Below are 144,179 nucleotides of genomic sequence, written 5' to 3'. Positions count from 1 at the left end.
CTTTGCCAGGCCTTTACAGCCGCAGCCTTCAGGTCTTGCTTGTTTGTGGGTCTTTCCGTCTTAAGTCTGGATTTGAGCAAGTGAAATGCATGCTCAATTGGGTTAAGATCTGGTGATTGACTTGGCCATTGCAGAATGTTCCACTTTTTTGCACTCATGAACTCCTGGGTAGCTTTGGCTGTATGCTTGGGGTCATTGTCCATCTGTACTATGAAGCGCCGTCCGATCAACTTTGCGGCATTTGGCTGAATCTGGGCTGAAAGTATATCCCGGTACACTTAAGAATTCATCCGGCTACTCTTGTCTGCTCTTATGTCATCAATAAACACAAGTGACCCAGTGCCATTGAAAGCCATGCATGCCCATGCCATCACGTTGCCTCCACCATGTTTTACAGAGGATGTGGTGTGCCTTGGATCATGTGCCATTCCCTTTCTTCTCCAAACATTTTTCTTCCCATCATTCTGGTACAGGTTGATCTTGGTCTCATCTGTCCATAGAATACTTTTCCAGAACTGAGCTGGCTTCATGAGGTGTTTTTCAGCAAATTTAACTCTGGCCTGTCTATTTTTGGAATTGATGAATGGTTTGCATCTAGATGTGAACCCTTTGTATTTACTTTCATGGAGTCTTCTCTTTACTGTTGACTTAGAGACAGATACACCTACTTCACTGACAGTGTTCTGGACTTCAGTTGATGTTGTGAACGGGTTCTTCTTCACCAAAGAAAGTATGCGGCGATCATCCACCACTGTTGTCATCCGTGGACGCCCAGGCCTTTTTGAGTTCCCAAGCTCACCAGTCAATTCCTTTTTTCTCAGAATGTACCCGACTCTTGCTTTTGCTACTCCAAGCATGTCTGCTATCTCTCTGATGGATTTTTTCTTTTTTTTCAGCCTCAGGATGTTCTGCTTCACCTCAATTGAGAGTTCCTTAGACCGCATGTTGTCTGGTCACAGCAACAGCTTCCAAATGCAAAACCACACACCTGTAATCAACCCCAGACCTTTTAACTACTTCATTGATTACAGGTTAACGAGGGAGACGCCTTCAGAGTTAATTGCAGCCCTTAGAGTCCCTTGTCCAATTACTTTTGGTCCCTTGAAAAAGAGGAGGCTATGCATTACAGAGCTATGATTCCTAAACCCTTTCTCCGATTTGGATGTGAAAACTCTCATATTGCAGCTGGGAGTGTGCACTTTCAGCCCATATTATATATATAATTGTATTTCTGAACATGTGTTTGTAAACAGCTAAAATAACAAAACTTGTGTCACTGTCCAAATATTTCTGGACTTAACTGTATATATATATATATATATATATATATATATATACACACACACATATATATATATATACACACACACATATACACACATATATACACACCCACACCAACAAAGCACAAACACAGAACCACGTATGCATATTTACCTTAAAAAAAAGTGTCTGTACATGCAGTGGAGCCGGCCTCAGCGGAGAGCAGAAACAGTGCAGGAAGTCAGAATCAGCTTGTTTGAAGTGAAGCTCCGGCCCCGCCCCCAGGTCTGCTCCGTGTCAGAGGTTGAATGCAGCTTCCGTAGGGCAGTGTGTGCAGCTGCCGGCCTCCTGTCACTGCAGACAGGGAGCTTCAGGTCCGGAGCGGCCGCACACACCAATGAGACAGGTAGTCGGGCGGCCCCCCTCCCCCCATAGGTTTCTAGTAACCACTCACCTCTCCCTTCTTACTGTCCCTCCTCAGGCACCTCTGTATGTGCCCCCCGCTCAGCTGCTTCTCCTTCACATGGCCAGGCTGCACCGATGCTGCGTTCCTAGGAGCCCCCGCCGCTGCTTCTCTCCGTGCGGCCCCGGCTGCTGCAGCTTCTTCTGCTGCCGGGCGGGAAACTTTTCAAATGACACACGCGCGCCGTACTGACGACATCAGGGCGCGCGTGTGTCACACAGAGCATCTGCCGGGCAGGGAACAGAGGACAGATTCCTGCGTTCCGCTGCCTGCACTGACTGTGCGACGCTGCAGGAACTGTTCTCTGTTCCCTGCACGGCATGCAGCGTGTGATGAGGGCAATCTGAACACGGGCCTCCCGGAGCCTGGAGCTCCGTCAACAGGTCAGATTGCTCTCATCAGTGACCGGCCAGCAAGGACGCCCTGAGCCAGGCGGGCCGGTCACAGAGAGTAGGCGGGCCGGATGTGGCCCGCGGGCCGCCCCTTGCCCAGGTCTGGTCTATAAGATATATATAATAGAGACAAGTATAATAATCATAAACAATACAAGGCACAGACTGGTACAGGGGGAAAGAGGACCCTGCCCGCGAGGGTCACAGTCTACAAGATATATATAATAGAGACAAGTACAATTTCATAAACATTACAAGGCACAGACTGGTACAGGGGGAGAGGAGCCTGCCCCCGAGGGCTCACAGTCTACAAGATATATATAATAGAGACAAGTATAATAATCATAAACAATACAAGGCACAGACTGGTACGGGGGTAGAGAGGACCCTGCCCCTGAGGGCTCACAGTCTTCAAGATATATATAATAGAGACAAGTATAATAATCATAAACAATACAAGGCACAGACTGGTACAGGGGGAGAGAGGACCCTGCCCCCTAGGGCTCACAGTCTACAAGATATATATAATAGAGACAAGTACAATAATCATAAGCAATACAAGGTACAGACTGGTAGAGGGGAAGATAGGACCCTGCCCCCGAGGGCTCACAGTCTACAAGATATATATAATAGAGACAAGTATAATAATCATAAACAATACAAGGCACAGACTGGTACAGGAGGAGAGAGGACCCTGCCCCCGAGGGCTCACAGTCTACAAGATATATATATAATAGAGACAAGTATAATAATCATAAACAATACAAGGCACAGACTGGTACAGGAGGAGAGAGGACCCTGCCCCCGAGGGCTCACAGTCTACAAGATATATATAATAAAGACAAGTATAATAATCATAAACAATACAAGGCACAGACTGGTACAGGAGGAGAGAGGACCCTGCCCCCGAGGGCTCACAGTCTACAAGATATATATAATAGAGACAAGTATAATAATCAAAAACAATACAAGGCACAGACTGGTACAGGAGGAGAGAGGTCCCTGCCCCCGAGGGCTCACAGTCTACAAGATATATATAATAGAGACAAGTATAATAATCATAAACAATACAAGGCACAGACTGGTACGGGGGTAGAGAGGACCCTGCCCCTGAGGGCTCACAGTCTTCAAGATATATATAATAGAGACAATTATAATAATCATAAACAATACAAGGCACAGACTGGTACAGGGGGAGGGAGGACCCTGCCCCCGAGGGCTCACAGTCTACAAGATATATATAATAGAGACAAGTATAATAATCACAAACAATACAAGGCACAGACTGGTACAGGAGGAGAGAGAGGTCCCTGCCCCCGAGGGCTCACAGTCTACAAGATATATATAATAGGGACAAGTACAATAATCATAAACAATACAAGGCACAGACTGGTACAGGAGGAAAGAGGTCCCTGCCCCCGAGGGCTCACAGTCTACAAGATATATATAATAGAGACAAGTATAATAATCATAAACAATACAAGGCACAGACTGGTACAGAGGGAGAGAGGATCCTGCCCCCGAGGGCTCACAGTCAACAAGATATATATAATAGAGACAAGTCCAATAATCATAAACAATACAAGGCACAGACTGGTACAGGAGGAGAGAGGACCCTGCCCCCGAGGGCTCACAGTCTACAAGATATATATAATAGAGACAAGTATAATAATCATAAGTAATACAAAGCACAGACTGGTACAGGGGGAGAGAGGATCCTGCCCTCGAGGGCTCACAGTCGACAAGATATATAATAGAGACAAGTACAATAATCATAAACAATACAAGGCACAGACTGGTACAGGAGGAGAGAGGACCCTGCCCGCGAGGGCTCACAGTCTACAAGATATATATAATAGAGACAAGCATAATAATCATAAGTAATACAAGGCACAGACTGGTACAGGGGGAGAGAGGACCCTGCCCGCGAGGGCTCACAGTCTACAAGATATATATAATAGAGACAAGTATAATAATCATAAACAATACAAGGCACAGACTGGTACAGGGGGAGAGAGGACCCTGCCCCTGAGGGCTCACAGTCTACAAGATATATATAATAGAGACAAGTACAATAATCATAAGCAATACAAGGCACAGACTGGTACAGGGGAAGAGAGGACCCTGCCCCCGAGGGCTCACAGTCTACAAGATATATATAATAGAGACAAGTATAATAATCATAAACAATACAAGGCACAGACTGGTACAGGAGGAGAGAGGACCCTGCCCCCGAGGGCTCACAGTCTACAAGATATATATATAATAGAGACAAGTACAATAATCATAAACAATACAAGGCACAGACTGGTACAGGGAGAGAGGAGCCTGCCCGCGAGGGCTCACAGTCTACAAGATATATATAATAGAGACAAGAATAATAATTATAGACAATACAAGGCACAGACTGGTACAGGGGGAGAGAGGACCCGGCCCCCGAGGGCTCACAGTCTACAAGATATATATATAATAGAGACAAGTATAATAATCATAAACAATACAAGGCACAGACTGGTACAGGAGGAGAGAGGACCCTGCCCCCGAGGGCTCACAGTCGACAAGATATATATATAATAGAGACAAGTACAATAATCATAAACAATACAAGGCACAGACTGGTACAGGGAGAGAGGAGCCTGCCCGCGAGGGCTCACAGTCTACAAGATATATATAATAGAGACAAGAATAATAATTATAGACAATACAAGGCACAGACTGGTACAGGGGGAGAGAGGACCCGGCCCCCGAGGGCTCACAGTCTACAAGATATATATATAATAGAGACAAGTATAATAATCATAAACAATACAAGGCACAGACTGGTACAGGGGGAGAGAGGACCCTGCCCCCGAGGGCTCACAGTCGACAAGATATATAATAGAGACAAGTACAATAATCATAAACAATACAAGGCAAAGACTGGTACAGGAGGAGAGAGGACCCTGCCCGCGAGGTCTCATAGTCTACAAGATATATATAATAGAGACAAGTATAATAATCATAAGTAATACAAGGCACAGACTGGTACAGGGGGAGGGAGGAGCCTGCCCGTGAGGGCTCACAGTCTACTAGATATATATATAATAGAAACAAGTATAATAATCATAAACAATACAAGGCACAGACTGGTACAGGGGGAGAGAGGATCCTGCCCCCGAGGGCTCACAGTCTACAAGATATATATAATAGAGACAAGTATAATAATCATAAACAATACAAGGCACAGACTGGTACAGGGGGAGAGAGGACCCTGCCCGCGAGGGCTCACAGTCTACAAGATATATATAAAATAGAGACAAGTACAATAATCATAAACAATACAAGCCACAGACTGGTACAGGGAGAGAGAGGACCCTGCCCCCGAGGGCTCACAGTCTACAAGATATATATATAATAGAGACAAGTATAATAATCATAAACAATACAAGGCACAGACTGGTACAGGGGGAGAGAGGACCCTGCCCGCGAGGGTTCACAGTCTACAAGATATATATAATAGAGACAAGTATAATAATCATAAACAATACAAGGCACAGACTGGTACAGGGGGAGAGAGGACCCTGCCCCCGAGGGCTCACAGTCGACAAGATATATATAATAGAGACAAGTACAATAATCATAAGCAATACAAGTTACAGACTGGTACAGGGGGAGAGAGGTCCCTGCCCCCGAGGACTCACAGTCTACAAGATATATATAATAGAAACAAGTACAATAATCATAAACAATACAAGGCACAGACTGGTACAGGGGGAGAGAGGACCCTGCCCCCGAGGACTCACAGTCTACAAGATATATATAATAGAGACAAGTACAATAATTATAAACAATACAAGGTACAGACTGGTACAGGGGAAGAGAGGACCCTGCCCCCGAGGACTCACAGTCTACAAGATATATATAATAGAGACAAGTACAATAATCATAAACAATACAAGGCACAGACTGGTACAGGGGAAGAGAGGACCCTGCCCCCGAGGACTCACAGTCTACAAGATATATATAATAGAGACAAGTACAATAATCATAAACAATACAAGGTACAGACTGGTACAGGGGGAGAGAGGACCCTGCCCCCAAGGGCTCACATTCTACAAGATATATATAATAGAGACAAGTATAATAATCATAAGCAATACAAGGCACAGACTGGTACAGGAGGAGAGAAGACCCTGCCCCCGAGGGCTCACAGTCTACAAGATATATATAATAGAGACAAGTACAATAATCATAAACAATACAAGGCACAGACTGGTACAGGGAGAGAGGAGCCTGCCCGCGAGGGCTCACAGTCTACAAGATATATATAATAGAGACAAGAATAATAATTATAGACAATACAAGGCACAGACTGGTACAGGGGGAGAGAGGACCCGGCCCCCGAGGGCTCACAGTCTACAAGATATATATATAATAGAGACAAGTATAATAATCATAAACAATACAAGGCACAAACTGGTACAGGGGGAGAGAGGACCCTGCCCCCGAGGGCTCACAGTCGACAAGATATATAATACAGACAAGTACAATAATCATAAACAATACAAGGCACAGACTGGTACAGGAGGAGAGAGGACCCTGCCCGCGAGGTCTCATAGTCTACAAGATATATATAATAGAGAGAAGTATAATAATGATAAGTAATACAAGGCACAGACTGGTACAAGGGGAGAGAGGACCCTGCCCCCGAGGGCTCACAGTCTACTAGATATATATATAATAGAGACAAGTATAATAATCATAAACAATACAAGGCACAGACTGGTACAGGGGGAGAGAGGACCCTGCCCCCGAGGGCTCACAGTCTACAAGATATATATAATAGAGACAAGTATAATAATCATAAACAATACAAGGCACAGACTGGTACAGGGGGAGAGAGGACCCTGCCCGCGAGGATTCACAGTCTACAAGATAAATATAATAGAGACAAGTATAATAATCATAAACAATACAAGGCACAGACTGGTACAGGGGGAGAGAGGACCCTGCCCCCGAGGGCTCACAGTCGACAAGATATATATAATAGAGACAAGTACAATAATCATAAGCAATACAAGGCACAGACTGGTACAGGGGGAGAGAGGTCCCTGCCCCCGAGGACTCACAGTCTACAAGATATATATAATAGAAACAAGTACAATAATCATAAACAATACAAGGCACAGACTGGTACAGGGGGAGAGAGGACCCTGCCCCCGAGGACTCACAGTCTACAAGATATATATAATAGAGACAAGTACAATATTATAAACAATACAAGGTACAGACTGGTACAGGGGAAGAGAGGACCCTGCCCCCGAGGACTCACAGTCTACAAGATATATATAATAGAGACAAGTACAATAATCATAAACAATACAAGGCACAGACTGGTACAGAAGGAGAGAGGACCCTACCCCCGAGGGCTCACAGTCTACAAGATATATATAATAGAGACAAGTAGAATAATCATAAACAATACAAGGTACAGACTGGTACAGGGGGAGAGAGGACCCTGCCCCCAAGGGCTCACATTCTACAAGATATATATAAAAGAGACAAGTATAATAATCATAAGCAATACAAGGCACAGACTGGTACAGGAGGAGAGAGGACCCTGCCCCCGAGGGCTCACAGTCTACAAGATATATAGAATAGAGACAAGTACAATAATCATAAACAATACAAGGCACAGACTGGTACAGAAGGAGAGAAGACCCTGCCCCCGAGGGCTCACAGTCTACAAGATATATATAATAGAGACAAGTATAATAATCATAAACAATACAAGGCACAGACTGGTACAGGAGGAGAGAAGACCCTGCCCCCGAGGGCTCACAGTCTACAAGATATATATAATAGAGACAAGTACAATAATCATAAACAATACAAGGCACAGACTGGTACAGGGAGAGAGGAGCCTGCCCGCGAGGGCTCACAGTCTACAAGATATATATAATAGAGACAAGAATAATAATTATAGACAATACAAGGCACAGACTGGTACAGGGGGAGAGAGGACCCGGCCCCCGAGGGCTCACAGTCTACAAGATATATATATTATAGTGACAAGTATAATAATCATAAACAATACAAGGCACAGACTGGTACAGGGGGAGAGAGGACCCTGCCCCCGAGGGCTCACAGTCGACAAGATATATAATACAGACAAGTACAATAATCATAAACAATACAAGGCACAGACTGGTACAGGGGGAGAGAGGACCCTGCCCGCGAGGATTCACAGTCTACAAGATAAATATAATAGAGACAAGTATAATAATCATAAACAATACAAGACACAGACTGGTACAGGGGGAGAGAGGACCCTGCCCCCGAGGGCTCACAGTCGACAAGATATATATAATAGAGACAAGTACAATAATCATAAGCAATACAAGGCACAGACTGGTACAGGGGGAGAGAGGTCCCTGCCCCCGAGGACTCACAGTGTACAAGATATATATAATAGAAACAAGTACAATAATCATAAACAATACAAGGCACAGACTGGTACAGGGGGAGAGAGGACCCTGCCCCCGAGGACTCACAGTCTACAAGATATATATAATAGAGACAAGTACAATATTATAAACAATACAAGGTACAGACTGGTACAGGGGAAGAGAGGACCCTGCCCCCGAGGACTCACAGTCTACAAGATATATATAATAGAGACAAGTACAATAATCATAAACAATACAAGGCACAGACTGGTACAGAAGGAGAGAGGACCCTGCCCCCGAGGGCTCACAGTCTACAAGATATATATAATAGAGACAAGTAGAATAATCATAAACAATACAAGGTACAGACTGGTACAGGGGGAGAGAGGACCCTGCCCCCAAGGGCTCACATTCTACAAGATATATATAAAAGAGACAAGTATAATAATCATAAGCAATACAAGGCACAGACTGGTACAGGAGGAGAGAGGACCCTGCCCCCGAGGGCTCACAGTCTACAAGATATATAGAATAGAGACAAGTACAATAATCATAAACAATACAAGGCACAGACTGGTACAGAAGGAGAGAGGACCCTGCCCCCGAGGGCTCACAGTCTACAAGATATATATAATAGAGACAAGTATAATAATCATAAACAATACAAGGCACAGACTGGTACAGGAGGAGAGAAGACCCTGCCCCCGAGGGCTCACAGTCTACAAGATATATATAATAGAGACAAGTACAATAATCATAAACAATACAAGGCACAGACTGGTACAGGGAGAGAGGAGCATGCCCGCGAGGGCTCACAGTCTACAAGATATATATAATAGAGACAAGAATAATAATTATAGACAATACAAGGCACAGACTGGTACAGGGGGAGAGAGGACCCGGCCCCCGAGGGCTCACAGTCTACAAGATATATATATAATAGTGACAAGTATAATAATCATAAACAATACAAGGCACAGACTGGTACAGGGGGAGAGAGGACCCTGCCCCCGAGGGCTCACAGTCGACAAGATATATAATACAGACAAGTACAATAATCATAAACAATACAAGGCACAGACTGGTACAGGAGGAGAGAGGACCCTGCCCGCGAGGTCTCATAGTCTACAAGATATATATAATAGAGACAAGTATAATAATCATAAGTAATACAAGGCACAGACTGGTACAGGGGGAGAGAGGAGCCTGCCCGCGAGGGCTCACAGTCTACAAGATATATATATAATAGAGACAAGTACAATAATCATAAACAATATAAGGCACAGACTGGTACAGGGGGAGAGAGGACCCTGCCCGCGAGGGTTCACAGTCTACAAGATATATATAATAGAGACAAGTATAATAATCATAAACAATAAAAGGCACAGACTGGTACAGGGGGAGAGAGGACCCTGCCCGCGAGGGTTCACAGTCTACAAGATATATATAATAGAGACAAGTATAATAATCATAAACAATACAAGGCACAGACTGGTACGGGGGAGAGAGGACCCTGCTCGCGAGGGCTCAGAGTCTACAAGATATATATAATAGAGACAAGTATAATAATCATAAGCAATACAAGGTACAGACTGGTACAGGAGGAGAGAGGTCTCTGCCCCCGAGGTTTCACAGTCTACAAGGGATAGGTATAGGTGAGGATACAGTAGGTTAGGGTAGAACTGGTTGTGCAAATCCAGACAAACAACACAAGGTGAAAACACAACGTACAAATGGATGAGTATAGGAGGTAGACTCGCAAGAGTTGTCAGTTTTTACACTCCATATAATACAATCATAATCATCCAAATGATTAAAGTGACATTGTGCAAGGTCCGTTAACCTCCCAAAAAAAAGGAGGACGTTGAGCTACTGGTGTTACCTTTAGGGGAAATGTGTGGTGTTTTGTGAGTCACCCCCCCCCCGAATTCTGTAAGGTAACGCCTGTATCATTGGTGAAGCAGTGGGGTGGACGTTGAGCATATATCCCACTGCCGCCATTGAATATATTAATTATTTTTGAGCACTGAACCGTACCTCCCTTCTTCCCCCCCCCCCACTGCAATAATGTCTATAAGACTTGGGGTTATTCAACTTGCACTCAGCCACTTTATATAGAGAGTAACACTTAAAGGGCGAAAGTGAAATTCTTTTTAAGACTTGGGGTTATTGATTAACTTGCACTCAGCCACTTTATATAAAGAGTAATACTCAAAGGGCGTAAGTGTAATTTTTTTTTTTTTTTTGGGAGGTTAACGGACCTTGCTTAATGTCACTTTAATCATTTGGATGATTATGATTGTATTATATGGAGTGTAAAAACTGACAACTCTTGCGAGTCTACCTCCTATACTCATCCATTTGTACATTGTGTTTTCACGTTGTGTTGTTTGTCTGGATTTGGTATTTTAATACTATTTATTAAAAGTTAATTTTTAAAATTACCAGTGCTGCATATATAACCATAAATTGGTAATTGATACTAATATAGAACTGGTTGTGCGCCACTGTATCAGACTGAGGGTTACAGCAGGTTGTAGGCTTGTCAGAAGAGGTGGGTCTTCAGGTTCCTTTTGAAGCTTGTCAAGGTAGGCGAGAGTCTGATGTGTTATGGCAGAGCATTCCAGAGTATGGGGGAGGCACGGGAGAAATTTTGGATGCGATGGTGGGAAAAGAAGATAAGAGGGGAGTAGAGAAGGAGATCTTGTGAGGATCGAAGGTTACGTGCAGGTAAGTACCGGGAGACTAGGTCACAGATGTAGGGAGGAGACAGGTTGGGGGTGGCTTTGTATGTCATGGTTAGTGTTTTGAACTGGAGTCGGGCAATGGGAAGCCAGTGAACGGATTGGCAGAGAGGAGAGGTCGGGGAGTAGCGGGGGGACAGGTGGATTAGCCGGGCAGCATAGTTTAGAATAGATTGTAGGGCTGCGAGACTGTTATCATAATTTCTTCTTTATATTTATTTGTTTGTTTTCATTATTCACAGTCATGCCCTTGCTTTATTATTTAACTTTTTATAAAGGGTATCACCAAGATTACATTCACCCCTAAGCCCATTTTCACATTAACCCCTTCAACCATGGGCAATTTTCCATTTTTCCGTTGTTCTATTTTGCTCCCCTTCTTCCTTGAGCCATAACTTTTTTATTTCTCCATCAATCTTGCCATATGAGTGCTTATTTTTTGCAACACAAGTTGTACTCTTAAATTAAGCCATGAGTTTTTACCATATAGTATACTGGAAAACAGCAAAAAAAATTCCAAGTGCGGAAAAATTGCAAAAAAAAAGTTTGATTGCATGTTTGTTTTGGAGGTATCTTATTCACAGTGTTCACTATATGGTAAAACTGATGTGTTGGTGTGATGCCACAGGTCGGTACGAGTTCGTTGACACCAAATATGTATAGGTTTACTTTTCTTTAAGTTGTTAAAAGATTCTGAAGTTTGTCCAAAAAAGTGGCGCACTTTTTGCACAATTTTCCGAAACCCATAGCGTTCTAATTTTGGGGTTATGGGGCTCAGTGACAGCTTATTTTTTGTGTCTTGAACTGATGTTTTTGATGGTACCATTTTTGAGCAGATGCTACCTTTTGATCGCCTGTTATTGCATTTTGCACAAAATTTGCGGCAACCAAAAAATATAATTTTGGCGTTTTTGAGTTTTTTTGCCGCTACCCCCTATCGATCAGATTAATTGATTTTATGTTTCAATAGATGTGATGCCCCAGGGCAGTGGGATACTCGGTCCCGGCGCGCGGTGAACAGGGAAGTCATGGTTCCGTGACCCCATGGGTCAATCCGAAAAAGAGTGAAAAAAGTGTAAAAATAAAAATAAAATAAAGAGCTTTAGAGTACGCCACTTGCGGGTTGCGGCTATTTTGTGGGAGCCGCCGCTGCGTGATCTTCCTAGGGCACGTAGTATAATGCAGCTCAGGTGTTCAGGCCCTCCGCAAGCAATGCTAGGCCTCACAAGAGGATGATGGTGGTTGAAGTGTGCAGTGTGAGCTGATGATGCACCAAGGTAGAAAGGATTCAAGCCACACAGAGATTGCAGTTTAAACTGATGATTTTTACTCACTGTTCAGGTACCAGTGCCCTGGTGATTCTGGTTTCAGGTGTTCCCTCACCCTTTGTTCCCAGTGCCAGTTGGTGACCTGGTGAGCTGTCCTCCATGCACGCTTTAGTTTTCGATGGGTTCCTGTGGCCTAAAGCATCTTAGGATCCCCACCGTTTCACAGTCTTGGCCTGTATAGCAGGCAGCCTGGACAATTTTAATGGGTTGGACTCCTGTCCCTGTCTCCAGGTCCCCTCTTTGCTGCTTTGCTCTGGACACTCAGGTTGGTGATGGACCCTGATGATCCCCTTGTGGAGACACGGGGCTCAGTGGGTGCTCTCGTCCACTAAAACCCGCCGCCTTTAGAAAGACAGCGTGGCTCAGGGCTCATCCCAACTGAACACCGGCCTCCTTAACCGTGGGCGTAACACTAATCAGACAACAGAAGGTGAGGGAACCACAATAATTAGACTTTATTGGATCCCCAAACAATTAACGGCACATAACACATAACCAGCAAAACACAAATGTAACAGGCAACAGAGTCTCACCCTTCCGCTGGCTCACCAGGGATTAGAATGTCCGGGCCTCCTAGCTTCCAGGGCCGCTTACTCCAATCCAGCAGCACCCCGCTTTCGGCGGGCACCCACCGAGATAGGAATAGCGCCAGATTTAGGAAGCTGTGTGAGGTCTGTAAAGTCTGTAGCCAGGTGACCGGATTGTCCCAACCTGAGTGTCCTCCTTAGGTAGTCCTGATATGATGTTACAATCCTGGCAGCCGGAGTCGAAATCCCTAGACTGTGGATATGGTCTCCAACCGGAACCGGAGTCCCTAGATTGAAGCCATAAGATGTCCTGATCCTCTAGTCAAGTCCAAAGAGCTTAGACTGGATCCATCAGCATCCATCAACCTTCATCCACCCTAGTGGCTTAAAGAAGTCCCTTTTATAGCCATAACCTTCCCTTAGGATACACTGCGTCCTCATCGATTGGTTGGACAAGATTGCTTCTCCCATTGGATGAATTTCAAGCTGCATGGATAATGTTCATTTAAATGATGTGCATAAAAAGACTCAGTATATCTACATGGAGTCGGCAAGTCACCGACTAGACAATGGCTACTAAGGTAATTACATTATCAATACACAACTACAATACAATGGTTACTGGAAAAGAGTCTGGAGAACAATACGTCTGGCTTTCAGTGGCCAACACAATTACATGAGTCTTGTAGAAACAATGAGGGACTTCTCCCCCGTCTATAAACAATCTATAATCCTGTCTGGCTGAATTTTAAGAAACTTTAACCCATGAGAGTCCATGTCGTCACACCCCTAACCTGGCAGATTTAACAGGTAGCTTAAAGCGTACTCCCGTTCAAGGGTTCTGCACCCCGCCATGTGCTTAGTTCTGTGAGTATTGGTCCCGCACTCCTCTGGCAACCCTCGGTTCCTTGAGTACTGGATCCTTACTCCACAGCAATTCTCCTCCTGTTTTAGCTCCAGTTCTTTCTTCAGGTTTTAAGACTTAGGACTACTGTTCTAAAACACTTCACTTTCTCCTTTCTCTCACTTCTGACTCCCTCAGAGTCTCTCTCCAACAACTCCTAATTCCTCACTCTACCTGACTCCAGTTTCTGCCTGCTCTCTGTTCAACATTAAGGAATAACGTTTGGAACTCCATTCTATGTCTGAACTGGGTGCAAAAAACCTAAAAAACATCACTATGGGGAGATAAGGTATGCACACCAGTGACTATGGAAGGGGAATACATGGAATAGCAGAAACTGCTGTGTGAATACTGACATGAAAAATTCAATAGCTATTTGTAAGAATGAAATGTGAAAAATGGAACCTGCATTACTGCCATGAATATATGAATAAAGAGAAATTTAGCTACTGAATTGATCAATGCAGAAGAGCCCCAACACTACGCCAAAGTATTTCTCTACGTTGGGGTCCCTAGCTTGTGTGTGTCCTCTCATGCAGTTAAAAAACTTACCGTGTATGGGACGCTGAGACCCAGGCTATATATGCGTATAATGTGGATTGGCAATAGGTGTGTATGGGGAGGGTTCACAAACGAAAAACTACTAACATTAAGGAATAACGTTTGGAACTCCATTCTATGTCTGAACTGGGTGCAAAAAACCTAAAAAACATCACTATGGGGAGATAAGGTATGCACACCAGTGACTATGGAAGGGGAATACATGGAATAGCAGAAACTGCTGTGTGAATACTGACATGAAAAATTCAATAGCTATTTGTAAGAATGAAATGTGAAAAATGGAACCTGCATTACTGCCATGAATATATGAATAAAGAGAAATTTAGCTACTGAATTGATCAATGCAGAAGAGCCCCAACACTACGCCAAAGTATTTCTCTACGTTGGGGTCCCTAGCTTGTGTGTGTCCTCTCATGCAGTTAAAAAACTTACCGTGTATGGGACGCTGAGACCCAGGCTATATATGCGTATAATGTGGATTGGCAATAGGTGTGTATGGGGAGGGTTCACAAACGAAAAACTACTAACATTAAGGAATAACGTTTGGAACTCCATTCTATGTCTGAACTGGGTGCAAAAAACCTAAAAAACATCACTATGGGGAGATAAGGTATGCACACCAGTGACTATGGAAGGGGAATACATGGAATAGCAGAAACTGCTGTGTGAATACTGACATGAAAAATTCAATAGCTATTTGTAAGAATGAAATGTGAAAAATGGAACCTGCATTACTGCCATGAATATATGAATAAAGAGAAATTTAGCTACTGAATTGATCAATGCAGAAGAGCCCCAACACTACGCCAAAGTATTTCTCTACGTTGGGGTCCCTAGCTTGTGTGTGTCCTCTCATGCAGTTAAAAAACTTACCGTGTATGGGACGCTGAGACCCAGGCTATATATGCGTATAATGTGGATTGGCAATAGGTGTGTATGGGGAGGGTTCACAAACGAAAAACTACTAACATTAAGGAATAACGTTTGGAACTCCATTCTATGTCTGAACTGGGTGCAAAAAACCTAAAAAACATCACTATGGGGAGATAAGGTATGCACACCAGTGACTATGGAAGGGGAATACATGGAATAGCAGAAACTGCTGTGTGAATACTGACATGAAAAATTCAATAGCTATTTGTAAGAATGAAATGTGAAAAATGGAACCTGCATTACTGCCATGAATATATGAATAAAGAGAAATTTAGCTACTGAATTGATCAATGCAGAAGAGCCCCAACACTACGCCAAAGTATTTCTCTACGTTGGGGTCCCTAGCTTGTGTGTGTCCTCTCATGCAGTTAAAAAACTTACCGTGTATGGGACGCTGAGACCCAGGCTATATATGCGTATAATGTGGATTGGCAATAGGTGTGTATGGGGAGGGTTCACAAACGAAAAACTACTAACATTAAGGAATAACGTTTGGAACTCCATTCTATGTCTGAACTGGGTGCAAAAAACCTAAAAAACATCACTATGGGGAGATAAGGTATGCACACCAGTGACTATGGAAGGGGAATACATGGAATAGCAGAAACTGCTGTGTGAATACTGACATGAAAAATTCAATAGCTATTTGTAAGAATGAAATGTGAAAAATGGAACCTGCATTACTGCCATGAATATATGAATAAAGAGAAATTTAGCTACTGAATTGATCAATGCAGAAGAGCCCCAACACTACGCCAAAGTATTTCTCTACGTTGGGGTCCCTAGCTTGTGTGTGTCCTCTCATGCAGTTAAAAAACTTACCGTGTATGGGACGCTGAGACCCAGGCTATATATGCGTATAATGTGGATTGGCAATAGGTGTGTATGGGGAGGGTTCACAAACGAAAAACTACTAACATTAAGGAATAACGTTTGGAACTCCATTCTATGTCTGAACTGGGTGCAAAAAACCTAAAAAACATCACTATGGGGAGATAAGGTATGCACACCAGTGACTATGGAAGGGGAATACATGGAATAGCAGAAACTGCTGTGTGAATACTGACATGAAAAATTCAATAGCTATTTGTAAGAATGAAATGTGAAAAATGGAACCTGCATTACTGCCATGAATATATGAATAAAGAGAAATTTAGCTACTGAATTGATCAATGCAGAAGAGCCCCAACACTACGCCAAAGTATTTCTCTACGTTGGGGTCCCTAGCTTGTGTGTGTCCTCTCATGCAGTTAAAAAACTTACCGTGTATGGGACGCTGAGACCCAGGCTATATATGCGTATAATGTGGATTGGCAATAGGTGTGTATGGGGAGGGTTCACAAACGAAAAACTACTAACATTAAGGAATAACGTTTGGAACTCCATTCTATGTCTGAACTGGGTGCAAAAAACCTAAAAAACATCACTATGGGGAGATAAGGTATGCACACCAGTGACTATGGAAGGGGAATACATGGAATAGCAGAAACTGCTGTGTGAATACTGACATGAAAAATCCAATAGCTATTTGTAAGAATGAAATGTGAAAAATGGAACCTGCATTACTGCCATGAATATATGAATAAAGAGAAATTTAGCTACTGAATTGATCAATGCAGAAGAGCCCCAACACTACGCCAAAGTATTTCTCTACGTTGGGGTCCCTAGCTTGTGTGTGTCCTCTCATGCAGTTAAAAAACTTACCGTGTATGGGACGCTGAGACCCAGGCTATATATGCGTATAATGTGGATTGGCAATAGGTGTGTATGGGGAGGGTTCACAAACGAAAAACTACTAACAATAACGAATAACGTTTGGAACACCATTCTAAGTCTGAACTGGGTGCAAAAACCTAAAAAAACATCACTATGGGGAGATAAGGTATGCACACCAGTGAAATCCAATAGCTATATGTGTTCCCATACACGGTAAGTTTTTTAACTGCATGAGAGGACACACACAAGCTAGGGACCCCAACGTAGAGAAATACTTTGGCGTAGTGTTGGGGCTCTTCTGCATTGATCAATTCAGTAGCTAAATTTCTCTTTATTCATATATTCATGGCAGTAATGCAGGTTCCATTTTTCACATTTCATTCTTACAAATAGCTATTGAATTTTTCATGTCAGTATTCACACAGCAGTTTCTGCTATTCCATGTATTCCCCTTCCATAGTCACTGGTGTGCTCTCTGTTCAACTCCAGCCCCTCCCCATCCCGGGTTTCTAGCTTATGGATTGGATGAGCGCCTACCAATAGGCGACTTCCATCAGGCCTATCTCTAAGCTGTCTCCAGGCAGGGAAAAGGTGTTGTGTGTTTGTGTCTTGTGTTGTCACTGGCACTGCTATTACAGGGTTTGGGTTGTCCACTGTTGGTTACATATTTTGTGGCACCTGATACCTCAGGGGTGCTATATATATATATGTATATATATACATATACTAGAAGGTGGTCCGATTCTACGCATCGGGTATTCTAGAATTTACGTATTGTGTAGTTAATGTATGATTTTTGTTCACACATATATAGATGTTGTTGTGTGTAGTTGCCAAGTGTTTGTGTAGTGCGCTGTAAATGTTCTGGGTGTTGTCTGGGTGTGGCGGGGGGTGAGAGCGGTGTTTTTTGTGGAGCGCTGTGTGTCTGTAGCGTTGTGTGTGTGTGGTGCTGTGTGTGTTGCCCAGTTTGTGTGGGTGTGGAGTGCGTGTGTGTGTTTTGAGGGGAGGTATGTTTTGTGCAGTGTGTGTGTGTTGTGCGGTATGTGCGTATATTTGTGTGTGCCCCGGTGTTTGTGTGTTGGGTGTTGTGTGTGTGCGGCGTTGTCTGTGTGTGTGGGTGTCTGTGTAGGGCGGTGTTTGTGGTTCCCAGTGTGTGTGTGGTGTGTTGTGCGGTGCATGCGTGGCGGTGTGTGTGTGTTTTGGGGGGAGGTGTGCATCCCCCATCGCGCTCCATCCCCCATGCTGCGCACCCCCCATCGTGCTCCATCCCCTATCGTGCTCCATCCCCCATGCTGCGCACCCCCCATCGTGCTCCATCCCCTATCGTGCTCCATCCCCCATGCTGTGCACCCCCCATCGTGCTCCATCCCCCATGTGGCGCACCCCTCATCGTGCTCCATCCCCCATGCTGCGCACCCCCCATCGTGCTCCATCCCCCATGCTGCGCACCCCCCATCGTGTTTCATCCCCCCATTCTGGGCACCCCCCATCGTGCTCCATCCCCCACGCTGCACCCCCCATCGTGCGCCATCACCTACGCTGCACCCCCCATCGTGCTCCATCCCCCACGCTGCACCCCCCCATCGTGCTCCATCCCCCATGCTGCACTCCCCATCGTGCTCCATCCCCCATGCTATGCACCCCCCATCATGCTCCATCCCCCATGCTACGCTCCCCCCATCGTGCTCCACCCCCCATGCTGCGCACCCCCCATCGTGCTCCATCCCCCATTCTGCGCACCCCCTATCGTGTTTCATCCCACCATTCTGGGCACCCCCCATCGTGGTTCAACCCCCATGCTGCACACCCCATCGTGCTCCATCCCCCATGCTGCACACCCCCCATCGTGTTTCATCCCCCCATTCTGGGCACCCCCCCATCGTGCTCCATCCCCCATGCTGCGAACCCCTCAGAGAGGAGTATAATAGGAGGATTATATTAAGAGGAGTATAATGGGAGGAGTAGTCCTGGGGGGTGGTGTACAGGTGCCCAACGTGTGCGGGGGGCGTGGCCTAGTGGGCATCGCGTGGGGAATGTGGCCTAGCGGGCATCGCGTGCGGGGGCGTGGCCTAGCGGGCATCGTGTGCGGGGGTGTGGCCTAGCGGGCATCGTGTGCGGGGGGCGTGGCCTAGCGGGCATCGCGTGGGGGCGTGGCCTAGCGGGCATCGTGTGCGGGGCGTGGCCTAGCGGGCATCGTGTGCGGGGGCGTGGTCTAGCGGTCATCGCGTGTGGGGGCGTGGCCTAGCGGGCATCGCGTGCGGGGGGCGGGCCTGGCCAAACGGTAAATCCATGCGGGGGGCGGGGCCAGCAGGCATCGCGTGTGGGGGGCGTGGCCTAGCGGGCATCGCGTGCGGGGGGCGGGCCTGGCCAAACAATTAATCCATGCGGGGGGCGGGGCCAGCGGGCATCGCGTGCGGGGGGCGTGGCCTAGCGGGCATCGCGTGCGGGGGGTGGGCCTGGCCAAACAGTTAATTCATGCGGGGGCGGGGCCGAGCCGAGCGGCCAATCCGTGTGGAGGGGCGGGGTCAGGCCGAGCCCAGCGGCCAATCCGACGGTTGTCACTGTAAGGACACAATTTTGGAGCAAGACAGACAGACAGACAGAATAAGGCAATTATATATATACAGTGCCTACAAGTAGTATTCAACCCCCTGCAGATTTAGCAGGTTTACACATTCGGAATTAACTTGGCATTGTGACATTTGGACTGTAGATCAGCCTGGAAGTGTGAAATGCACTGCAGCAAAAAAGAATGTTATTTCTTTTTTTTTTTTTTTAAATTGTGAAAAGTTTATTCAGAGGGTCATTTATTATTCAACCCCTCAAACCACCAGATTTCTGTTTGGTTCCCCTAAAGTATTAAGAAGTATTTCAGGCACAAAGAACAATGAGCTTCACATGTTTGGATTAATTATCTCTTTTTCCAGCCATTTCTGACTAATTAAGACCCTCCCCAAACTTGTGAACAGCACTCATACTTGGTCAACATGGGAAAGACAAAGGAGCATTCCAAGGCCATCAGAGACAAGATCGTGGAGGGTCACAAGGCTGGCAAGGGGTACAAAACCCTTTCCAAGGAGTTGGGCCTACCTGTCTCCACTGTTGGGAGCATCATCCGGAAGTGGAAGGCTTATGGAACTACTGTTAGCCTTCCACGGCCTGGACAGCCTTTGAAAGTTTCCACCCGTGCTGAGGCCATGCTTGTCCGAAGAGTCAAGGCTAACCCAAGGACAACAAGGAAGGAGCTCTGGGAAGATCTCATGGCAGTGGGGACATTGGTTTCAGTCAATACCATAAGTAACGTACTCCACCGCAATGGTCTCCGTTCCAGACGAGCCCGTAAGGTACCTTTACTTTCAAAGCATCATGTCAAGGCTCGTCTACAGTTTGCTCATGATCACTTGGAGGACTCTAAGACAGACTGGTTCAAGGTTCTCTGGTCTGATGAGACCAAGATCGAGATCTTTGGTGCCAACCACACACGTGACGTTTGGAGACTGGATGGCACTGCATACGACCCCAAGAATACCATTCCTACAGTCAAGCATGGTGGTGGCAGCATCATGCTGTGGGGCTGTTTCTCAGCCAAGGGGCCTGGCCATCTGGTCCGCATCCATGGGAAGATGGATAGCACGGCCTACCTGGAGATTTTGGCCAAGAAGCTCCGCTCCTCCATCAAGGATCTTAAGATGGGTCGTCTTTCATCTTCCAATGAGACAATGAGACAACGACCCAAAGCACACAGCCAAGAAAACCAAGGCCTGGTTCAAGAGGGAAAAAATCAAGGTGTTGCAGTGGCCTAGTCAGTCTCCTGACCTTAACCCAATTGAAAACTTGTGGAAGGAGCTCAAGATTAAAGGACACATGAGACACCCAAAGAACCTAGATAACTTGGAGAAGATCTGCATGGAGGAGTGGGCCAAGATAACTCCAGAGACCTGTGCCGGCCTGATCAGGTCTTATAAAAGACAATTATTAGCTGTAATTGCAAACAAGGGTTATTCCACAAAATATTAAACCTAGGGGTTGAATAATAATTGACCCACACTTTTATGTTGAAAATGTATTAAAATTTAACTGAGCAACATAACTTGTTGGTTTGTAAGATTTATGCATTTGTTAATAAATCCTGCTCTTTTTTGAAGTTTGCAGGCTCTAACTTATTTGCATCTTATCAAACCTGCTAAATCTGCAGGGGGTTGAATACTACTTGTAGGCACTGTATATATATATATATATATATATATATATATATATATATATATATATATATTTTAACCCTTTACTTTTCAATGGGGCAAATGGGGGTGAGTTGAACTTTTAGGTTTTTGGGGTTTCTTTTAATTTTTTTTTAAAAAAATTAACTTTTTTTTTAATTTTACTAGTCCCCCTAGGGGGCTATAAGGATCAGCAGTCTGATTGCTTCTTCAGTTCTCCTAATCATAGCTGCACAGCTGAAACCAGCAGAAATGCTGCTCTTCCCTAACAGCCAGCGCTTTGCCGGCTGTAACTGGAAGTGAGTCATGATAGCTACAGGAGTCATCAGATGACCCTGTGCTACCATGGCAACCATCGGCTTGCCATGATCACCACATCACAGGACCTCCGGTGGTGGCGTTGAAATGCGATTTCCCTGCCGTGGCCATTTACATTCCGCTGTCACATTTTGACAGCGTACTGTATTCTTAGGGGTTAACAGGCGCGAGTTGATTATGGATCCACCGGCACCTGATAGCCGCACATGTCAGCTGTTCAAATCAGCTGACATGTGCAGGACTCGACGGCTCACCACAGCAGCTGGCGATGATTATAACAATATTAAAAATGACGTACCCAGTACATCCAATGTCGTAAAGAGGTTAATGAACAGGCCCTATTTTTGCAATTCTGACCAGTGTCACTTTGACAGATTAAACCTCTGAAACACTTAACGGATTCTGGTGATTCAGACATTGTTTTTTGTGACATATTGTACTTCATGATAGTTGTCAATTTAGCCAATATTTTTTATATTTATTTGTGAAAATATTGGAAATTTGGCGATAATTTAGCAATTTTCAAACTTTGAATTTTTATGCCGAGTTATATCACACAAAATAGTTACTAAATAACATTTCCCACATGTCTACTTTACATCAGCGCAATTTTTTTTAGGAAGTTAGAAGGGTTAAAAGTTTTTAAGCAATTTCTCATTTTTCCAACAAAATTTACAAAGCCTTTTTTTTAGGGAGCACATCACATTGGAAATGACTTTGAGAGGTCTAGGTGATAGAAAGTACCAAAAAATGACACCGTTCTAAAAACTGCACCCATCACACTGCTCAAAACCACATTCAAGAAGTTTATTAACCCTTCAGGTGCTTCACAGGATCTAAAGCAATGTGAAAATAAAAAATGAACATTTTACATTTTCCCACAAAAGTATTATTTTAGCCATAAAATGTAGCATTTTCACAAGGGCAACAGAAGAAAATGCACCATACAATTTGTTGTGCAACTTCTCCTGAGTACGCTGATACCTCACATGTGGTGGAAATCAACCTTTTGGTCACACGGTAGGGCTCAGAAGGGAAGGAGCGCCATTTGAATTTTTGAGCGCAAAATTATCTGGAATCATTAGCAGACGCCATGTCACGTTTGGAGAGCCCCTGATGTGCATACATAGTGGCGCTGCCCCACAAGTGACCCCATTTAGGAAACAAGAATCCTTAAGGAAAACCATGCTACTAACAAGTGCCAGAAAAAAAAAAGAGGAAAGTCCATTCCACCTCTTATCCAACCCTTACATGTGGTTCTGGCCATGTAGTTTAATGGGAGTTATGGAAGTGGATGGTGAATAGGACACACCTGCATGTCCACCTCCCCATTCACTTTCAGGAGATAGGTCCCAATTTTTTTTTGTTTAGAACAGTTTCACAAACATTTTTGTTTTTCCTGAACTGATCTACACCAAACTAATTTGCTAACATCAGTTGCGCAGAATGTCCCTGTATATGCACCAGAAATGACATTTAGTCTGGGTAGGTAAAGCCTAGTTCATAGGCGAGGACTCTCTGCAATGTGAGGTAAACTGTAAGGTCTCACATCATGTCATGTGGAAGAATGAGCGCTAGAGGGCGCGCTGGAGCACGAAGCCTCCCTGTATTGTACAGCACACCATTAGATCACACAGGCGCCATATACAATACTGCACAGTGACCCGCCAGCTCCTGAACTGTGAAAGGGAACGTTCTTCACCGCTTGCAGATGTAGCCAGTTACACCCCAGTGCGCAGACTCGGTGCAGACGAGCGGTAGGCGGCGCGCCGTGATGACGTAAGGATGACGGCGCCGTGTGATGACGTACTTGTGACGGCGCTGTGTTCGTGTGGCGCCGGCGGGAAATAAACATGGAGGTGGAAATGGAGGATAAAGAGCCGCAGCACACCGGACCGGGGAGCAAAGCGCCGGCCACATCGTACGAGCTGCCCTGGTGAGTGCTGGCTGATGGAGGCGTACTTTATCGCTAGAGATAATGAGTAGACCTGCCCATGTGAGACTGACCCCCTCCCACCTTACTGCTGTGGTGTCTGCCTGCATTCTGGGGCTGTCACTGCTGCCCCTGCATTTTCTGGAGCTGTCACTGCTGCCCCTGCATATTCTGGAGCTGTCACTGCTGCCCCTGCATTTTCTGGAGCTGTCACTGCTGCCCCTGCATTTTCTGGAGCTGTCACTGCTGCCCCTGCATTTTCTGGAGCTGTCACTGCTGCCCCTGCATTTTCTGGAGCTGTCACTGCTGCCCCTGCATTTTCTGGGGCTGTCACTGCTGCCCCTGCATTTTCTGGGGCTGTCACTGCTGCCCCTGCATTTTCTGGGGCTGTCACTGCTGCCCCTGCATTTTCTGGGGCTGTCACTGCTGCCCCTGCATTTTCTGGAGCTGTCACTGCTGCCCCTGCATTTTCTGGAGCTGTCACTGCTGCCCCTGCATTTTCTGGAGCTGTCACTGCTGCCCCTGCATTTTCTGGAGCTGTCACTGCTGCCCCTGCATTTTCTGGAGCTGTCACTGCTGCCCCTGCATTTTCTGGAGCTGTCACTGCTGCCCCTGCATTTTCTGGAGCTGTCACTGCTGCCCCTGCATTTTCTGGAGCTGTCACTGCTGCCCCTGCATTTTCTGGAGCTGTCACTGCTGCCCCTGCATTTTCTGGGGCTGTCACTGCTGCCCCTGCATTTTCTGGGGCTGTCACTGCTGCCCCTGCATTTTCTGGGGCTGTCACTGCTGCCCCTGCATTTTCTGGGGCTGCCACTGCTGCCCCTGCATTTTCTGGGGCTGTCACTGCTGCCCCTGCATTTTCTGGGGCTGTCACTGCTGCCCCTGCATTTTCTGGGGCTGTCACTGCTGCCCCTGCATTTTCTGGGGCTGTCACTGCTGCCCCTGCATTTTCTGGGGCTGTCACTGCTGCCCCTGCAGGTGTCCTCCATACTGACTGCAGCTGCTGTAGCGGTAATGGTCCTCAGCTATTCTCTAGGGGCCACCATAACATCATAAGTGTACAGTACACGTTTTATACAGCGGCTGTGTTGTATGTAAGGGTGGTCTCTATATAGTATTCCTCCTCACTGGTATCGATGGTGCCTCTGCTGATCATGATTCGGGCATAGAGATGACCTGTCATGATGGAGGGACTGGCAGGCTGCCTTACAACCTTTTGCTATAGTGAATATTATGCATTGCTTATATAGCGCTATAATATTCCACAACACTTTACAGATGTCATCACCACCTGTGTCCCCATTGGGGCTCACAATCTAATTTTCCTATCAGTATTTCTGGCGTGTGGGAGCAACCTGATATTCCTGGAGCAAACCCACAGAAACACGAGAACATGCAGACTCCTTGCAGATGTTGTCCTTTGAAGCCAGGACCCCAGCACTGCAAAGCAACAGAGCTAACCACTGAGTCATGTGGAAAGCAAAGTCTGGTGTGATTGTATTTTTACTCCATGGAATCCAATAATACAGCACTATAGAGTTTAAGTTGTCAGGAATGAAAAACCTAGTGCCATGTTCCTTTAATGGTGCCCACACAGACTACAATGACTCAGTGGTTAGCGCTGTTGCTTTGCAGCACTGGGGTCCTGGGTTCAAAGAGGTCACCAAGCGGAGGTATTTTAGCATGACTTTACCTGGTAAAAGCGGAGTCTGAATTATTGCCATTGTCTGTTCTGGGAGGTAAATTTGCTGTAAAGCTGCACTATTTTCCTAATCGGAGCGCTTCCCTCCATAAAGATCAGCGCCATTCCTGCAACCACAGGTCTAGCACTTTTCTGGGGGTTTTTTTCATCCATTTTTTTTGTGTGATTGTATATACTGTATTGCTTTGTCCCCTGTGTAACATCTTTTGTATATTTTATAATCACTGCCTACTTTTTGGATTAAATATATAAAATGTAATAGCTTCGCTCCTCTTGGTCTATAAACCGCATCCATGGGAGGCTAAATGTTACCAGTGACAGGTGTCCAATCAGCCTGCATAAATTACTGGTGGAGGCAACTAGTTTTTCTATGGTTATTGCAGAGCTTTGTAGTGACCGTACCAAAGTGTGTGTGTGTGTGTGTGTGTGTGTGTGTGTATGTGTGTATATGTCTCTCTGCCCGGGCTGTCTCTCTGCCCGGGCTGTCTCTCTGCCCGGGCTGTCTCTCTGCCCGGGCTGTCTCTCTGCCCGGGCTGTCTCTCTGCCCGGGCTGTCTCTCTGCCCGGGCTGTCTCTCTGCCCGGGCTGTCTCTCTGCCCGGGCTGTCTCTCTGCCCGGGCTGTCTCGTTTTGCGGTCTGTCCTAATAGTTTATTTTGTTCCTATAGCAACCACTGACAGTTGCTGTTTATAGTCTATAGCTCCCAGCTCCATTCAGTTTAATGGCTGCAGGATTTTTATAGAGTAACTGGAAAGCACAGGGTTAAATTTTCCCGCCCAAACATAGTCTATGACGTTTCCTGAGTCACATGGAGTGTCTGTGCAAAATTTTGTGATTGTAAATGCGATGGTGCGGATTCCTTTAGCGGACATACACATACATACACACACATACACTGCACATATATATATATAATATATACACTATATACACACACACCCTTGTATTGGAATCAGATGTGTATATACTATACGTTCACTGAGAAGCGCACAATAGCCGGCCTAGTATTGAAAGCCGTCATCGTCTCATCTATCAATCGTCTGTCAATTGTATATTGTCCTGATGATTTGGAGGCAGCGGAGTACTGTTTGTGACAAATTGCTGGCAGCGGTGAGATAGGTGCTTAATACCCTGGCTGTGCGCTGAGAAATCGGTAGCAGCAGTGAGATATATGCATGATCCCCCTGGCTGTTTGTGACCAAATTGGTGGCAGTGGTGCGACATCTGTGTGATCCCCTGGCTGCTGGTGGCAGTGGTGCGATATCTGTGTGATTCCCCTGGCTGTTGGTGGCAGTGGTGCGATATCTGTGTGATCCCCTGGCTGCTGGTGGCAGTGGTGCGATATCTGTGTGATCCCCTGGCTGCTGGTGGCAGTGGTGCGATATCTGTGTGATTCCCCTGGCTGTTGGTGGCAGTGGTGCGATATCTGTGTGATTTCCCCTGGCTGCTGGTGGCAGTGCTGCGATATCTGTGGGATCCCCTGGCTGCTGGTGGCAGTGTTAGGATATCTGTGTGATCCCCTGGCTGCTGGTGGCAGTGGTGCGATATCTGTGGGATTCCCCTGGCTGCTGATGGCAGTGGTGCGATATCTGTGTGATTCCCCTGGCTGTTGGTGGCAGTGGTGCGATATCTGTGTGATTCCCCTGGCTGCTGGTGGCAGTGGTGCGATATCTGTGTGATCCCCTGGCTGCTGGTGGCAGTGGTGCGATATCTGTGTGATCCCCTGGCTGCTGGTGGCAGTGGTGCGATATCTGTGTGATTCCCCTGGCTGCTGGTGGCAGTGCTGCGATATCTGTGGGATCCCCTGGCTGCTGGTGGCAGTGGTGCGATATCTGTGGGATTCCCCTGGCTGCTGGTGGCAGTGGTGCGATATCTGTGTGATCCCCTGGCTGCTGGTGGCAGTGGTGCGATATCTGTTTGAGTCCCCTGGCTGCTGGTGGCAGTGGTGCGATATCTGTGTGATCCCCTGGCTGCTGGTGGCAGTGGTGCGATATCTGTTTGAGTCCCCTGGCTGCTGGTGGCAGTGGTGCGATATCTGTGTGATCCCCTGGCTGCTGGTGGCAGTGGTGCGATATCTGTGTGAGTCCCCTGGCTGCTGGTGGCAGTGTTAGGATATCTGTGTGATCCCCTGGCTGCTAGTGGCAGTGTTAGGATATCTGTGTGATCCCCTGGCTGCTGGTGGCAGTGGTGCGATATCTGTGTGATTCCCCTGGCTGTTGGTGGCAGTGGTGCGATATCTGTGTGATTCCCCTGGCTGTTGGTGGCAGTGGTGCGATATCTGTGTGATTTCCCCTGGCTGCTGGTGGCAGTGGTGCGATATCTGTGTGATTTCCCCTGGCTGCTGGTGGCAGTGTTAGGATATCTGTGTGATTCCCCTGGCTGTTGGTGGCAGTGGTGCGATATCTGTGTGATTTCCCCTGGCTGTTGGTGGCAGTGGTGCGATATCTGTGTGATTTCCACTGGCTGCTGGTGGCAGTGCTGTGATATATCTGCTTAGTCATTCAGTATAAGCTTTTTCTTCCTTGTACAATCAAGGCCACTTCTGGTACTTTATTGCTGATACTTAGTTGATGTCATTGAACATATATGGCAGAAGAATTTACTGAATATTTAGCAGCCGTTGAATGGTTCCTCAATCAACCCACCTGTATGTACTGTATTATGGATGGCCATTATGCAGCCCCGTAGGCATCTGTTTAGGGGCGTAAGTGGGAATGCATACCAGCACCTCTGTTCTAGAATAGGCACCTCTTTACATAGATGTGCACTTCTTGGACGAGATGTTTAGGCTATTCTCTCCTGTGCCCTCCACTGCTGACAATACAATGAGAAGGTTGGACAGAGAGTCTCTAACTTACTCTTACATAAGTTATTCTTTCTCCAAACTAACAATTTATTGTACGCTTCCTTTTGTCTAGGGTGGAGAAATACAGGCCCTTAAAACTGAATGAAATCGTCGGCAATGAAGAGACTGTTAGCCGGCTTGAGGTAAACCATTTATTTTAGATCAGAGCCTTGAAGGAACTTAGGGCAAATTACGATTGTAAAACTCCCATTATGTGTGTTATACAGTTTTGGATACATACACATTGTGGATATTCCCACTTTGATCATTTAACGTATCGCTGTTTGTTTGTTTTTTTTTTATTCATTTTATTTCTTTCTTTGTCGCTCCATTGGGAGACCCAGACAATTGGGTGTATAGCTTCTGCCTCCGGAGGCCACACAAAATATTACACTTTAAAAAGTGTAACCCCTCCCCTCTGCCTATACACCCTCCCGTGGAACACGGGCTCCTCAGTTTTATGCTTTGTGTGGAAGGAGGCACACATCCACTCATGCATTCTCATAACTTAGTTGTTGGTTGGAAGAAAAGAGGACCCCCACGGGGTCCCCGGCATGCTCCCTTCTCACCCCACTATGTCGGCGGTGTTGTTAAGGTTGAGGTACCCATTGCGGGTACAAAGGCTGGAGCCACATGCCGTCTCCTTCACCATCCCTTATGCGGCTCTGGGAGAAGTGGGATCCTGAGCGGTCATCCATTTACTGGGACCGTGCTCCATCCGCAGCCCCTGGTGGAACCTGCCGGACCGGAGCCTTTTCAACCCCAGGGACCGGGCCCTGCTACTTAAAGGTACTCTGTGTCCCCATTGGGGACTGTACAGGAAGCGCACCTTCTTCCCGGAAGCCGCGGTAGTCGTAAAACTGGGGAGGCACGTGGACTTCCGCGCCGACCGGGCCTGCTTGTCGGGCGCGGTCTCAAATTTAGTCCCCGGCTTCACCGCGGCCTAGTCGCGAAAATCCCGCCCCTGGGCCTGCCTGTCAGGGGTAAGGACGGGATTACCGACATGATGTCGGATGTGACGGCTGGAGCATCCTGCATGTCTTCCTCCCCCCTCACTGACCACTGTGGGGACCCCAGACGGTACCCATTGCGGGTACGGAAGCTGGAGCCACAGGCCGTCTCCTTCACCATCCCTTATGCGGCTGGGAGAAGTGGGACCTGAGCGGTCATCCATCTGCTGGGACCGTGCTCCATCCGCAGCCCCTGGTGGAACCTGCCGGACCGGAGCCTCTTCAACCCCAGGGACCGGGCCCTGCTACTTAAAGGTACTCTGTGTCCCCATTGGGGACTGTACAGGGAGCGCACCTTCTTCCCGGAAGCCGCGGTAGTTGTAAAACTGAGGAGGCAGGTGGACTTCCGCGCTGACCGGGCCTGCTGGTCGGGCGCGGCCTCAAATTTAGTCCCCGGCTTCACCGCGGCCTAGTCGCGAAAATCCCGCCCCCGGGCCTGCCTGTCAGGGGTAAGGGCGGGATTACCGACATGACGTCGGATGTGAGGGCTGGAACATCCTGCATGTCTTCCTCCCCCCTCACTGACCACTGTGGGGAACCCAGACTCCCGCTCTTTGCTGGCGCCGCCCTCGGCCCCACTCCTCCCCTGAGAGCTCCGGCGGCCATTTTCTGGCATTCTGCCGGTGGGTGCTTCTCAGGGGAGCTCAGGGTGAACACAGCACCCGGTACTGGTCCCCCTAGGGTGCCGGATACATATGTATATATTATATATATTTCTGTTCGGACAGACTGTATCCCCTTTTCTTTTCACATTTACCTTCAGTGGTCACTCTCCTAGGAGACAACAGGCACAGGTTTTTCTCGCGGTCTGTTCCTCTTGTGGGGCTATGTTACCTGCGGGATCCACCTACCCTCACTGTGAGCAATGCTCGACTCCTGCCTCGCTTGCTCAGCCGGAGCCTCGGGCACTGGTGGGCCCCTCTGCTCATGTAGACCCCCCTGCTCCCCCTGAGCAGGCTGCAGGGACAGAGTCACAGGTGTTGGCCCTCAGTCATTTTCATATGATCAAATGGTCTTCTAAGCTCCTTGAGGCATTGCAGTCCAGACCGGACTTTTCACAGGCCCTGACCCTTTAGCTTGTCTCATCCAGGCCTCGCTTGGTTAGCGCCGCAGCGCGCTCCCAGGTTGAGCCCTAGGTCTCAGGCGGAGGACGCCTGCCCGGACCGCAGTCCAAGACCGGCTAAGCGGTCTCGCTGGGACTCTTCCCCGACTTCCTCACGCTGCTAGGGATCCCAGCTTGAGGACTCTCAGGAAGACGAGGCGGACGGGGGAGCTCAGGGCTCTGGCCCTGACTTCACCCTTAACCTTGATACTCCTAAGGGGGACGCCTTAGTAAATGATCTTATCTCGATCAACCAGGTGCTGGTTCGCTCTCCTCCGCCTCCTCCTGTAGAGGAGTCGGCTTCTCAGCAGGAGAAACACCAGTTTCGGTTCCCCAAACGTACACGCAATACGTGTTTTGATCACTCTAACTTCAGGGATGCTGTCCAAAAACCCGGAGCGGTCCCGGACAAGCGCTGGGTTAAACGTCACACTGACACGCGTTACCCCTTTCCATCTAAAGTCGTTAAGTGTTGGGCTCATTCTCCCAAGATGGATCCTCCAGTCTCCAAATTGGCTACTAGGTCCGTTGTGTCTGTTGCAAATGGCTCATCACTGAAGGATGCCACTGACAGACAGAGCTCTTGGTGAAGTCCATCTATGAGGCCACGGGCACGTCTTTCGCCCCGGCCTTTGCAGCCGTGTGGGCTCTCCAAGCAATCTAGGCTTGTCTGAAGGAGTTTAATGCTGTCGCATGGAATTTTGCTCCGCATGTTCCGTCTTTGACTCTCGGGCATCAGCTTTTTCGTCCTGCGCCATGAACGCCGTCCTGGACTCCACTAGCCGCACGGCTGTAGCATATGCTAACTCCGTGGCAGTTCGCAGGGCCATGTGGCTGCGCGAATGGGAACCAGACTCGGTTTCAAAAAGGGTTCTTAACTGGTTTGCCTTTTTTCTGACGACCGTTTATTTGGCGAACGATTGGATGATATTATTAAGGAATCCAAGGGAAAGGTCTCCTCCTTACCCCAGTCCAAACCTAAGAGACCTCAGCAAAGAAAAATCCAATCGAGGTTTCGGTCCTTTCGTCCCTCCGCCAAGCCACATTCTTCTTCGTCCAACAAGCCGGAGAAAGGCCAGAGGAACTCATATGAGTGGCGGCCCACGTCACGACCCCAAAAGGCCGCAGGGGGCACTGCCTCCAAAACGGCCTCCTCATGACTCTCGGCCTCCCCTAGCCGCATGCCCGGTCGGTGGCAGGCTCTTCCGCTTTGGCGGCGCCTGGTGGCCACAAGTTCGAGACCGATGGGTGAGAGACATTCTGTCTCATGGTTACAGGATAGAGTTCAGTTCTCGTCCTGCAGCTCGTTTCCTCAGAACCTCTGTGCCCCTTCTCAGGCGGCGTGTCAACAAAGCCTTGCCGTCGCTCTGGAGACTCTCCAGGGACAAACTGCTTTCTCTGCAGGCGGGGGTGCAATCACTTCTTCGGAGTCAGTCACACCCCTTAAGGCGCCTCAGGCACTTCCTGGGGTAGATGGTTGCAGCTATGGAGGCAGTGCCGTTCGCGAACCAAGGCGGCACTCGCAGTCGTCAAGCCTTCCAGGAAGTCCGGCGGATTCTGCAGTGGGTGGAAACCACAGGCTCCACCATCTCCGCAGTTCACATCCCGGGCGTAGAAAACTGGGAAGCAGATTTTTTTCAGTCGTCAGGGCCGCTGAGGAACGCAGGACGTCGATCTCTCAAGGTCCCGGCCTTCATGGCACGGTCTCAGGATCACAGACCTCTGGCAGCGGACGCTTTAGTCCAGGATTGGTCGCAGTTTCGACTGCCTTATGTGTTTTCCCCCTCTGGCGATGCTGCCCAGGGTACTACGCAGGATCAGGTCCGAATGCCGTCGCGCCATTCTCGTCGCTCCAGACTGGCCGAGACGGTCGTGGTATCCGGATCTGTGGCATCTCACGGTGGGTCAACCGTGGGCACTTCCAGACCGCCCAGACTTGCTGTCACAAGGCCCGTTTTTTTCCATCTGAATTCTGTGGCCCTCAACTTGACTAGGAGTCAGGGACCAATGGCCACCTAGAGTCTTCAGGGTTATCTCAGGATGTCATTGCCACCACGAGACAAGCCAGGAAGCCAACGTCCGCCAAGATCTATTACAGGTCTTGGCAAGTCTTTCTATCCTGGTGCACTGATAACAGCTTTCCTCCATGGCCGTTTGCCTTACCCACATTCCTTTCATTCCTACAATTTGGAATGGACAAGGGTTTGTCCCTCGGCTCTCTTTCTAGGGCCAAGTATCCACGCTCTCCGTGTTTTTCTTTCAAAAGCGTCTAGCCAGGCTTCCGCAGGTCCGCACGTTCCTGCAGGGGGTCTGCCACATGGTCCCACCTTACAAATGTCCGTTGGAACCCTGGGATCTTAGCAGAGTCCTGACGACTCTTCAAAAGCCGCCTTTTGAGCTGCTGCGGGATGTCTCTCTCTCTCCCGTCTTTCGCAGAAGGTGGCCTTCCTGGTGACAGTCACTTCTCTTCAGAGAGTGTCTGAGCTTGCGGCGCTGTCATGCAAGGCTCCCTTCCGGGTTTTCCACCAGGATAAGGTGGTTCTTCGTCCTGTCCCGGAATTTCTCTCTAAGGTGGTATCTCCTTTTCATCTAAATCAGGATATCTCCTTGCCTTCCTGTTGCCCTAATCCAATTCACCAGGGTGAAAAGGTTGTGCACTCTTTGGATCTAGTGAGAGCACTCCGGTTCTACGTGTCTCGCACGGCGCCCCTACGCCGTTCAGATGCGCTTTTTGTCCTTGTCGCTGGCCAGCGTATGGACTCTCAGGCCTCCAAGTCGACCTTGGCTCGGTGGATCAAGGAACCGATTCTCGAGGCCTACCATTCTTCGGAGCTTCCACTCCCTTCAGGGCTGAAAGGCCATTCTACCAGAGCTGTAGGTGCGTCCTGGGCATTGCGGCACCGGGCAACGGTTCAGCAGGTGTGTCAGAAAGCTACGTGGTCTAGTCTGCACACTTTCACAAAGCACTATCAAGTGCATACCTATGCTTCGGCAGACGCCAGTCTAGGTAGGCGAGTCCTTCAGACGGCGGTTGTCCACCTGTAACAGGGGGCCGTTTTCGGCTCTTATTGAGGTATTCTTTTACCCACCCAGGGACTGCTCTTGGACGTCCCAATTATCTGGGTCTCCCAATGGAGCGACAAAGAAGAAGAGAATTTTGTTTACTTACCGTAAATTCCTTTTCTTCTAGCTCCTATTGGGAGACCCAGCACCCACCCCTGTGCCCTTTGGGCTGGCTGTTCTTTTGGGTTATGGTCTTCAGTTCTCCGAACATCCTTCGGATTGAATTTACCCTAGACCAATTTATAAGTTTCCTCCTTCCTGCTTTTGCACCAAAACTGAGGAGCCCGTGGTCCACGGGAGGGTGTATAGGCAGAGGGGAGGGGTTACACTTTTTAAGTGTAATACTTTGTGTGGCCTCCGGAGGCAGAAGCTATACACCCAATTGTCTGGGTCTCCCAATAGGAGCTAGAAGAAAAGGAATTTACGGTAAGTAAACAAAATTCCCTTCTTTCAGATTTAGTCCTTTACCAGTGGGTAATATGTGCAGTGTATGCATTTATTAAATCCCCATCTCTTCCTTCTCTTTCCAGCACTGTCCTGGGTTTCTTCTGCACCACATGATGGCGCCGCTGTTTTGCCAGCTCACACAGTGGACTGTTTGTGGCTTTCACAAAATAAGGCTGCATTCACACATCTGTTTTGCACGTCCGTGTGCTGTTTTTCTTTTCTCGGAGTGACTCATAAAGATTAATTGATCCATACACATATTAATTTTAAAGGCTCAAAGCATGTGCTATTCTCTTCAGTTCTGCAGAACAGACTCTGCCATTAATGTCTATGGGGAGGCATTAAAAAGGAATACAAACCCAGAAGACTTACTTGAGAGTACCAGCCATTTTTCATCCATTGTTTAGACTTGATGGATAAATAAAAGTTGATAGCCAATACAGATGAAGCGTGAGAAAAAGTCTGTTTTACACCAGTGTAAAATTAGACTTGGATGTGTGAATGTAGCATAAGTCTTTGACGGTCTTGTTGTGTATCTCCTAGGTGTACTTTAGGTAAGTGTTTTCTGGTCAAAAATCCCTGTGTGAGCTAGCTAGTTAGAACTGCGGTCACATGGTGCAGAAGAGGACCGTAGCGGTACTGGAAATGGTAGTAGGCAGCAATAAGTACCATATGTTTCAGTTTATAAGATGCACCCCAAATTTAGAAGAAAAAAAAGGGTGTCCATCTTATAATCTAGTGGTGTCTTACCGGGGGGGAAAGGGGGTGACAGCGGTGGTGGAGCAGGGTCACTGAAGGCAGGGTCGATGGTGGAGCAGGGCGATCCTGCGGTCAGTGTGGTGGGTGTCACAGATACTCGCTGTGGGCGCTGTGAGGTAGGCAACATCTAGAAATTGTGGGCGCGTACACAGATTGAGCTATCGGCTCAATGACAAGCCAAGATCTCATCTGCACATGAACCACCTCCGGGAGCTACTTTCCTTAAGTCCACTGTTGGGAGGTCAATGTGCCTGAGGTGGTGCGTGCACAGAGGAGATCTTGAGCCGAGAGCTCCGTCTGCGCACGTGACGACTTTGAAGCCTGCACCGCAAAACTGCGTCTTATAATCCGAAAAATACGGTTATTTTAATGCATGCACTGTACACATATTATTCCTTGGTAAAAAAAAAATGCTAATATAAAAGGCTCAATCGCTAGTAAAATGCCTACTTATAATATCTCAAATTGGTTGTACACTGTAAGAAAAAATGTCTGCTTTCTTCCAGAAACAGTAATACACCTTGTCCATAGATTGTGTCATGTATGGGGCTGATCTGCAATATCTCTGATCTGCACAACTAGTATATTGTCTTAATGGACTCGAATTCCCCTTATTTTGCATTAGTGCTGCTAATTTTCTCTAAACATGTCATACACTTTTCCGGATTCATTCATTTGCTATTTTGTTTTTTAGGTATTCGCAAGAGAGGGAAATGTTCCTAATATCATCATCGCTGTAAGTACTTCTGTTTTCACTCCCGGTTTAACCCCTTCGCGACCTTTGACGTAAATTTATGTCATGGTTGGGAAGGGGGTTCACAACCTATGAAGTAAACTTACGTCATAGCGATCATGCGGGAGCTATGGGTAAGTGATAGCTAAGCTCTGGCTGTCACTGAAAGGGATGGTGCCCACTCCACCTATAGCTGCTTATCCACCTAAATGTTGCAGTCAATAGCGGTCACAGTATTTAGGAAGCTGGGAAAAGGTGTGCGCTCCCTCTCACACCCGATCAGTACCGCCACAACATGATCATATGATCATAGAGGCCTGATCAATGCCATGGTAACCCGAGGTTAAATGACAATCTTTTGGTCTGCCAGCTAAGGTGGCTTATTAGACCATGCCATGACCATGGTCTACGAGGCATTATGTCAGTTTAACACAAGTGTAATATATTGTAATGTATGTGCATTGGATGTAATCAGAAACCAAAATAAATGTGGAACTTTTCCACGACAATGTGGAACTTTTCCACGATGCTCTAAGAATGACGAAGCTCTAAAGATGCTGAATAAATGTCGGTGCTTTATTCTACACGTTTTGAAGTGTGTTCTCATTTCATCAGGAAATACGTTCAAAATGAAGTAGAGAAGAGGTTAACGCCGCGCATCAGCCAAATTAAACTGTAGAGAAGTTGATGAATAATATCTTTCTTTTATTTCATCGGTCTACGCGTTTCGAGGTCGAAACCTCTTCCTCAGGACCAGTGCTTTTGTTGATGTACTGGTCCTGCAGAAGAGGTTTTGACCGCGAAATGCGTAGACCAATGAAATAAAAGATATTATTCATCAACTTCTCTACAGTTTAATTTGGCTGATGCGCGACGTTGACCCCCTTCTCTACTTCATTTTGAACGCTCATCCACGTGGGGCTGCAGCAGACGCCATTATCTTATGCTTATCATTGGTTGTGACTCACAACCAAATTAGGTGAGTGTATATCTCCTATATACTGCACTTGTTCATCTGGTATTACACTATCAGCGCTTCTTATTTTTAGATTTATTCATCAGGAAATAAACAGATTCGTTAATCGGTGGATTTCCTGATTATGAAGTGAGGACACACTTCGAAATTTTGTAGAATAAAACCACCTACATATTATTCAGCCTATTTAGATCTTCGGCATTCTTAGAGCAGCGTAGAAAAGTTAGACAATTTATCTTGGTTCCTGATTTATTCCTGGGTTTTGAGCGCCGTGGACTCTGCAGGAGCTGGACTACGTATCTACATAATGGTTGTGTGTCACACAACCCTATAAGGTGAGCACAGTCCCTTATCACCTTTTACATATTTTGGGGGTAAGACCCTATTTCACTTTTTATCCATAGCTCTTATCTGTCAATGTATGTGCATTGCAATACATACCAACAATCACACTATTTAAAGTTCCATAGAGGGACTAAGTAAAAAAGTGGAAGAATATTAAAAAAAAAAATCCCCGAGTTAAAGAAAAAAGGAAACAAATTGTACCAATAAATACTTTTTTTTTTTTTTTTTGAAAACAAAAATGAAACAAAATTACATTTCTCTATCGCTTTCATTGGGGGACACAGGACCATGGGTGTATGCTGCTGTGACTAGGAGGCTGACACTAAGTGAACATAAAAAAAGTTAGCTCCTCCCTGGCAGTGTACACCCCGAGCCGGAGGCGGATCTATGCGTGTCGTAGGAGGGTGAAGTGGGCCCATATCTCTGTGGGCCAACCTCAGCCTAGGCTATCCCTTTTTTTTCCGTTTTTTTCGTGCTATACGGCGCCGCTCAGCCTTCTCATCTTTCTAGGTTTTTTTGTCTCTTCTGCAGGGGTAAAGTCCCTGCATCAGAGAGAACCCTCGCCTTTTCCTTCCCTACGGGTACCGTCCCCAGGGTTGCTTGAGGCTTGAGACGCCAGGCCCTATCCCCCTCCTGCCCCATGGTACCACCCCAGGGGCTGCTTGGGGTCCAACATTTTTTATTTTTTAAGGGCACACTCCCCGTCAACCCCCTATGGTACCGTCCCAAGGGGTGTTTCTGGTGGAGGCGGCGAGGAATCTCTGCACAGGATCGCAGACTGCAGCGCAGGAGCGCTCACAGCACCAGCCTCCCCCAGCGTTCCCTTATACCTTGGGCCCAGGCAGAGGATCTGACACTGCAGCGCAGGAGCACTCTGCAGTCTCCCTCACAGCCCCCCCAGCATTCCTCCCCTAACGCTTTCCAAGCAGTCTGCACTCATCGGGCGCCGCAGCAGTCGAGGATGGGACCCGTGGATCTGAGCGACGCGCATGGACGCAGGTAAGACTTGCTCCACGCGGAGCGCTGCGCTCCCGGCGGCCGCCGCTCACTAATTTAGTCCCCGGCTTCGGGCCTACCTCGGGCCGGAGCGCTCCGCCCCCCGTTTGCGCGCGCATCTCTCTTGGCCCGCCCCCCTCCTTTTCTGCCCAGCGACAGCAAGCCCTCCTTAGCACGCCCCCCGCAGTAAAAAAAAAAAAAAAAAAGAGGCAAAAGCCCGCTCTTTTTCTACAAACTGCTCACCTCAGCACAGGCAGGCCGGTGAGCAGCAGCAACGATTTTCCTGCGGCTGTCCTAGCTACTCTGAGGCCCCTGCTGACACGGGAAGGACACAGGCCTGGGTAAGTGCTGCTCCCGATTAGGACCAGTGACTTTTTGTACTTTTTCTTTTTCCTTACTATCTCCTGTCTCCTCCCTAGTGTCTCTAGTAGGAGTCTCCTGAGCAGCCATGCCTAATTCTAAGTCTTCCCGATCCAAACAGGCCCCCTTTATAATACATTTTGCGTGCTCGTCCTGCAACGAAAAATTCTCCCAAGGCTAGGCTACCTCCCTCTGCTCAGCTTGCGTTCCTGACCCGCAGCCCACGCAGATTGCCCCAGACGCCGCCAGCCCCCCCGTCATCGTCGCTACTGCAGCAGTACAGGACGCCCCGGGCCCCAATGCGCTCCCGCCCCCGGAGTGGCTGACTTCCCTCTCCCAGTCGGTGGATTCTCTGTCAAGGGCGTCTCTGACCATCGTGCAGGCTTTGCAGTCGCTCCCTTTGCTCATCCATGCCCCGCAGGCCCAGCCGTCGCAGGACGACAGTCTGTCTGACCCAGACCCAGCTACTGGAGCGCGGAAGCGGACCCGCACGGTCTCGTCTTCCAATTCCTCCCAGAGGTCTCTCTCCCCTCCAAGGCCCGAGTGCCACTCGTCTCCGGGACCGTCTGATTTTTCTGGAGAAGAGTCGGATGCAGCCTCACTGCTGGACTCTGATTAGGCAGCCGATGTCAGGCATATGGTGGACAGCCTGGTCGACGCGGTGAATACGACGCTGAAGCTCCAGCCGGACTCTGCCACCACCCAGAGCTCACAGGTATCTTTCAAACGAGTTAAACGTGTTCACAGGTATTTCTGCGATCATCCGGAATTCGCTGAGATCTTGTGCAAGCACAGACAGCAACCGGACAAGACGTTCAACAACGGTAAGTCGATTGATTTACACTATCCATTCCCCGAGGATCTCAGGAAAGAATGGGCAGGCTCACCGGTGGTCTACCCTCCGGTCTCCCGCCTGGCCTCGCATACAGTTCTATCCCTGCCGCAGGGGACATCGCTCCGTGACGCCACGGACCGTAACATCGAGAGGTTCGGCTTTTGAGGCAGCAGGCGCGGCCCTGTCGCCGGCCTTCACCGCCGTCTGGGTAGCTAAGGCCATGGTGACATGGGCCGACACCCTCCGCAGAAGCCTTCGCTCAGTCTAGCGATCCCGAGCTCGTCAACATGGCGGCACACATTGTTCTAGCGGGTGAGTATATCATTAACGCATCTCTGTCTACAGCCAATTGCGCAGCACAAGCGGCCAGGATCACGGTGGCAATCCGCCGGGCGGTCTGGCTCAGAGCCTGGAATGCAGACGCGGCTTCAAAGAAATCCCTTACCGCCCTCCCATTTGCAGGAGGCCGGCTGTTTGGGGACAGGCTCGATCAGATTATCTCCGAGGCTACGGGAGGAAAGAGCACCTCCCTTCCCCAATTGAGACCAAGGCATATTCCGCGCCGCCAGCCGACCTCAGGTTTTCGTCCTTTTCGCAGCTTCAGTTCCTCTACACAGCCTAGGAGGAACAGATCCCCGCAGAGAAACATGTAGAACCCGTCCTTAGAAACAAATCCCTCCTGGCGTCCTAGACCACGCCAGCCAGCCAAACCAGCATCTAGATCTCAGCGATACTCCTCCAAATGACTCGTGGTCTTCGCGCGCCAGCGCAGACCAGGTGGGGGGGCGCCTTTCTCTTTTCCAACACGTCTGGCTGCCTTTGATCACGGACGCTTGGGTCAGAGAAATCCTAGTCTCGGGATACAAGATAGAGTTCTCGTCAATTCCTCCAAGTCAGTTTTTCCTTTTCCATCCTCCCGAGCTCGCCCTTTTCTTCACGCCATCGAATCTCTGCACCGCTCAGGGGTCGTGGTTCCGGTTCCAAATTCGAAACGGTTCAGGGGAGTCTACTCAAACCTCTTCATTGTCCCCAAAAAGGATGGCACTGTGCGCCCTGTTCTCGACCTCAAGTTCCTCAACAGGTACGTCCGACCCCGAAAATTTCGCATGGAGTCCCTCCGATCGGTGATTGCCTCCATGGAGGTCGGCTAATTCGTCGCCTCTTTGAACATCCAGGACACACATCTGCACATCCCGATTGCACATCAGCACCAGAAATTCCTGCGCTTTGCCGTGGCAGATGATCATTATCAGTTTACTGCCCTACCTTTCGGTCTTGCATCTGCACCCCGAGTATTCACGAAGGTCATGGCTGCTGCCATGTCGCTCCTGCACTCCAGAGGAGTTTTGGTGATTCCGTACCTGGACGACTTGCTGATCAAAGGGTCCTCTTTCAATGACTGTCTTCTAAGTGTCCAGGTTACCATCGATTCTCTGTCCCGGCTCGGATGGCTCTTCAATCGGAAGAAGTCCTCTCTGACCCCGGCCCGCCGGATTACCTTCCTAGGCATGAAGTTCGACACCATCCAAGGACGCATGTCCCTCCCACAGGAAAAGATCGTATCCCTCCGGAAAGATATCCAGGTCCTCCACCACTCCAGAGCGGTGTCCATACGATTTTGTATGAGGGCCCTCGGTCGGATGGTGGCGGCAATATAGGCGGTTCCGTTTGCCCGCTTCCACCTTCGTCCCCTTCAGCTATCTCTGCTGCACAAATGGGACAGGTCTCTTTTCACCTTGGATCGCAAGATACATTTGTCCCCGGACGTGCGCCGCTCTCTGCTCTGGTGGAACAACAGACAAAATCTCTCCAAAGGAACGTCATTCTTACCGGTACACTGGCAGACAGTCACCACCGATGCCAGCCTTCTGGGCTGGGGAGCGGTGTTCCATCATCACACGGCTCACGGGCAGTGGTCCTCCCGGGAAAGCCGCCTCCCGATCAACGTTTTGGAGATCAGAGCGGTCCTACGAGCCCTGCATGCTTTTCAGCGCCTTATACAGGGGTCTCCAATCAGAATACAGTTGGACAACGCCACGGTGGTGGCATACATCAATCACCAGGGCAGCACGAGGAGCGTCATGGCGGTGAGAGAGGTGAAGAAGATCATACAGTGGACAGAGTCGCACCACTCCAGGATCTCCGCGGTACATATTCCCGGCGTGGAAAATTGGGCGGCCGACTATCTCGGCAGACAGGGTCTGGCGTCGGGCGAATGGTCCTTCAACAGAGAAGTTTTTGAACAGATCTGCCACAGATGGGGGACTCCGGATGTGGACATGATGGCCTCGCGGTTCAACAACCAAGTCCCACAGTTCATCTCCAGTTACCACGACCAGCAGGCGCTAGGAGTCGACGCCCTCGTTCTTCCGTGGAATCAGTTCAGACTTCTGTTCATCTTCCCACCGCTTCCACTGATCCCAAGAGTCCTCAAGAAAATCAAGGCAGAGGGCATTCCAGTGATTCTCATCGCCCCAGAATGGCCCAGGCGAGCGTGGTTCGCAGAACTCGCACAGCTCGTCGCAGACACCCCATTGCGGCTTCCAGATCGGCCAGACCTGCTGTCTCAGGGCCCGCTCTTCCATCAGAATTCAGGGGTTCTCAATTTGACGGCATGGCTCTTGAATCCTGGCTATTGGCTCAGTCAGACTTTGCTCCAGGAGTGATACAGACTATGATCAGGGCTCGAAAGCCTTCATCGTCAAAGATCTACTACCGCACCTGGAAGGCCTTTTTTCAGTGGTGCGAGCTCAACGGCAATCCCTCCCCGTTAGTTTTGTCTCTCCCGACACTACTGGCATTCCTTCAGACAGGTTTTCAAGCGGGTCTCTCGCTGGCAACTATCAAGGGGCAGGTTTCGGCTCTATCGGTTCTTTTCCAGAGAAATCTAGCATCACGTCCACAGGTCAAGACGTTCATCCAAGGAGTCGCCCATCTGAATCCGCCCTATCGGGCTCCGCTCGAACCATGGGATCTTAATTTGGTTTTAGGATCCCTCCAACTGGCTCAATTTGAACCACTCAAAGAATCTTCATTCTCACAATTATCCTGGAAAGTGTTTTTTTTGGTGGCGGTCACTTCAATCAGGAGAACGTCTGAACTGGCAGCTCTTTCGTGCCATTCACCTTTTCTTGTTTTTCACCAGGACAAGGTTGTCCTGCGCCCGTCTCCTGCGTTCCTGGCGAAGGTGGTGTCTCCTTTTCACCTGAATGAAGAGATCGTGCTTCCAACATTTTGTCCGGCACCCACTCGCTCCTTGGAAAGGTCACTGCACACTCTGGACTTAGTGCGAGCGCTCAGGACTTACGTCTCAAGAACTGCGCCTTTCCGCAAATCGGACAACTTGTTCGTCCTGCCTTCTGGTTCGGCGTCCAATGCTACCATTGCCAGATGGATCAGGTCAGCCATTTTGGAGTCCTACCGAATCAGGGACAAGTCCTTTCCGAGGGGAGTAAGAGCCCATTCCACCCGTGCAGTTGGGGCGTCTTGGGCAATCGGACACCAGGCTTCAGCCGAGCAAGTCTGCAAAGCCGCAACGTGGTCCAGTCTTCATACCTTCACCAGGTTTTACAAGGTTCACACCCAGGCATCAGCAGATGCCTGCCTTGGGAGAAAGGTGTTGCAGACGGCCGTCGCACACCTCCTAAAAAGGTAGTAAACATTTGGACAGAGCTTTCCTACAGAATTTTTGTTTGTTTGGATCTGTAGGACTGCTTATGTACCCACCCAGGGACTGCTTTTGGACGCCCCATGGTCCTGTGTCCCCCAATGAAAGCGATAGAGAAAGAAGGATTTTTGTGTACTCACCGTAAAATCTCTTTCTCTGAGTCTTCATCGGGGGACACAGCACCCACCCTGTTTGGATTGTGATATATATATGTATGTATGTATATATATATATATATATATATATATATATATATATATATATATATATATATATATATATATATATATATATATATATATATATATATATATATATATATATATATATATATATATATATATATATATGTATATGTATGTGACACTGTGTTTCACCACACATTTTTAGTTTAGTTTAGTTACGGTTGTTCAGGTCTCTCCTACTACTGCTTGTACACTAAACTGGCATAGATCCGCCTCCGGCTCAGGGTGTACACTGCCAGGGAGGAGCTAACTTTTTATATGTTCACTTAGTGTCAGCCTCCTAGTCACAGCAGCATACACCCATGGTCCTGTGTCCCCCAATGAAGACTCAGAGAAAGATTTTACGGTGAGTATACAAAAATACTTCTATTTGGTTTTCGTCCCATCTGTATTAACCTGATCTACGAAGTGTACGATCTGAAGTCGTACACTAGTTAGACCCTTCACTGAACACCATAAAAAAATTATTTTCATCATACAGCCGAAAAAGTGGCATAAAATGCAAAACGTTGCGTGTAAAAAAAAAAAAAAAATATGGTATTGCTGAAAAAGTCATCTAGTCCCATTAAAAACAAGCCGTCACTCAGCTGGAAAAATAAAAAAGCTATAACTCTCTCAGAATATAGCAATGCAAAAACTATTCTTTTTGTTCTATAAAACTGTTTTTGGGTAAAAGCAGTAAAACCTAAAAAAAAATTATATAAATGTGTTATTGCTGTAATTGTACTAACCCAAAGAACAAAGCTGTCTTGTTTGTTTTGCCTCAAGATGAATGAAATGAAAAGAAAAAAAACAAAACAATTCCTGAATTGCTGTTTTTTGTTCATTCTGCATCCCAAAAGTTAGAATAGAAGGTGATCAATAAATGTTATGGGCCTGAAAATGGTACCAAAAAAAGGTGAAAACATCCCACAAAAAACAAGCCCCACATGACTGTCTCCGGAAAATAAAAAAAAAAAGCAGTGGCTCTCAGGCTATATCCATGCAAAAGCAATTATTTTCTGTGTAAAATTGTTTTAATGTAAAGGCAGCAAAAAAAAAATATAAATCTGATATCGCAGTGATCCAAAGAATAATGCTGTCTTATATTGTTCCTCATTTGGTATAACTTATAAAATATAAAACCAATTCTTGAACTGCTGTTGATTTGTTTATTCTGCTTCCCAAAGATTGCAGTCAGGCTCCTCTCACATTTATCCTGCATGCTACGCTGAGCATTCACACCGAAGTTTCCACGTAAATCTATGTAATACTTGATTCAGACAAAACCCTGACTGGAACATTCACTATAATGACGCAGAGGGAGTCATTTTGGACTCTCTCTAGCCTATAATCCAGTGGTTGTTTTTTTTAAGCGCGCATAAAAGCACGTTCAACCACAATCTTGTGTACTTCTGAAAAGACAGACACCACTGAACAAAGGCCAGACAGAGTCCAAAGTAACTCTGATGCCTCAGTGAATTTTGAGATTTAGTTAGAAACCCCGATGTAAGTGCTTAGCGTAGAGCACAGGATAAATGTGGTCCAAAGTATGTAAAATGTTCCCAATAAAAAGCTTCAACTCAAATCACAAACAAAACAAGACCTCACTCAGGAACATCATTTGTCAATGGAAATATAGGGGGTTTCCACATTACTGGTAACACAAAAGCTCTGGAAAAGCAAAAGAGCTCTTCATTCCCCAAAAGTAATTTAGTAAATACTGTGCCTCCAAATCTAAATGTCCCTCTCCCTTCTGAGCCCCACAGTGTACCTAAACTGCAGCTGGCATCTACTTGTTGGTCCGTACTGCAGCAATAAGAGCCTGCATAAATTACGGGGTCCATTTTTCCTAAAGTACGAGCTGTGCACTACAGTGTACAGGCACTACGATGGCAGACTTGCAATTTTCACTCGGCAACCTCCACTGCTTGTTTGATTCTGGAAAACGCCCATGGAGTCAAAATTGCCATTATACCTGTAGCTAAATAGAGGGATGTTATTTCCAAAATGGGGTCACTTGAGGGGATTCTCCCCTTTTGGCACATAGGGGCTCTGTTTATGGAGTCCCCAAACTGTTCTATTCAAATTTGTTCTCCAAGAGTATCCTTCCTTCCCAAATATCAACATTTGGCTAAGCAGTGCTGTACAGCCACATATGGGGTATTGCCACGTTCAGCAGAAATTGTGTAACAAATTCAAGGTGCTCACCACACATCTAGTTAAATTCCTTGTGGGGACTAGTTTCCAAAATTGAGTCGCTTGTGGGGGACTTCCACAGTTTAGGCACATCATGGGCTCTCACTAAGTGTTCACTTTTGATTTTGCTCCTCTCCAAAAGTTAAATGGTGCTCCATCTCTTCTGAGCCCTGCCGTACTCCGAAACAACAGTAGTTTTCCCTCATACATGGGGCATTGGCTTACTGAGGAGAAATTACACAACAAATTGTATGGTCCATCTACCCTTGTGAGAATCTAAAATTTGGGGGCAAAGCAAAATTTTTGTGGAAATTTTCATTTTTTTTTCCTTCCAGATTGCTTTAATTCCTGTGAAGCACCTAAAGCACTAATAAACTTCTTTGAAGTGGTTTTGAGCACTTTGAGGGGTGCAGATTTTAGAATAGTGTCACTTTTGAGTATTCTCTTTTATATAAGCCCCATAAAGTCACTTCAAAGGTGATGTAGAATGTGTCTTGAAAAACAACTACCGTATTATCCAGCGTATAAGATGACTGGGCGTGTAAGACGACACCCAACTTTTCCAGTTAAAATATAGTTTGGTATATATTATATATACTCGAGAGTAAGGGTACCTTCACACTTAGCGATGCAGCAGCGATCCGACCAGCGATCTGACCTGGTCAGGATCGCTGCTGCATCGCTACATGGTCGCTGGTGAGCTGTCAAACAGGCAGATCTCACCAGCGACCAGTGAACAGCCCCCAGCCAGCAGCGACGTGCAAGCGACGCTGCGCTTGCACGGAGCCGCCGTCTGGAAGCTGCGGAGACTGGTAACTAAGGTAAACATCGGGTATGGTTACCCGATGTTTACATTAGTTACCAGCGCACACCGTTTAGCTGTGTGTGCAGGGAGCCGCGCACACTGAGCGCTGGCTCCTTGCTCTCCTAGCTACAGTACACATCGGGTTAATTAACCCGATGTGTAATGCAGCTACATGTGCAGAGAGCAGGGAGCCGCGCACACTGCTTAGCGCTGGCTCCTTGCTCTCCTAGCTGCTGTACACATCGGGTTAATTAACCCGATGTGTACAGCAGCTACATGTGCAGAGAGCCGGAGCCGGCAGCACAGGCAGCGTGAGAGCTGCAGAGGCTGGTAACTAAGGTAAATATCGGGTAACCACCTTGGTTACCCGATGTTTATCTTGGTTACAAGCTTACCTCAGCTGTCAGACGCCGGCTCCTGCTCCCTGCTCGCTTCATTTGTCGCTCTCTCGCTGTCACACACAGCGATCTGTGTGTCACAGTGGGAGAGCGCCTTTGAAGAAAACGAACCAGGGCTGTGTGTAACGAGCCGCGATCTCTCAGCAGGGGCCAGATCGCTGCTCATTGTCACACACAGCGAGATCGCTAATGAGGTCACTGCTGCGTCACAAAAAGCGTGACTCAGCAGCGATCTCGGCAGTGAGCTCGCTATGTGTGAATCACCCCTAAGCCGACCTGAGTAATATCCCCATTGTTTAGGGATGTTCCCTTCAGTAATGTGCCCATTGTTTAATAATGTCCCCTGCTGTAATGTCTCCTGCTGTAATGTCCTGTGCAGTAATGAGCCTATTGTTTAATAATGTCCTCCTGCTGGTTCCCTTATGTCCCCTATCATGCTGTTGTTTACACACAATAAAAGATATTCTCACTTGTCCTCTGTTCCCGCGGTGCCTCCAGTTGCTTCTTGCAGTCCGCCGACACAGACCCCTCCGTGATAGCGTGAACGTTATAGAAATATCTTGTTTGGTAAAGTAATCCTCTTCTGTTCCATGTTCAGGGTCCTCCAGGAACTGGTAAAACGACAAGTATTTTATGTTTAGCTCGAGCACTTTTGGGTCCTGCACTTAAAGATGCTGTTCTGGAACTCAATGCCTCAAACGATCGGTAAGTGAAATATCTGATTCGTCTCTCTATTCAGACATATATACGTCATTCAGTAACCGAATAAAGATTGTTCTGATTACCGTATTTTTCGGACTATAAGGCGCACATAAAAGCCTATGATTTTCTCAGAAATCGAAAGTGCGCCTTTATAGTCCGGTGTGCCTTGTATATGAATACAAGCAAGCATTATGCCTCCTGTTAAGAGACATGCTTACTCGCCTAAACCGGTCGCTCCGGTGCTGGTTGATCAGATGGGCAGCGCTGTTCTCCGGGACCGGCGCCTCCTCTTTCGGCCATCTTGCTCATCTGTCTTCTGAAGCCTGTGTGCATGACGCGTCCACGTCATACACACTCGCCGACACGGAGGTCCTGCGCAGGCGCACTACAATACCATACTTTGATCTGCCCTGAGCAGGGCAGATCAAAGTGCGCCTGAGCAGGACCTCAGTGCCGGCAAGTGTGTATGACGTGGACGCGTCATGCACACAGGCTTCAGAAGACAGATGAGCAAGATGGCCGAAAGAGGAGGCGCCGGTCCCGGAGAACAGCGCTGTGCCCATCTGATCAACCAGCATCGGAGCGACCGGTTTAGGCGAGTAAAGTGTTTTTTATTTTCTAAAGTGCGGCCTGCGCTCTTACATACAGCATGTTAGAATGCTGTACATAAGAGCAGCGTCGGACTGGCTACCGGAGGAATCTCCATTAATGCCAGGCCTGGATTCAGGTACCTGCATTGCACTCCGGAGCTCTCACCTGAGTTCCGGAGTGCAGCCTAGACTGTACCGCGAGCGCCGAGTGATTGATTCCCTGGCGATTGCGGTTCAGTTAATGGCAGCTGCAGATATCCCGGGCTGATCTCCGGTGCTCTCATCTGAACTCTGGATTGCACCCCGGCCTTTTCGCAGCTGTCATGAACTTAATGCGCTGCGGCTTATAATCCGGTGCGCCTTATATATGAACCTAGGCGCCTTAGCGAGCTCTCATTGCTAATGTGCCTTATAATCCGGTGCGCCTTATAGTCCGAAAAATACGGTAATACAAAATTGTCCTCTTAGTTTCTTGTTGAAATGCAGTATCTCTAGTCAAGCTGAAGTGACATTAACCCCTTGTTTCCATAGCCAATTTTTTTGGGGGGACTTCAGATTTACCTCTGCTTCCTCCAAGGGTCATAACTGTATTTCTTTTGTCATCATACCTTTTGATGGCTTGCTTTTTATTGAAAGAGTTGTAGTTTTGAATGGCACCAACCATTTTAACATATAATGTACTGAAATATACAGTTAGGTCCAGAAATATTTGGACAGTGACACAATTTTGGCGAGTTGGGCTCTGCATGCCACCACATTGGATTTGAAATGAAATCTCTACAACAGAATTCAAGTGCAGATTGTAACGTTTAATTTGAAGGTTTGAACAAAAATATCTGATAGAAATTGTAGGAATTGTCACATTTCTTTACAAACACTCCACGTTTTAGGAGGTCAAAAGTAATTGGACAAATAAACCAAACCCAAACAAAATATTTTTATTTTCAATATTTTGTTGCGAATCCTTTGGAGGCAATCACTGCCTTAAGTCTGGAACCTATGGACATCACCAAACGCTGGGTTTCCTCTTTCTTAATGCTTTGCCAGGCCTTTACAGCCGCAGCCTTCAGGTCTTGCTTGTTTGTGGGTCTTTCCGTCTTAAGTCTGGATTTGAGCAAGTGAAATGCATGCTCAATTGGGTTAAGATCTGGTGATTGACTTGGCCATTGCAGAATGTTCCACTTTTTTGCACTCATGAACTCCTGGGTAGCTTTGGCTGTATGCTTGGGGTCATTGTCCATCTGTACTATGAAGCGCCGTCCGATCAACTTTGCGGCATTTGGCTGAATCTGGGCTGAAAGTATATCCCGGTACACTTCCGAATTCATCCGGCTACTCTTGTCTGCTGTTATGTCATCAATAAACACAAGTGACCCAGTGCCATTGAAAGCCATGCATGCCCATGCCATCACGTTGCCTCCACCATGTTTTACAGAGGATGTGGTGTGCCTTGGATCATGTGCCGTTCCCTTTCTTCTCCAAACTTTTTTCTTCCCATCATTCTGGGTACAGGTTGATCTTTGTCTCATCTGTCCATAGAATACTTTTCCAGAACTGAGCTGGCTTCATGAGGTGTTTTTTCAGCAAATTTAACTCTGGCCTGTCTATTTTTGGAATTGATGAATGGTTTGCATCTAGATGTGAACCCTTTGTATTTACTTTCATGGAGTCTTCTCTTTACTGTTGACTTAGAGACAGATACACCTACTTCACTGAGAGTGTTCTGGACTTCAGTTGATGTTGTGAACGGGTTCTTCTTCACCAAAGAAAGTATGCGGCGATCATCCACCACTGTTGTCATCCGTGGACGCCCAGGCCTTTTTGAGTTCCCAAGCTCACCAGTCAATTCCTTTTTTCTCAGAATGTACCCGACTGATTTTGCTACTCCAAGCATGTCTGCTATCTCTCTGATGGATTTTTTCTTTTTTTTCAGCCTCAGGATGTTCTGCTTCACCTCAATTGAGAGTTCTTTAGACCGCATGTTGTCTGGTCACAGCAACAGCTTCCAAATGCAAAACCACACACCTGTAATCAACCCCAGACCTTTTAACTACTTCATTGATTACAAGTTAACGAGGGAGATGCCTTCAGAGTTAATTGCAGCCCTTGGAGTCCCCTGTCCAATTACTTTTGGTCCCTTGAAAAAGAGGAGGCTATGCATTACAGAGCTATGATTCCTAAACCCTTTCTCCGATTTGGATGTGAAAACTCTCATATTGCAGCTGGGAGTGTGCACTTTCAGCCCATATTATATATATAATTGTATTTCTGTACATGTTTTTGTAAACAGCTAAAATAACAAAACTTGTGTCACTGTCCAAATATTTCTGGACCTAACTGTATATGGGGGGGAAGTTATCCTGCCATTGTTTTAGATTTTGTTTGTAATGTATCTACGGTATGATAAAAATGACCTAGCATTATGATTCACCAGATCACGTTGATTATAGCAATAGCAATTTTGCATTTTTTTTTTTTTTTTTTTTTTTTTTTTTTTTTTTTTCCATTTAAATGGTGGTAAAAAAAAAAATAGTTTCAAATAATTTGTTTTGTGTCTCCATTTTCCAAGTCCTATAAGGTTTTTATTTTTCTACAGATTTGAGCTGTATGAAGGCTTGTTTTTTGTGTGGTCAGCTGATGTTTTTATTGATGCTAATTTGGGTTACATATGATGTTGTGATCACTTGTTGTATTTTCTTTTATTGATGTCTGGTGACCTAAAAACATAATTCTGTCTTTTAGATTTATTGCTTCATTGGGGGACACAGGAAGACATGGGTGTATGCTGCTACCACTAGGAGGCTGACACTATGCAAAAAATAGTAAGCTCCTCCCCAGCAATGTATACCCACCAACTGGCACAAAGCTAAATCCGGTTTTGCTTAGTGTCAGTAGAAGGCAGACTTGGGGCTTCTACCTTAAATTTGTGTTTTATTAATGATTACCCTCTTTCTTTCGGATAAAGCTTGTGATTGGGAAACAGAGTGCAATATATGGGTAAGTTCACACAGTGCGTTTTGCACGTTTTTCGGGTGCGTTTTTGCTCAGAAAACTGCATGACTTTGCTTCCCCAGCAAAGTCTGAGTTTTCATTTTTGCTGTCTGCACACAGCGTTTTTTTTTTTTTTTTAGCTGCGTTTTTGTGGTGCCCACAAAAACGCAGCATGTCAATTATTTTTGCGTTTTTCACTGCGTTTTCCACCTATTGAGTTTAATGAGATGTTCAAAAACGCAATGAAAACAGCAAATTGCAAATATAGCTGCGTTTTTAGTGCATTTCTATGACTAAAAACGCAGCTATAAGCGCAAGGGGTGGGTAGTAAAGTGACATGTACAGGAAGAGGATTCCTTCTGTCAGGAAATACAGAAGCGTGAATCCTCCCGGTACCGTCACCGCTGCGTCCACCTCCAGTCCTGTGCATGTCTGCTCCCGTGCAGCGCCATGTCTGGGCGGAAGATGGAGGCAGCTGCGAAAACAAAAGTGAACAGTAGAAAAAAAAATGTCATACTCCCCTGTCTGCAGACTCCCGGTGCCATGCCCGCTCCCAGCTCCTCTCCCGGTACCGCCACTCTGGCTGTGTGCAGACGGCCGGGACACCTCCGATAGATGCAGGACCTGGTGATGGATCACCTGATGCAGTCACCTGACGCATCAGCTGATCGTAAGTCTCGCGGTGACGCCGGCGCCCGGCCGGCTTAACCTGTCAGTGGAAGCAGTCAGGAGACTTCATCCCTGATTACCGGCAGCTCCTGCAGCGATCGGACGGGATCAGACTCCGCTCCAGGAGCTGCCGGTAATCAGCACATAAGTGCGTATTTTTTATTTTTTTTTGTTATTTTTTTGCACTGATGCATCATCTGATTGTATAAACGGCTTTTATACAATCAGCTGATGTGTGATGTGATTCACATCCTAGAACCTGACACATAATCTGATCGCTTTGCCTTCCAGCAAACCGATCAGATGATATTTGATCCGGATTGGACGGCGCAGGACCCTTGACCCAGGATTACTGCGGAGGGGGGTTCTTTATTTCAATAAAGATGGAGTCACTAATTGTGTTGTGTTTTATTTCTAATAAAAATATTTTTCTGTTTGTTTTTTTTTTTTTTTTTTTTTATCTTTACTAGAAATTCTTGATGGCTATGTCTAATATTGGCTTGACACCATGAATTTCGGGCTTAGGGCCAGCTGATAATATACAGCTAGCCCTAACCCCATTATTACCCAGCGAGCCACCCGGCATCAGGGCCGCTGGAAGAGTTGGATAAAATGCCAGAAGATGGCACTTCTATGAAAGCGCCATTTTCTGGAGTGGCTACGGACTGCAATTCGCAGCGGGGTGCCCAGAAAGCATGGGCACCCTGCACTGCTGATTCCAGTCCCCAGCTGCCTAGTTGCACCTGGCTGGACTCAAAAATTGGGCGAAGCCCACGTCATTTTTTTTAAATTTTCATGAAATAAAAAAAAAAAAGGCTTCCCTATATTTTTGGTCCCCAGCCGGGTACAAATAGGCAGTTGGGGGCAGCCCGTACCTGGCTAGCATACAAAAATATGGCAAAGCCCACGTCATTTTTTTTGTTGGGGGAGGGGGGGCAAATAAATCCTGCATACAGTCCTCGAAGGAGGATGCTGAGCCTTGTAGTTGACAGCTGCTGTCTGCTCTCCTGCATACACTATTGGATGGAGGATGCTGAGCCTTGTAGGTCTCCTGTCCCTGACTCTCCCTCCAGCATACAGTCCTGGATGGAGCATGCTGAGCCTTGTAGTTCTGCAGCTGTCTGCTCTCCTGCATACACTAGTGGAGAATGAAGAACATATGGAAGAAGGAAATGACATCAGACTTTTTTTTTTTTTTAACAATCTTTAATGGCAATGTTCACTGATAAAAAAAAAAAAACGCAGTGAGCAAAAACTCAGTCAAAAACACACCAAAACGCGGTAAAAACGCATGCGTTTTTTCACACATTTTTTAAGGCTCTGCGCTTCTGTGCGTTTTTAGCGCTAAAAAACGCACAAAAATGTAGCGTCAAAACGCAGTGTGTGCACATAGCCTATCACTGTCATCCCTCCTAGAGTCCAAGAGCACAGTGTGGGGTTGAGTCACTACTGTTAACTCTTTGGTCTGTCCAGCAGCACCCTTACCCCGGAACCCCCTCCCCCCCCATCCCAACACATGAGCTCTCCAGATTCAGAGCAGAAGACTCTGCTGTCTTCAGGACAGGCCAGTATAACCATGGAGGATATAACAGACCGAACAGGACATCTCTTTTCCGATGCCCCTCATTCCGAATAAGCGGATTTTCCTTTCGCCACGACAGCACCCACGAGAGAGGGATCCGCCCCCTTCAGGACAGGAAACCTACAGATAAAAAAGGGGCAGTCCCCCTCCCTCATCAGTTGGTTTCCTGACCTGCATGGAGAGGAACCTACAGTACCTGGGTCCGGTTGAGTCCGTGCGGTCTCCAAGGGAACGGCGGAGCTCTGGATCCGGAAGCACGGTCGGTGGAGCTCCCCTCGTGGACTCCGTCCTCCGGTGCACCTCGTCCTCTTTCTCCTGGTCCGGCTTTGCCTCCGGGTGATATGACGCCTGCAGCAGGGTGTGCTTCTCCCAGTCGTGTGCGCGGCGGGGGGGGGCCCTGCCACGTCGAAGGTGCACGCTTCCCTGCTGCAGTGACCCGGAAGTATACAGGAGCACTTCCGGGGGAGCGGCCGGGAAGGTTCCTAGTGAAGCCCGTGGTCCCCTCCATCCTGGCCGGACGCTGCGATGCTGGTGAGTCTAGTGCGGTCGGGCCGGAGCCTCTCCCTGACGCGTGCCGGCGTCTTCCCCACCACACGGGTGCCAGACGCGGGGTAAGTGGCTGTGTGCTCGGCGGCCGGCACCTCTCTGTGGAACGGGCGGTGCCTCCGGTTGCACGGCGGGTGCGCTGTGTCCGGGGCCGCGTCCCCGCTCTGTCTCCCGGTAGTGCACGGAGGGTCGTCCCGGTGTCCCTGCCTGCTCGTCCGGGGTCGGTACTTCTATGTGGCTCCCTTCGGGGCTTCAGGCGGGATGTGTGGCTTCCTGATCACAGCTTGGGAGCTGGTTTTTTGCCGCATGGCCAGGGGCCCTGTAGCCCCTGTGTTTGCCTAGCACCCTGTACCTCCGTGGACTCATGGCCCCTGTAAGGCTTCTGTAGACTCTGGTAGCCTCTGTGGACTCCTGGCCCTCATGGCCTATGTGGTATCCTGCCCCTCGTGGCCTCTGTGGCCTCCTGGCCCTTGTGGCCTCTCTGTGTCTCCTGGCCCTCGTGCCCTCTGTGGACTCATGGCCCCTGTAAGGCTGCTATGGACTCCGGGCCCCTGTATTTCTGTGGACTCCTGGCCCTCGGGCCTCGGTGGACTCCTGGCCCTCGGGCCTCGGTGGACTCCTGGCCCTCGGGCCTCTGTGGACTCCTGGCCCTCGTGGCATCTGTGGACTCTGGGCCCTCGTGGCCTCTGTGGACTCCGGGACCTCGTGACCTCTATGGACTCCTGGCCCTCGTGGCCTTTGTGGACTCCTGGCCCTCGTGCCCTCTATGGCCTCCTGGCCCTCGTGCCCTCTATGGCCTCCTGGCCCTCGTGCCCTCTATGGCCTCCTGGCCCTCGTGCCCTCTATGGCCTCCTGGCCCTCGTGCCCTCTATGGCCTCCTGGCCCTCGTGCCCTCTATGGCCTCCTGGCCCTCGTGACCTCTCTGGACTCCTGGCCCTCGGGCCTCTGTGGACTCCTGGCCCTCAGGCCTCTGTGGACTCCTGGCCCCTGTGCCCCTGTAGGCTCCTGGCTCCTGTGGGCTCTGTGGACTCGTGATGGCCCCCTGTGGGTTCCTGACCTTTGTAGGTTCTTGGCCCCTGGGGCCTATGTGCCCTCCTGGTCCTTGTGGCCTCCGGGCTCCTGTGGCACTGGGTTTCCTGACCTCTGTGGCTCCTGAGCCTCCTGGTCTCTGTGGCCTCTGTGTCCTCTGGACCTCCTGTCTTCTGTTCTCGGGTCCTCCGGGCCTCGGGCCCTCCCTGTCTCTGAGCCTCCTGGCTTTTGCGCCTTCGGTCGTAGTGGCCCGGGTCTCCTGGCCTCGGGGCTCTGTGTCTCTCGGCCTCATGTTTCCGGGCCGCGTGCTTCCTGGTTTGGTGCCTGCCCTTGGTCCCTTGTGCCTCTTGGCCTTGGCCCTCTGTGTTGCCTGCCCTTGGGCCTCCTGGCCTGGGGCCGCTGTTCATCCTTGCCTTTGCCCACTGTGCTTCCTGGCCTTGGGGCCGCTATGCCTTCTGACCTCGGGCCTCTGTACCTTCTGGCCTCGGGCCTCTGTACCTTCTGGCCTCGGGCCTCTGTGCCTTCTGGCCTCGGGCCTCTGTGCCTTCTGGCCTCGGGACCTCTGTGTCTTCTGGCCTCGGGCCTCTGGGTCTTCTGGCCTCGGGCCTCTGTGCCTTCTGGCCTCGGGCCTCTGTGCCTTCTGGCCTCGGGCCTCTGTGCCTTCTAGCCTCGGGCCTATGTGCCTTCTCGGCCTGGGGTCCATGTACCTCCGGGCCTCGGTGCCTCCTGCCTTCGGGCCTCTATGTGTGCTGCGCTGCGCCTTGGGCTCCTGGTCACGAGCTTCGGTTGCCTCCTGGCCTCATGTCTTCTACCTCGGTGCCTCTGGCCTCTCGGGTTCCTGGTCTCTGTGGCTGCCTGGCCTCTATGTGGCTCCCTGGCCTCTATGTGGCTCCCTGGCCTCTGTGTGGCTTCCTGGCCCCTGTGTGGCTTCCTGGCCCCTGTGTGGCTTCCTGGCCCCTGTGTGGCTTCCTGGCCCCTGTGTGGCTTCCTGGCCCCTGTGTGGCTTCCTGGCCCCTGTGTGGCTTCCTGGCCCCTGTGTGGCTTCCTGGCCCCTGTGTGGCTTCCGGGCCTCTGTGAGCCTTCCGGGCCTCTGTGTGCCTCCTGGGCCCGTGCTTCTGTGCCTTCTGGCTCGGGCCTCTGTGTCTCTTGGCCTCTGTGCCTCTTGACCTTCTGTGCCTCTTGGCTTCTTGGTCTCTGTGCCGTCTTGACTTCTGTGCATTTCTTGGCTTCTGGGCCTCCCGGCCCCGTGCCTCTGTGCCTGCTGTGCCCGGCCTCTGTGCCTCTTGGTCTCTTGGCCTTTGTGCTTCTTGGCTCCAACCTTGTGCCTCTGGGCCTCTGTGCCTCTTGGCCTCTGTGCCTTCTTGGCCTCTGTGCCTTCTTGGCCTCTGTGCCTTCTTGGCCTCTGTGCCTTCTGGGCATCTGTGCCTTCCTGGCCTCTATGCCTTCTTGGCCTCTATGCCTGCTTGGCCTCTGGACCTTCCTCGTCTCTGTGCCTGCTGGCTTGGGCCTCCTGACCCTGTGCCTCCTGGCTCCGGCCTCTGTGCCTCTGTACCTCTTGGCCTCTGTGCCTCTTGGCCTTTGTCGTTTGGCCCTCGGGCCACTGTGCCTCTTGGCCCCAGTGCCTCTTGTCCTCTGTGCCCTTTGGCCTCTGTGCCCTTTGGCCTTTGTGCCTCTTGGCCGCTGTGCCTCTTGGCCGCTGTGCCTCTTGGCCGCTGTGCCTCTTGGCCGCTGTGCCTCTTGGCCTCTGTGCCTCTTGGCCTCTGTGCCGTTTGGCCTCTGTGCCGTTTGGCCTCTGTGCCGTTTGGCCTCTGTGCCGTTTGGCCTCTGTGCCGTTTGGCCTCTGTGCCGTTTGGCCTCTGTGCCGTTTGGCCTCTGTGCCGTTTGGCCTCTGTGCCGTTTGGCCTCTGTTCCTCTTGGCCTCTGTTCCTCTGGGCCTCGGTGCCGGTTGGCCTCTGTGCCGTTGGCCTCTGTTCCTCTTGGCCTCTGTGCCTCTTGGCCCTTGTACCGCATTGCCTCTTGCCTCTTGGCCTGCGCTCCGTGACTCTGTGCTTCTTGCCCTCTGTGCCTCTGCGCCTCTCTACCTCTTGGGTTCGGGGCCTCTTGACCTCTGGCACTCTTGGACTCTGGGCCTTCGGGCCTTTGGGGCCTCTGGGCCTCTTGTCCTCCGTGACTCCCTGCCTCTATGCCTCTGGGCCTCTTGGCTTCGGGGCCTCTGTGCCGCTTGGCCTCTGTGCCGCTTGGTCTCTGTGCCGCTTCCCTCTGTGCTGCTTGACCTCGGTGCCTTTTGGTCTCTGTGCCTCTTGGTCTCTGTGTCTCTTGGGCGCTGTGCCTCTTGGGCGCTGTGCCTCTTGGGCGCTGTGCCTCTTGGACGCTGTGCCTCTTGGTCTCTGTGCCTCTTGACCTCTGTGCCTCTTGGTCTCTGGGCCTCTGTGCCTCTTGGGCTCGGGACCTCTGGGGGTCTGGGCCTCTTGGGCTCTGGGCCTTGGGGCCTCTTGGCCTCTGTGCCTCTTTACCTCTTGGCCTCTGTGCACTGGGGCCTCCTGGTCGTTGGGCTTGCTTCTTGCGGCGCTCCTGGTTGGTTCTTCCTGCCTTGGCCTTTCGCCGCTGCCGCCTTGCGCCTCCCTGGCCTTCCGCCTGGCCTGGCGCCTTGGGCTTCCTGCTTCGACTCTACATCTCTTCTCCTCCTCGTCCGTGGCGGTGCTCTCTCTTGGTCGCCCTTGCTTTTGCGGGGCGTGTTCGCGCCTATCCGGCTCTGTCTGTTGGTCTTTCCTGCCTTGCGGTGTTCCAGTCCGATTGCTCTTCTGCCGAGCGGGTGTCTTCGGTGTTTTTTCTTCCCGCGCAGGCTGTCTTCTCCGTTCTTCGTTTCGCTGCCTGTTCATGGGGGGGGGGCTCTGTCCTCGTCTGTGTCGCTAGGTCGGCCCCTTGGCGGAGGGGTTGGTCTTTGTTTTTGTTCTTTGTCTTTCAGAGTTCCGGCGGTGATCCTCGCGTGGCGTGCCATCCCTTGTCCCGATGGCTGTGGGCTGCTGTTCCCCTCTCGTCTGTGGTGCTGCGGGTTCCCCTGGCCTCCTCGGTGTCGGATCCTTCTCCTGGGCGGTTGCCTCCTCCTTGGATGGTTGTGGCCTGTGTCTCCTTCGGTGGTATTGTGCGGCTGTGTCCTGCCCTCTCCGTCTGGTTTCCGGTCTTTGCCGGCTGGCCTTTGTTCTTCCGCTGTCTTCGGTTGGAGGCTTGGCCCTTCGTGTGGTTTTTTCCCTCCCTGAGTGTGTTATCTCTCTAAGTCTCTCGTGGGTGCTGTCGTGGCGAAAGGAAAAGACTAAATTACTTACGGTAATGGGATTTTCCAGAGCCCACGACAGCACCCTTTACACCCCTGCCCTTTTGTTTTCTTCACCCTTTGGGTTTGGTGGTTCTACGTTTGTCTTGTATTGTTACTAATTTGTGGCGGTTCCTCTCCCGGTTCTCTGCAACCAACTGATGAAGGAGGGGGACTGCCCCTTTTTTATCTGTAGGTTTCCTGTCCTGAAGGGGGCGGATCCCTCTCTCGTGGGTGCTGTCGTGGGCTCTGGAAAATCCCATTACCGTAAGTAATTTAGTCTTTTGCTGTCCAAATTGCCTGCCTGGGGAAGTACCTTGTCTTTAGACGAAGCTATCTGCTCCGTTCTCTCCACCGGCAATATCATCACGATTCGTAGAACCTTGTGGCTGAAAGCATGGAATGTGAATTCAGCCTCCAGGAAGTCCCTCACCAGTCTCTCTCTTTTCAGAGCTCAAAACTCTTTGGAAAACTCTTTGGAAAAAGATTGAATACTATTTGTTGGGATCGGGCATCATAAGCTGAAAAGCCCCCTCCCAACAGAGCCAATCCTCCAGATCAAGGTCCAACAGATTATCCTCCACATGAAGGGGCATTCTCTCATGGGAATCCTTGTAGGTTGAGTGGCCGCTTCCCGTCTTTCTGGGACGATTGGCTTTCCATTGGCGATGATGCCTGGGTCCGAGATGTCATCTATTTCGGCTACAAAATAGAATTTTGCCCCCTACGTCACTCTCTTCTTTCTTTCAGTCTCGCTCACCAAAAAACCCCTCTTTCATCCCCAGCTTCTTCAGGGCTGTCAATTATTTCCTAAAGTCAGGCATCATCATTCCTTTTCCTCCTGAAGAATGTTTTTCAGGTTTTTATTCAAACCTGTTTGTGGTCCCCAAAAAGGTTGGCCCTGTTTGCCCCATTCTGGAGCTCAAGTTGTTGAACATATGCATCCACTTCAGGACGGAGTCCCGTTCGGTCTGTCTGCCTCCATGGAACCTAAGAACTTTCTACGCTCAGTGGACATCCACAATGCCTATCGACATATTCCCATTTTTCCACCTCCGGAGAGATTTTTCCGCTTCGCAGTACAAGAATTCCAGTTCACAGCGCTCCCCTTTGGTCTTGCCACAGTGCCCAAGGTTTTAACAAAGATAATGGCAGCCCTCATGACCATTCTTTGGACTAGGGTAATACTAAAAACTAGGTCATTCCCTAGCTGGATGACATTTTACTCAAGGCCCCATCCCGCTCAGCAAGCCTGAAAAGCCTTCAAATTAGTCTGGACACTCTCTCCACCTTTTCATTTGGATAGTCAACAAGTCAGTCATCTCAGAAGACCCTGCTACTCTGACATCATCAACCGTCTCGCAGAAGTTCTGTAGAAGCTTCAAGATCTTCTCTCGCAGAGCCCCCCTCTTCCACCAGAGTCGCTCAATTTAACAGAATGGCTTTTGAAGCCATAGTATTAAGGTCCTCGGGCTTCCTTAAACAGATCATCCAGACCATGATCATAGCAAGAAAGCCTTTCCCTCATATTTACCATCATACATGGAAAACCTTTTGCTGGTGCAATGCCCTTTTGGCCTTCCTGCATTCAGATCTTGAAGCTGGCTTGTCTCTTAGTTCTCACAATCGTCAAGTTTTGGCGCTTTCCTTTCTTTTTCAGAAACATCTGGCGTCCCAACCTCGGGTCAAGACTTCAAGTAGTTGCCTATTCTGTTCCTCCTTACCGACCTTGAGTAGAACCCAGGCATCTCAACCTTCTGGATGTTCTATAGAATTTTCATTTGAACCACTACAAGAAGTTTCTTTTCTGGAAGGTTTCCAATCTTGTAGCAATCACCTCTATCAGACAAGTGTCTGAAGTTGCTGCTCTTTCTTGTTGTTCTCCTTACCTGGTGTTCCATCAGGACAAGGTGGTCCTACATCCAATTCCATCCTTTCTTATTAAGGTGGTTTCCTCTTTTCACCTTAATGAAGACAGCATACTGCCTTCATTTTGTCCATCTCCTTCTCATCCCCTGGAGAGGTCACTAAACAAACTCGACCTCATACGTATGCAAACAACTCGCGCGAGCATCGCTTTGCTCTGCCAAGTGTGAGCCGCTTGCAGTGCTGGAATGGCTCACGCTGGGGGTAAAAAACCGCATTATTGTATGTCATGTGCACCAAAAAAATGAACTAAAAATGTAAAAACCCCGCCCCTAGAAGTGATCTGTTTATGGCTGGCTGCATGTGGGCGGAAACCCGAACTGCCCAATTAGTGACTTCCATTGCGGCTCAGGTCAAGTCTGGGTCCCAAAATAAATTTTCTGTTTGTCTTGCTGAACCCGCCAAACCGAACGTCCATGGGTTTGTTCATCTCTACTCATAAAAAAACACTAAGTCTGCCTTTCTAGAATGGAACCTTTCAGACATGCGGATTCTTTGTTTGTGATCCAGTGTGCTATCCTTGAAGCTTATCTGATGCAAGACAGAACATTCCCACTCAAGGTCATAATTCCCTCCACTTGCTCAGTGGGGGCCTCCTTGGCCATCTGTCACAAGGCCTCCATCTCACAACTTTGCAAAGCTGCTAACTGGTCTTCCATTCATACCTTTGCAAAGTTATACAGGGTTCACAGCTACCATTCAACAGATGCAAGCCTTGATAGAAGGGTCCTGCAAACTGCAGTCGCCCGAGTATAGACCTGAGGGTTTCTGTGCTCTGCCCACTTTTTGGACTGCCTTAGGACATCTCAAGGTTTACTGTGTGCCCCAATGAAGCGATAAAGAAAAGATTTTGGGTACTCACCGTAAAATCTTTCTCGGAGCATTCACTAGAGGACACGATACTCTCCCTTGTGTATGGTTGTTTTCAATGATGTTGTTTTTTATGCTATGGTCTTACCTTACTGTTGCTTGTCCAACTGCTTTCTCACTAACTGATTTTAGCTTTTTGCCAGTTGGTGGGTATATACTGCTGGAGAGGAGCTTACTAATTTTTGCATATTGTTGGCCTACTAGTGGCAACAGCATGCACTCATGGTTTCCGCCAATTAAGGCCCCATAAAAAGAGATTTTTACAGTGCATACCCAAATTCTTCTTTTTTCTTTACAGTATCTACCCTATGGGTGAATTTTTTTTTTTTATTTTCATAAATCAGACATTTGCAGACACTGCAATGCCAAATTGTTTTTTTTTTTTTGTTTTTTTTTTAATGTGTTATGATGTCAGCCGGGGGATCTACGTTCATAGGAGAAAATGAGTTTAGCTATTCATAAAGTAAAAAAAGTCAGCTTGGAACAAAAAAGTCCTCACACAGCCCCTTATACCAAAAAAATGAAAACTTTACGGTTCTTGGAAAATGGGGGCACAAGCAAAATTATGTTATATATATTTTTATTTTTTTACAACTTAAAGTATGTGGCAGAATGATTTCTGTAATTCAAAATTACAACTTGTTCCACAAATAAATAATAAGCCCTCATTCCTAGATTGACGGAACAATAAAAGTTATGACTCTTGGAAGGAGGGCATGAAAAAAATAGAAAATGGTCATGGTGTGAAGGGGTTATATTACATTGCAACTGTACACTACACTATAATAGCTAACAATTTCTAATGCTGCTAGCAAGATTTTCCCTAGAAATTACTTTTAATTGTTTTTTTTTTTTCTCTTCTTTCTTTAGAGGCATTGATGTGGTGAGAAACAAAATTAAAATGTTCGCACAGCAAAAGGTTACACTTCCAAAAGGTCGGCATAAAATTATCATATTGGATGAGGCTGACAGGTGCGTGTACTATCAATACCCATTTTTTTTTTTTTTTTGCCCATTAGATTATTTGTTTAGCAGTATGCGTTTGGTCCCTTGGGGCTCATTGATGTGTACGGCTCACAGTCTTCATGTAAGAAGATATTTTTTGGAGCATTCCTGTATGAGATTGTATAGTGTGTAGGCATAATTTATCTCTATCTCTATTGGACTACTATTCAGTTTAAGAAACCACGATTACATTTTGGTGTTTTTTTTTGTTTTTTTTTTTTTTTTTTTTACTTTACTGCGCAGAAAATGTAACGCCTTATAGTTCCCACAAAGTGGATGGGATGCCTATACGCACACGTAGGCAGAGACCTATCGATGTAGAACAGTGTGTTGGTAGCCATTTTGCTGGTGACCAGAAATGTCTAAAGTGTCACCAAGGACAGCAGGAGTATCACACAGGATAGGATTAGATACACAGCTCAATTGACGGTATCACACAGGACAGGATTAGATACACGGCTCAGCAGGCAGTAGCGCACAGGAGAGGATTAGATACACGGCTCAGCAGAAAGTATCACACAGGAAAGGATTAGATACACAGCTCAGCTGGCAGTATAACACAGGAGAAGATTAGATACATGGCACGGGGGGGGGGGGAAGTTTTATTGGAGACGATAGCAGTGGGGGAGGGGCGCCGGTAACTACGCACTGTTCTGCATGCATGCCCGCAGCGTCTGCGGCAAGGAGAGTGGAGGGGATGTCATTGGAGCATTGGAGACTGTAGCAGAGGCGGTGGTGGGGGGAGGGGCGCCAGTACTCACATGCTCTGCATGCACGTCGGCAGGGGGAGAGCGGGGCTGGAGGGGGTGTCATTGGAAACTGTAACAGCGGGGGGTGGGGAGGCGCCCCGTACTCACACATCCCGGCGAGTGACAGGAAAAGTGGAGCAAACAGCATACGCTGTGAGCTGCACAATGATGGCGCTGATCTCTCTTTGCTGTGATCTGGACAGCCCAGGTGGTGCGTCCAGGTCACAGCAGATGCCTACTCTAATGTTACTAAACGGGGTCGGAGCCCGACTATCAGTGTCCATGCCCAGGGGGCTGCCATAAAGAAGGTGAGTAACTGTCGTTATCACACCAATTCCAACATGGGAGCCCCCAGTGCCTTCAGTAAAATTAGAATTAAATAAACAGTGATTTTAATTTTGTATTAAAAATACTTGATTTCATCACTATTATTAATACAAAAATAAAAAACCCTTCCTTTTAAGTATTTTTAAAAGGGTATTCCAGTCTAGGCAACTTCTCACCGATCTACTGGATAGGGGATCATGCAATCGTATGCGTACACACATGCGCGCGCGCACACATTTATTTTTGTTTCTCTCTGAATGTCATTGCTTGCTAATTGTGCTCAAATACTTTATTTTTTTTTTTTCTTGATTTAATGTAGCATGACAGATGGAGCTCAGCAAGCTTTAAGAAGAACCATGGAAATTTACTCCAAAACGACACGTTTTGCCTTGGCCTGCAATGCCTCTGATAAAATTATAGGTAGATTCAAAATAGTTTTCCATACGTTGGAAGTTTACTGATTCATTTGAGTTGTTCTTCTACTTATGTTCTTCTCTCTTTTTTTCATCAGAGCCTATCCAGTCTCGTTGTGCTGTTCTCCGATACACAAAGTTAACGGACGCACAGGTTCTTGCCCGGTTGATGACCGTGGTGGAAAAAGAAAATGTTGAGTGCACAGATGATGGCCTTGAGGCCATTGTATTTACTGCACAAGGGGACATGAGACAGGTACTAAATTGGGGTCTGAGAAAATGGCTCACAACGGACTGGGTTGCTCTATCAGGCTATGGAACGCTTGACGTGGGAAAATTAATTTTATTTCATATTTTAATGGTTACCTTGAGTTAAAAAAAAAAATAAAGTGTATTTCAAGATACAAGATTTAGACTTAAATCCTCATCCAGTCTGTCATACGTTTGGCCAGGTCCGTCTGTCCAAAACATGCTGAATGTGAGTCAGTTATGCTTCTGCTTTAACTAACTTGCATGTGTCAGCTCTGCTTTATTCCTGTACTAATTTTTTCCTATAGTCCATGAGGGATCAACTCTCCCTTGTGTTGGCACTGTTTTTTTTTTCTTTTTTTAATATTTTCTTGTGTAATCTCTTCCCTCAACTTGATTACATATTTTTGTGTTGTGTGCTTTGCTTTCCTCCTTATCTACATTTTGACGTGTTGTATTGATGCCTTTTGCTACTTTTTTGGGTTCATTTACATCAGTTTTTTTCGTGTAGATTTGTTCGTGTTTGTCTTGTATGGTCTGCATAAAGACACGATGTACGCTAGTTTGATTTGTGGATCCTAAGCTCCTATCAATGTAAATTAGAAAAAAAACAATTCAGTGTGAATTCAGCCCAATGCTAAAGGAAGGAGCTGTTAGAAAAGATAAGCTCATAGCAGCCTAGAACAATTTGCTGTTGGCTATATATCAAAAGCTGCAGCATAGCCAGCTATGTAGAGGAGTTGCACAATCTCTGGCAACACTAAATTGAATTTTATATTGTTTTTCTTTGTCGCTCTATTGGGAGACCCAGACAATTGGGGTGTATAGGCTATGCCTCCGGAGGCCGCACAAAGTATTACACTCAAAAGTGTTAAGCCCCTCCCCTTCTGCCTATACACCCCCCGTGCTCCCACGGGCTCCTCAGTTTTTTGCTTTGTGCGAAGGAGGCAGACACGCACAGCACAGCTCCACAGATTAGTCAGCAGCAGCTGCTGACTATGTCGGTTGGAAGAAAAGTGGGCCCATATAGGGCCCCCAGCATGCTCCCTTCTCACCCCACTCTTGTCGGCGGTGTTGTTAAGGTTGAGGTATCCATTGCGGGTACGGAGGCTGGAGCCCACATGCTGTTTTCCTTCCCCATCCCCCTCAGGGCTCTGGGTGAAGTGGGATCCTATCGGTCTCCAGGCACTGAGACCGTGCTTCATCCACAACTCCTGTGGAGACTGCTGGATAGGAGCCGGGTACCGTTCAGGGACATGGCCCTGCTACGTGAAGGTACTCTGTATCCCTGTGGGGACCGCGCACGGCAACACCTCAGCTTTGCTGGGTGTGCTAGTGCACCGGGGGACCGGGTTAAACTGTGCCATTACACACTCAGCGTCGCTGAGTGTGTTTTATATGTAGGGGCTACCGCGCTAACCGCCGCTGCCATGGGAAACTGCAGTGCGGCTGGGACTTGTAGTTCGCCGGGGAATTCGGCGTTGGCCGCGCTTTTACGGCGGCCACGCTTATACTCGAGTCCCCGGCTTGGCTTGCGGCCTAGTTTCCCTTTCTCCCGCCCTCAGCCCTGACAGGCAGGGGAAGGGCGGGATGCTGCACGGAAGAGCAGCACTGAGGGCTGGAATATGATTTCCATACTCCACCCCCCTCACTGTGCACAGTGTGAGCACCTCGGCTACGCCCACGGCTCCCTCCTCTCGTCAGGACGCCGCAGCCATTTCCTGTCAGCTCCTACGACGCTGCAGAGAGGGACAAACCCTGAGAGACCCAGACACGGTCTCTGGTGGCCTCATAACCGCTTTAGGCGGATGGTAAGCAGCACCTGTGGTGCTAGCCTCATGGTGCTGTAGTGTACTGATACATTATTTGTTTTTAGTATATATTTTACACTGTATGAGCACAGTTCATTCTGGCTATATACCCTAGTGTGTTACTCAGGGAAAACAATAGCATGGCGCCCACAAAAGGCAGGGGTGCCAAAAACACAGGCTTATTATGCTGCCTGCGGCGCTTGTACGACCCAGCTGCCGGCAGGTTCCATTGACCCTCATTGTGTGCATGTTCGGCCCCGGTGACACTTCTTTAGACAGGGCCTCTGCTAAGAGGGGCCCAGGGGGAGCCACCTGTTGACACTGTCCTAGTGACGGGGACGGAGTTTGCAAAACTCTCTGAGACTATGGCTAAGATACTAGAAGCCTTGCAGTCCAGGCCGGTATCTCAGCAAAGGGACTCTGTTGAATCATTGTTCCCTGGCCCCCCTCAGTTGGACCAACAATGTCCTCCCGGGGTATCTCATACATCCCAGGCTGAGGGTTCTGACTTAAACCCCAGCCCCAGACCGACTAAGCGGGCTCGCTTAGAATTTCCCTCGACATCATATGGTTCAGGGTCTCAGCGGGGGGAATCTCTGGTGATAATGCGGAGACAGCTGATCAGGATTCTGATCCTGAGGGCGCTCTCAATCTTAATACTCCAGACGGGGACGCCATACTGAACGTTCTTATTGCGTCCATCGATCAAATGCTGGATATTTCTCCCTCAGCTCCTCCGGCGGAGGAGTCAGCTTCTCTTACACCGAGTATGTTTCTAGACCACTCTGATTTCAGAGAGGCAGTCCAGACTCATCATGCTTGTCCAGATAAGCGTTTTTTCTAAGCGCCTTAAGGATACACGTTATCTTTTTCCCCCTGACGTGGTTAAAGGTTGGACTCAGTGTCCCAAAGTGGATCCTCCAATCTCCAGACTGGCGGCTAGATCCATTCTTGCAGTGGACGAGGGGGCCTCGCTCAAGGATGCCACTGACAGGCAGATGGAGCTCTGGTTGAAATCCATCTATGAAGCTATCGGAGCTTCTTTTGCCCCAGCATTCGCAGCTGTATGGGCGCTACAAGCTATCTCAGCAGGTCAAGCACCAATTGAAGCAGCCACATGCACGGCCGCGCCACAAGTGGCATCCATTACCACCCAGACCTCGGCAATTGCGTCTTACGCTATTATTGCTGTCCTGGACTCTGCGAGCCGTACGGCGGTCGCGGCCGCCAATTCGGTGGTACTCCGCAGGGCCTTGTGGCTACGGGAATGGAAGGCAGATTCTGCTTCCAAAAAGCGCTTAACCAGTTTGCCAATTTCTGGCGACAGGCTGTTTGGCGAGCGTCTGGATGAAATCATCAAACAATCCAAGGGAAAGGATACATCCTTACCCCAGTCCAAACAGGACATACTCCAACGGAGGAGAGGGCAGTCGAGGTTTCGGTCCTTTCAGGGCGCGGGCAGGTCCCAATTCTCCTCGTCCAAAAGGTCTCAGAAAGTACAAAGGAACTCTGATGCATGGCGGTCTAAGTCACGTCCTTAAAAGGCCACCGGAGGCGCCGCTAACAAAGCGGCTTCCTCATGACTTTCGACCTCCTCTAGTAGGATCCTCGGTCGGTGGCAGGCTTTCCCGCTTTTGCGACACCTGGCTGCCACAAATAAAAGACCGCTGGGTGAGAGACATTCTGTCTCACGGTTACAAGATAGAGTTCACCTCTCGTCCTCCGACTCGATTCTTCAGGTCATCCCCGCCTCACTAGCGAGCCGAGGCTCTTCTGCAGGCGCTGCGCACTCTGAAGACAGAAGGAGTGGTGATCCCGGTTCCTCTTCAGCAACTGAGCCACGGTTTTTACTCCAACTTGTTTGTGGTCCCAAAGGAGGACGGGTCTTTCTGCCCGGTCCTGGACCTGAAACTGCTCAACAAACATGTAAAAACCAGACGGTTCAGGATGGAATCCCCCCGCTCCGTCATCGCCTCAATGTCCCAATGAGATTTCCTTGCGTCGATCGATATCAAAGATGCTTATCTCCACGTACCGATTGCTCCTGAGCACCAGCGCTTCTTGCGCTTCGCCATAGGAAATGAACACCTGCAGTTCGTGGCACTGCCGTTCGGCCTGGCAATAGCCCCACGGGTTTTTACCAAGGTTATGGCTACTGTAGTAGCGGTCCTCCACTCTCAGGGTCACTCGGTGATCCCGTACTTGGATACTGATCAAGGCACCCTCTCAAGAGGCATGCCAACGCAGCCTCGACGCTTCCCTGGAGACTCTCCAGGGTGTCGGGTGGATCATCAATTTTACAAAGTCAAATCTGACACCGGCCCAATCGCTGACATATCTTGGCATGGAGTTTCATACCCTCTCAGCGATAGTGAAGCTTCCGCTGATCAAGCAGTAGTCACTACAGAAAGGGGTACAATCTCTCCTTCAAGGCCAGTCACACTCCTTGAGGCGCCTCATGCACTTCCTGGGGAAGATGGTGGCAGCAATGGAGGCAGTCCCTTTCGCGCAGTTTCACCTGCGTCCCCTTCAATGGGACATCCTACGCAAATGGGACAGGAAACCGACGTCCCTCGACAGGACCGTCTCCCTCTCTCAGGCGACCAAAGCTTCCCTTCGGTGGTGGCTCCTTCCCACTTCATTATCGAAGGGGATATCCTTCCTACCCCCATCCTGGGAAGTAGTCACGACAGACGCGAGTCTGTCAGGGTGGGGAGCGGTTTTTCTCCACCACAGGGCTCAGGGTACGTGGACCCAGCAAGAGTCCTCGCTTCAGTTCAACGTTCTGGACATACGGGCAGTGTATCTTGCCCAGAAAGCGTTCCAGCAGTGGCTGGAGGGCAAGCAGATCCGAATTCAGTCGGACAATTCCACAGCGGTGGCATACTTCAACCACCAAGGCGACACACGCAGCCGGCAAGCCTTCCAGGAAGTCCGGCGGATTTTGATGTGGGTGGAAGCCACGGCATCCACCATATCCGCAGTTCACATCCCAGGCGTGGAAAACTGGGAAGCAGATTATTTCAGTTGCCAGGGCATGGACGCAGGGGAATGGTCCCTTCACCCGGACGTGTTTCAGGAGATCTGTTGCGGCTGGGGGGTGCCGGACGTCGACCTCAGGGCGTCCCGGCACAACAACAAGGTACCAATGTTCATGGCACGGTCTCAAGATCCCAGAGCTCTGGCGGCAGACGCCTTAGTTCAGGATTGGTCGCAGTTTCAGCTCCCTTATGTGTTTCCTCCGCTGGCACTGTTGCCCAGAGTGTTACGCAAGATCAGGACCGACTGCCGCCGCGCCATCCTCGTCGCTCCAGACTGGCCAAGGTGGTCGTGGTACCCGGATCTGTGGCATCTCACGGTCGGCCGACCGTGGACTCTACCAGACCAAACAGACTGGCTATCTCGAGGGACGTTTTTTCCATCTGAATTCTGCGGCCCTCAACCTGACTGTGTGGCCATTGAGTCCTGGACCCTAGCGTCTTCAGGGTTATCTCAAGACGTCTTTGCCACTATGAGACAGGCTAGGAAACCAACGTCCGCCAAGATCTACCACAGGACGTGGAAAATTTTCCTGTCGTGGTGCTCTGCTCAGGGTTTTTTCTCCCTGGCCTTTTGCCTTGCCCACTTTTCTGTCCTTCTTTCAATCTGGACTGGAAAAGGGTTTGTCGCTCGGCTCCCTTAAGGGACAAGTCTCAGCGCTCTCTGTGTTTTTCCAGAAGCGCCTAGCCAGGCTTCCACAGGTACGCACGTTCCTGCAGGGGGTTTGTCACATCGTTCCACCTTACAAGAGGCTGTTAGAACCCTGGGATCTAAACAGGGTTCTGATGGTTCTTCAGAAACCACCATTCGAGCCAATGAGAGATATTTCCCTCTCACAACTTTCGCAGAAAGTGTTTTTTTCTAGTAGCAGTCACTTCTCTTCGGAGAGTGTCTGAGCTAGCAGCATTGTCGTGCAAAGCCCCTTTCCTGGTGTTTCACCAGGACAAGGTGGTTCTACGTCCGGTTCCGGATTTTCTCCCAAAGGTGGTATCCTCCTTTCATCTCAATCAGGATATCTCCTTCTTTTTATCCTCATCCAGTTCACCAATGTGAAAAGGATTTGCACTTGTTAGATTTGGTGAGAGCACTCAGACTCTACATTTCTCGTACGGCGCCCTTGCGCCGCTCGGATGCACTCTTTGTCCTTGTCGCTGGCCAGCGTAAAGGGTCACAGGTTTCCAAATCAACCCTGGCTCGGTGGATCAAGGAGCCAATTATCGAAGCTTACCGTTCGGCTGGGCTTCCGGTTCCATCAGGGCTGAGGGCCCATTCTACCAGAGCCGTGGGCGCGTCCTGGGCTTTGAGGCACCAGGCTGCGGCTCAGCAGGTGTGTCAGGCGGCTACCTGGTCGAGCCTGCACACTTTCACGAAACACTATCAGGTGCATACCTATGCTTCGGCGGATGCCAGCCTAGATAGAAGAGTCCTTCAGGCGGCGGTTGCCCACCTGTAGGAAAGGGCCGTTTTACGGCTCTCTTACGAGGTATTATTTTACCCACCCAGGGACTGCTTTTGGACGTCCCAATTGTCTGGGTCTCCCAATAGAGCGACAAAGAAGAAGGGAATTTTGTTTACTTACCGTAAATTCCTTTTCTTCTAGCTCTAATTGGGAGACCCAGCACCCGCCCCTGTTTTTTTGTGTACACATGTTGTTCATGTTGAATGGTTTCAGTTCTCCGATATTCCTTCGGATTGAAGTTACTTTAAACCAGTTTATAATTCTTTTTCCTCCTCCTTGCTTTTGCACCAAAACTGAGGAGCCCGTGGGAGCACGGGGGGTGTATAGGCAGAAGGGGAGGGGCTTAACACTTTTGAGTGTAATACTTTGTGCGGCCTCCGGAAGCATAGCCTATACACCCCAATTGTCTGGGTCTCCCAATTAGAGCTAGAAGAAAAGGAATTTACGGTAAGTAAACAAAATTCCCTTCATTTCTCTTAAAGACGACTGCTTGCTTAACTTTACACTTGAGTAAATGAATAATAACAAGTGTCCATATAAAATAACATTGTGAAAATGCCATTCAGAGGTTTAATGTGATGGGTACTTCCATGCACTTTTGCATCAGAGTTTTTGTCAAGAAATGCATAAAATGTAATTGTGTCTTAAAGTTTGAGCTAAGCAGAGTGGGGAAGAAGCACATAACCAACTAAAACTAAAAGCTTACGGTTTATGTGCACACATTATTCCCAAATAAACCAAAAATCTGGGATTCTGATACATGTCAAGAAACCAAGTCACAAGGTGAAAACAGAGGTTTCATATTCTCCTCGATTTGTGAGAGGGATGATAACCGAAGAAAGTCCTATTGTACCACCTGAAGAGTATTGGAAGGTGTGCAATGGAAGGTATTACAGTAATAGACTGTAAGCTACCTGACTTACAACTTTTTCTCCATCAGCTCTTCCCTAAGCAGCACCGAACTAGAATTGATCTTTTTTTTTTTTTTCTTCATCGTTCCTTATGGGAGACCCAGACCATGGGTGTATAGCTTCTGCCTCCGGAGGACACACAAAGTACTACACTAAAAAGTGTAGCTCCTCCCTCCTAGCATATACACCCCCTTGATAACCAAATATACCCAGTTCAATGCTTTGTGTTCAGGAGGCACACATCCACACATGCATTCTCATCTGATTTTGATTTTTGGAAAGTTTTTGAAGAAAAGCGGGTCCAAGCCTGGACTCCCGGCATGTCCCTTCTCACCCCACTGTGTCGGCGGTCCCGTTAAGGTTGATTTCAGGGCTGGAGCCCTTCATGCCGCGCTCCTTCACCATCCCCTCGGGCTCTGGCTTGACGTGGGAGCCAGCACGGTTCTCACTGCCTTGCAGGAGACCGGTCTCCATCCGCAGCCCCTTTTGGATCCTGCCGGACGGAGCACTCATCCCTCAGGGACCTGGCCCTGCGTCTCACAAGCTAAGTATCTGAGACGTGGTTATCAGGGGGTCCCTTGTACTTTATTGTTGGGGAGAGTGTGCTGTGTAACTATGCTGACTTTCCGGCCGGTTCTCTGGTTTTCACCGGAGAACCGCGCCGATAGTGCCTGCGCGCCGGCCGCATTGTTAAATTTAGGCCCCGGCTTCGTTTGAGGCCTACTTTCGTTTTCACTGCCCCTGCATGCCAATCATGCAGAGGGACAGTGCGGCTCCGCCCAGCGGCTGTTCAGCACAGGGAAGGGACACTCCTCTCTGAGGAAAGATTCCCTCCCCTGTATACCTCCTTTTGCCCTCCGGATCCAGCTCTTTGAGATAGGCCCCGCCCCCTCTCCTCGCTCCGGCGCCATTTTATCAGCGTTCTCACACTGATTGGAGCTGCCTGCAGCATCTCTCTGGGGGTCCGGTCTGTGGGATCTGGAGGGCACACAAACGGTCGGGTAAGCCACAACCTCCGGTTGTGGACCTAGTTATATACTCTCTGGGGGCAGCATGTCTCACAAGGAGCAAGGCTGCAAGGCTGTACTCTATATGCACTGCATGTAAGCTCGTACTGCCTGAACCGAGCACATATCCACATTGTGATGCCTGCTCTAACATGGTGGTGCCTCAGCCTGGAGTCTCACTCCCAGTGGTCCCTCCGGCTGCTTCGGCTCCGGTGGCTGAACCCCCGGCTTGAGTAGAATCCTTCTCTAAGTCTATCTCCCAGTCCTTTGCCAACTCCATGGGACAGTTGTCCCGGACTCTGCTGAGCATGCATCAGCCCCCTTCTCAGGGCGCCTCTGCTGCTACGGCTCGCTCAGCAGAGCTCACAGAGCTCAGACCCCGTCCTCCTAAACGGAGACGCAGGGGCTCCTCTCCTTCCTCGTCCCGCGGCTCTGATTCACGAGCTGAATCACAGGACGAGGAGGATGCCTTTACTGTGGGCTCGGACGCTACCTCCATGTGCCCCATTGATCTGACCGAAGGTGATGCAGATGTTAGTAATTTGATTGCGTCCATTAATTCTGTACTGGACCTCAATCCACCAGTATCGGAGGAACAACCCTCTCTGGTAGAAAAGCACCAGTTTACATCACCTAAGAGAGCAAGGAGTGTGTTCTTTAACCACTCCAGTTTTCAGGACACTGTGACCAAGCCCAGGGCCTGTCCTGACAAACGCTTCCCAAAGCATAGTTCTGATGACAGTTTTCCCTTTCCACCAGAGGTGGTCAAGGAGTGGGCTCATTCACCGAAGGTAGACCCTCCGGTGTCTAGAATCTCAGCCCGGACAGTTGTATCTGTGGCTGATGGCACCTCACTTAAGGATTCCACTGACCGCCAGGTTGACCTTCTGGCCAAATCTGTATATGAAGCGGCAGGGGCCTCGTTCTCCCCGTCTTTTGCAGCAGTATGGCCTCTTAAAGCCGTCTCTGCCTCTCTGGAGGAGATGCATTCCCTCACCAGGGACTCTATGCCCAAAATGGTTGCCTTAACTTCCCAGGCTTCAGCCTTTTCATCCTATGCCATGTCTGCCATTCTGGAGGCTTCTCACCGCACGGCGGTGGCTTCGGCTAATTCCCTCGCTATACGCAGGATCTTGTGGCTGCGAGAGTGGAAAGCAGATGCTTCTTCCAAGAAGTACCTTGCTGGGCTCCCATTTGCTGGGTCCCGGCTGTTCGGCGAACAACTGGATGAAATCATTAAGGAAGCTACTGGCGGGAAGAGTACTTCCTTGCCACAAACTAAAACCAGGAAACCTGTCCAGGGCAGGAACCAGTCGAGGTTTCGTTCCTTTCGTTCCTCTAACTGGTCATCCTCTAAGCCCTCAGACTCGTCCACTAACTCAGCCAAGGACCGAAAACCCAGCTGGCGCACGAAGCCGCATCCTCAGAAGTCCGCAGGAGCCGCTGCCACTAAGGCAGCCTCTTCTTGACTATCTGGCCGCGCCAGCAACGTCCTTGGTCGGTGGCAGGCTCTCCCACTTTGGCGACGTGTGGTTTCAACACGTCTCCGATCAGTGGGTGCGGGATATCATCTCCCACGGCTACAGGATAGAATTCTCTTCCAGCCTGCCAAACAGATTTTTTCTGTCCACTCCCCCCTGCTCCAAGGCCGCCGCCTTCTCGCAGGCCGTGGCATCCTTGCAGGCCAATGGAGTAATTGTACCGGTTCCCGCCCGGGAACGGTTCAGAGGTTTCTACTCAAACCTCTTCCTAGTCCCCAAAAAGGACAGTTCCTTCCGGCCCATCCTGGATCTCAAGCTTCTCAACAAGCATGTTCAGGTGCGGCATTTTCGCATGGAGTCTCTGCGATCAGTCATTGCCTCAATGACCCAAGGAGATTTCCTAGCATCCATCGACATCAGAGATGCCTATCTGCATGTGCCAATTGCAGTTTCACACCAGCGTTGGCTACGTTTTGCAATCAGAGGGGAACATTTCCAATTCGTGGCTCTCCCCTTCGGGTTAGCCACGGCCCCTCGAGTATTCACCAAGGTCATGGCAGCAGTGGTTGCGGTTTTGCACCTCCAGGGGTTGGCAGTGATTCCTTACCTGGACGACCTTCTAGTCAAGGCTTCATCCAGCGCAGACTGTCAGCGGAGTGTCTCGCTTACTCTCGCCACTCTAGTCCAGTACGGGTGGCTTGTCAATCTACCCAAGTCCACTCTGACTCCGACCCAGAGTCTCACGTACCTAGGGATGCAGTTCGAGACTTTGCCGGCACTTGTAAAGCTGCCCTTAGTCAAACAGCAGTCCCTCCATCTGGCGGTGCGCTCTTTACTGAGGTCTCGCCGTCACTCCATCAGGCACCTAATGCAGGTGCTGGGTCAGATGGTGGCGTCAATGGAAGCAGTTCCCTTTGCCCAGTTCCATCTGGGTCCCCTTCAGCTCGACATTCTCCGCTGTTGGGACAAGCTGACTTACTCCTTGCACAGGTTGGTGGCTCTGTCGCCACAGACCAGGAGCTCTCTTCAGTGGTGGCTTCGGCCCCTCTCTCTGTCTCAGGGACGTTCCTTCCTGGCCCCGTCCTGGATGATCCTCACCATGGATGCCAGTCTAATCGGCTGGGGAGCAGTATATCTCCACCACAGAGCGCAGGGCACTTGGACTCAGTCCGAATCAGCCCTCTCGATCAATGTGCTGGAAATCAGAGCTGTGCTTCTAGCTCTCTTAGCCTTTCACCATCTGTTGGCGTGCAAGCACATTCGAGTCCAGTCAGACAACGCGACAGCGGTTGCCTACATCAATCACCAGGGCGGGACACGCAGCCGCCTGGCAATGTTGGAGGTTCAACGCATCCTTCAGTGGACGGAGGACTCCAAGTCCACCATATCCGCAGTCCACATCCCAGGCGTGGAAAACTGGGAGGCAGATTATCTCAGCCGTCAGACCGTGGACAGCGGCGAGTGGGCTCTGCATCCGGCAGTGTTTCGGACAATCTGCCGCAAGTGGGGCACTCCGGAAGTGGATCTAATGGCATCCCGGCACAACAACAAGGTTCCGGTTTACGTGGCTCGCTCCCACGATCCTCAGGCCTTTGCAGCGGACGCGCTGGTTCAGGATTGGTCCCAATTTCGTCTGTCTTACGTGTTTCCCCCTCTAGCTCTCTTGCCCAGAGTCCTGCGCAAGATCAGAATGGAGGGCCGTCGGGTCATCCTCATTGCTCCAGACTGGCCCAGGTGAGCTTGGTATCCAGACCTGCTCCACCTGTCCGTAGAGGTGCCGTGGCATCTTCTGGACCGTCCAGACCTTCTCTCACAAGGTCCGTTTTTCTGCCAGAATTCTGCGGCTCTCAGATTGACGGCGTGGCTCTTGAGTCCTGGATCCTGACGACTTCTGGTATCCCTCCTGAAGTCATCTCCACTATGACTCGGGCTCGGAAGTCATCCTCGGCCAAGATATATCACAGGACCTGTAGAATCTTCCTGTCCTGGTGTCGCTCTTCCGGCCATGCTCCTTGGCCTTTTTCCCTGCCGACCCTTCTGTCCTTTTTACAGTCCGGTCTGCAGCTAGGACTATCCCTCCCTTCCCTCAAGGGTCAGGTCTCGGCTCTGTCAGTATTGTTCCAGCGGCGTATCGCCCAACTGGCTCAGGTGCGCACCTTCATGCAGGGCGCATCTCACATCATTCCGCCTTACCGGCGGCCTTTGGATCCCTGGGACCTTAATCTGGTCCTCACGGCCTTGCAGAAACCCCCTTTTGAGCCACTTAGGGAGGTTTCTTTGTCTCGTCTTTCACAGAAAGTGGTCTTTCTAGTGGCCATAACCTCCCTCAGGAGAGTCTCTGATTTGGCTGCTCTCTCTTCGGAGTCACCTTTTTTGGTTTTTCATCAGGACAAGGTGGTTCTCCGTCCGACTCCGGACTTTCTTCCTAAGGTGGTATCTCCTTTCCACCTTAACCAGGATATTTCCCTGCCTTCCTTTTGTCCGGCTCCTGTTCATCGCTTTGAAAAAGCGTTGCATACTCTGGATCTGGTGCGGGCGCTCCGGATCTATGTGTCTCGCACCGCTGCTCTTAGGCGGTGCACCTCTCTTTTTGTGCTGACCTCAGGTCGGCGCAAGGGCCTTTCGGCTTCTAAGCCAACCCTAGCTCGTTGGATTAGGTCGGCCATTTCCGATGCCTACCAGTGTTCTCAGGTGCCTCCCCCGCCGGGGATCAAGGCACACTCGACCAGAGCTGTCGGTGCCTCTTGGGCTTTCCGGCACCAGGCTACGGCTCAGCAGGTCTGTCAGGCTGCCACTTGGTCTAGTCTGCATACCTTTTCGAAGCACTACCAAGTGCATGCTCATGCTTCGGCAGATGTGAGCTTGGGCAGATGCATCCTTCAGGCTGCTGTCGCCCATTTGTGAAGTTAGGTTTTGCCTACTTCTCAGTTTTCTGTTTATTTCCCACCCATGGACTGCTTTGAGACGTCCCATGGTCTGGGTCTCCCATAAGGAACGATGAAGAAAAAGAGAATTTTGTTTACTTACCGTAAATTATTTTTCTTATAGTTCCGTAATGGGAGACCCAGCACCCTCCCTGTTGCCTGTTGGCAGTTTTCTTGTTCCGTGTGTTTTCACCGGCTGTTGTTGTAGACAGAGGCTCCGGTTGTTCCGTTTTTTTGCTCTATCTCTACTTGTGGGTGGCTGTCCTCCTTCAGCTTTTGCACTAAACTGGCTATATTTGGTTATCCAGGGGGTGTATATGCTAGGAGGGAGGAGCTACACTTTTTAGTGTAGTACTTTGTGTGTCCTCCGGAGGCAGAAGCTATACACCCATGGTCTGGGTCTCCCATTACGGAACTATAAGAAAAAGAATTTACGGTAAGTAAACAAAATTCTCTTTTTTATGCTGTTCCTGGACTTCACCTGACTGTTGTGAAAATCTTGAACTTACTAACATACTTGTATTATCAGATGAGACCCCTTTTTAGAGGGCCCTAGATGATGTCACACCGCCATGATTTATTTTGTTTGACTGTTCATATATTTAGTGTTCCAATTTGTTTTTTTTTCCTCCTTCTTTTTTTTTTTTTTTTTTTTTAGGCCTTGAATAACGTGCAGTCCACACACGCAGGATTTGAAGTTGTAAACAGTACAAATGTATTTAAGGCAGGTACTTTCTAGTGATTGTGAGTGCTATTAGATAATTTGCTTTCTCCTTTTTAGAAGGTAAAAACGTATTTAACAATTTTTTTTTATTCTGGATACTTAGGCTAGTTTCACACTTGCGTTGAACGGTATCCGTTGCATTGCGCTGTGTGGCGGATGCAACAGATGTGTTGCATATAGTGATGCAACTGATGCTGCAAAACAACGGAATCCGTTTTTTTTTTTTTTACTGTTTTACCGGCGGCAGACTATTCTGAACGATCAGCTGATCGCTTTCTGCAGCCGGCCGCCGGGTGATCAGCTGATCGCTCCCTGCAGCCGGCCGCCGGGTGATCAGCTGAGCGCTGTCACTTGCCGGCACCCGGGCATGCCGGCGGGCGCTCAGCTGAGCGCTGTCACTTGAGCGCTCAGCTGAATGTTCGGCCACCACGAGCCAAAATAAAGTTTGATTTAAAAAAAAAAAAAAAAAGAGGAGCATGCGCAGTGAAATCCAGAGGATTCCGCTGCTCAAAACAACTTTACATGCTGCGTTGCTTCCGCCCAGCGGGAGGAACGGAGTGTCGCCCAGCGGAAGCAACGCAGGTCCTTTTGGTACAATCCGTCAACCATACAAGTCTATGGGAAACAGCGGAATCCGTTAACTGATTCCGCTGTTTTCCAAAAGGGTGGATTGTAACAGAAGGAAAACAACGTAAGTGTGGAAGTACCCTTAGTTTTCTTTTGTATTATTGCTGTACTTGAAGAATTTTAAAATACCGAGATATCCCAAAAACCACAGCTAACTGACGACCATGCAATTGACCAGTATACATCATGTGCTAACATAGATGAAGTGGAAATCCAGCAAACAGGTCCAAAAATCAATTAAAATAAGTTTGTGCTTTATTTCATGTTCGTTAAAAAGATTCCATCATGAATTCATAGGGAAATACAGGTGAGAGGACGCGTTTCGAACATAATGGTTCTTAGTCAGTCTCTTAGCACAAACTTATTTTAATTGATTTTTGGACCTGTTTGCTGGATTTCCACTTCATCTATGCTGCTGCTGAGGTTTGCCTGCCTCTTTTTCTCCGTGCACGGTCCGGATTTGATCTCCGGAACAGGTGAGCGGGGTCTCCCCTTCTTTTCCTCGGTACTCATCATGTGCTAACAGTATTCTGCACAGTATCAAGTTTGTTAGTAAAGCTTCTTTGTGAAATGATCCATTAATATCTTCCATACCTCATATGTTCACACCAGTGATTGAGTATTGGCGGTTTCTTTTTTAGACCGTTTTAGTAAGTCTGCTGTGTTGTCACTTGATCCCATTGTATTAATAATACATTGGACCTTAACCTAAAATTTGAGCAAGCTGTTTTCTATCATTCAGGTCTGTGATGAACCACATCCGTTATTGGTGAAAGAAATGTTGCAGCATTGTGTCAATGCAAACATTGATGAAGCATACAAGGTTTATATATTTTTATTTTTATTTTTTTTTTAATTTTTTTACAAATAGAACATAAAACGTATGCTACTTTAATCGTCTTGCTTTCATTTGTGAAGTCTCATGCCAACTGTAATGACGGAAAATAATAAAAATGTATACTATACCTACACTGAAGCAATCTGAACAGTATTAGCAAATATGCTTAGTACAGAAGTTAAACCCTCAACCCATGTTATGCAGATGGTAAATTAACAATAACATATTGTATATTTCTAACTTTACAGATTATAGCTCATCTCTGGAAGCTTGGGTACTCTCCAGAAGATATTATTGGCAACATCTTCAGGGTCTGTAAGACTTTCCAGATGCCAGAGTATCTCAAGCTAGAATTTATTAAGGTATTCCACCTCCTACAAGTATTCATTAAAGCAGAGTTCCCCTACTCCAGTCTTCAAGGCCCACCAACAGAACATGTTTTCAGGATTTCCTGTGTTTGAATCATCACCTCTGTAAGTGATTAAATTATCACCTCTGCAATACTAAGGAAATCCTGAAAACTTGCACTGTTGGTGGGCCTTGAGGACTGGAATTGGGGAGCACTGCATCAAAGGGAACATGTACATTTTATCACAAGAAAATGTAGAAGACGCTGGTCATTTCAGAATGCTATTGGCCTGCAAATATGGGGTTAATAGTTAAAGTCTCCTAACTGAAAGAGCGGTGAGAGAAAATGTAACTTATTTACTACTGGGATCTTTCATTCACAGGGGTTATACAGCTTGCTCTGTGGTGCATCTGTGTAGAGAAAACTCAAAGTGCCTGGTCGTGCTGACATCTGCCTCTCAGTATAGTGATGTTTATAGTTCTGTGCACTCCCCCATGAATGAATGAAAACCCAGTGGCTCCAGGAGGAAATGAGTTCATTTTCTCCCAGTAGCTGCACTTTCAGTAAGGTGGTCGGGTAGCGTTTTATCACTATTTACCTGTACTTTCTCACTATATTTGTAGGTATATAACATTTTCCAAGGTGACTGGGTTCCCTTTAAACTTGAAATACACCAGTCAGCCCCACACCTTTTATGGCAGATTATAGAGTAATGCCATGTACATAGACCTGAACAGACATTTAGTATTGTTCTAGAACTACACCTTAGAATGTCCAGCATTCCCTTGTGTATATTTGCAGCACCTCAGCTTATGAACGTGTGACGATATTGACGCACAATTACTGAAGGAGTGTTAAAGATTACTCTGTGACCATTAGCTATAGGCTGCGCTCACACAAGCGTATAACCTAGAAAAGGGCTATGCAATGTTTTATTGGATATATCATGGACCCATACTATGGGACACTGCAGATGTGCAATTTATTTACTTTTTCTCATGCTGATTTGGCATGTGAAAACAATCACAGGATGCTGCGAGTGGCTTCGATATTTGGATCACGCGTACCCATTCAAGTCTTTGGTTGTGTGTGAAACATTGGACTACGGTCGGATGTCATCAGACTGTAATCCAATTATCGCAGACACAAACAATTGAGAAGATAAAGAAATGAAGATCTTAATCTTCTCTCATGTGCTTCGATTCTCGTATGCGAGAGAATCAGATTGCAGCAAAGGACACTACGCTCACGCTCGCATCAGAATTTGAGCCATGTGTTTGTATAATGCATCTAACTCTCATGAGAGAATCATCGCTAGTGTAAGCATTTAATATACCAACAAAGTAAACTGCCTTGATCTACATTGTAAGGAGCACGGTACGACAGCTGAGAGCCTGCCTTCCAATAAATCTGGTGCAGTATTTATACTGCAGGAAATCTATTAAAATTAGAAGTTATGTGATGAAGTCGCTGTGTTTCTTACAATGGCCAACTAAGTCTCAGCTGTAGTGTTTCTATGTGACTACGACCAGCTGGTGGAGAGTAGAGAATAAACAACACAAAACTTAAGTTGATAAAATTATCTTGTAGCATCATGTTTTATCTTCTAAACCGGAATATGCACCTGAAAATTCAGGAGCGTTTAGAATTGGACCTTTTGACTTGGCATGAATAGAACTTTTAAGTTTGTAACTTTGCATGTGAATTTACTAACCCATATCTGTTTGTTTCAGGAAATTGGTTACACGCACATGAAAGTTGCAGAGGGTGTGAATTCTTTACTACAAATGGCTGGACTCCTTTCACGGCTGTGTCAGAAAACTGCGGTGTCTACAAGCTCATAAATGTTTATATTTCACGTCGGCCTTTGATTGATTGCATGTTATATCTACTTTTCTGCTGTATAATGTACATCTCCATAAATAGTTTCACTTTTCAAGTGTGTAGGTTTTTTTTTTTTGTTTAAGAAAATCTATTTGAGGAAAAGTTATCACGGCAAAAGTTTATTACACATCTGGTACATGTACATCAGGGGATGGGGTATCTCTAATCTGTGATGACATTTCTTCTGACCCCCAGCCAAATTGCTGGGGACTGCAGTTCTGGAAACATGGGGCCCAATTTGCTGGCACTTTTTGATTCCTCCCAGTTTTTGCTATGAAATGATTAAGTCTTGACGCTGGGCAGTGCCAGTGTCATTACATTCTTTGTGGGAACAGTTTGTATCCTTCGCTCCAGTCACGACCATAAAGGGAGCATTTGCAGTGCCTCCTATGTAATGACTGCAGCTGTTTCAGTATATCCTTTTTAAGATATATGTACACCAGTACTAGTGACTCCTATGTAATAGGGATTGGTGTGTATATACATCTCATAGGAGACTCTGGGGACGGGTTATATACATAAAATAGGAAACACCAGGGTTGATGGCTATAAAGCACATGTGAAAGACATATTAGCGTGTCTCCTAGCAGACCTCCCACTACTTGAGTTGTATAAATGTTACATGAGCGATGATGAATTTTCCACTTTGAAGAGATATGCATTGTAATATATACAGTGGGGAAAATAATTATTAATTATTTGATAACTGCCGATTTTGCAAGCTTTCCCACCTACAACCGAATGAAGAGATCTGTAATTTTTATTGTAGGTACACTTCAACTGTCACAAACAGAATAAAAAAAAAAAGAAAAACCCAGAAAATCACATTCTGTGATCTTTAAATAATTATATTGCATTTTATTGCATGACATAAGTATTTGATCACCTACCAACCAGCAAGAATTCTGGCTTTCACAAACCTGGTATTTTTCCTTTAACTTGCCCTCCTGATCTGCACTCATTACCTGTATTAATTGCAGCTGTTTGAACTCATTACCTGTATAAAAGACCCCTGTCCACACAATCACACTCTGTGCATGATCTCTCCTTGTGGAGGGTAAGGATGATTCGGAGAAAGGTCAGCAATTAGCCCAGAACTACACAGGATGACCTGGAGAGTGCTGGGACCACAGCCTCCAAGATTTCCATTAGTAACACGCTACGCCGTCATGGGTTGAAATACTGCAAGGCACGCAAGGTCCCCCTGCTCACGCCAGGAAATGTCCAGGCCCATTTGAAGTTTGCCAGTGACCATCTGGATGATCCAGAAGACGCATCGGAGAAGCGTGGCCAGATGAGACCAAAATAGAACTTTTTGGTATCAAGTCCACTCGCCATGTTTGGAGGAAGAAGGATGAGTACAACCCCAAGAAAACCATCCCAACCATGAATCATGGGTGTCGAAACATCATACTTTGTTGCTTTTCTACAGGGGACAGGACGATTGCACCATATTAAAGGGAGGATGAATGGGGTCAGGTATCGTGAAATTTTGGCCAACAACCTCCTTCCCTTAGTAAGAGCATTGAAGATGGGTTGTGGCTGGATCTTCCAGCATGACAGTGACCCAAAAACACAGGGCAACTAAGGAGTGACTCTGTAAGAAGCATTTCAAGGTCCTGGCGTGGCTTAACCAGTCTCCAGACCTGAACCCAATAAAAAAATCTTTGGAGGGAGATGAAACTCAGTGTTGCCCAGTGACATCACTGAAACCTGAAAGATCTCTAGAAGATCAGTATGGAGGAGTGGGCTAAAATCCCTGCTGCAGTGCCTTCAGACTTGGTCAAGAACTACAGGAAGTGTCTGACCTCTGTAATTGCAATCAAAGGTTTCTGTACTAAATATTAAAGATATGGTCCATTACAAATCATAGTGGCCACATTGATTTAAAGCAGAGAAAGATGACTTTTTCTAAATACTGTACGTTTTTGTTTTTTTTTCTCAAATTCAGCCTGTGAGTGGTGCTATCGCTGTCCATTCATCCCCTATCATGTGACCCGGGCTGCTGCGGCGTTTGATGTCTGGTGATGTCATGTCAACTTCCGGAATTTGAAGTTGACTCGACATCACTCAGTTTCCCAGAGTGACTGGGCTGCAGGCGGAGCTTCATCGCGCGTCACAGCCCAGCATCTCATGCGCTCTCATCTTCACCGCTTAACAGTGCGCTGCAAGCGATGCCAAGATGCTATGAAGTGTTATGAATCTCTGCCCACAGCCCAGTCACTCACGGAGACTGGGTCCCGCATCTGATGTCGGGTCAACTTCAAATTCCGGAAGGTGACGTGACCTCCCCAGACATCAGAGGTGACAGCAGCTGAGTAATGTGATGGGCATAAACGGACAGCGATAGCGCCACTCAAAGGCAAAATTGGATAAAGAAGGTATTTAGAAAAGGCCTTCTTTCCCTTTTAAGTTCTGTGTTTCTATTGTATCAAATAATTAATTTTGCATTTTATTGCATTTATCTAAAATCATAGTGTGATTTTCTGTTTTTTTTTTTTTTTGGTTTTTTTTTGTTGGGGTGGGGGGGATTTTGTCTCACAGCTGAAGTGTACCTACAATATAAATTACAGAGAGAGAACTTGGAAAAATCGTCAATGTATCAAATATTCAAATTCTCCACTGTATCTGTGTTTTGAACAAATTATTGCTGCACGTTCTTTAGAAAACGTATCAGAGTCGACTGCTGCAAACCTGGAAAAGCAGTTGTGCGTTGCAACATCATCAATTGCATCAAACATCACATGTCTCACCAAGGAGAAGTTCTAGCATCACATCAGGGGTGAGCAAATTGTGTGGTCAAATATAGCAGCATCATTTTTAAGGTGATATCACTGATGAAGCACTGTTGTCACACTGACCAAACTGAAAACTGGACTTTTTTTTTTTTTTTTTTGCATATGACAAAAATCACGAACCTTCTCACAAAGCCTTCACTATTTGGACTTTGGTGGTTTTTTTTTTTTAATCATGTTGCTCCACATTCAGTGCCCTGCAATAGCAGAGCTTGGATTGTACTTATTGTAATTTAGTGCTTATATAACAGATGCTAGTTGGATATGTTGCTACTAAGTCCAGTGACAAACTAACATGATGTATTTCTTCGTCGCTCCATTGGGAGACCCAGACGATTGGGTGTACAGCTACTGCCTCCGGAGGCCACACAAAGCACTACACTAAAAAGTGTAAGGCCCCTCCCCTTCTGGCTATACACCCCCAGTGGGATCACTGGCTCACCAGTTTTCTGCTTTGTGCGAAGGAGGTCAGACATCCACGCATAGCTCCACTGTTTAGTCAGCAGTAGCTGCTGACTATGTCGGATGGAAGAAAAGTGGGCCCATATAGGGCTCCCAGCATGCTCCCTTCTCACCCCGCTGGTGGTTTGTAAGGTTGAGGTACCTATTGCTGGTACGGAGGCTGGAGCCCACATGCTGTTTTCCTTCCACATCCCCCTGAGGGGCTCTGAGGAAGTGGGATCTTACCGGCCCCAAAGCCCTGAGGCCGGGCTCCATCCACAGACCCATTGAACCTGCTGGATGTGGAGCGGGAGTGCCGTTCAGGGACATGGCCCTGCACCATTCAGGTACTCTGTGTCCCCGTACACACAGGCACAGCACACTCCAGACTTGCTGGGTGTGCTAGTGCGCCGGGGACAATAAAGGGTTACAGTCACTGCAGCCTAGCTGAGTGACTTTATGTATGGGGAACTACCGCGCCGGACGCTCGGGAGCGGCGGCGCGGCTGGGACTTGTAGTGCGCCGGGGACTTAGCGCCGACCGCGCTTTTACGGCGGCGGCGCTTATAAATCCAGTCCCCGGCTTTTGCGGCCTAGCTCCGCTTCGTTCCCGCCCCCACCCTGTCAATCAGGGTAGGGGAGAGACGCTGTACAATCAGCAGCGCCGAGGGCTGGAGCCTTATTTACATGCTCCAGCCCTCTCACTGGACACTGTGGGACGCCGGTTTCCCGCTCTGACTTGGGGGCACGCCCACGGCCCGCCCCTACTCACACGAGCTGGAGAAGACGCCGGCAGCCATTCCTGCAGTCCGAGCTGAGAGATCGGACTCAGGGCAACCAGGCACAGGACTAGGGCGACCACACACCCGCTTATAGGCGGGCGGTAAGCGGCACCTGAAGTGCTGACCCCACTAAATACCGCAGTTGTCCATTTGTATTTTTATGCTTACACTGCATAGGTCGCTATCTTTGGCTATATGCCCTCTTAGATGGCGACACATCAGCAGCAGGAAAGCAGGGGTGCTAAGGCACAGGCTTTCTATGCTGCTTGTTTTGTATGCTGCTTGTTTTGCACGTACTGAAGTGTTCATGTGTATTTATGCTTGTATGCTATACACTGCACTGTACGGTCGCTAGTCTGGGCTATTTTCGCCTAGAATGACTAGACTACAGCAGCAGAAAAGCAAGGGTGCTGAGGCACAGGTTTTTTCTATGCTGCTTGTATTGCAGGGGTTGCAGCGTTCATTTGTACTTATGCTTGTATGCTATACATTGCACTGTATATTCCCCTAGATGGCTAGTCTACAGCGGCAGAAAAGCAGGGGTGCCAAGGCACAGGCTTTCTATGCTGCTTGTATTGCATGTGCTGCAGTGTTCATTGTACTTTATGCTTGTATGCTATACATTGCATTGTACGGTCGCCATTATTGGCTCTATGTCCTAGATGGCTAGTCGGCAGCAGCATATAAGCAACACAGGCTTTCGATGCTGTTTTTACTGCATGTGATACTGTTCCACGGCACTGAACCCCATTGTGTGCAATGCTCCCCTGGAGCACTTGGTCAGCCGGGGTCTCTACTAGACGTGGCCAAAGGAACCACCTGTCAACCCTGTCCAAGGACAGGGATGGAGTTGCAATGGGATAGAGACTTGCAGTCCGGACAGGCCATGGGCAATCTGGATCATTGCTCCCTGGCCACCCTCATTGGGAATAAAATCGGTGCTCCGGGGGGGGGGGGGGTCCCAGGAGGCTCTCTGTATGATGAGGCAGACGTAGCTCATCAGGACTTTGATCCTGACAACGCTCTCAATCCGGATACACCGGACGGTGACGCCATAAGGAATGATCCTATAGCGTCCATCAATGGAATGTTGGATCTTTCTCCCTCAGCTCCCCCAGCGGAGGAGTCAGCTTCACAGCAGGAGAAGTCCCATTTCAGTAGCTCAAAAGTATATTGAGTATTTTTCTGGCCACGCTGACTTCAGAGAAGCAGTCCAGGAACACCACGCTTACCAGATAAGCGTTTTCTCCAAACGCATTAACGATACACGTTATCCTTTTCCCCCTGACGTGGTCAAGCGCGGGACCCAGGGTCCAAAGGTGGATTCTCCAATCTCCAGGCTTGCGGCTAGAGCTATAGTTGCAGTGGAGATGGGACTTCACTTAAAGATGCCAGACAGATGGACTCTGGTTGAAATCTGTCTATGAGGCTATCGGCGTGTCGGTTGCTCCGGCATTTACAGCCGTATGGGCACCCTAAGTTTTTCAGCTGTTCTTGCACAGCTGGTCTTGAGCATATGTACATTTGTGCCGCAGGGGCGTCCGTAACCTCGCAATGTCTTCATTGCGACTTACCCTATTAATGCTGTCCTGGAAGGACAGTCGAGGTTTCGGTCCTTCCCAAGCTCGGGCAGGTCCCAATTGTCCTCGCCCAGAAGAGCTGAAAAGCCTCAGAGGGGCTCAGTTCCGGGGGCTCAATCACGCCCAAGGAAGGCAGCCGGAGGAACCGCTACCAAGGCGGTCTCCTCATGACTCTCAGCTCTCTCAGCTCTCCGCATCCGCGGTTGATGGCAGACTCGCTCGCCTTTGGCGACATTTAGCTGCCACAGGTCACAGACCGGTGGGTGAGGGACATTGTGCCCACGTGCACAGGACAGAGTTCTGTTCTCGTCCTCCGACTCGATTCTTCAGAACGTCCCCACCTCCCCACCGAGCCGATGCTCTTCTGCAGGCATAAGGAGTGGTACTCCCTGTTCCTCTTCAGGAACAAGACACGGTTTTCCTCCAATCTGGTTGTGGTGCCAAAAAAGGATGGCTCTTTCCGTTCCGTTCTGGACCTAAAACTGCTCAACAAGCACGTGGAGGCCAGGCGGTTCCGGATGAAACCCTCCGCTCCGTCATTGCCTCAATGTCTCAAGGATATTCCCTAGCATCAATAGACATCAAAGATGCTTATCTCCACGTGCCGATTGCTACAGAGCACCAATGTTTTCTACGTTTCGTGATGGGAGACGACCATCTTCAGTTCGTAGCTCTGCCATTCGGTCTGGCGACAACTCCACGGGTGTTCACCAAGGTCATGGCGGCAGTGGTAGCAGTCTTGCACTCACAGGGACACTCTGTGATCCCTTACTTGGACGATCTACTTGTCAAGGCACCCTCTCAAGAGGCATGCCAACTCAGCCTGAATGTTGCGCTGGAGACTCTCCAGACGTTCGGGTGGATCATCGACTTTTCAAAGTCAAACCTGTCACCGACCCAATCACTAACGTATCTTGGCATGGAGTTTTCATACCCTGTCAGCGCTAGTGAAGCTTCCGCTGGACAAGCAGCGGTCACTACAGACTGGGGTGCAGACTCTCCGTCAAGGTCAGTCGCACTCCTTAAGACGCCTCATGCACTTCCTCGGGAAGATGGTGGCGGCAATGGAGGCGGTTCCGTTTGCGCAGTTTCATCTGCGTCCTCTATTGGGACATTCTCCGCCAATGGGACGGGAAGTCAACATCCCTGAACAGGAAAGTATCCTTTTCGGAAGGACTCTCTGCAATGGTGGCTTCTTCCCACCTCATTATCACAGGGAAGATCCTTCCTACCACCGTCTTGGGCGGTAGTCACGACAGACGCGAGTCTGTCAGGGTGGGGAGCAGTTTTTCTCCACCACAGGGCTCAGGGTACGTGGACTCAGCAGGAGTCCACCCTTCAGATCCATGTTCTGGAAATCAGAGCAGTGTATCTTGCCCTACTAGCCTTCCAGCAGTGGCTGGAAGGAAAGCAGATCCGAATTCAGTCGGACAACTCCACAGCGGTGACATACATCAATCACCAAGGAGGGACACGCAGTCGGCAAGCCTTCCAGGAAGTCCGTCGGATTCTGACGTGGGTGGAAGCCACGGCCTCCACCGTATCCGCAGTTCACATCCCCGGCGTAGAAAACTGGGAAGCAGACTTCCTCAGCCGCCAGGGCATGGACGCAGGGGAATGGTCCCTTCACCCGGACGTGTTTCAGGAAATCTGTAGCCGCTGGGGAAGGCCGGACGTCGACCTAATGGCGTCCAGGCACAACAACAAGGTCCCAACCTTCATAGCACGGTCTCGCGATCACAGAACTCTGGCGGCAGACGCCTTAGTGCAAGATTGGTCGCAGTTCCGGCTCCCTTATGTGTTTCCACCTCTCGCACTCTTGCCCAGAGTGCTACGCAAGATCAGATCCGACTGCAGCCGCGTCATACTCGTCGCCCCAGACTGGCCAAGGAGGGCGTGGTATCCGGATCTGTGGCATCTCACGGTCGGCCAACCGTCGGCACTACCAGACCGACCAGAATTACTGTCCCAAGGGCCGTTTTTCCATCGGAATTCTGCGGCCCTGAACCTGACTGTGTGGCCATTGAGTCCTGGATCCTAGGGTCTTCAGGATTATCCCAAGGGGTCGTTGCCACCATGAGACAGGCTAGGAAGCCCACGTCCGCTAAGATCTACCACAGAACGTGGAAGATATTCTTATCCTGGTGCTCTGCTCAGGGAGTGTCTCCCTGGCCTTTGGCATTGCCTACCTTTCTTTCTTTCCTGCAATCTGGGTTAGAAAAAGGTTTGTCGCTCGGCTCCCTTAAAGGGCAAGTCTCGGCGCTATCCGTCTTTTTTCAAAAGCGTCTAGCACGGCTTCCTAAGGTGCGCACGTTCCTGCAGGGGGTTTGTCATATTGTACCCCCGTACAAGCGGCCGTTAGATCCATGGGATCTGAACAGGGTACTAGTTGCCCTCCAGAAGCCGCCCTTCGAGCCTCTGAGGGAGGTTTCACTTTCTAGACTATCACAGAAAGTGGCTTTACTGGTAGCGATCACATCTCTTCGGAGAGTGTCTGAGCTAGCAGCGCTGTCATCCAAGGCTCCTTTCCTGGTCTTCCATTCATGAGTTTCTCCCGAAGGTGGTATCCTCTTTTCATCTTAATCAGGATATCTCTTTGCCTTCTTTTTGTCCTCATGCAGTTCATCGGTATGAGATGAATTTACATTTGTTAGATCTGGTGAGAGCACTCAGAATCTACATTTCCCGCACGGCGCCCCTGCGCCGTTCCGATGCACTCTTTGTCCTTGTCGCTGGTAAGCGCAAAGGGTCGCAGGCTTCCAAAGCCACCCTGGCTCGATGGATCAAAGAACCAATTCTTGAAGCCTACCGTTCTGCTGGGCTTCCGGTTCCATCAGGGCTGAAGGCCCATTCTACCAGAGCCGTGGGTGCGTCCTGGGCATTACGACACCAGGCTACGGCTCAACAGGTGTGCCAGGCAGCTACCTGGTCGAGTCTGCACACTTTCACCAAACATTATCAGGTGCATACCTATGCTTCGGCAGACGCCAGCCTAGGTAGAAGAGTCCTGCAGGCGGCGGTTGCCTCCTCGTAGGGGAGAGCTGTTTTGCAGCTCTAACTTGAGGTATTAATTTACCCACCCAGGGACAGCTTTTGGACGTCCCAATCGTCTGGGTCTCCCAATGGAGCGACGAAGAAGAAGGGAATTTTGTTACTTACCGTAAATTCCTTTTCTTCTAGCTCCTATTGGGAGACCCAGCACCCGCCCTGTTGTCCTTCGGGATTTTTGGGTTTTTTCGGGTACACATGTTGTTCATGTTGAACGGTTTTTCAGTTCTCCGATGTTACTCGGAGTGAATTTGTTTAACCAGTTATTGGCTTTCCTCCTTCTTGCTTTTGCACTAAAACTGGTGAGCCAGTGATCCCACTGGGGGTGTATAGCCAGAAGGGGAGGGGCCTTACACTTTTTAGTGTAGTGCTTTGTGTGGCCTCCGGAGGCAGTAGCTGTACACCCAATCGTCTGGGTCTCCCAATAGGAGCTAGAAGAAAAGGAATTTACGGTAAGTAACAAAATTCCCTTCTTTGTGCATCTAACCTAAACTTTAGAAATGTATTATTGGAGGTATAATTAAATGAGGGCAAAAAAAAAAAATAAGCAAAGCCGTAAGCAACCAGCAGGCTTTTTTAGATTTTTTTTTTTTGTTTACAAACAAGGTTACACATGACATTGGGGTAAAACAGAGCCCTTGAGTCATATTCATAAAGGGAAATTCCCATGACTATAAAATACCCTTCTATAAACCTTGTGTCAGATTCCCTTTTAAAAACAAGATTCCTATACAGTTACAGGAAATCTAGTCCACTTATGAATTCATTGATCTTTCCCGCTGCTGAGGTTAGAATAATTCCAGATATTCACAGCTGTTATATTACAGAAGATTCATAGTGATTAGCGAGCACTAACATGCACGGGTGCTCGGTACTCATAACTAGTGATGAGCGAACAACACCATGTTCTGCTGCTCAGTACTCGTAACTAGTGATGAGCAAGCACTACCATGCTCTGGTGCTCTGTGCTTGTAGCTAGAGATGAGCGAGCACTACGATACTCAGGTGCTCAGTACTTGTAACTAATGGTGAGCAAGCACTACCATGCTCTGGTGCTCTGTACTCATAACTAGTGATGAATGAGATCTGCCATGCTTGGCACTTGTAACGAGCAGTTTCACGTTTGGACAGGCTTGACTCATGTACTGAGTAGAATGGAAGTCTATTGGCAACTCAAACATTTTTCGGAAAATCTTCCTTAAAACTACTTGAGTTCCCCATTGACTTCCTCTATACCCAAGTCGAGCCTGTCCGAGTATCAAATTGATCATTACGAGTACAGAGTACCCAAGCATGGTAAAGTTCAGTCATTACTACTCATCAATATCCTCTCCCCATTTACGATTGTGTCCTTCTGCCCATATAATGTTCTCCCCGTGTTTGCGTGGGTTTCCTCCGGGTACTCCGGTTTCCTCCCACACTCCAAAGACATACAGATAGGGACTCTAGATTGTGAGCCCCAATGGGGACAGTGTTGCCAATGTATGTAAAGCGCTGTGGAATTAATAGCGCTATATAAATGAATAAAATTATTATTATTATTATTATTATATAAGCAACTGGCAACTGATAGTATTTAGCCTAAAATTGACAGGAAAAAAAAACATCCTTCTTTACAAGTAACTCTTCCAGTTTTACTCTCCTTGAAATGGCTTAATTCATTTGTATTTGATGCTGTACTATACTATGTATTATACTGCATAGCTCTGGCTTTATCTGCAGAAATAGAAATAACATTTAATTCTATATCAACATTAAATAATTTATAACAAAACCATATCGCTGATAACTGGGCACCATTCAGAATAGGTATCCTTGATGGTCACACTCCAGATATGCTCATTGAGCCAGTTTCAAATAGACTTTTTAAACTTGTGCACTTTTTGTTTTAACCGGCATTAGCCCAGAATTAATGTCTTTTACTTTTGTATTTGCCATTTTTGGTGCAAAGTCTTCAAAATTGAGCACTCCGTTCATGAATTTTACGTAAAGTAAAATATTTTCTTTATTTTTAACTTGAACTTTTTTTTGTAGCTTTTAATCTCAAAGTTTCACATTTTGCAAAATGGCAAAAAAAGAATGTCACAAATTGGACAGAAAATTACTCTGGGGAAGGTGAGATGTATAGTACATTTGCAACAAATCTTGTGAATTCTTAAGACGTCCCAAATGATGAATCAGGTAAAAACATCTGGAATGACTAACGTTCACTCACAATGGCGAAGAAAAACAAAATTGAGTGAATACATGTAAGGCCGAAAATACATCCGTTAAAACCACGTCCGTATAAAACGGGCAGTTTTTCGGGTCCGTTTTCCGTTTTTTAGGTCCGTTTTTATGGTATGTGTGGCCTGCGTATGTATCCCGTATGCTAGCCGTATGTGCGTGTGAAATGTGCGTGTGAAACTTAACTGACGTGTTTGTGTTGTCCGTGTGGAATGTCCGTGTGTGATGCAAAATGTTGTTTACTACATGTCGGCAGACAGCAGACAGAGTAGCGCGATGAGAATGAACTCGGGTGAACTTCACCCGACTTCATTGTCATGCCGCGGCTCTGTCTGTGTGCTGATTAGCGGTCACCTGTGAAGGATTCACTGGTGACCGCTAATCCCCCGAGTGACTGAAGTGTCCCCCCCTCTCTCATACTCACCGATCCCCGATCACCGGCGCTGCACGGCGTTCACACTGCTCCAGCGGCTTCTTCTAATTTGAAAAAGCCTGCCGCTCATTAAACAATCTCATATTCCCTGCTTTCCCCGCCCACCGGCGCCTATGATTGGTTGCAATGAGACACGCCCACCACGCTGAGTGACAGGTGTCTCACTGCATCCAATCACAGCAGCCGGTGGGCGTGTCACTATGGAGTATAGAAATAAATAATTAAAAAAACGGCGTGCGGTTCCCCCCAAATTTAATAACAGCCAGATAAAGCCATACGGCTGAAGGCTGGTATTCTCAGGATGGGGAGTCCCACGTTATGGGGAGCCCCCCAGCCTAACAATATCAGTCAGCAGCCGCCCAGAATGGCCGCATACATTATATGCGACTGTTCTGGGACAGTACCCGGCTCTTCCCGATTTGCCCTGGTGCGTTGGAAAATCGGGGTAATAAGGAGTTATTGGCAGCCCATAGCTGCCAATAAGTCCTAGATTAATCATGTCAGGCGTCTCCCCGAGATACCTTCCATGATTGATCTGTAAATTACAGTAAATAAACACACACAACTGAAAAATCCTTCATTAGAAATAACAAACACAAACACATTCCCTGGTTCACCAATTTAATCAGCCCCAAAAAGCCCTCCATGTCCGGCGTACTCCAAGATGGTCCAGCGTCGCTTCCAGCTCTGCTGCATGAAGGTGACCGGAGCAGCAGAAGAAACCGCCGCTCCTGTCACCTCCACGCAGCAAATGAAGAGAGCCGCGTGATCAGCTGAGCTGTCACTGAGGTTACCTGGATCCAGCGGTGGATGCAACGGTGGCCGCGGGTAACCTCAGTGACAGCTCAGCTGATCGCGCTACTCACCTCAGTTGCTGCGTGGAGCTGACAGGAGCGGCGGTGATTAGCGCGATCAGCTGAGCTGTCGCTGAGGTTACCCGCGGCCACCGCTGCATCCACCGCTGGATCCAGGTAACCTCAGTGACAGCTCAGCTGATCACGCGGCTCTCTTTATTTGCTGCGTGGAGGTGACAGGAGCGGCGGTTTCTTCTGCTGCTCCGGTCACCTTCATGCAGAAGAGCTGGAAGCAACGCTGGACCATCTTGGAGTACGCCGGACATGGAGGGCTTTTTGGGGCTGATTTAAATTGGTGAACCAGGGAATGTGTTTGTGTTTGTTATTTCTAATAAAGGATTATTCAGTTGTGTGTGTGTTTATTTACTATAATTTACAGATCAATCATGGAAGGTATCTCGGGGAGACACCTGACATGATTAATCTAGGACTTATTGGCAGCTATGGGCTGCCAATAACTCCTTATTACCCCGATTTGCCAACGCATCAGGGCAAATCGGGAAGAGCCGGGTACTGTCCCAGAACAGTCGCATATAATGTATGCGGCCATTCTGGGCGGCTGCTGACTGATATTGTTAGGCTGGGGGGCTCCCCATAACTTGGGTCTCCCCATCCTGAGAATACCAGCCTTCAGCCGTATGGCTCTATCTGGCTGGTATTAAATTTGGGGGGAACCGCACGCCGTTTTTTTTTAATTATTTATTTATTTATTTCTATACTCCATAGTGAAACGCCCACCGGCTGCTGTGATTGGGTGCAGTGAGACACCTGTCACTTAGCGTGGGGGCGTGTCTCAACGCAACCAATCATAGGCGCCGGTGGGTGGGGAAAGCAGGGAATACGAGATTGATTAATGAGCGGCCGGCTTTTTCAAAAGAGGAAAAGCCGCCGGAGTTTAGAGAACCGCAGTGCAGCGCCGCGCCGGAGATCGGGGAACGGTAAGTATGAGAGAGGGGGGGAACTGACCGATAGACAGCGAGAGGGACAGATAAGACAGAGAGACCGACCGACAGACATAGAGAGAGACCGACCGACCGACGGACTGAGGGAGAGAACGAAACAGAAAAAGAAAAAAGACCGACATCACATGAAAAAAGCACAAAACGTACAGGGAGCAAACAGAGATGCGTCTGTGTCACTCGGACGTGCGCACAGACCCATTGACTTTCATTAAGTCCGTGCTGCGTGTTGCGTGCTAAAAACGGACATGCTTCCGTGCAAAACGGAGACACAAACGTAGCACGCACACGGACCCACGGACCTTAATGAAAAACGCACATGTGTCCTCAAACATTAAATAACATTGGTGCACGTTTGGCCGTGTCTCCGGTATATACGGAAACGGACCAAACACGCACGTGTTTCACGGATATGTGTTTCAGGCCTAAACTAGACTTAAAGAAAGGTGAAAATAAAAAAAAAAATGGGGAAACATTAAAAACCACCCACAATTTCGAAAAAAAAAAATGCTATAATGGATTGGGCCCTAAGGACAATTTATATTTGCAAAATCCAAAAACACTAAAAAGAGAATTTAGTTACACAGGTATTTTCAGCCTTAGGAAAGTCTAATCAGGCACCACTTCATTAATTTTCTGTGTATTTGGTCTTTCTGTGTGCCAGGAAGTGATATCTGTACCTGCTAATGGCTGGAGTAGATTTGCTTTACAATTGATGGTACTTTCTCGTGTAAATTAGAGCAAATTTGCCAGGCATGAAGAGCTGCCCTTAACGTAACTAAAGCAATGCAAAAATGTAAAAGTTGCAAATTTTGGAATAAATTTCACTGTCTACAGCCGCCCTCTATCCAGGCTTCTCACTTATTAACAAAAAAAATAATGTTTTATGTTGAACAGGTGAGAAAAACAGTATGAAAAGTATAAAAGTGTTCTGAACTGGAGCTTCAATATCCTATAATAAAAGCGATTTACTTAAATCAACAAAGAATTATAAATTTCTTCATCGTTCCTTATGGGAGACCCAGACCATGGGTGTATAGCTTCTGCCTCCGGAGGACACACAAAGTACTACACTAAAAGTGTAGCTCCTCCCTCCGAGCATATACACCCCCTGGATGACAAATCCAACCAGTTCAATGCTTTGTGTTCAGGAGGTCACACACACACATGCATTCTCATCTGAATTTTGATTTCAAAGATTTGGAAGAAAAGCGGGTTCAATCTGGACTCCCGGCATGTCCCTTCTCACCCCACTGTGTCGGCGGTGCTGTTAAGGTTGATTTTACAAGGCTGGAGCCTTCACATGCCGTGCTCCTTCACCATCCCCTGAGGCTCTGGCTTGAAGTGGGAGCCATCACGGTTCTCACTGCTTTTCAGGAGACCGGTCTCCATCCGCAGCCCTTTCAGGTTCCTGCCGGACAGAGCGCTCACCCCCCAGGGACCTGGCCCTGCGTCTCATAAGCTAAGTATTGAGACGTTATTCAGGGGTCCCTTGTACATTTATTGTGGGGAGAGTGTGTTTTGTTCACTTTGCTGTGATTTCCGGCCGGTTCTCTGTTTTTTTCCTGAGAACCGCGCCGAGGGTGCCTGCTCGTCGGCCGCATGGAAAAATCTAGGCCCCGGCTTCAGATGCGGCCTAGTTTCGTTTTCAGTGCCCCTGCATGTCAGTCATGCAGGGGAACATTGTGGCGCCGCCCACCGGCCGTTCAGCAGAGGGGAGGACACTCCTCTCTGAGGAGATGTTTCCCTCCCCTGTATTTCTCCTTGGCCCTCCGGTTCCCGCTCCTGGACTAAACCCCGCCCCCCCTCCTCACTCCGGCACCATTTTATCAGCGTTTACACACTGATCGGCGCTGGCTGCTGCAGCTCTGCTCTGCTGGGGGTCCGAGCTGTGGAATCCGGAGGGCATACAAAAAGCGGTCTGGTAAGCCACAACCTCTGGTTGTGGACTTTATTATACACTCTCTGGGGGTCATTCTGAAGGAGTGTGTTCTTTACTGCAGAGCCTCCACCTCAGCAGGATGTCTCTCACTAGGAGCAAGGCTACAAGGCTTTACTCTATATGCACTGCATGTAAGCTCATACTGCCTGAACCGAGCACATATCCACATTGTGATGCCTGCTCTAACATGGTGGTGCCTCAGCCTGGAGCCTCCCCAGGGGTCTCTCCGGCTGCTCCAGCCCCGGTGGCTGAACCCCCGGCTTGGGTAGCATCGTTTTCTAAAGCTATCTCACAGTCCTTTGCCGACTCCATGGGACAGCTGTCCCGGACTCTGCTGACCATGCATCAGCCCCCTTCTCAGGGCGCCTCTGCTGCTCCGACTCGCTTTGCAGAGCTCACAGAGGATTTTTTATCTGTTCCCGGACCCCGTCCTCCTAAACGGAGACGCAGGGACTCTTCTCCTTCCTCGTCCCACGGCTCTGATTCACGAGCTGAATTGCAGGGCAAGGAGGATGCCTTTACTGTGGGCTCGGACGCTACCTCTATGTACCCCATTGATCTATCTGAGGGTGATGCGGATGTTAGTGACTTGATTGCGTCCATTAACTCCGTACTGAACCTCAATCCACCAGTGTCAGAGGAACAAGCCTCTCTGGTAGAAAAACACCAGTTTACCTCACCTAAGAGAGCAAGGAGTACGTTTTTTAACCACTCCAGTTTTCAGGCCACTGTGACCAAGCCCAGGGCCTGTCCTGACAAACGCTTCCCAAAGCGTAGTTCTGATGACCGTTTTCCCTTTCCACCGGAAGTGGTCAAGGAGTGGGCTCAGTCACCAAAGGTGGATCCTCCGGTATCTAGAATCTCATCCCGGACAGTTGTATCTGTGGCCGATGGCACCTCACTTAAGGATCCCACTGACCGCCAGGTTGACCTTCTGGCCAAATCTGTATATGAGGCGGCAGGGGCCTCGTTCTCCCCGTCCTTTGCAGCAGTGTGGGCTCTTAAGGCAGTCTCTGCTTCTCTGGCGGAGATACATTCCCTCGCCAGGGACTCTATACCCGAAACGGTTGACTTAACTTCCCAGGCTTCGGCTTTTTCATCCTATGCCATGTCTGCCATTTTGGAGGCTTCTCACCGCACGGCGGTGGCTTCCGCTAATTCACTCGCAATCCGCAGGATCTTGTGGCTTCGAGAATGGAAAGCAGACGCTTCTTCCAAGAAGTACCTTGCTGGGCTCCCCTTTGCTGGGTCCCGGCTGTTCGGTGAACAACTGAATGAAATCATTAAGGAAGCTACTGGCGGGAAGAGTACTTCCTTGCCACAAACTAAAACCAGGAAACCTGTCCAGGGTAGGAACCAGTCGAGGTTTCGTTCCTTTCGTTCCTCTAACTGGTCATCCTCTAAGCCTTCGGCTTCGTCCACTAACTCAGCCAAGGATCGAAAACCCAGCTGGCGCGCGAAGCCGCGTCCTCAGAAGAACGGAGGAGCCGCTGCCACTAAGGCAGCCTCTTCTTGACTATCTGGCTGCGCCAGCAACGTCCTTGGTCGGTGGCAGGCTCTCCCACTTTGGCGACGTGTGGTTTCAACAGTCTCCGATCAGTGGGTGCGGGATATCATCTCCCACGGCTACAGGATAGAATTTTCTTCCAGCCCGCCAAACAGATTTTTTCTGTCCACTCCCCCCTGCTCCAAAGCCGCCGCCTTCTCACAGGCCGTGGCATCCTTGCAGGCCAACGGAGTAATTGTTCCGGTTCCCGCCCGGGAACGGTTCAGAGGTTTCTACTCAAACCTCTTCCTAGTCCCCAAGAAGGACGGTTCCTTCCGACCCATCCTGGATCTCAAGCTTCTCAACAAGCATGTTCAGGTGCGGCACTTTCGCATGGAATCTCTGCGATCGGTCATTGCCTCAATGACCCAAGGAGATTTTCTAGCATCCATCGACATCAGAGATGCCTATCTGCATGTGCCAATTGCAGTTTCACACCAGCGTTGGCTACGTTTTGCAATCGGAGAGGAACATTTCCAATTCGTGGCTCTCCCCTTCGGGTTAGCCACGGCCCCTCGTGTATTCACCAAGGTCTTGGCAGCAGTGGTTGCGGTTCTGCACCTCCAGGGGTTGGCAGTGATTCCTTACCTGGACGACCTTCTAGTCAAGGCTTCATCCAGTGCAGACTGTCAGCGGAGTGTCTCGCTCACTCTCGCCACGCTTGTTCATTTCGGGTGGCTTGTCAATCTGCCCAAGTCCACTCTGAACCCCGACCCAGAAACTTACGTACCTAGGGATGCAATTCGAGACTCTGCCGGCACTTGTGAAGCTGCCCTTAGTCAAACAGCAGTCCCTTCATCTGGCGGTGCGTTCTCTGTTGAAGCCCCGCCGTCATTCCATCAGGCACCTCATGCAGGTGCTGGGTCAGATGGTGGTGTCAATGGAAGCGGTTCCCTTTGCCCAGTTCCATCTGCGTCCTCTGCAGCTGGACATTCTCCGCTTTTGGGACAAGCGGACCTCTTCTTTGCACAGGCTAGTGGCTCTGTCGCCACAGACCAGGAGCTCTCTTCAGTGGTGGCTTCGGCCCCTCTCTCTGTCTCAGGGACGCTCCTTCCTGACTCCGTCCTGGGTGATCCTCACCACGGACGCCAGTCTCTCCGGCTGGGGAGCAGTATTTCTCCACCACCGAGCACAGGGCACTTGGACTCCGTCCGAATCAGCCCTCTCGATCAATGTGCTGGAAATCAGGGCTGTACTCCTAGCTCTCGTAGCCTTTCACCACCTGTTGGCGGGCAAGCACATTCGAGTCCAGTCGGACAACGCGACAGCAGTTGCCTACATCAATCACCAGGGCGGGACTCGCAGCCGCCTGGCGATGTTGGAGGTTCAACGCATCCTTCAGTGGACGGAGGACTCCAAGTCCACCATATCCGCAGTCCACATCCCAGGCGTAGAAAACTGGGAGGCAGATTATCTCAGCCGTCAAACCATGGACAGCGGCGAGTGGGCCCTGCATCCGGCAGTGTTCCGGTCAATCTGCCGCAAGTGGGGCACTCCGGAAGTGGATCTAATGGCATCCCGGCACAACAACAAGGTCCCAGTTTACGTGGCTCATTCCCACGATCCTCAGGCCTTGGCAGCGGACGCGCTGGTTCAAGATTGGTCCCAGTTCCGTCTGGCCTACGTGTTTCCCCCTCTAGCTCTCTTGCCCAGGGTCCTGCGCAAGATCAGAATGGAGGGCCCTCGGGTCATAATCATTGCTCCAGACTGGCCCAGGCGAGCTTGGTACCCAGACCTGCTCCGTCTGTCCGTAGAAATGCCGTGGCATCTCCCGGACCGCCCAGACCTTCTCTCTCAAGGTCCGTTTTTCCGCCAGAATTCTGCGGCTCTCAGATTGACGGCGTGGCTCTTGAGTCCTGGATCCTGACGGCTTCAGGCATTCCTTCCGAGGTCATTTCCACTATGACTCAGGCTCGGAAGTCTTCCTCGGCCAGGATTTACCACAGGACTTGGAGGATTTTCCTGTCCTGGTGTCGCTCTTCCGGCCATGCTCCTTGGCCGTTTTTTTTGCCAACCATCCTGTCCTTTCTACAGTCCGGTCTGCAGCTAGGACTATCCCTCAGTTCCCTCAAGGGACAGGTCTCGGCTCTGTCAGTGTTGTTCCAGCGGCGTATCGCCCGACTGGCTCAGGTGCGCACCTTCCTGCAGGGCGCATCTCACATCATTCCTCCTTACCGGCGGCCTTTGGATCCCTGGGACCTTAATCTGGTCCTCACGGCCTTACAGAAACCCCCCTTTGAGCCTCTTAGGGAGGTTTCTTTGTTTCGACTTTCACAGAAAGTGGTCTTTCTGGTGGCCATAACTTCTCTCAGAAGAGTCTCTGATTTGGCTGCGCTCTCTTCGGAGTCACCCTTTTTGGTTTTTCACCAAGACAAGGTGGTTCTCCGTCCGACTCCGGACTTTCTCCCTAAGGTGGTGTCTCCTTTCCACCTTAACCAGGACATTTCATTGCCTTCCCTTTGTCCGGCCCCTGTACATCGCTTTGAGAAAGCGTTGCATACCTTGGATTTGGTGCGGGCGCTCCGGATCTATGTGTCACGCACCGCCGCTCTTAGGCGGTGCACCTCTCTTTTTGTGCTAACCACGGGTCAGCGCAAGGGTCTCTCGGCTTCTAAACCGACCCTAGCTCGTTGGATTAGGTCGGCCATATCCGATGCCTACCAATGTTCTCAGGTGCCTCCCCCGCCTGGGATTAAGGCGCACTCGACCAGAGCTGTCGGTGCCTCCTGGGCTTTCAGGCACCAGGCTACGGCTCAGCAAGTCTGTCAGGCTGCCACTTGGTCTAGTCTGCACACCTTTTCGAAGCACTACCAAGTGCATGCTCATGCTTCGGCAGATGCGAGCTTGGGCAGACGCATCCTTCAGGCGGCTGTCGCCCATTTGTGAAGTTAGGTTTTGCCTACTTCTCAGTTTCTGTTTATTTCCCACCCATGGACTGCTTTGAGACGTCCCATGGTCTGGGTCTCCCATAAGGAACGATGAAGAAAAAGAGAATTTTGTTTACTTACCGTAAATTCTTTTTCTTATAGTTCCGACATAGGAGACCCAGCACCCTCCCTGTTGCCTGTTGGCAGTTCTTGTTCCGTGTGTTTTTCACCGGCTGTTGTTGTAGACAGAGGTTCCGGTTATTCCGGGTTTTACTCTATCTCTACTTATGGGTGGATGTCCTCCTTCAGCTTTTGCACTAAACTGGTTGGATTTGTCATCCAGGGGGTGTATATGCTCGGAGGGAGGAGCTACACTTTTAGTGTAGTACTTTGTGTGTCCTCCGGAGGCAGAAGCTATACACCCATGGTCTGGGTCTCCCATGTCGGAACTATAAGAAAAAGAATTTACGGTAAGTAAACAAAATTCTCTTTTTTTGATTTACAAATAATTATAATATGATGGCTTACAATGTAATGGTAACAAATCGTGTGACAACACAATGGAAGTTGAGCTCAAGAAGACTTAAAAAAAAACTGCAATCCTATCTTGCAGGATTCATGGTCTCTGTTACTGCATTGCTTGAGTTTTCTTCTATTTTGAGACTAATAAATCTTCATGGAAATTAAGGTAGTGTATCTTGGAGTTACTTTATTCTTTGCTAATATCCAGCTTTGTTTCTACTTGCTGAAGTCTTGAAAATAAAAATTCACAGTCACTCTACATGCTCTAAAGGTGTGATGTACGGTATACGGAATACACAACTTTGGTCAGGTATACTGTCTTGCCAGACAGAAGATGTCCCGTGTTTTCAAGACTTCTTATTTTTCAAGTCCTATAGAAACAAACACAAAAATGCAATGTTAAAGAGGTTTTCTGTTTTCATAAAAAGGTCTAATAAAAAAATTAATTACCTATGTTCCTTCGTGCCTAAATACTACAGATGGATTTGTTTTCCATCTCCATGCAATTCCTTTCAACTTGCAGCTCTGCTTGTTTACATCCTAATGCGCAGGGACTGGGTGTATCCCGGGCTGCACTAACTATCCACCACTCTCTCCGTCCCGCGCTTGTTTTTATGTGTTTTTACCTTTGATGTGTATTTGGTGCAAAGTTGACAATGTTCTTATACTTATTTCTAGCTTAGAAAAGCTGCGATTCCACATTTAAAAATGCAAATAAGATTTTGCATCCATTTTTAAAAGGGTTGTCCAGTCTCAAATGAAAAGTCTACAGTAACTCTGTGTAAACAGTATCTTATTACCTCTTTACCTCTTATTTCCAGTATTAGATTTAAAATACAGGGTGGATAGCAGTGTGAGCAGCATTTTACCACAGCACCCCTGGTATCTCTAGTATTAGTTTGGAAAGACCGGATAGACAATGGTCATAGCAGACTTCTCTTACCTTAGCACCCCTGGTATCTCCAGTATTAGGCTATGTGCGCACGTGTGCGCTCTGCACCGCACCGAAAAGGTGCGCTTCAGAGCGCAGCTGAAAAGCTGCGTTCTGAAGCGCATGGTGCCGGCGAGAACGTGCGCTCTGCCTGCAGCTCCTGCCATAGACAGAGCAGGGGCTACCGGCAAAGCGCACGGAAGAAGTGACATGTCACTTCTTAGAACGCAGCGATTCGGGCAGCAGCCGAAGCGCTGCGTTCTAATATGCCACGTGCGCACGGCCCCTGCACAATCTCCATAGATTGTGCAGGGGACGCAGGACGCATGCAGTTACGCTGCGCTACAAAGCGCAGCGTAACTGCATGAATTACGCACATAGCCTTAGATCAGAAAGACAGGGTGGACCGCAGTGGGAGATGCGTCTTATTACCTTAATATCTCCAGTATTAGATAAGAAAAAAGTGGACAACAGTGTGAACAGTTTCTTACCTCAGCACCACTTGAAATTTTCAGTATTGGAACAGAAAGATAGAGTGGACAGTAGTGATAGCTGTCTCTTCTTACCTCAGCATCCCCCCCTCCCACCAGTATCTCTGCTATTAGATCTGAATGATGGGGTGGATAGCAGCATAAGTGATCTCCTCTTACGCCCGCACCTCTGGCTTCTCCAGTAGTCAGCCAGAAAGACAGGGTTGAAAGCAGTGTGAGCTGTCTCCTGTTACCTGATATCTCAAGTATTAAATCAGAAAGATGGTGGACAGCAGTGTGAAAAGCATCTTCTTACCTCAGCACTCCTGGTATCTCCATAATTACATTAGAATATTCACTGGAAACACATCTTCCTACACTAGAAGGAAGCAAACCTTCATACTGCACATGCTCACAGGTGGACAAGCAACCTCTTACCAAACCACCTCTTTCATCTCCAGTATTAATTAGACCAGAAAGGACAGTGTTGACAACAGTGTGAGCTGCCTCTTCTTACCTCAGCACTCCTGCCATCTCCATTATTAGCTTAAGCCTGCTCTACACGTTGCAATTTCGCATACGATATCGTATGCGATTTGCAACGCCCCCCATCGTATGTGTGGCACGTTCAATTTGTTGAACGTGCCGCACAAATGATTAACCCCCGTCACACGTACTTACCCGTTCATACGACCTCGATGTGGGCGGCGAACGTCCGCTTACTGGAGTGGGAGGGACGTTCGAGGTCACGCGGCAGCCGGCCAATAGAAGCGGAGGGGCGGAGATGAGCGGGACGTAAACATCCCGCCCACCTCTTTCCTTCCACATTGCCGGCTGGAGCTGCGGGAGGCAGGTAAGATCTGGTCAATGTTCCCGTGGTGTCACACACTGCGATGTCACACACTGCGATGTGTGCTGCCTCAGGAACATTGAACAACCCGACGTGCAATTCGTCAGGATTCAACGACGTGTATGCGATGAACGTTTTAACGTTCAATCGCAATCGCACATACCTGTCACACATTACAATGTACCTTGCGATGCCGGATGTGCGTCACGACGTTACCCCGCCGACACATCGTAAGATATATTGTAGCGTGTAAAGCGGGCTTTAGAATGTTGGCTGGGAACATATTCCAACACATGAAGGTAGCACTGCTGTCTACTGCACATGCTCACAGGCACCTGTTCTACTACCATTCTAGGATGGGTTTCTGTTATTATAATGAGACAATGGCCATTTTAATTCTATAGTGATTACCTTTCTAGGAGAAAAGCAAATGACTAAACTATAACTTTTAATAAATATACATGAAAAGACTATTACGTCCCTAGGGACATCCAGATAACTGAAAGGGGTGGTAAATAATACCAAAATTGGATCAAACAATGGTCAACAACAGTATATGGGACCATACATAATATAGTGGTTACCTTTCTAGGCAAAACAAGTATGATTTGATAACTTTACTTTTTACTAATCTTGAAGAAATACTATTTAATTAGCTTTCTTCTTCTACAAAATGAGCCCTGCATGAAAAATATATTTAGATGCCTTTTGCCACCTCTTACCAACTTCTTTAACACTTGGTGAAATTTATGATTGGTATCATTCTTTGATAAATCATCATGGGTATTAAGCACTGACGTTTAGCATGGATGCCTCCAGGAGACCATTTTAGCCACAGTAAAAACCCACTACTTACTGTCTCCATATATCTAATGCATATAGACTATTATATGTAATGTTATGGTAGTTATGAGAGTTGCAGCTCTTTAGATTAGCCAGGCTACCATAAAGTTATCATTGCAGCATGAAGTACATGTGATATTGCACTAGGCCAGGGGTCCCCAAACTGCGGGCCTCATGTGGCCCACTGAGGCCATTTATCCGGCCCCCGCCGCACTTCCGGAAGGGTCACCTCTTTCACTGGTGGTACTCCTGGCACTGGCGAACATATAGCTGGTGCAACTGGTGCGGCTGCACAGGGGCCCAGAGGGGTAGGGGATAAACAGGGTCTGACTGGCCTGGCTAGACAGCTTGGGCTCCGGGTCCTTGGCGGTCCCCCTGTGCTTCATATAGAGGGGCACACCACCGGTAAACGCGGTTGTTTGAACGGGCCTATGGGTCATCAAACGTCACTGCTATGCACCGAGCACTGACGTTAGGATGAAGTGCGTAGCAGTAACAATTAATGGCCGGCGGCCTATCAAAGGTCATGCATGTTTGCGAGCGGCCTCTGATATGCTGGTGGCTATTAAACGTCACTGCTATGTGCCTGGAACTGCTATCAGTGCGCGATGCAGAGCAGTGACGTTTAATGGCCATCATTGCTTACCGCTGTGCTGCAGATGCTCCAATTGACTCAGCATCAGACTGCAGAGACGGTGAGTGCACACTGATTGACAGTATGAGAGAGAGCAGTGTGGGGTGAGTGGACCACATGGAAAATGGGGGTCACAGTGTTAAGAAGAGAAGGCACAGTATGAAGAAGTGGGGAACAATATGGAGAGATAATAACAGTATGGATAAGTGTGAGTATAGGGGGATTGTATGTAGAAGAGGGAGCATAGGGGCAGTATGGATAAGTGAGAGAATAGGGGGCAGTATACTGTAGATAAGTGGGAGGATAGGGGGATCAGTATGGATAAGTGGGAGCATAGGGGGATCAGTGGGAGCATAGGGGGATCAGTATAGATATGAACAGTGTGCACAGGGATTTACTCATAGTTGTTTTTTTTTTTAAAATACAGCCCTCCAGCGGTCTGAGGGACAGTGAACTGGCCCCCCTGTGTAAAAAGTTTGGGGATCCCTGCACTAGGCTGCCTAATCAAAAGAAGAGCTGTGGCTGCCAACAAATAGGAGGCGGTTAACAGAGCTCCCGCCAGCAGTCAGTGATTACTGACGTGGCTTGTAAACCAGGTCTATGAACCTACTCTAGGAGTTATGGTATAAACCTGTAACTATGGGGAAAAATTGTTTGTACACTCCTAACATTTTAATCAATTATAAGCAATATTTTAAGATATTATTCTTCTTTTAACAATATCAGTTGAAATTATAATTTGATGACCTAAAGGGAACCTGTCACCACTTTTTTGGCCTATAAGCTGCAGGCGTCTCCATTGTCCAATGCCAGCGCCTGCTCTTTCGGCCATCTTCGTCCTCTCTCTGAAGCCTGTGTGCATGACGCGTCTACATCATACACATTCGCCGGTCCTGCGCAGGTGCACTACAATACTTTGATCTGCCCTGTTTTATACGTTATACTCCCGGCCTGGGCTCTTATATACAGCATGTTAGAATGATGTATATAAGAGCCTGATGGTGGTGACCGGTTCCCTTTAAGAAAATATACATTCATTAAGCAATTTTGAAAGTTGCATAAAATTACATAAATTCATCATGCATCATAGATTTCTTAAATGTAGTACATATTAGCAGCAAAATACTCACTAGATTTTTTCTTTACTTTTTTTTTCAGACCATGGATATTTTGATAATCAATCATTTCATATTCTTTAGGGAACAAATGACAAAGAAAAAAATAATTTTCGTGCAAATGCTGACCCCAATAACTGATCTGTAAAATATATAATCTGGCATGAAGCATTGCACAAGAATTGGTGAAATACCATTAAATGTGCAGAGGTTGCAGTTAGAAATGACTCCCATAGGTTACCTCAAAAAGTCACCAGCGCTATGCAATCTCAATAAAGTAGAATTGCCCTATAAAATCTGCCACCCTTGCTACAAATCAGATTGTAAAATGTTCCATCTGCCCCAGCCTTTATATGCCATTATAGTAAAGTAGAAATATACAAGAGTAACAATAGTTCAGCCTTTTTATAGAGCGGACATGCTGTATTAAAGCTTGTGGCATGCTTATCTCTTGTTGCATCACTTACTACAACTAGTGATGAGTGACCCCTAAATTGCTTGAGTGCTCGTTACTTGAATCGAGCAGGTTTGACGCTCGGATGGGCTGAATTAGAGTAAGGAATATACTAGAAGTCAACAGGGAACGCAAGCATTTTTCTGGCAGATTGTCCTAGGAGGGCTGGGGGGGCTGTGGGCAGAAAATTGCTGAAATGGATGGACTCAGCTCTCCAATGTAATAGGAACAGCATTGGGAAGACCCCTCATTTTTTGATAACCAGTCAACTTAAAGCAGGCAGCTGTGGGCTGGTGTTATCGTGAGAAATTCCAGGTCTGGCACTGACCAGCAGTGACCTATGGCACTTAGATCTCTGAACAAGGCTGCATAGGTTGGAGTAACAATTCAGGCAACATCATGGGACCAGTATAGCATAGATTACGTTGGAGCTTCATGGATTTTTATTTATAAATAATAAATTGTTGAGCGAGGGATAGTGTGGAGGAGTCTTTATTCAAATAAACTATTTTTTTTCCTGTGCGTTTTTTTTTTTCACTTCACACTTACTGTCTTAGTTATAGGACTGTCTGATAGACTCCTCTCCATTACTAACCTCTGGACTTGATGCCAGCTTACATCAACACCCCAAAATATTATCCCGCTTGCCACTTCACCAGAGCAATTGGGAAAAGCCGGGGCGAAGCCACAGAACTGGTGCAAATAATGGATGAACCAATGCAGAGGCTGCTATTTTTAGGCTGGGAAGAGCCAAATAACCATAGATCGTCCTAGCCTGGTAATAGCCCACAGCTCTCTGCTTTACCTTGCCTGGTTATCAAAAATAGGGTGGACCTCAGGCCGTTTTTTTTAAAATGATTTATTAAGTTAAACAAGGCTAAAAACATCCATTAGTGCCTCATGAAAAACACTAAAGGGTGCAATTCTACAACACTATCTATATGCCTTCTCTAATCTAAGCTCTCCCTCCTACATCAGCTGTCCCTGAACTGCTTTCAGAGGAAAGTGTGCCGAGCATCGCGCCCTTGAGTCACATATTAGACCAAATGATGCAATGCAGTTGACCAATCACAGTAATACCAGTAGCCAACATGACTACAACATTACCTTAATTGGCAGGCAATCCGTGCACGGTGATTGGTGAGGGCGCGCAAGGACTCCAGCTTTTGCTGTAGCACCCATGATGCTTGATCTAGTATTAAGCAGTGCCGAGCACGCTCGCTCATTACTATTTACAACCACAATCTCTCTAAAGGAGTGACATTGGCTCACGTGCTGGTACTTGAAACTTCATTAAATAGCTTTATATAGTTGGGCAGCTGCACATGAAATGATTCACACAACTCTATTGTTATAGAAAGTTGCAAACAAATTTCACATATTCTGTGGTGGTGTGATTTGATATGTTGTCACCAAAGTTGCCTTTTATCTCTAGCCAAAGTCCAACTGTACCTGATTGTGCACATTGTTTGTCAGAGTTGAAGATGTTTCCATACAAAGAACATTTGCAGTAATCTATAAAAGAAATCATATGTGCAAGTGAAAAGAGTACACACGTTGACATTTATAAGTAAATGCTATTTGCCTGCAGATAAAGGGTTAATCTGCAGTTAAATAGCATTACAGAAGAAAGGACAGCTACCAGGAGAAAATGAACTTATATTATCCAGGGAGCTGCTGGCTTTCAGTCACAGGAGTGTTCAAGTAGTGATAAGTCATTACTCACTATACACTGACTGGGTACTGCAAACACTCCTCGGAACTTGGATTGTACAGATGCTTCCATTATGAATCAGTACATCTGCTTTTTTCCCCCCAATAATTTGGTGTTTACTACAAAATTCTACAACTTTACAAACAGAGAGTTTACACAAAAAGAGCATAATTCTTAAATGTCAAGTACAACCTTTAAGAAAATGTAGACAGTGGGGCTCAGTATAAGTTAAGTGACGAGCTAATTTGTAGAGATGCGCGAACCCGAGGAAGTTCGGTTCAGCGGGATCAGCCAAACTTTAAATTAAGATCGGTTTGGGACCCGAACTTGTTGAACCCCAATGGAAGTCACTAATTGGGCAGTTCAGGTCTCCACCTACATGCAGCCAGCCATAAATAGAACACTCCTGGGGGCACGTAGGCAGGTGCGTCTTTCACTGGGCTGAGGACCTAGCGTACCTGCACGAACAACCAGAAAGAGGGTGCACCGCCGAAAATAGTATAAAGTACCAAAAACAGGTGCTCACCCGTGCGGCGGGAGAACTATGCGGACAAGAGGAGAAAAGTACCGCACATAATGGGGAGCACAACAACAATAATTGATAAAGACAACCTTTATTTGTAGTAAAAGTTAAAAACCATTAAAATACAAAACACACACCTAATAACACGGCATGCGCCCACCGTCCAGCTCCAAAACAATGTTATGCATATTACAAATCGTAGGATACAAGCATTAATGATGCATTACAATATTTGTACTAGCAATAAACAGCCTATATACAGCCGTAACAACCCAAGGGAAGTGCATAGCATGAGCATATACCCTCGTGAAGCCACAGGGTAAAAATGGCCCAATAATACCAGAATATAGTTAGACTTATATGGTTTGCAACCTGCTAACCAGGGTCAAATAGCCTAATGTGGCACTCTACCTAGCTCATGTACAAACCATAGGTCCCTCTAGGGGAGAGGAGGGTAAGGAGCGTGGAAGCAAGGACGGAGGGTAGGCATGGAATACCGTGAACAAGGCCCACGCGTATCGCCGCAGAAAGACGGCTTCCTCAGGGTAGGCGTGCCCAAAACTACAAAACCGGAAGGTTATAAAGGATATGTCATTGCGAAAAATATATATAAATCACCTGTTGGGTGTGTTAGCTATTGGTCCGGACCGGTCCGTCATGGAGGGATGTGTGCAGTGCATCGCAGTGTGGTACCTAGCGTACCTGAGCACAGCGATGCTCACGTGAATGGTCAGCATACGTAAAGCACCCAAATTTCGAATCCAAGCTCAGTTTTTTGTGGAAAAATCTGTGCTTGGAACGAACACCAAATCTCGGGTTCGCTCATCTCTATTAATTTCCATTGAAATTGTTTGATAAATGCAGAAGGCAGAAGCAAAAATTCAAGAAATATCACCATCTTTCATTATTTTAGTCAAACGTGTACAATCAAAAATTAGTCATAATCAATAAACGAGCATAAGGCCTCATTCGGACATGCATTTTTCACATACGAGTTCTACCTGTGATTTTCACATATAGCGCATCTACCCATTCTAGTCTGTGGGGTTGTTTACATGTCTGTGTTATTTTGTGCCATGTGTATGCATAAATCACAATGATATGTCCATTTTGTTAACCAGTGTCTGGGTCTGTGAAAATCACAGACCGCACATGGATGGTATCAGTGTACAGTCTGTGCTGTCCATGATTAAAGAGATGGTCCAGTATGTGAAATGCCTTGTCTAAATATTTATTAGTACACCCTAACCACTATTGGGATTAGCATTATTATAATATGCCCTAGATGATTCCCTATCTAGCTAATCCCTACATTTATTTTTTTACTTCACTTTCTGTGAGTCTCACAGGAGGCTGAGGCAGCACTCACTTTTGTGCAGTGTCTATAGCCCCCCGAAACGTAATCACTACAGGTTTATGCATTGTCTCCTTCTGAAAACGTCCTGGATCCATGGTGCTAGGATCTGTAAGTGCTGCCCCTTCACCCGACTTTTTCCTCTGCCACCATAGTTTCTAAAAAAAAGGACGTCATCAGAGGGTAGAGATAAAAGTAGTGAGTGACACCACCAGTACCACCCCAGAGGTTTTAGCACTGCCCTTAAACAAATTCTCATCAGGGGCAGCGTTGATGTTAGTGTTACTCACACAAGTTCTAACACTGCCCCCTTAATGACAATTCGTGTGAGGGCAGTGCAAGAAGCGGTGGGGCGCTGCCCGTGTCACTCAATACTTCTATTTCCACTCAATGGCAATGTCTTTCCCAGTTATTAACTGCAGCGGCAGAATATGGGTGCACAGCTTTTAACACCATAGATCCAGGACATCTTCAGCAACTGTAGAAGTAACTGCAGCGCCGCTCCTTGATGACGTCCTGATCGAGAAGGGGGGTATACAACGTAGGGAAGTGAGCGCAGCGCCAGCTTTCTGTGACGTGGGAGGAGTGTACAAAATTGTAAAGTAAAGATAACTGTAGAACTTGTTACGGTGTAAAGATAGATATTTTGAAAGGGCATTTTATATGCCAGACCACCCCTTTAATATTGAAATGGCTAGAAGCTTGATAAAAAAAAAAAATTCTTCAAAAGTTAAAATCACAGATAAAACACTAATGGTAAAAACTGACACACTGACCAAACCCTGATGAAAATCTGATCCAAAACACTGATGACACTTGCATATTTATTTTCTATACGAGAACAAACAGGGATGTCTGAATGAGGGTTTAGTCAAATAAATCCCATTTATAGTAATCATTTGTTTGCAGCCAAGGTGTAAAAACACTATAGTATCCATATATTATACTTACAGTACATAATCTTGGATTTACAGTAACTATGTACAATGCTTTACGTGCAAATAATAAAAACAACATACAATGGGTGCACAATTATTAGGCAATTTGTATTTTTGATAATCTATTTTATTATTGAACAACTACATTGCTCTCAGTCAATCCAAAGAGTTGATAAATCTGAAAACCTCAAAAAAGTAAAAGTGAGGTTTTCTGTTTCTTAAGAAATTATTGATGTGTGCAGAATTATAATGCAACTATTTGAGGGACAATTACCATGCGACAAAATGAAAAAGGTTAATTTTCTCTCCTCAATTGCGCATTTTCATCTGTTAAAGTGACATTAATAACAAAACAATTAAGAAATAACGTCTGGAACACCAATTCTGAGTCTGAACTGGGTGCAAAAACCTAAAAAAATCTACACTATATGGAGAGAAGGTATGCACACCAGTGACTATGTAAGGGGAATATATGAAAAGCAGAAACTGCTGTGTGAATACTGACATGAAACATCCAATAGCTATATGTAAGAGTGAAAATATGAAAAATGGAATCTGTATTACTGCCATGAACATATGAATCAAGAGAAATTTAGCTATTGAACTGATCAATGCAACAGAACCCCAACACTACACCAAAGTATTTCTCTACGTTGGGGTCCCTAGCTTGTGTGTGTCCTCTCATGCAGTTAAAAAACTTACCGTGTATGGGAAGCTGAGACCCAGGCTATATATGCGTATAATGTAGACTGGCTATTGGGTGGGCCGGGTTCACAAACGAAAGACTACAAATCAATTAAGAGATAACATCTGGAACTCCAATTCTGGGTCTGAACTGGGTGCAAAAACCTAAAAAAATGTACACTATATGGAGAGAAGGTATGCACACCAGTGACTATGTAAGGGGAATATATGAAAAGCAGAAACTGCTGTGTGAATACTGACATGAAAAATCCAATAGCTATATGTAAGAGTGAAAATATGAAAATGGAATCTGCATTACTGCCATGAACATTTGAATAAAGAGAAATTTAGCTACTGAATTGATCAATGCAATAGAGCCCCAACACTACGCCAAAGTATTTCTCTACATTGGGGTCCCTAGCTTGTGTGTGTCCTCTCATGTAGTTAAAAAACTTACCTTGTTGGGAAGCTTGAGACCCAGGCTATATATGCGTATAATGTGGACTGGCAATAGGTGTGGTGGGGCCGGGTTCACAAACGAAAGACTACAAATCAATCAAGAAATAACACCAATGAAACACCATTCTGAGTCTGAACTGGGTGCAAAAACCTAAAAAATCTACACTATATGGAGAGAAGGTATGCACACCAGTGACTATGTAAGGGGAATATATGAAAAGCAGAAACTGCTGTGTGAATACTGACATGAAAAATCCAATAGCTATATGTAAGAGTGAAAATGTGAAAATGAAATCTGCATTACTGCCATGAACATATGAATAAACACGGTAAGTTTTGTTAACTGCATGAGAGGACACACACAAGCTAGGGACCCCAACGTAGAGAAATACTTTGGCGTAGTGTTGGGGCTCTATTGCATTGATCAATTCAATAGCTAAATTTCTCTTTATTCATATGTTCATGGCAGTAATGCAGATTCCATTTTCATATTTTCATTCTTACATATAGCTATTGGATTTTTCATGTCAGTATTCACACAGCAGTTTCTGCTTTTCATATATTCCCATTAATAACAAAACATCTCAAAATGTAAAATGTAAAAAAATATATCAGTGACCAATATAGCCCACCTTCTTTTCAATAACAGTTATAAGTTTTCCACCCATAGAGTCTGTCAGTTCCTTAATCTGTTGACAATCAACTTTTTGGGCAGCACCAACCAGAACCCAACAGATACTTTTTCTTTACTGTAAATCTCCTGTTTAAAGGTGTTGTCCACTACTCATCATCCCCTTCTCATTCCACGTTTTCCCCAGTTAACATAAAAAAACACTTATACTCACCTCATGTGCTGTTCCATCAGTGTCAGAACTCAAGTTCCTGATGCTCACGTGAGGTTATATCACGCGATCCCTGCACCCAGGTAGTTTCGATTTCACTGTCACCACCTTTAGAGGGACATGAGTGGCAGCTGCAGCTCTCACTTCCTCTTTATTACTTCTACATCCGAAGGTCGGGACAGTGAAGTCGGCCTTGGAGGTGAACTTGAGAACTTGAGTGCTGACACCTCTAGCTTGGCACCGGTACAGAAGGTCAGTATAAGCTTTTTTATTTTAACAGAGGCAAACATGTAGAATGAGGTGGGAGTTGCCATAATAGTGGACAACAACTTTAGGTAGGGCCCACAAATTCTCAATAGGGTGTAAGTCAGGTGGGGAATTGAACATGATTCTTTCATCTTTAAGACTCTTACTGGCTGGCCAAGCAGTGGAGTACTGTGATGCATTGAATAGAGTATTTTCCTGTAAAAAAGCATGGTTTTATTGAAGTAATAATAATAATTAAAAATAATAATAATAAAAAGAGCCAGGGAATAACTTTGTATTTATGCAATAGGAGCATGTTCACACCATGGCCATCTAACAGACAAAAAATGAAGAGAAAAATACAAAATGAACAGATACCCTATAATAAACTAATAGTCGTACATTTAAATAACATAGGGTACTTGGTTAATCCTGTTTGATCAAAAAGCGTAAAAGCCATCCCAACGTGACAAGGTGTACACACTCAGAATGGTCTTACTCTACATTTAAACGTTACCTTGTGTCAGTGACATCAATGTGAATAAGGGCAGAGAAGCACAATGCTCCGACTACAGCACCTGTCCATGGGAAGCTATATAGAGGAAGTGCCTACCCCAGAGGGATGGTAAATTCTCATGTTGTGTTTTTCTATTGTTTTTTTTTTCTCTAAAGAAGAAGACTTTTTCTGTACCACTGCTTGAATAAAGTGTCTTCTTAAAATTGACAGTAGGTTTGAGATATGATTTTAAGCCCATCTTCAGCCTGAAATGGTCCAACAAGCTGATCTTTAATATTATCAGCCCATAACAGTATCCAACCTCTATCTTGCTTGTGTTGTAGTACGTTTCAGTCCTCCTTAACTTGGCCATGTCTCTAAGCACTCAACACCTTGAACTTCTGGGCACTCTGGTAGTTGGCAGCTCTGTAAAATTATATAATTGGAGGATAATCGGTTTCTGGTCAGTTCACGTTTGATTCTTCTCATATCTTTGTCAGTTCATGTGCATCTTTTTCTCTCAACAAGTTTTTGCGACCCGGTTGACCATTTTGCACCAAAACTTGTAATTGTGTGATCACACCTCGATATGTTAGCAATTTCAAGAGTGCTGCTGAGACTTAACAATTTTTGACTTTTCAGAGTCAGTTAAATCTCTTTTTTTGGCCCGTTTTGAGGGAAGACAACAAGCTACCTAATAATTTTGCACACCTTCATAAAAGTTGTTGCTATCCTTAGGCTGTACATTCCCTCTTTACACAAATACACATCAGCTGATATGCTTCATCCAATAATTATTCAAGTTTATACAGCTGGGAGTTGGAAAATCTGCATTAAAATTAGGATATGATGAAAATACTTACTTGCCTAATAATTGTGCACACAGTGTAACAAACAATATCATGCCCAACACCCTATGCAGCATCCAGATCATCGCATTGTGCATGCCCACACTTCTGGACAAGGAGCCATGAGGAGCACAAAAAGTCATCCTAAGAGGGTTTGCACCAGCCATATATTTTATCTTTTCCTGTGGTGCTACAATTCTTTACTAAAGGCCGCTTTACACACTGCGATATCGGTACCGATATCGCCAGCGTGCGTACCCGCCCCCATCGGTTGTGCGACACGGGCCAATCGCTGCCCGTGTCGCACAACATCGCCCGGACCCTTCACATGGACTTACCTTCCCTGCGACGTCGCTGTGACCAGCGAACCGCCTCCTTTCTAAGGGGGCGGTTCGTTCAGCGTCACAGCGACGTCACAGCAGCGTCACTGAACCGCCGCCCAATAGAAGCGGAGAGGCGGAGATGAGCGGGACGTAACATCCCGCCCACCTCCTTCCTTCCGCATTGTGGCCGGGACGCAGGTAAGGTGAGGTTCCTCGTTCCTGCGGTGTCATACGGAGTGATGTGTGCTGCCACAGGAACGAGGAACAACTTAGTTACTGCTGCAGTAACGATATTTGAGAATGGACCCCCATGTCACCGATGAGCGATTTTGCACGTTTTTGCGACGATGCAAAATCGCTCATAGGTGTCACACGCAACGGCATCGCTAAAGCGACCGGATGTGCGTCACAAATTCCGTGACCCCAACGAGATCACTTGAGCGATGTCGTAGCGTGTAAAGCCCGCTTAACAGTTTATCTTGTTTATAGGGAATGGAGATTTCAGCCAACAGATGTTTGCTACAAATAGGTGTTAATTGAAGTGTGAGTGAATGAGCTTAAAAAGCACATAAAGCTCAGTGAAATTGAGAAACAAAAGAGTATATAAATAGAAAAAAAATTGAAAATGAGAAAAGAGTAATAAGTGGGTGGGATAGAGAAAGCAACATGAGGGGAAAGAAGTCCAGACCACACTGTGATGTATGCTAAGCCAGAGTGATGTGTACATTAATGTGAACTGCCAAATAAAGTATAACAAAGATCCAAACAATGTATGAATAAACATTAATTTCTCAGTTTGTTCGAGATCAATAAAAATTTACTTACGAAAATTGTAGTAATTTGAAGAAATAGGATCACTTAAGGAAAAGAGAAACACATATATATAGTGATACTGTTCATAAACAGCTATATGAAACTAAAGGGAATATGTCAATAGGATCAACCTAAGCTATCCAAAGCCGTCTATATGGGCACGCAGGTCATATGAAGTTGAATAAAACAATACTTTGAGATCCGCCTCAGGGTCAGAACTATCCGGTGACCTTCTGCTGCGTGGTCAGTTTCCTTCCCTGCTGAGCCACAGCCTGGTCAGTCCCTGTCCAAATGCTGATTGTCTTTTAGCTTTGCTTCTATCCCTTTTGGTTTGCAGTAACCAGATGTTTTCATTTTCCCTATCCTATCATATCCCGATGGGGCTATTAATAATTTCCTAATAATAGACTTCTCTGCTGGCTATATTGCTATGTGGATTCTGCTAAGGAGTTTCAGCCCCACTGCTAGGGATTTGTGCCTTTGATACAGAGACTAGTGTGGTACTTACTCTGTACTTCTTTTATCTAGCCTACACCTTTTCTCTTGTTTGCTGTTAGGTTGTAGGAAGTTATGCAAGGTTGCATTTGCTATGTCACCTGTTCCACTTTTGTATGTGTTTTATGTTTCCTCACCTTTTGACCCTGCCTATCTCTGCACACTTTTCCTATCTTGGTAAATAGGTCTTTGCAACTTCCCTATGGTTCCTCAGGAGGTACGAGGAACAACTAGACGGCCTTTTAAGCAGACAGGTCTGAGTTTTAGCTTTCTAGTGTTGCGACTAGGTTTATTCCAGCATGTGTAGGAGCCATTAGGGGCTGTAATGATATAGGCATTATTTCCCCTGTAACAAGGTGGCTGGTATGTATCACCGAAGTGGAGTAAACTTGGATGTCTGTTCTGATACTTGTAGTGCCACGAGTCTTGTTAGTGCGTATCAGAGCCAGGTTGTACGGGTAGCTGGAAAGATGGCTGGCTATCCACATACCTCTGCCCATGGGTGTGGCTCACCTGTTAAGATGGAGAATGTTTTTTTGTAATTTGTTCAGTGTGTTCAGTGTGTGCGGGCTGCTATTCCCTCAGAGAGGAAACTCATGCAGAAGTGTGTTTGCTGACTAAAGAAAGAGGGTCAGAGTCAGGGTGAGGGAACTGTGATGTCTCCTGGAAGGAGTCCTTGGCGAGAAGGAAGGACTCGTTCATCCTGACCAGGCCTGTGGAAAGAGGTTTGCAGCCTCTCTGAAAGATGTTTGTGCAGAGGAGTGAGTTTGCTGACCAGCGTCAGTATTGGTCATAACGCGAGGAATACAGACTTGAAATCCATCAGTATATAATATTGGTGGAGAAGTGTATTCGATCCTGAGAGGAAGTACCGTGAACAATATGGACTTGAAATCCGTCTATGTTATATGCTAGTGGAGAAATGTATCTGAACTGTGCTGGCATACCACAAATATTACGGACCTGACATCTGTTTGTGCTGATGTGAAGGGGTGCGATTTATGTATAAGTAAATAAACTATTTGACTTCTAAATTGATTATTTCCTGTGTGCTACCTCAGTAAAGCAATCAGTGACCCCTCCGTGACATAAAGTCAGTGAATTTCACACCCCTTTCACCTGTGTTGGAATACTTATGTGCATAACATGTGCGATCCGCGGTCTTATTTCATCCACATTGTTTTTGGGTTTTTTTCTGTTTCATTGTTTTTTCCTGTACAGTGGCACTCTAATCAACCACTGTGTAGGGAAAAGGTACTAAAAATATTAAGAGGTTATACTGAAGAATTGTAGTGCCCCTAGTCATACCGAGTATTGTATGGTACTATAGTTCTCATGCGGTTATATAGAAAAGACCTTGATCTCTATGGAAACTGAGCACCACTGTGCGCAAATACACAACCACTGCTGACAGCAAAATGTGCTTACTACCGTGACTTTGTGAATGCCAGAAGTCTCCTTTTAGGAAATGCTTACCATCTAGAGATCACCTTAGTATTCACATTTAGCAACTAGATTATATTTGTATAGAATGAGTTATAATATGTGTAGAATGTCTTTAGATACAGTTTAAAAATGACTGCTAGCCAGAAACACAGTGAAGAAGTAACACATAGTATATACATTTACTTCAACTTACATATATTCTGCATCATTATCTGCCACTGTAAATAAAAAGAATGCGCTTTTAGTGTCACCATACATATATACAAAGGCATAAATATGTAAGGTTCTGGTAACATCTGCGATGGAGCCTACATCGCAGATCTCACCAATGGTTAATGGGGTCTGTGGGGCATCAATAGTGTCCAGCATACCAGGAATCTGAGACTAGTTAATTTAGTTGTTCTGCAACAATGATAGAGCAGAACAATATAAATAATACTGATGTGAACATAGCCTAAAATATGGCAACTTACTTGTCTCATTTGCATACTTTGGCTCAGTACGATCTAAAATAAAAACAAAATTGTTAACATATCGTTAACATTGATTAAATTACTGTACCTGAGATGGACTAATCGAGAAAATAGTAAGGTTGATATAACCAACAGGTTCTTTTTCTGTTGGTTATACCAACCTTACAATTTTTTGATTAGTCCATCTCAGGTAATTTAATCAAACATGCATTTACTACATCATTGTTCCAATAGGACTCTAGGTTCCTTTTCTCACGCTACAATTAGGCTTTCATATTTGAACATATAATTCTTCACCTCCTTTGTTGTATCTGTGGAGCCCACCAGTAGCGGTCTCCCCAGGGACTACACTCCACCCGCAGGGACGCCACTGGGTCGTCACTTGTGGGATCTTTTAGTTCATGTAACGTGACGCCACTCATGGTTTGTGGTCAGGCTTATGGATGACCACCGCTGCTGGTTTAGCGAGCTTCTGGAGCTAATGGGGTTAGCAGCTGGATGTTGTGGCCTCCCGTGAGTGAGGCAGGTCCCAGGAGCTCGGAAGCGTAGAACAACAGGTCGCAGAATAACTCAGGCTCAGTCCAAATTGTCTTTCAATTGTTTTACTCAATTTTGGTGGTTTTCTGTGAGGTGCCCGGGCGATGCTGTGATGAACCAGGTGGAATCTGGTATCCTGTCAGGCCGGTCCAGGGGTAACTGTCAACTCGCCTACCTAGCCCTTCTTGTTTCGGATTACCCCTTACCTGAAGTACCGTGGGGTCTATCCAGGGAAGTCGCAACTGCCTTCTCTCCCCTTTCTGGCCCGTTTGCCGGCAGCGTGGACCAAGGTAAGATGGCTCCAGGCTCGATCCCCCTTATGGGCCCCCTCGTTGCTGCTGAGGCTTGGACTCTGTGTAGGTTGGTGAGACACATTCAGTACCCTCACCGGCAGGTTTAGCAGCTCGAATAAATGGATTTCTGCTCTAGGGACCTGTTTCCCCGTACTCGACCACCTCTTCCTTAGGCGTTTTTCAGACTGACTACTGGGTAACCGTTCTCCCCCGCCAACAGCTACCACACGTGCAGGGTCTGGCTAGTGTCTCACACCACCGCTCTCCTGGCAACTCTCTGTGTTCCACTCCAGACTGGCTCACTACTCCCTCCCCTCTGTGCCTGCCTCTGCCACCTAGCTTCCAGGCCCTCCCCTACACCCTTAGCTGAGATGTGGAGGTAGGCCCCTTCTTGGGTCTACCCAAGGGTCCCCTCTAAAAGTGGGGGAGACCTGGTTACTATGTGTCTGTGCGTACACACTCTATTCAAGCCTTTAGGATTAACTGAAAGCACTGACCCAGCATGGGTGCAGTACTCAGTTGTCCCTGCCCAGGTCAGGGGCGCCACATATCCATCTGGTGAGCACTTTATCATTTTACACCATCCATGTTCCACATCACATTCCCCCATCCTATTAACAGCAAGCGCACCCATGTCACTTTCATGTTATTCATTCCCCTTTTTTTCTTCTGTTGACCAGGCCATTCGCCGATACCTTATACCTACACCACTTGTTATAGCTGATGCTGTGTTCTCTAGGTAATAATCCTTTTGCTGTGAAGTCCTTTGTTGTATTTAGCTGATGATGCTTTATCTACATGTATGATGGAAATACTGTATATATCTGTAGTATTTTATATAATTTAGATTTATCATTTATTGGTGTTCTCTTGTATATTACTCTGCACTCAGATGGTCCGGTCTGACGAAGGCCAGTAGGCCGAAACGTCACCTGTGGTGGACATGACTTTGTACAGCACTGTTCACTGAAGTATTTGAACCAATAAAGAAAAGAAAAGAACAGCACTCCTGTGTTTTATTTTTTTTGGGGTATATAGAGTGCCGGAGTTCCTTACCTCTATGTCTATTTTGTTTCTCCTGAGCACCTAATCGATAATGCAGGGTCTTATCTAATATTTTGAAAAGACCACTCTGTATATCTTGCTGAGCACGTGCACTCAACCTATTTGTTCGACGATGGCGAGGTCTGCTCTGAGTGTAATCTGTCTTGTTAAACTGCTATATGGTCTTGGCAACTGTGCTGCAGCTCAGTGTCAGGGTGTTGGCAATTTTCTTATAGCCTACGCCATCGTTATGTAGAACATGATTTCTTTTTTTCAGATCCTCAGAGAATTCTTTGCCTTGAGGTGCCATGTTGAACTTCCAGTGACCAGTATGAGAGATTGTGTGAGCGATGACACCAAATTTAACACATTTGCTCCCCATTCACACCGGAGACCTTATAACACTAATGAGCATAGCGTTGCAATAGCTGTTGCAGAAGTCGCGACTGTGACTGGGCTCGTTCCCCACCCTGCAGAGAAGCAGCCAGCTCCTCTCTGTGAGAGAGGAGCTGCATTGTTCATTGGCAGACCACACGGCCACTATGGGGCCCATGGGTCAGGGGGGGCCCACTCCATCCTTCATCATTCTCCTCCTGTGCCTGCACCAATGCTGAGCGCGGTGATGTCACTACTGTGAGACTGCTGTGTTGAGACATACAGAGCGAAGAGTGCAGGATGGGAGGGCGCTCTGACCAGAGCAACGGGGGAACATAGAGGTGAGGATTTGTACACGGTGGCCAGAGGCCTATGGGGGTGCATTAAATGGTATGGAGTTGCATAACACAATATGAAGGACACCTTATAAATGGATTATGTGGCTGCATTATAATACATGGTTGCACTAAATTGTATGGGGGCTGCATAATATGATGGACTATGGGGGTGCATTACAAAACATGGAGGATTATAGGACTGCATTATAATATATGGAGGACTATGGGATGCATTATAATATATGGAGGGCTATGGGGTGAATTATAATACATGGAGGGTTATGGGAGGTACATTATTATAATTGGAGGACTATGGGGGTGCATTATACTACATGGTGGGCTATGGGGTGCATTCTAATATATGAAGGGTTATGTGGGGTCCATTATACTATATGGAAGGCTATGTGGGAGCCATTATAGTATTTGGAGAGAGGGGGGGGGGGGAGATAAATTCAAGGGATGGGAAAGTTTTTTGTTGAGGGAGGCTCTTTCCCCCAGCACCAAGCTTTCCCATGCTCCATTATACATCTTTCCTCAGCACCCTGCTTTCCCATGCTCTGATATCATGGAAAAGCTGGGTGCTGAGGGAAATATGTATAGCAGAGCATGAGGAAGGTGCGTGCTGAGGACAAGATGGATATCAAAACATAGAAAAGTTGGGTGCTAATAGAAAGAGGGATTTCAGATCATGGGAATCATGAGTGCTGAGGGAAAGAGCCAAGTGTCAGCGTAATTATCCTGTACCGAGTGTCACCGTGATTATCTCGTACCCCAAGTGTCCGTGTATGGTTGGGGGAGGCCAAGGTCCAAACTTTGCACCGGGCCCGTCAAACTCTAGTTACGCCACTGCTAATGATTCATATGACACTGGGGATGCAAAATGGCTAATTGGGCACAATATGGCCAATTTCACTTAGGGGTGTACTCACTTTGTTGCCAGCGGTTTAGACATTAATGGCTGTGTGTTGAGTTATTTAGAGGGCACACCAAATTTACACTGTTATCCAAGCTGAACACTGACTACTTTACATTGTATCAAACTGTCATATCTTAAGTGTTGTCCCATGAAAAATATTTACACAAACGTGAGGGGTGTACTAACTTTTATGATATATGATATTTACCTGATTTTAATAGGGACTTTGTAAAGGGTGCTTTACACGCTGCGACATCGCTAACGATCTCGTTAGCGATGTGACAGGCCAGATCGCAGATGCGATCTGCCGAGATCGCACATAGGTCAATTTTATAGCGCCGGTCGCATGTGCGATCTGGTGTGTCACATCGCTAACGAGATTGCTAGCGATGTTGCAGTGTGTAAAGCACCCTTTATGATTATTGTCCCCATTGTGCGTGCTGTAATGAATTATTAATTTACAGTTAGAATTTCAACCTTCTTGGTTTCAATAGGATGTTATCAAGACGTTAGTTACTCATACCACAATCAACAACCTTCCAGGACATGGTCAAAAGAGGAAAATTGATCATAAAGCATTAGAAAAGTTGGTTTGAAATGTTGCAAACAATACTTTGTACAACAGCCAAACAACTTCAGGCTTAATTGAAGACATTAGTAATTTTGGTTTCAACCCGTACGGTACGCCACACACTAAACAAAACAGGGATCTATAGGTGAAGACCAAAAAAAAAAATACCCACTGTTCATTTTTAATGCCTCCTGATTGTTCCTATAATAAGAATTATAACATCAGATTATCAGAATACCATACATAGAACAATGTAAAAAAAATTGTAACAAGATGGGCACAAAAAACCCATGGCCCACTTCATAATTTGGCCTATTTCTGCCCACACAATGCATTTTTTTTCTGTTATGAGTATGACCACCAATTCATCAAATATTGTATATGTTCTATGGATGATACAATTGAATGTTTATAGATTAAAATGTGGAAAATGTTGTATTCATACATTAGACCACACAGGTGTCATAGAGGTGGGGGGCCCCTCTATTTGATAAAGCAGAGGTCAACAACAAAGTGCTACTCTTAGTGGGTAGAAATGGGCACAACCATGTATTACATACTTGTTGACTGACTTCGATGGTTGACATTTAAATCTAGATTTCAACTATAGTGTGAAGGCAGAGAAAATGTTTATATGCTAGCAATTTACCCTCAAGATATCAGTTGGTCCCGCAATCTAACAGAACTAACAATGGAATTTGTGGTTAGTTATAAGATTTTAAGGGAACCTGTTACCAAAAAGTGATATTTACCTGCAGCCATAGTGGTAATCTGCAGGGAAATACTGTTTGTCAGTCAGGGAGCAGGGGAGCGATTACTGTGTAGTGAAAGCTGACTGTTCACTGCTAGTGATGGGCGACCCGAACTGTAAAGATCGGGGATCGTACCAATCACATAGTGAACGTGTACATGATCCCGATCACAAGCTTTCCTGGGAAGCTCATGTTACAGATCAGGTCCAGATCGGGTCCAGGGGCTCAAAAAAAAGGACATTATTAAAAAACATTGTCATTATACTTACAGGTCTCGCAACACGTCCTGCAGACCCTGTCTCCCAGCGCTTCTGCTTCCGAGTCCGATCATTGCTGTGCCCCCGGGGTAAAGGACCTTCCGTGACGTCATGGCCATGTGACCAGTCAGGTGTGAATGTTGTATTACCTCGTTGGTTACAGACTGGTCACATGACTATGACATCATCAAAGGTCCTGTTACCTGATTGTCACTGTAGAGTGTTGCATCGCATTACGGTGCACAATATCCCGACAGAAGCAGGTCAGCTGCATATATTTCCATGCTGCTGAGGCGCTCCTGTCCGGAGAGCATCAGGCTTTGCGGGGTGATGCATTGCGACATGTAAGTGCAATCATACCCCCACTGTCAGACTGCTTCTCGCTCTGTACAGAGCAATGTAGCAGAGCTGACAATACTCTCTCTGTTTCTCACTTTGTATAGACTGTATCTGTACAGAGTGATGAAGTAGAGTTGACATTGCTGTTCCTGTGGATTACGTCGGACTAAGGATTTTTTTATAATAAAGATGGAGTCTCTAAATTTTTAGTTTTATTTCTAATTTAAAAAAATTCTCTGTGTTGTGTATTTTTTACTGTTTACTAGAAATTCATGGTGGCCATGTCTAATTTGGCATGACACCATAAATTTCGGTCTTAGTACTATCTGAGAATACAAAGCTGGCATTAGGTCCACTGGATGAGCTGGGTAAAGCGCCTGGAAATGGCGCTAAGAAGCAATGCACCATTTCCATTTTGTCTGCGGGCTGCCGAGAAACCCAGGCCCCAGCTGCCTAGTTTTACAATAAATTTTTACAATTTAAAATAAAGAGAAAAATCAGAAAAACTGAAAATTTTGTAGTGTCCCTTAATTTTTGCCAGAGCTGTATACTAATATATATATATATACACACACACATATATACACATATATACACTATATATGTACTGTATATATACAGTATAATGTACACAGTATATAGTTGTGGAAAAATAAATAATTTTAAAAAATGACGTAGCGCTCTGCAGTATTTTTGATTCTCAGTGCAGATAGAGCGGACGAATATGGGCTGCCACCCCCATCTGCCTGGCTTTACATTGGCTGGCAATCAAAATACAGGGAAGCCCTTTTTTTTTTTTAAGTATTTAAAAAAATAATTAAAAAAAAAAAATCCGTGGGCTCCCGCCGTATTTTGATCACCAGTCAGGTAAAGCCAGGAAGCTGGGTGCTGGGATTTCCGGCAGCCCGGAGCTGCCCCTGGAAATGGTGCATTGTTTCTTAGTGCCATTTCCAGTGCTTTACCCGGCTTATCCAGCCCTAATGCAGTGGTGCATTGGGTAAGAAAGGGGTTTATACCAGCTTTGTATTCTCAGATGGTTCTAAGCCCGAAATTCATGGTGTCACGCCAAGTTAGACATGGCCACCATGAATTTCTAATAAACAGTAAAAAAAAACCCACAACACAGAGAAATTTTTTTTTATTAGAAATAAAAAAAAAAACATTTAGAGACTCCATATTTATTATAAAAAAACTCATTAGTCCGACGTAGTTCACAGGGACAGCAATGTCAGCTCTGCTTCATCACTCTGTATAGACCAGGGGTGGGGAACCTCCGGCCCGCGGGCCGTATACGGCCCGTCACGACTTTTTATGCGGCCCCCAGGCACATTCCCAGGGACCGCTGTGCTCTGGCAGCAGCCGCGCTTTTCCCGGCTGCCGGCCCTTTAAATCTCACTGCCTGATGCCTTGAGGGTAGATGCTAGAATGTATGGGTTCTATCCAGATCCTGACTTCCAGGACCTGACTGCAGCCCATACATTCTAGGCTTAACCCCGGCCTGTGCTAGTGTGCTCTCTGCTCTGGTGGGCGGGGTAAGCAGCACGCTGTGATATGTCAGAGAAGAGCTGCAGCAGATTTACCAGCCTCCCGGACCTGCTGTCTGCGTGACTCCTCCTCCCCCTCACTGTGAGTACGCAACCCATCGCTACCCCCCCCTGCTAAGTGCTGTGTACTCCCTCGTGCTGTGTGTACCCCTCAATGCTGTGTACCCCCCAGTGCTGTGTACCCCCTAATGCTGTGTGTACCCCCTAATGCTGTGTGTACCCCCCAGTGCTGTGTACCCCCCCAGTGCTGTGTGTACCCCCTAATGCTGTGTGTACCCCCTAATGCTGTGTGTTCCCCCTAATGCTGTGTGTACCCCCTAATGCAGTGTGTACCCCCTAATGCAGTGTGTACCCCCTAATGTTGAGTACACCCCTAGTACAGTGTGTACCCCTTAGTACTGTGTGTGCTCCCCTAGTAATGTCTGTACCCCTTGGGTGATGTCTATGCCCCCCCAGTGCTGTCCGCACCACCTAATGCTGTCCATGCTGCCACCAGTGCTGTCCATGCCACGGTCAGTGCTGTCTGTGCCCCCTTATGCTGTCCGTGCTCCCCAGTGCTGTGTGCCACCCCTCAGTACTATGTACCCCCCAGTGCTCTGAACTTGCTACTGCTGTCTGTACCCTCCCACTGCTTTCTGTGCCCCCCAGTCTGTGCCCTCCTATTGATGTCTATGCTCCCCCAGACTTCTCTGTGTCTCCCTAGTGCTGCCACCTAGTGCAGTCCGTGCTGCCACCTAGTGCAGTCCGTGCTGCCACCTAGTGCAGTCCGTGCTGCCACCTAGTGCAGTCCGTGCTGCCACCTAGTGCAGTCCGTGCTGCCACCTAGTGCAGTCCGTGCTGCCACCTAGTGCAGTCCGTGCTGCCACCTAGTGTAGTCCGTGCAGCCACCTAGTGCAGTCCGTGCAGCCACCTAGTGCTGTCTGTGCCCCCTTATGCTGTCCGTGCTCCCCAGTGCTGTGTGCCACCCCTCAGTACTATGTACCCCCCAGTGCTCTGAACTTGCTACTGCTGTCTGTACCCTCCCACTGCTTTCTATGCCCCCCAGTCTGTGCCCTCCTGTTGATGTCTATGCTCCCCCAGACTTCTCTGTGTCTCCCTAGTGATGCCACCTAGTGCTGTCTGTGCTGCCACCTAGTGCTGTCTGTGCTGCCACCTAGTGCTGTCTGTGCTGCCACCTAGTGCTGTCCGTGCTGCCACCTAGTGCTGTCCGTGCTGCCACCTAGTGCTGTCCGTGCTGCCACCTAGTGCAGTCCGTGCTGCCACCTAGTGCAGTCCGTGCTGCCACCTAGTGCAGTCCGTGCTGCCACCTAGTGCAGTCCGTGCTGCCACCTAGTGCAGTCCGTGCAGCCACCTAGTGCAGTCCGTGCAGCCACCTAGTGCAGTCCGTGCAGTCACCTAGTGCAGTCCGTGCAGCCACCTAGTGCAGTCCATGCAGCCACCTAGTGCTGTCTGTGCCACAGCCAAGGCTGTCCATGCCCCCCTACTGATGTATATGCCCCAGCCCCCTCCTGTGATGCATATGCCCCAGCCCCTCCTGTGATGTGTACTCCCAGTGTCTCCTGTAATTTATGCACCCCAGCCCCTCCTGTGATGTATATGCCCCAGCCCCTCCTGTGATCTATATGCCCCCAGCATCTCCAGACCGAGACAAACCTGGAAAAGCAGCTGTGAGAAACAAGATGATCAATATCACCGAACACACAGTCACACCAAACAGAAGCAGCTCCTGCCTCCACAGTAAGGGTGAGTTAATTAATCGTTTGACCAAATTTTTCAAGTTGATAATGTTGTGCGGCCCCCAAAGGTTAGTAGGAAATTCCAAATGGCCCCCGGCAGTAAAAAGGTTCCCCACCCCTGGTATAGACAGTCTATACAAAGTGAGAAGCAGAGAGAGTATTGTCAGCTCTGCTATATCGCTCTGTACAGAGCGACAAGCAGCCTGACAGTGAGGTCCTTCGATGATGTCATAGTCATGTGACCAGTCTGTAAGCCAATGTCTGTACAACATTTACACCAGACTGGTTACATGGCTATGACATCACGGAAGGTCCTTTAACCCAGGGGCACAGCAATGATCGGACTGAGAAGCAGAAGCGCTGGGAGACAGAGTCTGCATGACGCGTTGCAGGAGCGGTAAGTATAATGACATTGTTTATTATTAACTATATTCTTTATTTTACAGCCTCCCGCCTCATCCCATAACTGCAAAGTCCGAGATCGGTGATCCGACTCAAGATCGTGTTATCTCAATCCTGATCTCGATCCCGATCACGATCTTTACTAAATGATCGGGCGAGGCCCCCGATCATCGGGGGATCGCCCATCACTATTCACTGCCCAAATGACTGGGAGGAAATATCAGCAGGGAGAAAATAACTTCATCATTAGTGATGAGCGAACACTACCATGCTCGGGTGCTCTGTAGTTGTGAAGAGCAGTTGGATGCTCGTATTGGCGCGACTTGTGTATCAAGTGTAATGGAAGTCAATGGGGGACTAGAGCATTTTTCCAGGAAATCTTATGGAAAAATGCTTGATTTCCCCATAGATTTCCATTACACTCAGGTACGCGAGTTGCGCACATGCAAGCATTTTAGTTCTACCTGAGTTCTAAAGTATAATATATTTTCAATTATTTCTACAGATAATTGACAATGAAACTGATGGTGTAAATCCACACAGATTTGCTAAAAAGTAGATGATATAGAAAAACTAACCTTGTTTGATCTTCATTCTTTATTTCTGTTCTTCTGGCTGAAAATAATTAAGTGAATGTAACAAACACCATATACGGTACATTCCTCCCACCACACTCTGCTACACCTTCATTTCTTTATTACAAGTGTTGTTCGCATGACACATTCTTTGTTGTAAAATTCAATATACATGGAAAGTTGGGTGACGTATGTCAGTAACTGGAAAAATACTTCATTGTGGTTATTTTTTAATGTTAAAGTAGCTACGGTACTACTTCAAAATGTGTAAAAGTGCTATTTCTGCAACTCAATTAGAATCTGTCTGTAAGATTACCCCCACATCACATACAAGTGCATCTCAATAAATTAGAATATCATCAAAAAGTTAATTTATTTCAGTAATTCAATTCAAAAAGGGAAATGTATACACTATATAGAGTCATTACAAACAGAGTAATCTATTTTAAGTGTTTATTTCTGTAATGTTGTTGATTACAGCCAATGAAAACACAAAAGTCATTATCTCAGAAAATTAGAATAATTATTACAAAACACCTTCAAAGGCTTCCTAAGCATTTAGTTTGGTTCAGTAGGCTACACAATCATGGGGAAGACTGCTTACTTCACAGATGTCCAGAAGGCAGTCATTGACACACTTCACAAGGAGGGTAAGCCAGAAAAGGTCATTGCTAAAGAAGCTGGCTGTTCACAGGGTGCTGTGTCCAAGCATATTAATGAAAAGTTGAGTGGTAGGAAAAAGTGTAGTAGAAAAAGGTGCACAAGTAACTGGGATAACTTCAGCCTTGATAAGATTGGTAAGAAAAAGGCCATTCAAAACTTTGGGGGAGATTCACAAGGAGTGGACTGCTGCTGGAGTCAGTGCTTTAAGAGCCACCACACAGATGTATCCAGGACATAGGCTACAACTGTCACATTCCTTGTCTCAAGCCACTCATGACCAATAGACAACACCAGAAGCGTATTACCTGAGCCAAGGAGAAAAAGAAATGGACTGTTGCTCAGTGGTCCAAGGTGTTGTTTTCAGATGAAAGTAAATATTGCATTTAACCCCATAGCGACGGCCTAACGTCTCAAGACGTCGGAAAAACAGGGTACTTATTCTGTTCCGACGTCTTGAGACGTCAGGCCGGAAAAAGCTTGTAGCGCCCCCCAGTTACGAAAAATCTCGGGGGTTTCAGCTACCAGAGGTAGCTGAGACCCCCAAGATTGTGAATCGGGGTGTTTTTTTTGGACCCCGTTAATGCGATCGCCGGTATACACCGTATACCGGCGACAACATTAAAAAAAAATAAATGTCCGGTAAAATTGATTTATTTCTCATATGACGTGATCAAACATGTCAGATGAGAAATAAATATGAGCCCTTAGTGCCCCCAAAGCCCCCGGTACCGGAGAGTCCCCCCACCACCCCTACTTCCCCTCCGGAAAATCCAAGATGGCGCCGACGCGCGCTGAAAACTCCCGCCGCCGCCGGCTCTGCATTCATTTCCCTCCGATCTGAAATGATCAAACATTTCAGATCGGAGGGAAATGTCCTCCCCCTGACCCCTCCTCCGGTCCACCGGAGATCTCTGGTCCCCGGAGCCCCCTCCGGTCTCCAGAGCCGCCTCCCCCCTCCCCCCTCCGGAGCGTGGAAGATGGCGGCCGCATTCATCCTGCACTTTCTGCCGCATGTGACACGTCACATGCGGCAGAAAGTTGTCCCCAGGTCCCGCCGTCGCCGTCGCCCCCCCCAGCCCCCGGTTTTACGTTACCTGGCTGCTGGTGCTCCTGCTCCGGCCCCGCGATCACAGCACGCCGCCTCCTTCTTGAAAGCTGACGGCGCATGCGCAGACAGCGGCTGTCAGCTGGATCCCTGCAAGCAGGGATCCTGCTGACGTCGCTACTGCACAGGCTACTCCACTGTGGACCGGGGGAGGGTGAGTGCGGTAATCTGCAGTCACACTCCTCACATGGAGAGACTGCTGTTCTAGAAAATGGGGGGTACGTTCTGTGAGCGTGCCCCTCATATTCTAGAATGAGGTTACTGCAGGTCACTCTGCCCTAGGTTGGACCGGGGCAGTGTGAGTGCAGTATTCTCAGATTACTGCACCCACACTGCTCATGGAGAGCTTGCTCTTCCAGAAAATGGGGGATACGTTCCCTGAACGTGCCCCCCATATTCTAGAAGATCCAGAGTCGGCGCGGGACCTCCAAAATGGATTACAGCGACCGAAATTTATTTATTTTCAATAAATTGGTAAAAGAGGAATGTTTCGGGGAGTTTTTTTTTCAAATAAATTTTTTTTTGTCTTTATTTTTTTCTATTACTTGACTGGGTTAGTAATGTCGGGTATCTGTTCAGATGCCGTGACATCACTAACCCCAGGGCTTGATGCCAGGTGACATTACAGCTGGTATCAACCCCATATATTACCCCGTCTGCCACCGCACCAGGGCGCGGGATGAGCTGGGGCGAAGCGCCAGGATTGGCGCATCTAATGGATGCGCCACTTCTGGGGCGGCTGTGGCCTGCTATTTTTAGGCTGGGAAGAGTCCAATAACCATGGCTCTTCCCACCCTGAGAATACCAGACCCCAGCTGTCCGCTTCACCTTGGCTGGTGATCTAATTTGGGGGGGACCCCACGTTTTTTTTTTTTTTTAAAAAACGCCTGGGGAGCCCTCCAAATTGATCACCAGCCAAGGTGAAGCTGTCAGCTGTGGTTTGCAGGCTACAGCTGTCTGCTTTACCCTAGCTGGCTATCAAAAATAGGGGGGACCCCACGTCGTTTATTTTAATTATTATTTTTTTGGGGGGCTAAATACAAGGCTAGGCACCCTTTAGTGCCACATGAAAGGCACTAAAGGGCGCCAGCTTAGAATATGCAGGGGGTGGGACGTTATATATGTTTGACATCTATCCATTCATCCATTGTAGCATTTTAGGCTGTGTGCCCACGATCAGGGTTTGCAGCGTTTTGGGCGCAGAGTGTTTTCCCTGCATCCATAACACTGCGTTGTGCAGTAGAAGCACAGTGGAAGGATTTTTAGAAATCCCATGCCCACTGTGCTTCTCTTCTCCGCAGCATAAACCGACCTATGGCGCAGCTTCCCAAGCCTCCACATGTCAATTTATGCTGCGGAGATGAGTGTTCTCTGCAGGTAGCATAGAGCTCCACAGCGGCCTGAACCCAAATCGTGGGCATGGGCAGCTGCGTTCTCCCGTGGACAACACTCACATCTCTGCAGGAAGGCTGACACTGTGTACTAGACGCCGTGTCGCTGGATCATGGCCACATAGCCTAAAAGTGAGACATTTGTTGCTACAGCAACATTTTTGTGAAGTACCTGTGGATTCAAAATGCTTACTATACTCCTGAATAAAATCCAGTTTCCAAAATGGGGTCACTTGTGGGGGGTTTCTAATGTATAGGTACCCAAGGGGCCCTGCAAATGTGACATGGTGCCCGCAATTTATCTCAACTTTTCCAGAATTCAAATGGTGCTCCTTCCATTCCAAGCCCTCCAATTTATCCAAACAGAGGTTTTTGGCCACATGTGGGGTATCCCTGTGCTCATAAGACATTGGATAAAAATCTGTTGGGTCCACGGTTTGTGGTTGTCTCTTGAAAAAGTGAGAAATTTGATGCTGAAGCAACATTTTTGTGAAAAAAATGAAAATTTTCAATATGGCAACCTAAGCTTATCAAATTCTGTGAAGTATTCGTGGATTCAAACTGCTCACTATACACCTAGATAAAAGCCTTGAGGTGTCTTGTTTCCAGAATGGAGTCACTTGTGGGGGACCGCCACTGTTTAGGCACCTCAAGGGCTCTCCAAATGCAACCTGGCGTCCGCTATTGATTCCAGCCAATTTTGCAGTCAAATGGCACTCCTTCCCTTCCGAGCCCTGCCATGCGCCCAAACAGTTGATTTCCACCACATATAAGGTATCGCCAAACTCAGGAGAAATTGCACAATAAATGTTATGCTGAATTTTTTCCTTTTACTCTTGTAAAAAAAAAAGCTACCTGGTTGAAATAACAATTTTGTGGTAAATTTTTTTTTTTTTTTTTCATGGCTCAACGTTATAAAATTCTGTGAAGCACCTGGGGGTTCAGGGTACTCACCAAACATCTAGATAAATTCCTTGAGGGGCCTAGTTTCCAAAATGGGGTCACTTGTGCGGGGTTTCTGCTGTTTAGGTACCTTAGGGGTCCTCCAAATGTGACATGGTGCCCGCAATCTTTTTCAGCCAAATTTCCTTTCCAAAATTCAAATATTGCTCCTTTCGTTCCAAGCCCTCCCATTTGTCCAAACAAAGGTTTCAGACCACATGTGAGGTATCACCGCACTCATAAAAAAGTGGTTAACAAACCTTGAGGTCAAATTTTTGGAATTACCTCTTGAAAAAGTGAGAAAATTGATGCTAAAGCAACATTTTTGAGAAAATTATTAAAATTTTCAATATGACAACGTAACGTTAACAAAATCTGTGAAGTACCTGTGGATCTAAAATGCTCACTATACCCCTAGATAGAAGCCTTGAGGGGTCTAGTTTCCAAAATGGTGTCACTTGTGAGGGGTTTCTTCTGTTTAGGTACCTTAGCGGACCTGTAAATGCAACATGGTGCCCGCAATCTATTTCAGCCAAATTTGCTTTCCAAAATTCAAATATTGCTCCTTCTGTTCCGAGCCCTCCCATTTGTCCAAACAGAGGTTTCTGACCACATGTGGGGTATCGGCGCGCTCATAAGAAAGTGGGGAACAAGTTTTGGGGTCCATTTTGTTGTGTTATTTCTTCTAAAAGTGAATAAATTTGGGTTAGAGCAACATTTTTAGGTAAAATTTAATTTTTGCTTTTTTTCATTCCACATTGCTTTTGTTCATGTGAAGCACCTGAAGGGTTAATAAACTTCTTGAATGTGGTTTTGAGTACTTTGGGGGGTGCAGTTTTTATAATGGTGTCACTTTTGGGTATTTTCTGTCATCTAGGCCTATTGAAGTCACTTCAAATGTGATGTGGTCCCTAAAAAACTGGTTTTGTAAATTTTGATGTAAAAATGAGAAATCGCTGATAAACTTTGAACCCCTCTAACTTCCTAACGAAAAAAAATTTTGTTCCCAAAATTGTGCTGATGTAAAGTAGACATGTGGGAAATGTTATTTATTAACTATTTTGTGTCACAGAAATCTCTGGTTTAACGGTATAAAAATTCAAAAGTTGAAAATTGCAAAATTTTCAAAATGTTTGCCAATATTCAATTTTTTTCATAAATAAACGCAAAAAATATTGTCCTAAATTTGGTACTAACATGAAGTCCAATATGTGATGAAAAAACAATCTCAGAATCACCGGGATCCGTTGAAGCGTTCTAGAGTTATAACCTCATGAAGTGACACTGGTCAGAATTGCAAAATTTGGTCTGGTCATTAAGGTGAAAATTAGCTCCGTCACTAAAGGGTTAATTTGGAAATCAAGGTCCCAGAGTCTGGAGGAGAGTGGAGAGGCCACAATTCAAGCTGTTTGAGGCCTAGTGTGACGTTTCCACAATCAGTGATGGTTTGTGGAGCCATGTCATCTGCTGGTGTAGATCCATTGTGTTTTATCAAGACCAAAGTCAGTGCAGACGTCTACCATGACATTTTAGAGCACTTCATGCTTCCTTCTGACAACAAGCTTTTTGGAGATGGAAATTTCATTTTCTAGCAGGACTTGGCACATGTCCACACTGCCAAAAGCACGAATACCTGGTATAATAACCACAGTATCACTGTGCTTGATTGGCCAGCAAACTCGCCTGACTTAAACCCCATAGAGAATCCATGGGGTATTGTCAAGAGGAAGATGAGAAACACCAGACCCAACAATGCAGATGAGCTGAAGGCTGCTATCATTTTCTGAGATAATGACTTTTGGGTTTTCATTGGCTGTAAGCCATAATCATCAACATTAAACCGAAATAAACACTTGAAATAGATCACTCTGTTTGTAATGACTCTATATAATATGTTTCCCTTAAATTAACTTTTTGATGATATTGTAATTTATTGAGATGCACTTGTATGTTATTAACAAAGTTTAACAATCGTAAGGATCCAGTCTGAATTGGATTACAATGCAATGTACAATTCTCAAGACAACTTACTTGAATATTTGGTTTCTTGGTACTTAACACTGCAAATAAAATGAATATAACATAGTGTTGTATTTTCAAATTAACAGTATGAGCAATTTTATTTATCATTATAAACATTCATTCCCAATGTATACCGATGGGATACTGAGCTGTGAGCACCCATATATACAAGATCATTGGTCAATTCCTCTGAAAATTGCATGTTTTGCTGACTTTTATCACATTGGTATAACTAGCTCAGACAAAATACATTAGTACGGCGGGGCAGAGAAAATGAATGAATATGCTACATTTGCTTTGTCTATTCTTCTTTATGTAATTTCTTTTTTTGCATGCAGATTAGCTTTGGTGTTGAAGAATGAAAATCATTGGTGTTATTCTACCATAAATTGCTAGGAAGAAAACACCCTAATATTAATTTCTTTTAAGAGGGTGTTATTTTATGTTTTCCATGTTCAACTATTTTTTTTTTCCATATTTTGAATGTTATGCAATAAGTCCTGACAGCAGGACCTTAGGTTACCATTCAATTGACCTTTTTTCACTTTAGTACACACAGGCTATCTCAACAAAATGTAAAAATAATGTAGATAGAGAGTAAACTTACATGTTTGATTTTTTGCAATGATGGCTGGTTCTAGAATCTGTGGAAATTAGTAACAATATCAGCATTGATCTCCACTGTGTAATATATTCCATGCAAATGTGACGCCCTGGCCTATCAGGTCGTCACAGGGTATTGTGCAATCTGCCCTTCTGCACAGTATCCACCTCCTCCTTGGTTACAGATCCCTGGCCTTTGGTGTTACTAAGAACAAGCTAATCAAAATCCTAGGAACACTCTGCACCACACCTACCAGACACACCAGTGGACAGCCTGAAGGGAATAGGGCTGGCCACTTGGGGGGGTTGGTTAAAGGAAGGTCAGGAGTGTTAGGGGACAGTTGTTGAGTGGTGACTCTCAAGTGGAGAGGTCAGGGAGCTGAGCTCCTCAGTTACTAGGTGGCAGACGTTGGTCTGGGCCTTGTAGGAGCTGGAACCCCGGTCGCAGGGGATCATGACAAGGGACACGGAACAGCCGAGGAGGGCATCCGGCGGCCTTGTGCCATCTCCGGGCAGGGGCCAGGGCACGACGGGGTATGTGGACCCTAGGCCGGGAAGTAGCTTCAAGCGTCCTGGTAATTCACCCGACGATGATGGAGCCTTCAAGATTCGTCCTCCACCCGCACCAAAATCAGGGTACTAGCGCAACGAGGGGGATAGGACTTTCCCAATCCGCAATACAGAAAATCCCAAGTGTGAACCCTGAGAGCAAGCTCACCCAGTTAGCTACACTGGTGAGCGTTACCCGACTAGTTTTACACTACAGGGGCCAATCAGTAGAAAGGTGCCAAGGAAAAGGTCACAGGCTAACAAGCAACACCAACGGGCACGGAATCCAGGCATGCTCCCTCCCTGATGCAACGGTGCTCAGAACTTTGGTTTACAAGTTGTCGGTGTCAGTGTTATTGGACTGAGTGAGTACGCAGTGACCCTTACCTCCCCAATGGTATCCCTCCGCCAACATTGCCAAGCCCCGGGGCATCCCCCCTATCCACGGAGGGGTTAAATACCTGGCTGCCATCCCATCGCCACCGGTGCTCCCAATGGCAGCGGTGGTACTCCACCTTACCACACACCGTGGGTGGCATCACGAACTTTAACTATACAGTCTCCTGTAAATACCACCCTTTTTTCGTTTTGAGTGGCCGCACGACTCCCGGGTCCGGAGACCCCTCAAGCCACCGCGGATCCGGATCCGAGCAGTTCCGGCTGCTGACACGGGGGCGGTAAACAAAGTCCAGCATATTCTCTAGAATTTCTTTCCTATTGATACACACATGCACACTCACACATCCTAGGCTGGTTTACTACCCTCTATCGACAAAACCACATCTCTATTTCTCAGTTTTGGATTGGATTAGGACCCAGACTATCAGTGGATATGCTTTTTTTGTATTTGATGGGAGCCCCTTTCCAAGTTTTTACACATTGCAAGTTGTCTATTTTCAATTTATAACTTGGAATGAAAAGTACCGTAATTAATCAGGTCAAGCCCAGCACGTCTACTCATTTCTTTAGTGCTGTGTCTACAGCAATCAAGAAAGCACAGACAGTAATAAAGTGTGCCTTCTCAATCATGTCTAGCTGCACTCCTAGGTAGTGACATTTTAGTAGGAGACTCGGATTCAGACTGTCCAGATGTTTATAGTCTATGGGTGGTCCGGAAGCAGTAAGTAAACCTTTCTAAACCTAGATAGAGTTAAGGTGGTGTCACACACAGCGACAGCAACAACGACGTCGCTGCTACGTCACCATTTTCTGTGACGTAGCAGCGACGTCCCGTCGCTGTCGCTGTGTGTGACATCCAGCAACGACCTGGCCCCTGCTCTGAGGTCATTGGCCGTTGCTGAATGTCCTGCTTCATTTTTTGCTCGTCGCTCTCCCGCTGTGAAGCACACATCACTGTGTGTGACAGCGAGAGAGCGACGAACTGAAGCGAGCAGGGAGCAGGAGCCGGCTTCTGGCAGCCTGCGGTAAGCTGTAACCACGGTAAACATCGGGTAACCAAGAAGCCCTTTCCTTGGTTACCCGATATTTACATTAGTTACTAGCACCGCGCTCTCACGCTGCCAGTGCCGGCTCCCTGCTCCCTGCACACGTAGCTGGAGTACACATCGGGTTAATTACCCGATGTGTACTCCAGCTACGTGAGCAGGGAGCCGGCACTGGCAGCGTGAGAGCACACCGCTTAGCGCTGGCTCCCTGCACACGTAGCCGGAGCCGGAGTACACATCGGGTAATTAACCCGATGTGTACCCTGGCTAGGAGAGCAGGGAGCCAGCGCTAAGCGTGTGCGCTGGTAACCAAGGTAAATATCGGGTAATGGTTACCCGATATTTATCTTAGTTACCAAGTGCAGCATGGCTTCCACAGCGACGCTTGTCGTTATGATCGCTGCTGCGTCTGTTGTGTTTGACAGCTAAGCAGCGATCATAACAGCGACTTACTAGGTCGCTGTTGTGTCGCGGGCGGAGGAGGGGACGCTGCGCCCTCCCTTCTGCTGCTCGGGTCCGGCTGGCGCTTGCGGCCTGCTGCCGCTGCTCGGTGGCTTGAGCGATGGGCCGGATCCCGGGGACTCGAGCGGCGCTCCTCGCCCGTGAGTGAAAAGGGGGTTGTTTTTGGGTGTGGGGATTGTTTATTGTCCGTGACGCCACCCATGGTTGTGGTGATTTTGTTAGCACCACCGCTGCTCTGGATGGGGATCCCGGGAAGGATGGTATGGAGCAGCCAGTTGTTGTGTTGCCCCTCCGTGGGTAGGGGTTGGTGATCCCGGGGCCCAGTGATGAGTTGGGAGATGCAGGGCTTGGTGGGCGCAGGGACGCGGGGGCAGCGCTGTGCCTTGCGGCACTGTGGTACTCACTCAGCCTGAGACGATGACACAGTTCTCGGTAAAACACACGGCTGGAAAGACGGTTCCCACGGATGGCTGCACTTGCTCTCCCAGTAGGTGACGGTGACGGTCACTCTGTCCTGCACCTATGTTTCTGTGTTGGTAGCGATGGGTTCCCACCGGTAACCCGCTCCCCGGCTTGGATATGGGCCGGAGGAGCCCTACTTTGCCCGCAGGCGCTGGCCCTGAGAAACTGGTGCCCTGGCGGTGGCGGTGTCTCTCCTCAATGGTTGGACTGTTGCCTTCAATCGGGACTTGGTTGTTTGGAGACAGACGTCCCCTTCACTGACGGATTTGGCAAATTTATGGCGACTCCTAGCCTTGCCGGGGTCCGAGAGGCCCCTGCCCTGGTGCTGACTGTTCTTTGTATACTGCTCCAGACCGCCGGGCCACTACCCATCCGCGGTCCTTCCAGCAACCTCCGAGCAGTCCCCCTCCAGACGGTCACCGCCGTTGCTGACCTTGCTGACTCTGTCCTGCACACAGATGGACCAACTTCAGGCTTTTCTACTCTCACTTTTACTCTTTTCTTCTTTGCTCCACTACTACTTCACTTTCACTTCACTTAGCTCCTCTACCACTTCTTTCCACTTTCTCCTCCTTTCTCTATCTGCCTGGTTCTTCCCGCCTCCAGGGCTGTGTACTCCTCGGTGGGCGGAGCCAACCGCATGGCCCACCCCCTGGTGTAAACATCAGCCCCTGGAGGAAGGCAACAAGGATTTTAGTAGCCTAGGTGTTCCTAACTGGGGTGTAGGGTGTGGTGGTGTGATGACCTGTGACCCCTGGCTTGCCCAGGGCGTCACAGTTGCGTCACAGAAAATGGTGACGTAACAGTGACGTCGTTGTCTCTGTCGCTATGTGTGAACCTAGCTTAAGAGGAGGATACTCTGATGTAAAAGATAAGGCCTTTAGCCCTTCTCACCTGCTTAGAGAAACACTCAGTACTCCTATCACCTGATTGCACTCTTTACGTCTTTCATGTATAGCATACTTTCATATAGTTCGGTCACCTGTTTTGTTTCCTTCAGATGACATCTGGATTCCTGATTCTTAACTTTGACTTTATTCCCCTCTGCTTTGCTATAAATCCCATGATGCATTGATACATTATCAGATATCCAGCAAAAGTCAACATCAACTCAATCTATTGGAATGACACTTTGATTAAATTCCTTCTATACTTTCCTATATAATCAAATGTGTTGTACATATTAATATACAGTGGGGTGTTTGAATGTGATCTCCTCCGTTATAATTATGTGTCAGGAGCTGTGCAGTCATCATCATTATCTGATAGGCGCTTCTGACTTCCCTTTATGGATGAATTCTGTAAAGCCATATAAATCCATAGGGATCATGGAATTCTATTGTATGTATATCCATGAGATAACATGTATTACATATACACAGATGATCAAAAGAGTAAAATGTTTTTGAACTTTTCACTTCCAGGCTCTATATTTCACCATCCACTACAACTTAGAGTGTGAGACTACCATTATTTTATGAACAATCATCTTGGTTATCTCATACATAAATTTGACTTGCAACTATTTAGCATATGATTAGTTATGTTGATTCTTGTCATGTCACTGCATTGTTATTGTTTTGCTCTTAAAAATATAAATTTTAATTTTTATTATTTTATTAGTATTTTGTAAATCTACCTTTGGCTTTGAATCCTGCTGGGCATGCTCTCAATTAGATTCAAGCATGTCTCAACCAAAATTTGATCCCAGGTCTCTTTTACACGTTATTAATGTTGGTGCATACTGGTAGACTCACTTGGATATATATAGAGCTTTTTCTTCATCTCTACTTACCAGTGTTTGATTGGGTTGAGGTCTGCTATGATTCAGATCTTTGTCCTGCTGGAACACTATGTCATCCTTTTCATACCCATAATATTGAGTGTATGAAGTAACTCATCTTGTATGATACTCACATATAACTCAGTATTGAGACCACCATTGATCCTGGTAATGTATTCAATGTTTTGGCTGTGAAACAAGCCCATATTGTCGGGTTTCCTTCACCGAACTTGACAGCTCCTTTAATTTCTCGATCTGCTAGACTCTTTTTCCATTCATTCTTTTAACTCATTTGTATCCATCATAGCCAAGTTTATTGATTTTCATCTCATTGCTCCAAATTACCCATTTCCAATCTTCTACTGTCCACTTTTTGTATTTTCTTGCAAACTTGAGCCCACACTTTTGTGATGATATTGAAGTCGATGCTTCTTGAATTTTTTTCAGGCTACAATTTCAGACTTGTGTAACATGTGTCCCATGGTGCTTGCATGGACGTCTGTGATCTCACAATTACAAAGCATACAAGCCACCTCCAGAACTGATAGACCTTGTGATTAGCCGACTTGGTGACGCTGATATTTTGCCTGGACGTCCACCTCTTGGCTTTTGAATGGATGGACAGAATTCATTTAATATTTTTACAGCTGTCATGGCACCTGTCAGGGCCAGGTGGACGGGCAGACCCAGGAGGTGGATCCACTGGGCCGAACTCCTAGATGGTGGTAAGGGGTCCGGTAGCTGGAGCACTATAGGCAGCAGAACAGTCCGTGCATACGAGTTTAACGGAGAAGTCCCTGGGACCACGGAGTCACTGTAGGTAGTCCGGGTGACGTAGCTCAGGTTCGGAAGCCGAGAAGATGTCAGGCGGGGTCCGGAACCTTCGGAGCGAGATGACGGGTCACCGCAGGGATCCGAGATGGTACGGACTGTCAGGTTGGCAGATGGACAGCGTTCGGGGTTCGGGATTCGGCAGGACCGGATGGCGAGGCAGGCACGGCTCTACAAGAGAGATAGGTGAGTATATCATATAGACACCAGGAGACCTGACTCCTAGCTTAGGAAACACGAAGATCAGGCCCCGCCCCCTTGGACATTAAACCCCTTTATACCCTGTACCTGTTTGCATCATTTCCTGTTAATGGACGCTGGCCCTTTAAGAAAGGGTCAATGACCGCGCGCGCGCCCTAATGCGCATGCGCTCGGCCCGAGTGCCAGAAGCCAGGGCAGGAAGCTGCGAGGAGGAAGCAGCAGGGCTGGGCTGGGGCTGAGAAGCCGACGGGCGCCGGGAGCGGGGACCAGGACGCCGGGGACGGGCTGGCAATGGATGCTGGAGAGCGGGGAGCGGCGGTGACCGGACCAAGGAACCGGGAAGCGAGGCAGGGGAGCCGGGACGCATGACAGGTGAGCCGGGGGACAGCGCAGGGGACCCGGGGAGCGTGACAGTACCCCCCCCACGCCCCCCTCCCCGCAACCGGGACAGGAAGGCACGGATCAGCGGAGTACCCACATTCTCCCGGGGCTCCCAGGATCTATCCTCAGGACCATACCCTGCCCAGTCCACCAGGAAGAACTGTCGACCCCGGACGGTTTTCATGGCCACGATATCCCTTACCGCATAGATGTCGTCATCGGCAATAGGAGGAGGAGCCGAACTGGCAGCAGTGGAGAAGGGACCAAGGACAACCGGCTTGAGCAGGGAGACGTGGAAGGAATTGGGTATCCTCATCGTGGCCGGGAGCTGTAGCTTGTAGGAGACCTCGTTGATCTTGCTGAGGACTTTAAACGGCCCGATGTAGCGAGGACCCAGCTTGTAGGATGGTATCTTCAATCGGACGTACTTGGAAGCAAGCCAGACTAGATCTCCAGGAGAGAAACACGGAGGGTCCAGACGTCTCTTGTCTGCGTGTCTCTTCATCCGTAGGGAAGCACGCCCAAGGGACGCCTTGACAGAGTCCCAAATGGTTGCAAAGTCACGGGCTACAGTATCGGCAGCAGGGACATCCGAAGAAGGGGATACAGGCAATGGGACGGAGGGCTGAAGTCCGTAAACGACATGGAAGGGAGAGCTGGAGGACGACTCACTGATGTGGTGGTTATGGGAGAATTCAGCCCAAGGAAGAAGCGTGGACCAGTCGTCGTGATGGGCGTTGACATAGTGACGTAAGAAGGAGGTCAAGATTTGATTGACCCTCTCCACTTGGCCATTAGACTGAGGATGGTAAGCAGAAGAAAAGTCCAGAGTCACTCCCAGATGTTTGCAGAGCGCCCTCCAGAAGCGGGAGGTGAACTGAGTTCCTCTGTCGGATACGATGTGTGATGGAAAGCCATGCAGGCGGAAAATGTGATGTATATAGGCGTCCGCGAGTTCCTGAGCAGAGGGCAGTCCAGTCATAGGGACGAAATGTGCCATTTTAGAGAAACGATCCACCACGACCCATATGACTGTGTGTCCGGAGGACAATGGCAAGTCCGTAATAAAGTCCATCGCTATGTGTTGCCACGGAACTGAGGGTATCGGCAGAGGCAGAAGACGGCCATATGGCAGGTGTTTGGGCGTCTTGTTCCTGGCACAAGAGGAGCAGGCAGAGACAAAAGCAGCGACGTCCGTGCGAAGAGATGGCCACCAGTAGTGACGTACAATCGTGCTCCATGTTCTCTTTTGACCAGCATGACCGGCTGTTTTCGAGGCATGGCCCCAGTGTAACACTTTTTGCCTGTCAGTCTCAGAGACATAGGTCTTCCCGGGCGGTATCTGGGCCAGGGTGACAGGGGCCACCGGAATGATTTTGCTAGGACAGATGATGGGTTGGGTAGTCTCCTCCTCCTGCTCCATGGGCATGAAAGACCTGGACAAGGCATCAGCGCGTACATTCTTGTCTGCAGGTCGGAAATGGAGCTGGAAATCAAACCTGGCAAAGAATAAGGACCACCTGGCTTGCCGTGGGTTCAGTCGCTGAGCGGACCGTAGGTATTCCAGGTTCTTGTGGTCCGTGTAAATAATCACGGGGTACACTGCTCCTTCCAGAAGGTAGCGCCATTCCTCCAGAGCCAGTTTGACTGCCAAGAGCTCTCGGTCACCGATGGTGTAGTTGCGTTCAGGCGCAGAGAAGCTCTTGGAGAAGAAACCGCAAGTCACCATCTTCCCGGAGGAGGACTTCTGCATGAGGACTGCTCCGGCTCCCGAGGAGGAGGCATCCACCTCCAAGGTGAACTGGCGGTTTAACTCCGGATGGTGGAGTACAGGAGAGGAGGCAAATGCCCGCTTCAGAGAGCCAAACGCGGCGTCGGCCGCAGGTGACCAGTCCTTTGGATTAGCCTCCTTCTTGGTCAAAGCGGAGAGAGGAGCAGTCAGAGCAGAGAAGTGAGGGATAAACTGGCGGTAGTAGTTGGCAAATCCCAGGAAACGTTGGATTGCCTTCAGTCCAGAAGGAGGAGGCCAGTTGAGAATGGAGGAGACCTTCTTTGGATCCATCTGCAGTCCGGTATCAGAGATGATGTACCCCAGGAAGGGGAGAGAGGACTGCTCAAAGACACACTTCTCGTACTTGGCGTACAGACGATTCTCTCTCAGTCTTTGTAGAACCAGCTGTACGTTCTCTCTGTGGGTCTGGAGGTCCGGAGAGAAGACAAGGATGTCATCCAGATACACTACCACACAGACGTAGAGAAGGTCCCGGAAAACGTCGTTCACCAGTTCTTGGAAGACGGCTGGGGCGTTACACAGGCCGAAGGGCATCACGCAGTATTCATAGTGCCCATCGCGAGTATTGAACGCAGTCTTCCATTCGTCCCCAGAGCGGATGCGTACCAGATTGTAAGCACCCCGAAGATCCAGCTTGGTGAACACACGAGCTCCCCTAAGCCGGTCAAACAATTCGGGGATGAGCGGCAGAGGGTACTTGTTTTTCACGGTGATCTGGTTCAATCCCCGGTAGTCTATACATGGGCGTAGGTCGCCCTCTTTCTTCTTCACGAAGAAGAAGCCTGCTCCAGCAGGAGAGGAGGATCTCCGAATGAATCCCCTTGCCAGGCTCTCTGTGATGTAAGTAGACATGGCCCTTGTTTCGGCTGGAGACAATGGATATATCCATCCTCGAGGTGGTGTTGTTCCTGGGAGCAGATCAATGGCACAATCGTAAGGACGATGTGGCGGAAGTACCTCAGATTCCTTTTTATCAAAGACGTCTGCGAAGGACCAATAGGCCGAGGGCAGTCCCGGTAGGTTCTCTGGAACCGGAGGCCGTCGGATGGGTTGTATGGACTTCAGACATTTCTCATGGCACGAAGAGCCCCATCGGGTGATTTCGCCAGTGCCCCAGCTGACTGATGGTTCGTGTGTCCGCAACCAGGGAAGTCCCAGCAGGATTTGATGGGACATGCGTGGAAGGACATAGAGAGCGATGTTCTCGGTGTGCAGGGCACCGATACGCAGTTCGACCGGCCTGGTGACCCAGGAGATGGTGTCAGAGATGGGTCTCCCATCCACAGAGGCAATCACTAGGGGCTTGTCGAGTGGAGTAACAGGCACCTGGTATTTGTCCACCGTGGCCTGCTGGATGAAATTGCCTGCTGCCCCGGAATCGAGGTATGCTTCAGCCGTGAACCGCGTCTCTCCCGTTGTCACTTGCACAGTCCACGTAACCGGGTCTGAGAGAGTCCCAGCACCTAGGGTGGCCTCTCCTACCAACCCTAGGCTTTGGAGTTTCCCGGCCTCTCTGGACAGGAGCGTAGCAGGTGTGTGCCCTCTCCGCAGTAAAAGCAGAGACCCTTGGCAAGCCGCTCTGCTCGACGTTGTTCAGATTGCCGCACTCGGTCGATCTGCATGGGCTCGTGGACGGGGGCCCCAGCTGTCGATGACTGAAGTACGGAGGGCTTCTGCGGAGGAGAGGAATGCCGTACCGGACGTCTCTCACGGGACACTTCCTTGGCTCGCTCCTGAAAGCGAATGTCTACTCGTGTCGCTAGGGCAATCAGGGCATCCAGGGTGGTCGGTACGTCACGACCCGCCAGCTCATCTTTAATTTGCCCCGAGAGTCCTTCCCAGAAGGCGGCGGTTAGGGCCTCGTTGTTCCAGCCGAGTTCCGAAGCCAGGGTGCGAAACCGGACTGCGTACTGACCCACCGTCAGAGTCCCCTGACGCAACCGGAGAAGAGACGAATCAGACGCGGAGGCGCGTCCGGGCTCATCAAAGGTGCCACGGAATGCCTGCAGGAACTCTTGGATGTTCGTGGTCACAGGATCCCCCTTCTCCCACAAGGGGTTCATCCACGCCAGTGCCTCACCCTCTAGATGGGACATGATGAAGGCGACCTTGGCTTGGTCGGAGGCAAACAAATGCGGCAGCTGCGTGAAATGGAGGGAGCATTGGTTTAAGAATCCCCTGCAGGTCTTGGGGTCTCCGGCGTACCGGGGTGGTGAGGCCAAACGAAGTCTGGAAGTATCTGAAGAAGTCGCCACGGGAGCTGGAGCCGTGGCTTGACTAGTGGAAGCCCGGGATGTTGAAGACGCAACTGCTGCTTGTAGCGTGTTCAGGCGGGCGTCCACAGAAGACATGAACTGCAGCATGCGGGTCTGAGTCTCACGCTGGCGTTGGAGTTCCTCCTGTACGGCTGCTAGTGCTGCAGCGGGATCCATGGCCTGTTCTTACTGTCAGGGCCAGGTGGACGGGCAGACCCAGGAGGTGGATCCACTGGGCCGAACTCCTAGATGGTGGTAAGGGGTCCGGTAGCTGGAGCACTAAAGGCAGCAGAACAGTCCGTGCATACGAGTTTAACGGAGAAGTCCTTGGGACCACGGAGTCACTGTAGGTAGTCCGGGTGACGTAGCTCAGGTTCGGAAGCCGAGAAGATGTCAGGCAGGGTCCGGAACCTTCGGAGCGAGATGACGGGTCACCGCAGGGATCCGAGATGGTACGGACTGTCA

The 144,179-nt window shown here is 47.8% G+C and overlaps 1 protein-coding gene across 1 annotated transcript; it reads left to right on the top strand.

Moving 5' to 3' along the window:
- The first annotated feature begins 23,446 nt into the window (after nt 1–23,446).
- Nucleotides 23,447–80,258, top strand: RFC2 (replication factor C subunit 2). The gene is made up of 11 exons (XM_075334235.1): nt 23,447–23,730; nt 28,346–28,415; nt 35,348–35,389; nt 46,790–46,896; nt 61,277–61,378; nt 62,807–62,907; nt 62,999–63,156; nt 76,440–76,505; nt 77,875–77,955; nt 78,219–78,332; nt 80,053–80,258. Exons 1-11 carry the CDS (start codon nt 23,648–23,650, stop codon nt 80,161–80,163), a joined length of 1,035 nt encoding a protein of 344 aa, XP_075190350.1. The 5' UTR covers nt 23,447–23,647; the 3' UTR covers nt 80,164–80,258.
- Nucleotides 80,259–144,179: the final 63,921 nt, after the last annotated feature.

Source organism: Anomaloglossus baeobatrachus, chromosome 2, assembly GCF_048569485.1.
Source record: "Anomaloglossus baeobatrachus isolate aAnoBae1 chromosome 2, aAnoBae1.hap1, whole genome shotgun sequence".
In the NCBI taxonomy this organism is placed as follows: Eukaryota; Metazoa; Chordata; class Amphibia; order Anura; family Aromobatidae; genus Anomaloglossus; species Anomaloglossus baeobatrachus.
This window is presented reverse-complemented; position numbering and strand designations above follow the sequence as displayed.

Excerpts from the sequence above, each read along its gene's own strand:
- RFC2 (XM_075334235.1), top strand. The coding sequence starts at position 23,648 with ATGGAGGTGGAAATGGAGGATAAAGAGCCGCAGCACACCGGACCGGGG. Across the intron at positions 76,506-77,874 it reads ACAGTACAAATGTATTTAAG|GTCTGTGATGAACCACATCC; the intron begins GCAGGTACTTTC and ends TCTATCATTCAG. Across the intron at positions 78,333-80,052 it reads TCAAGCTAGAATTTATTAAG|GAAATTGGTTACACGCACAT; the intron begins GTATTCCACCTC and ends TGTTTGTTTCAG.